The 120,333-nt window shown below is 43.8% G+C and overlaps 4 protein-coding genes and 1 long non-coding RNA gene across 9 annotated transcripts in view; 3 read left to right on the plus strand and 2 right to left on the minus strand.

The window, feature by feature from the left end:
• Positions 1-152, minus strand: part of CNN1 (calponin 1) — a 45,330-nt gene extending 45,178 nt beyond the window's left edge. The window contains exon 1 of the mRNA XM_044443594.1: positions 1-152. This exon is cut by the window's left edge and continues 11 nt beyond it. Within this exon, the coding sequence (XP_044299529.1) occupies positions 1-52 (52 nt within the window). The 5' untranslated portion in view covers positions 53-152.
• Positions 153-21,028: 20,876 nt separating this feature from the next.
• On the plus strand, positions 21,029-30,087 carry LOC123030043. The gene is made up of 3 exons (XR_006416028.1): positions 21,029-21,139; positions 28,079-28,084; positions 30,077-30,087. It is a non-coding gene; the product is annotated as an uncharacterized LOC123030043 (long non-coding RNA).
• LOC123030041 (TLC domain-containing protein 4-like) lies at positions 28,083-62,602 on the minus strand. Of its 2 annotated transcripts, XM_044443595.1 has the most exons (7): positions 62,560-62,602; positions 44,448-44,618; positions 44,179-44,268; positions 40,727-40,785; positions 36,468-36,562; positions 34,162-34,235; positions 28,083-33,474 (listed from the first exon to the last, which is right to left on the minus strand). In XM_044443595.1, the coding sequence occupies exons 2-7, from the start codon at positions 44,600-44,602 to the stop codon at positions 33,183-33,185; spliced, it is 765 nt and encodes a 254-aa protein (XP_044299530.1). In that variant the 5' UTR covers positions 44,603-44,618; positions 62,560-62,602; the 3' UTR covers positions 28,083-33,182. The 2 variants fall into 2 exon arrangements, with proteins under 2 accessions (XP_044299530.1, XP_044299531.1); XM_044443596.1 differs by lacking the exon at positions 44,179-44,268.
• A 600-nt stretch (positions 62,603-63,202) lies between these two features.
• On the plus strand, positions 63,203-80,141 carry ECSIT (ECSIT signaling integrator). Of its 2 annotated transcripts, none has more exons than XM_044443592.1 (8): positions 63,203-64,498; positions 67,554-67,766; positions 70,053-70,482; positions 72,719-72,942; positions 74,665-74,722; positions 76,052-76,200; positions 79,009-79,114; positions 79,623-80,141. In XM_044443592.1, exons 2-8 carry the CDS (start codon positions 67,647-67,649, stop codon positions 79,841-79,843), a joined length of 1,308 nt encoding a protein of 435 aa, XP_044299527.1. In that variant the 5' UTR covers positions 63,203-64,498; positions 67,554-67,646; the 3' UTR covers positions 79,844-80,141. The 2 variants fall into 2 exon arrangements, with proteins under 2 accessions (XP_044299527.1, XP_044299528.1); XM_044443593.1 differs by having other exon boundaries at positions 63,203-64,235.
• A 9,667-nt stretch (positions 80,142-89,808) lies between these two features.
• On the plus strand, positions 89,809-116,561 carry ZNF653 (zinc finger protein 653). Of its 3 annotated transcripts, none has more exons than XR_006416032.1 (9): positions 89,809-90,238; positions 93,668-93,711; positions 97,445-97,660; positions 99,732-100,322; positions 101,504-101,687; positions 102,405-102,516; positions 102,915-103,029; positions 110,550-110,727; positions 111,588-111,656. XR_006416032.1 is itself a non-coding variant. In XM_044443609.1 (9 exons), exons 1-9 carry the CDS (start codon positions 89,874-89,876, stop codon positions 111,763-111,765), a joined length of 1,905 nt encoding a protein of 634 aa, XP_044299544.1. In that variant the 5' UTR covers positions 89,809-89,873; the 3' UTR covers positions 111,766-116,561. The 3 variants fall into 3 exon arrangements, 2 of the variants coding, with proteins under 2 accessions (XP_044299544.1, XP_044299545.1); XM_044443609.1 differs by having other exon boundaries at positions 110,550-110,649; positions 111,588-116,561; XM_044443610.1 differs by having other exon boundaries at positions 89,810-90,071; positions 110,550-110,649; positions 111,588-116,561.
• Positions 116,562-120,333: the final 3,772 nt, after the last annotated feature.

Below are 120,333 nucleotides of genomic sequence, written 5' to 3' on the forward strand. Positions count from 1 at the left end.
CTTCAGCAGACATGCCATAGGCTGGGCCCCTGTTGAAGTGTGTCGCAGACATATTGTGCACGTGTTGTGTGGCTGCCGGACGTGGCTCAGTGCTTCCCTTGCTCCACAGCGGATCTGCTTCTCCACAGCTTTCCCTGCAACTTTTAAAAACTCCTTGCTCTCTAGCTCTCCCCCGCCTCCGATCTGAGGGGGAGCCCTTCCATTGGCCAGACGGCGTGGCCAATCGCCACCTGCCAGGGATGCTGATGTCAGCCTGCTGGTATTAAGAAAAGATGGTGTCATTTTTTCCACCTTGGGGGGCTTTGGGGGGGGGGGGGGGATTCAGTTCTGCTGCTGACTCGATTCCCTAATGGACATTCTGAATACTTACAGAACCAGACCATGTGAGAAGCGGGGAAGCAGTGGATCTGAGTGGCAGAGCACCCCCAGCCCACTGCTCTCCCACCCCACTTGTCGACTAGCCCTCTTGCCTCTCCTGCTTCACAATTTTCTGCCCTACTCTTTCAATGCTATATTTCCATGTGGCTCTCTCCTGTCCCCTCCCTCTCTCCTCCTAGCATCTTTTCCAAGACAAGCCTCTGCACAATCACTTTCATTTCATGCGTCAACCCCCCCCCTCCCCAAAACAGTCCCGCCATTCAAAGCTGTCTGGCCAGGCTTCCTTGACCCTTTCTGCACCAGTTCCCTTCGCCTGTCATCTTCTTTGGCTTTTTTGGTCTCATACGTTGCTTTGGCAGCCAGCAATGCTCCTTTTCTTTTCTTGCAAAGAATGTTTGCAAACCATCCACATAAAACAGAAAAATTTGACTTAGTTCTCCCTTGCAGTAGCAGCTGCAACTGCAGCAGCACAGATCTGACACTATAGACATACAGAATCTAAAATTTATAGAAAAGAAAACCTTACAGAATTCTGCTGCAGAGAATTCAAACATGGGAAGGGAACAGAACACTATACCTGACTAAACAACTCACCATATTTTTGTCACAGACTACAATGGTACAGATAATCTGTTGTACTTCAAGGATGGCCAGGTTTGAGATAGGAAAGAGGATTAAGCTGAGCACTGCTGGGGGAGCATAATAATATAATTTTCTACTACCACCACCACCCATCCAGCAACAGTCATTTTTAAAGAATGAACAGATTTTTCAGAATATTACAGTTGCCATATATTCAATTTAACACCTCTTGCTACCACTTTCCAGTCTCTTGAAATGGATGGAAGAGTCAGTTCTTCTTTCATACACTGTGCTTAATTCAGTCCAGCCCTATCGACTTCCTTCTGATCAATGGCAAGGCATTTTGTCTGGGCCTGCATTTGGGGCAAAACATTTCTGCTGGGCACCAGGGCTGTGAAGCTTGGTATAAACAGAGTGGGGCAGCTGTTACTTTCCAGCTGTGCTGTGCCTTTTGAAACACACTGACCAGAACAGTGAGAAGTCATGAAGGGCACTCCCCACACCCTTCCCATCTCACAGGCATTTACAGTGGTACCTTGGCTCACGAACTTAATCCATTTCAGGACTCTGGTCATGACCCAAATTGGTTGTGAGCCAAGTCAAATTTCCCCATAAGGTTCAATGTAAATAAGGTTGATCCGTTCTGTAACCATTTTGTAAATCACAAAAATTTGAAACAAAGTGACAAAGAACAAAAAAGTGACAAAGGACAACAAAGATCGTGGCCATTCCCCCCCCCCCCCACAATGAAAAACCCCCCCCCCCCCCCCCCCCCCCCAGCACGACCGTGATCGCTCAGGGAAGACCGGCGTGATCACAATCATCACCCAATGCGGCGTTCATGACCTGAGGCAATTTTTTCTGAAATTTCAGTTTGCAACCCAATTTGGTCATGAACTGAGGCATTCGTGAGCTGAGGTACCACTGTACAGAGGCCACTCTGGATACAAGGTTAAACATCTGTCACACAGCAAGCTGGATTGGGCAATCAGTTATCCAAACTCTTTTGAAAAGAATCCATCTGACATTATAGTTCCCATTATAAGTTTCTAATTTCCTCATATGATTTGTACTGTTCACAGGGCTGGGGGTCCAACCTGCCAGGAAATCCATTTCAAGCTCACCTGAACTGAAACTAATTTTTGATCCCATCCTATCCCATCTTCACTCCTATTCTTGGGAATTATGATGGCAAGAGACTGTTGAGTTTCTTTACCGAAACACAGCAGGTAAGGCTGCCCCAAGAGCAGCATCCCATGATTCCAGAATGGCTTTTTTATCCTTCAACTGACATCACTTTGAGGTTCATTGTCCAGGTGGACCCTTTTCTTGGAATACCCAAGTCCAGCATGAGCTGAAGAAGACCCTTTCCTGAGGGGGAAGAGGGTGGTTGCTGTGTGGAAGGGATGCTGAAGAGGCAGAACTGCTATCATTTAGGCCATCCCTGGGGTCACTTATGGTAGTGCTCAATGGGCTGAAAAGGTGAAAGGGAATCATTTATCAGGCTCTCCTCTCACCAAGAAAAGAAGAGAGGAGCAAATCTGAAAATGAAAGGTCTGTCCTCTCTCTTCAGTGTAGAAACCTGGGTTACCTAGTGATGTTTTGAGGCAGTAGATTGGATATAGTCAAAAGCAACTGTTTCACTTCTTGCATAAGTAACATACAATTTGGTGTCACAGTGTGGAATGATTGACCCCTGGCTTTTAAAGGACATGAGATAAATTCAGAGGATAGGTCTGCTCATGACCATTAGTCTTGATAACATCATGGAGCCTTCAAAGACTGTGTGATGCTTCCATCCCAGTTGCTGGGTGGCAAATGATGAGAGAGAGGCTCTCCATGCTCTATTTGTGGGCCTCCCCAAAACATGTGGATGGCTGCTTTTGGAGTGCTCCCAGGTGAGGTTTTCATTGCACAAACAACCTGCCTCATTCACGGAATTTACTGGGAGTCTGGATGATATTGCCTTCAATGTGTAGCCCTCCCATGTTTTCCTACCACACCTTCCATCTTTTCTCTTAGCAGAAAAAAAAACCCTGTTAATGAGGAAAAGACAGAATAGCTGACCAACTGCATGTCATTTTAGTGCGGGAAGCAGCCTATCTGGAGAAGCATGCTGTACCCAGCTTCAGATAAATGTGGCAAAATCCAGTCATCTCAATGCACTGTGACCTTAGCTGGAGTCTTCTCTCCTGATCCCTTTTTCCAGCAACTGATGCTGATGTCCCTGAATTACAGATTGGAAAAAGCCACTTAATAAGTATTTCCAGTACTCTGTACCCTTGTGACACACCACAGAGAGATTTGGCCCTTTCTCTCACAGGGTTTTGTCACCATGCAGAGTCACCTTGAATCAGAGATGCCAGGCAAACCTCACCACTGCCTATTGTTATAGCTGCATCTGCTATGATCCACCACTGCTTCCCACTGATGTAATTTTCTTTTCTTCACCCCCTTTAAAGTGGTTTAAAATGGATTTTTGTGTCACGTTGCATTTATCACTGTGCTTTTAATATCATGCACACCAGTGGTGGTGATGTTTAGGGCAGAGGTTTAGTGCAGGAAGATAATGCTATGAAGGATCAGATCTGTTCCTCAGGGATGTTTGGTAAACCCACTGTGATCTTCTCCCATTCCCAAGTTCTTCATTTACAGCCACAAAAGAGCAAGAGCTAATAGATCAGCCTTTCTGCATTAATTACCTCCTCCTTGGCTGGGGAAAAGAAAGAGGGAAAAGTGCTTTCCTACTATGAGCAATCTACTTCCTTCCAACCTTCCTCCGACTTACACTGCCTAACATCTTATTCTGCTGGCTGAAAATTCATTTTCCATTTCTCATTCCAGGGACATGGGGCATGTTTTTATATTTGTTTATTTTGCAAGCAACTTTGAGCAACTTCTTTTTGGGAGGGAAAGGTAGGGTATAATTTCCATAATAATAAAAATATTAACTAATACATAATGGATTTCCATTAATTAATCAATAGATTTTTGAAATGCATGGAAATGTTACTCTGGAGATCACTGATGAATTTCAGTGAATCAGCTGATGTAGTCCAGTAGGTTAAGTGTGAGGTCACATTTGGAGTATTTCTTGATCTCACTGGAATTGTGCTTTTCCAGAAGTCTCATTCAGTTCAGCGGCTCTTACATAGCTGTAATTGCCAATGGACTGCATTCAAAAGATTTGGAAAGATGAATGACAGTGACAACTGGCTTTGAAGCTGGCATGCCAAAATGTGACCCCTAGTGCCAAAATGGATTCAGGAAATCTGATGTCTGGATTTGGACAGTACTGCTTTAGGAAGTGCAGGTCGCAATTTTCCCAAAGTCACTCTCCTGTCTTAAATAGCTATTAACCCAGATGTTTATGGTGGGAGAAGGGGGAAGAAACTTTCCTGACTGTATCATGCCTTTATTTTAACCCGTATACCCATTAGCCACTGTGGTGTGGTGGTTAAGAGTACGGGACTGAGGGGATCTGGGTTATAATCCCCACTCAGCCATGGAGCCAACTGGGTGATTCTGGACCAGTCACAGACTCTCAGCCCAACCTGTTGTTGTGAGGATAAGATGGAGAGCAGCAGGAGGAGAACAATGTAAGCTGCTTTGCATTTGTTGTTAGAAAAAAAGTGGGATATAAATCTAATAAATAAGTGCTAATACAGAAATGTAATAGTAGTAGTGGTGGTGGTAGTGATAGTAGTAGTGTCTGTTTCAGGGAGGGGAGTTGATTGGGAAAACAGTACAAGGGGGATGATTAAACATCCCCTTTCCTAGTGTCAGTGTTTCAGTCCAGTTGTGTGGGGTGTGTGTCCCAGCAAGCTCTTTTGTCCAATCCCCTTTTATGGAGAAGACTCCCTTGGTCTGCAAGACGATCAAACCAGTCAGTCCTAGAGGAGATCAACCCTGACTGCTCCTTAGAAGGCCAGATCCTGAAGATGAAACTCAAATACTTTGGCCACCTAATGAGAAGGAAGGACACCCTGGAGAAGAGCCTAATGCTGGGAACAATAGATGGCAAAAGAAGAAGGGGACGGCAGAGAATGAGGTGGCTAGATGGAGTCACTGAAGCAGTCAGTGTGAGCTTAAGTGGTCTCCGGGGGATGGTGGAGGACAGGAAGGCCTGGAGGAAAGTTGTCCTTGGGGCTGCAATGGGTCAGACATGACTTCGTGACTAGCAACAACAACAAATTGGTGGCCATTACCACTTCCTGTTCCAGTGAATTCCATAGTTTAACTGTGCCCTATGTGAAGAAGTTGGGATGCAGGTGGCACAGGGGTTTAACCTGCTGTGCAGCTGGGCTGGTTGATCGAAAGGTCAGTGGTTCGAATCAGCACAACGGAGTGAGTTCCCGTTGCTCCATCCCAGCTCCTGCCAACCTTGCAGTTCAAAAGCATGCAAATACAAGTAGATAAAAAGGTACCACTTCGGTGGGAAGGTAACAGTGATCCATGCACTTCAGTGTTTAGTCAAGCTGACCACGGAAACTGAGGACAAATGCTGGTTCCCTCAGCTAGGAAACGGAGATGAGCACCACCCAAGAGTCAGACATGACTGGACTTAACGTCAAGGGGAAACCTTTACCTTTACTTTTATGTGAAGAAGTACTTCCTTTTATCTGTCCTAAACCTCTCACCAATCAGTTTCATGGGGCAACCAGTTTGGGTTCCAGTATTATGGGCAAGGGATCACAATGTCTCCCTCCCCACTGCCTCCACTTCACTCATAATTTTAAACACTACTATCATGTCTCCCCTTATTTGCCCTTTTTTAAGCTAAATAATCCCAGCAGTGTAACCTTTCTTCTCAGGGGAGTTGCTCTAACCTCTTGATCATTTTAGTTGCATTTTTTCCAACTCAGTAATATCTTTTTTTCAGGTATGGCAACCAGAACTGTACATAATATTCTAAGTACAGTTGCACCAAAGATTAGTATAAGGGGAGCACAATTTTGGCAGTTTTATTTTCAGTTCCTTTCATAATCATGCTTAGCACAGAGTTTGCCTTTTTCACAACTGCGGTGTGGGGCACCAATGTTTTCAATGAGCTCTCCACCCTGCCCCACAAATCTTTCTTGATCATCCATTGCTAGCTCATATTCCATCAGCCTGTACTTGAAGCTGGGAGAGTATTGAGGAGAGTGAATTCACCCTATCAAAACGGATATACATTTACCTTGGTACAGGCTTTAAACCCACTTCCATTGTCAATTATGTCCAAATGATGTCCAAATGACTGGAATCTGGCCTCCGAAGATTTATAATTTCCCCTTCTCCCATACTCTAACCAAAGCTTGCATGGACTGTGTTTGCTATCAGATGACAGCTCTTAATTCTCTGCAAACTGATTCACAGAATGCAAAGACCCCATCCTAGGTTGCTCAGTGGGTTGTTATGTCATGCAAACCAAGACAAATTTCTTCAGGGTGGCTTACACATGGGCAGCAAGGCACTACAGTAACTTAAGGGGTATTATAATTTGTTGTTTGTTTATTAAATTTGTTTAAAGGCCACCCATTAACTTCACACTATTATAGTAGTTGTTGTACCTACAATGGGTTGCTGTGCTGACTGAACTCAAACAACCAAGGGAATGGGGAATTGCCTTGCAGGCCAAGCCTCCAAGCCCTTGGCATTGGGCTACCCGGTGACGCCAAGGACCGCCCAAGCAGCATTTGGAGGCAGCTCGCACTGGCCTCCCTTCTCATCACCAGCACAAACTGAGTTGGATGGTTTTGGACTTGAATACATGTCTGTGCATATCACATTCTGGAACACCTCATTCCCCTCAAAACCCGCCTTGTAAAGGCCCGAAGAAGATCATGAGGGCCAGCCATCAAAGCTCCTTTTCCCTAGGAAAAGGGGTGGGATGTACTTTTGAACTTTCCTGACCATTTAGAGCATTAGGACAAAGTGAAAAATATGCAACCTGATGGGAAATAAAGAGGGGTGTGTGGGGGGACGATTTTGTTGCAAAGATGGTATGTCATGAGTGGAGCTGGGGGTCAGACTAGGTGGCCCGGGAGACCCCTTCTGACTCACTCTCTTTCTATGGTTTAAATTCCCTCCCCTCAACCCTGTTTTGCAACCAAAGTTCCCTTGAGCCTTTGGTTTTCTTGGCAGCTTGCCTTCTGAAATCTGTCAGGTGGAACCAAAGTGGGGAGGAATGGATTTGGAGCCTCTTCTGGCCAGTGTCCAGGGTTGGTACTTTCTGCCACCCAGGCACCGCCCCAGCAGAGGCTTCCAATCCCCACATGTGCCTGTTTTTAAAAAATGTACTTTTTGTGCAATGTTTTAAAAGTGCTGGCAACCAGAGGCAGCCCCTCCCAAGGGTCACTGCTGCACTTTGAAGGAACTGCATAGCTATCAAAGCAGGGATAGCAAAAAGTGGATGCACAGCAAGTTCCCCAATCTCAGAGGACTGGGAGAGGGTAAAAAACCACCACAAGCCTCAAATGGATTGTGATCATGGTGTGGAGGGGAGGACAAACTCACCCCTCCTGTGGTGTCTCCTGGGATGCCCGTGGAAGGACCGAGGGGACTAGGGGCCAACAGCACACGGTGAGCCCAGCTGTCTGGTGGGGCTCACTGTGGGTTGTCTGCATGACAAGCAGCCCATTGTGGCTTATTGGCAGGGTGGATCGTTGTGCTGTGTGAATAAGCTCACTTTCTTCAGTATAAAATGGCATAGAAGTAATAATAGTCATAGAAATGTGCAGTGAGATTTCTTTAATAAGTTACTGACATTTAGATCCATTGGATAGCATTTATATGACTGCTGCAATCCCACTGTTTTGAATAAATCCACCCACTGGCGTGACACTATTCCTCATGCTAAGCTCTTATCTACTGTGTTGCTGTGGTGGGTGAGCAGGGACTTGGCCATCTGTTTCTCTCACCTGCTTACTTATTAGCACCGATAGTCAGTCGGTGATTCTGGAGCTAACTGAAAATACTAGATCAATTGCATTTGACAACCAGAATATTTATTGCATGAACATAGATGGCTGGGGACTGCCACTGGGAACACACATTCATTCATTCATTCATTCATTCATTCATTCATTCATATTAGATCTATATCCCTTTTTTTCTTACAACAAAAACTCAAAGCAACTTATGTCATTTTCCTGCTGCTGTTCTCCATCTAATCCCCACAACAACAACCCTGTGAGGTAGGTTGGGCTGAGAGTCTGTGACTGGCCCAAAGTCACCCAGTTGGCTCCATGGCTGAGCAGGGACTAGAACCCAGATCTCCTGAGTCCCAGACCTGCACTTTAAACCACTACACCACACTGGATCTCAAAACTACAGTGGTTTGGGCTGTACACTACACACATTGGGTAGGGCTGAGGAAGCAGATTAGGATACAGTCCTCTGTGTGTTTAGAGAGAGAAAAAGTCCCACAGCTCAGGCTGGATCACACGAAATTCTTTTTTCTAAACATGTATAGGATTACATCCTTATTTACCTATTGGATTTGTACTCTGCATTTCTACCAAGAAAATGCTACTCAGGCCAGAGAAGTCTTGAGCTTTGAAGGTGTCCAGAAAGGACGGGCTGTTCTTAGCAAGCAGTGTTTGCTTTTGAGGGAATTGATACTGCTGTATAGACTAGTGCTATGTATTTTCAGTACATGTCTGATTCCCACAGCTCAACAGATTGTTTCCAGATGAAATGCACTGAGTGCTACTAATCAAAAGGCATTATGCAACTATTCATTTTTTTTCCTTAACAGTTTTTCTGTAGTAAGAAAATGCAATTAAATGAGAGGTGTGCAAATGCAGAAGGCTTATAGTAGAAGACAACCTTAACCTGGTTTGCAGAACATGACAGCTTGCAGTGGCTTCATTTACCTGGAGGAATTTTAATGGTGGCAGGTGTCCCTCTTGCCACGGCTTACTATGGCATGCAAACCCAGGCAGCAGAGATTGTTTTAACATTAGGGAACTCTCAAATAACCCACAGTCTGGTTTAGGGCTATTTGAGGTTGTCCAGCCAATGTGACAGCCCCCACATATAAATTAAGGCATGGTGGTTTGTGGTATCATGCAAGCCAAGCCATCCTCTGGATCCCCCACAAGGTTCTGTAAGTAAAGATGATCAGTGGCATGAGGAAAGCCTCATATGAAAACACAGCAAAGGCAGGCCCAGGGCTGTCTTAACAGCATTATGGGCCCCTATGACAACTACAACTACTGTTATTTTTGGAAGTTTTCCAATTTTCCAAGGGTTAACATACACAGATTAGTATGGGGCCCATGGGCAAGTGCCCATCAGGCCCATGCTTTAAGAAGGCCCTGGGCAGGCCCTCTGCATCAGTGGGCCCATGAATGTGAAAGAGCTGATCAGTTAGGGAATTTTAGAATTGGGGCTGGATGGTCTTCTAAGGGAACCTGTATTTAGCTGGTAATGTGCATTACTTCCCTTACATCAAAGTGTGGTAAGCTAGTCCTGTGATGTTTGGGTTTATCTCCATTCTTCCCAGCCGCATTCTGAGAAGCAAGGCCCTGGCCCTTTGCCCTTGTCTCCAAGGAGATTCACCAAACCCCTAATGCCCTGTTTTTAGACATGCCTTTCTGTTTTGGATTGTTCTATTATTGGTTTCATTTGATTAAACCTGCATTTATAAGCTGCTTTGTGAAGGAGTAGGGTATAAATACCTAAACAAATAAATATTTGTAGATAAAGAGAAAACCAGAAATGCCATGTCTCCAGTGCATTTTCATTACAAGGTAATAAAACCTTTATCCTGTGAAATTGGCATTCCATTTTGCCTAAGTGCAAAGTAACTCATACAAGAATAAATAATTGCTAAAATAAAAAAGCAGATAAAAACACGATCATGTACATAGTCTGCACTTTTCCTTGTGAACAACAACTTAGGCGGTGTCTTCTTGGTGAAGACAGTTATCCAGTATACAGCACAGGGGCCTCCTTTGGCTGGCCCAGATGCTAATCCCCTCCATGCATCGGGGGCACATTTAAGAGAGTCCATGTGTGCCTAGCCAAGCACATGCAGGTCTCCTAAGCATGATCCTAATGCTCCTCATTTGCAGTTGCTCCTGTAACCCTACAGTGTAAACATGAACTTGATGGGGCCCACTGCAGTTCCTCCCTGGGAACTGGGCAGGAGGTCCCATCAGCTGCCCTTGCCCAGCAATGAGTGGAAGAGGTGAGTCAACACAAAGAATATGAATGGGTGGCTTCCCTGTCTTACTGAGCCAAAGCAAGGAGAAAGACAATTATATGATGGATTTACAAACCCCACAGGAGTAATGAGAGAGAGAACGAGAGAGAGCACTTCTCATGTTGTATCAGCATAGCTCTTAAATTTCTGGCTTGCTATTGTGGCAAGAATGCAGTAGAGGCATTATGAGGTCCACAGATTCCTTCTCTGATATGAAAAACTGCTTTAGATTAAACATCCATTACACCACCAGGAAGAAACTTTGTCCATCTGACTGGAAGAATAAGTACATTTAATAATTTAATTATATCCTACTAAAAGCGCTCAGAGGAGCTACGGATTGGAGATGTATGAAGGGGCATACTCCCAATCAAGCACAACATTCTGGCATGAAGGGACTTCTGGGTGGAAGGTGATTGTAAAACAGCATCTCTTACTTCCAGTATCTATTACTTCCAGCTATGTCACCATCAGGACCAGCTGAGGACATTGCCCCCTCCCCCCCAAAAAAAAATTTGAGATATCAGAGATAGGCCATTAAGTCAATCCTGTACATGATGCTGGGGCATCCCAGAGCAATATCACAGGATCTTCTGCAACCCTGCAGGAGTTCCTGAGGCGCATTTGCTAAACTACTTGCTGCTGCTTCACAAAATAGGTTCCTGCCCCAAACAAGCTTGCTTGTGCAATTAAGCCAAACTCTGCTTGCAGCATTGACACAAAAATGGAAGCCTGCAAGCCGTGCCTGGCCCACCAGAGGTCCCAGTCTGGCTTTTCTGCATGTTTAGGCCCCTTTCTTCTGTTTCCCCTGACTGCCAATGGTTTGGTGTTTGCGTAGCTTTTGTACAATTTTTCCCATTCTAAAAAGCCGAAATACATTTCCCAAGACTTAATTGCTAGCAGGAAGAGTGCTGAACTAAAATATGCTGGTACATTGGCCCCACCCACTGCTGGAATTCAGCCCTTGGGCTGAAAGAGGTTAAGTGCTCTTCCCTCCTAAGCTTTATAGAGATGGAGTGGGAATCTACAACTCCCATCAGCCCCAGCCAGCAGAGTCAGCCAAACTTTAGTCCAAACCATCTGGAGGGCTGCAAGTTACCCACTGCTGCAAAGATGAGACTGCAAGAGGGCTGCCCCAGCCCCATGCCAGCAAATGAAACAGGGATTTGGCTCCTTGCCCCTTGCTCTCTTAGTCTATAAACCATTTTCAATCCTCCTGAAGTAAGGTTTTTAATTTCTTGAAGCAGAACGTGTCTGGCAGAGAACTGAGGGAGGGTGAGCGCTGGCAGCTTACGTTTATCTCAGCACTGCTGTGAGTAATGAGCCAAGCTTCTGGCCATAGCAGTTTGAGTTCTGCTCTTTACTTGCCTTATAAGTCCAGCATCCTTCCTCACTTGCTTTGCTTGTCTGTTTTTTTCCTCCCCCTTTTCCTTAGCCATCCATAAATCTGGTAACAATCAGAAGCAAGCAACAGTGGGCCATTGAGAGCGTGCAGGCAAGGATGAGTGGGGCGGGGGAGTGCAAGAGCCTGCGCGGGTGCCAGGTTCTGCAGCACTTTATAAACAGGCCTGCCTTAAGCCAAGCCGTGCACATTTTCAGCCTTTATATGGGAAAGGAGCAATGAAACGGGGTCTTGGAGAATCCTTGCTGGGCAGCAGCATGTTATTTATGCCCCCATGCCTGAATAAGTCCTCAGGGAGGTACAAGCTGGTGCTGTGAGAGGCAGTGATGTCATTGCGCGCACACACACACACACTGCCGCCACCACTCAGGCACTCTGCCCATTTACCTGACCATGAAATGATGAGAGGGGTCTGTCTTTACCCCTCTTTCATCCTTTCATCCCCATGGGCCTCTTTGATTAAATCACATGATGTCTGCGCTATGATTGGGAGGTAATGAAGAAAAATGGGAAATGCCTAAGGTTCTCCAGCTTTCCCTCTCTTGGTTCTCCAGCTCTAAAATGGAAATAAGAATGAGCTACCTCACAGGCCTGAATAGAAGAATGGAAGAGACAAGGAGACAGATGCCTGTCTGTCTGTCTGTCTGTCTGTCTGTCTGTCTATGTCTGCTTGCCTGCCTGCCTATCATCTGTCATCCATCTTATTCTGTACCACATAATAGCAGAAGCTCTCTGGGTGGTGAACAACAATAATAAATACAATACAAGATACAATAAAACAACAATGAAAAAGACTGGGCAATGACACCCTCCAACCCCATGTGCTACCTGAAGTTGGTAAATGCTAAAGTTGGTGCCAGGCAGACCTCAAAGGAAAGATCATTCTATTATTTGGGAGCTACCACAGAGAAGGCCCTCCTCCTTGTTGCCACCACACAAGCCTCTTGGGAGTGGCATTTGGAGGAAGGCTTCAGATGCGGAGCATAGTGTCAAGGTACACTGGGGCTGGAAGAGGTGTTCCCTCAGGTATTGTAGTCACAAGCCAGGAAGAGTTTATAGGTTAAAAGGCAGCACTTTGAATTCGGCTCAGAAGTATACTTTGCACAGGCATATTTTGCTACCACATTGTACCCCAGCTGCATCTTTTGAACTGTCTTCATGGGCAGCCCCTCATGGAGTGCACTGTGGTGACCCAGTTTAGCGATGAGCAGAGGAGAGATTACTGAAGCAGGGCTAGCCCTGTCCAGATAGGGGCATAACTGAGCTGCTAGCGGCGGCTGGTGGAAGGTACTCCTTGCCGCGGAAGCCACCTGGGCCTCAAGTGACAAAGATGGATCAAGAAGCACCCCAAGCTACAACCCTGCTTCCACACGGGGAGGGCAACAGGTGCCACCCAGAACAGTTGAGTACCCTCCATTCAGACAGAGGAACCACCCACTAACAACATTTCAGCCTTGTTTGGGTTGAGCTTCAGTCTGTCCCTCACAGTTCATTGTTGCAGTTTAGCACATCCACAACCTCACCTGATGAAGATGAAAAATAGAAACAGAGCTGTATGTCATAAGCATACTGATGGCAATGCTCTGCAAAACTTGGAATGAACCCAGTCAGAAGTTTCTTGTAGATGTTAAATAGCAGCGAGGACAAAACCAACCTCAGAAGAACTCCATGCTGGAGAATCCATGGGATTGAGTGATGTAACCCAAGCACCACCCTGTGGAGCCGGCCATCCAAGTCGGAGTGTTCCCACTGCAATGCATCACACACATCTCACCATTTCCAGCTCAGTTATCCCTGAAGGATCCCATGGTTGATGGTATTGGAAGCTGCTGAGAGATCTGGGAGTATCAATATTTGGGACATGAGGTATATGTATCCATTGTACTCAAACTTTACACTAGAAAACTGTGTTCCTTGTTTTACTTTATTTTGCTATTTTTGTTTTGATTTATTAAAATTCAAAATAAAATTAATTAAAAGAACGAAATGTATATTGTATCTTTAAACATTTCCTGTTTCAGTTGGGCACAACAGACTTACCCATAGATGCAGGCAATAGAAGCCTTAGGCCTGAGGATATTGGCGAAATTTGCAATAGAATTTGGATGTTTATTAATCCCACCCACAGATTCTGCAATCAACTGGCTATTCTAGCTAGTGAACTGACTTTTCTGAAATTTTATGCAAATATTGTATTTGCACACTTTTGAAAGTAGAAATGTATGCAAGTGTGCACAAATGTAAACTTGAGACATGGAAAAATCTAGTTCTGACAAGAAATGGATGACAGAACAAAAAGTACCTGATGATCCACAAAATACAGATAGAATGAATTTACCAAAATTCACACATCCCTAGTTGCAATCAATGCTCAGCAGCTGGGCAGTAGCTTCCATTTTAATTTTCCACAATGGCAGCTCAGAACCAACTTCCCAGCTCAGGGGTCCAGGACATGTAGCGGCACAGTGGTGGACCCTGGGGAAATACTGGGATTCTGGTGGCTGCCCATGTGTATTGTGTGCTGAGAGCCCATGTGTGGGTGTGTGTTCGATGGAGCAAGGGATGCTCACAAGATAATTCAGTTGTTTAGAAGTCTGATTTGTTAACTAGAATAGTTTCATGAAAAGTCATTTACCTCTTATCCAAAGACTGCTTAAAAAGTGGCATGAGGTTATAATTAATAATTGCAGAAATGAAGTAATTAAACTTTAATCAAAAGCAAACACTGTAGCAATTATTTGAAAGAAGGAATCTACAGCTTACCATCTTTGAACCTCATTGTGTGATAAAAAAGTAGATTTGAAACCATGTTCAAGGTAACAGTGAATGTCAGTCTATAGAAACAACAAACCAAAAAAGAGGGCTAGTGATTTTAACAGGTAAGATAATGTGACCATGCTATAACCAAACTGTGGTATCATTCTGAATTAATTCTTCTACAGTGAGAGCTTGTGAACTTGTTTGCCTTCTCCCAAGGAGAGATGGGGAGGGTAGATGTAATGATTAGCAGGTTTGCATGCCCAAGCATATGTAGGGGGAGACATGCCTGATGCAGTTCCCTTTTCTGGATTCCAAAGAGTTGAAATGGCTCCACAGGACTGACAGACTACATTGGCCAAGGGTATTTGCCCATTCAGGATTCCTGTGGAAAGCCACAACATACAACTTGGGTCAGTATGGATATTTTATTTATTTATTTATTTATTAAAACATTTTTATGCCGCCCCATTCGCCGAAGCCTCGGGGCGGCTTACAACATAGATAAAACAATAAGTTAAAATATCCATATAAAATAATCTTAATTAAAACACACATTATAAAATAAGCCGCCCTGGCCAGATAAAATTCAATTGTATTTAGCATTTAAAATGTTGCTTAAATAAAAAGGTCTTAGCCTGGCGCCGAAAAACAAATAACGATGGCGCCAGGCGGACCTCTCTGGGGAGCGCATTCCATAACTTAGGTGCCACCGCTGAGAAAGCCCTTCTCCGAGTAGCCACCCTCCTAATTTCTCTCACGGAGGGCTCCCGGAGCAGGGCCTCTCCCGCCGATCTCAGGGGGCGACTGGGCAAATATGGATGTAAGCGCTCCTTCAGGTAACCAGGACCCAAGCCGTTTAGGGCTTTATAGGTCATTACCAACACCTTGAATTGGGCCCGGACTTCAATGGGGAGCCAGTGAAGCTGACGGAGAACTGGAGTCATGTGAACATAACGTCCAGTCCCCGTCAGCAGCCTGGCAGCTCTATTCTGAACCAATTGAAGTATCCGGACCGTCTTCAAGGGTAGCCCCACGTAGAGCGCGTTACAGAAGTCAAGACGGGAAGTCACCAGCGCATGAGTCACTGTTGCAAGGCAGTCGTACTCCAGGTAGGGGCGCAGCTGATGAATCAGCCGAAGCTGGAGGAAAGCGCTCCTCGCCGCTGTTGTCACCTGAGCTTCAAGTGAGAGCTCCGGGTCGAGGACCACTCCCAAGCTGTGGACCTTGTCCCTAGGAGGGAGTGCAACCCCGTTCAGGATATCCTCTTCCTGATGCAGTGGTTCCCAGAGGCTTCCCTTGTAAGGGAAGCTGGTAGCATCTGATGGCAGTCAGAACAAAGCAACAGGAAGACAAGGACCTTGGAGACCTCCAAGGTTCTGCCGGCTGGAACTTTCCCTCACTACAATAGGAGGCTGTTGTCTCAGCAGAGAACAGACAAGATCAATAATGTGGTCAGCTACACCCCTCCTAGAGTTGCTGACTGACTTTAAGGGGACTTTGCCTGATTTTGTACCTTGAGACTTCTGCATACTAGGGAATTGGAGCTTCTGCCGGGGACTCATTCTCTGGTGATAGCAGGGCTGTGCCCACTTGTTGTGAAGGCCCGGAATAATGCATTGGCTGTCCTGCCCCCAGGAAATAGCATGTGCCTCATCCTTATCCTCATCAGAATCCTCTGCTGCACATTGTATGGTCCGAGAGCTAAAAGACCCTTCCTAAGCCCATTCCCAGAACTGAGCTGAAGAATTAATGAGATTTGAAGGCAGCTGGGGCACAAAGTGCTCAGGGCCACCAATGGCATTTCACTGCCTGAGGCAAAGGACAAGATGGTGCCACTCACAGACCCCTTTCACGTGCATTCATTGGCCCCACTTATGCTCTCCCTCTCTCCCTCTGTCTCTCCCCCCCCCCCCCCCCACACACACACTCAAGCACACCACACAGGAGCATGGTATGGCACCATATCTAAATAACTCCTGTTTAATACTGCATATTTGAAGGGGAATATAGAATTGCACACATGCAATCCTCCCCTGAGCCATTCCATTTTTTAGAAGAGAGGCACTCTCAGGTCTTACAGTTTTTCTGTAATATGAAGTTCATTTACTCATATAAATAAGATGAGGGTGCATAGCATTAACATCCAAAGAGCTCCCTGCTCCCCACCAGGTATACAAGGGAATCAATATTCCCAAAGGATTTCCTGTAGAAAGAGAAAAGCTAATGCTCTGCCTCCTTGTCAGATCCAGGTCCAGGACACACTGGTTCCTATACATGTAGGCCCTGCTTGCCTCTGTTGTTCTCACCCCAGATTCAATTAGCACATTCCCTAAGCAAAGAGAGATAAAGGTAAACCCCTTTTAAACAACCTATCCCAATTTCTGAGGACAGTCACCACTCAGCTAATCTCAGTTGCTGTAGGAAACCTGCCAAGCTAGCTTGCTCATCTGGTTTGGCCTATTCTAGCAACCTCTTTTCACCAGGGCTGGCCCTACCATGAGCAAAGGGAGGCAGTTACTTCAGGCAGCAGACACTGGAAGGCAGCAGAAAAGTGTGGGATGAGAGAGCTGTATTAGCTTTTTGTCCTGCATCCCCTAAGCTAGCATTCAGATGCTGTGGAGGTCATGCCCAGTCAACAGTGTAAGTTTTTGTAGACAGAACGGGAGGAGGTGTCATCTCACCCTTTGCCTCAGCAAAATATATTGAGTCAGCCCTGTGACAATCACAGGTACACAAATGGAGGGGAGGGTAAATTCTTGCAAGTTATTTTGATCAACTCCCATCCTGTAGTACAAGGGTGTTCCCTAAGGATGATAAGAATAGGATTTTGTTTTCTTTTTTGCACTTGTGAATGGAACAAGTGCAAAAGAGCCAAGAGCCATAAAGTCTCACTTTCTCTTTCTCTGTAGAAAACATATCCAGGCAGCATTGAGCAATAAATCCATAATATAGATATACAGATATCTATACAGTTATATAATAGAAAACATACTGAAGTGCAACTAATAGCCATCTCCAAAAAAGAGGGAAAGGGAGGGGAATCACAAAAATCATCAGATGCCAATGTGCTTCTGAACTGTGTCAGAGTTGGTGCATTTATTATTCCTGGGGTAGGGGAAAGGGAACACCTTGTGCTGGGATTGCAGGGGGGCATTGCCCAGTCTTTTTCAGAAGGCCTAGCAGTCTAGATCTATAGATGAGGAAGTGGAAATTTTACTTTGCTTGTGTATATTCCACATCCTTATTTCATCATTGTATTCAATAAAAGGTATATCATCTTTGACAATCTGTTCCTAGGTGTCCTCAAATCTAAAGCAAGGTGTCTTGGCCTCTTAGGCCATTTGAACTAGGAGCTTGCCTCTTCCTGTAAAGCTAACAGATAGGAAAGGGCAAGGACAAGGGGGCGGGGAGGGGGTGATTACATATGGCATGGCCATGCTGTGGATGCAAATAATTCAGCTTCCCAACAGCCTTGGGAGCTGGTCATTATTCTTCTTCCCATTTACATTAATGGTTAGACCACCCCAATGTAAGTACCTTGTTGTAGCAGACCAAGATCAACTGTTTGTTTCTGATAGTGGTTAGCCAGGTGACACTAAGCTCCCAGAGAGTGTGGCCTTTCTTTAAAGTCTTTGCCCAGGTTCACATGCTCAGAGGTCTACTGCCTCTGTGTATAAAGGCTCCATTTGTCTAGCTGGGAAAGACAGAAGCAGCACCAAGCAATTCTGTGTGGGAACTGATCTGCAGTCTATCTACATACTCTCCATTTAGTGGCCCAAGCAGATGCTCTTTGAATACCACAAATGGTCCGATCAAGTTTCATGGGAGTCTAGAATCCCAGGCCCACCAGCACAGCATGAGAAGGGTGGATTAAAGTGGCGGGGCTGGGCAATGAAGGATTATTCAATTTAAATGTATATGTTGTCAGGCATAACATTAAAAGGCCCCAGACGCAGACAATTCATCTAAGAGGTGAGTCTGAGAGTTGGTCCCCCATTTCATCAATGACCTGGCAGAAGGTGTGACCAGTTTGCTGATTAAATTCACAGATGATACTAAAATGGGGGCAGTGGCCACAATTGAGGAACAGATATTCCGGATCTAGAAGGATCTGGACAGACTATGGAAGTGGGCAGGAGACAACAGGATGGCGTTCAATGCAGATAAGTGCAAGGTCTTGCACTTGGACATAGGAATGGGTGCCATAAATACAGGCTAGGGGACAAGTGGCTGGAGTGCAGCACTTGTGAAAGGGATCTCAGAGTACTGGCCAACTGCAGGCTAAACATGAGTCAGCAGTGTGATGTGGCAGTCAAGAGGACGAATACCATCCTTGGTCGCATAGCCAGAAGTGTGACTTCTAGATTAAGAGGGGTATTACTACCACTCTGTATGACTCTGGTGTGCCTGCAGCTGGAGTATTGTGTTCAATTCTGGGCTCCACATTACAGGAAAGATATAGCCAAGTTGGAATCTGTGCAGCATAGGGCCACATGGATGGTGGCCAGATTACAGGGAAAGCCGTATGAGGCAAGATTGAGGGAACTGGTTCTTTTCAGCTTGAAGGAGACTCCAAGGGGATCTGTTGGTGACATACAGGTATGTGAGGGGGTATCACATGGAGGTGGGTAGAGACCTTCCCTGCAAAGGAGGGCAGAACATGCTCCAATGGAGTGAAGCTCAGGGAACCAAGGTTCAATTTGGATTCCAGGAAGTACTTCCTGACAGTTAGGACCCCGAGGATATGGAATGGGCTTCCACGGGAGGTGGTTGAGGCCCCATCAGTGAGGATGTTCAAGGATAGGCTGCACATGCACATGGTGGGCATGTCGTGAGTGGAGCCGGCTAGAGCCGGGGGTCAGACTATTTATTTATTTTATTAAAACATTTATATGCCGCCCCATTCGCCGAAGCCTCGGGGCAGCTTACAACATAAACATACTAGATGGCCCGGGAGGCGCCTTCTGACTTACTCTGTTTCTATTTGGCTTGCAAATATGCACGTGTGTGAGGGAAGCTGTGAAGTCAGCATTGGCATGGTGATAGCTGGGCTATGACTTCTATTATAATGGTTACATCTATGGAACCCTTCAAAAGTCACATCCCAATTCTCTCCTAAGGCCAGCTTGTTGAACTTAGAATTTAGAGAAATCTTAGGTTAAGATGGCCAGGTGCAAGAGAGGCTAGAGTTCCTACATCTCTCATAGTTGTGTAGAAGAAGGGCTTTTAGCAGGAAAATCACTTTTCTAATGAACAAGGTGCAGGAGTTCAAGCTTCTTTTACACCTGGCTACCCTAACTTTGGGACAAGCCATGGTAATGAGAGTTGGATGAATGTAGCAAATGACCAAAGGTGCATACACATTTAAGCCTCAAGAAAAGTGTGCCTATCTCTCAGAGATGTGCCTTCATCCCTTAAAGAAGAGAGAGCAAGCTGACAACGGGTCCTCAGCTGCTGTGACACTACTGCCTTCTCCCAAATCCAGTGGATGGTGCCAGTAAGTGGCAGATTCTTGAGGCTGTTGGGGGGCACATTTGACCTGCCAGTCATGTGCCAAATTGTCCCTCATTCATACATGTACAGTGCAATCTTATACATACCTATTCATGCAGTGGGTCAGCCTGCTGTGTTTAGTGAGACTTGCTCCCAGTAAATATGTATAAAATTGTGCTTTACACACTGAGGCTACAATCCTAGGCACACTTTCCTGAGAGCAGATGTATGCAGAACTGATGTTTAGAGGTATACTGCCTCTGTATAGAGCATGGGTCCTCAAACTACGATCCACAGGCCAAATACGGCCCGTCATGGTCACTTACCTGGCCTGCCTCAGAGCTTTTTGACTTGGTTGGAGAAAATGATTTCTGAACAAGTCTGAAAGCTCTTAGCTGACATAGGTGTTCTCTGAAACTCTTTAAGTTTTGGAGACTAGCAGAGAGCCCGTGCACGCGCCAAATTGTAACAGCTCCCTTCAACTGTGCATGTGCCGGCTCTTCCCCCCTATTGCACGCATGCGTTGGCTCTGCATACAGAGCAGGAATACAGAAGAGAGGAGGGTGGAAGAGTGAGAGAGACGAAGACACTAAAAAAGGATAGAAGGTAAGAAAATCTAACTTTTTAAATGTATTTTTAACTTTGTGAGCCACATCCCTGGGCTGCGGGCCAAGCCGCAGCTGCCTTACTGAGCCCAGGAGTGCACAGGGTAAGGCAGAGCGGGACCGTGGCTCCCGTACCTCCACTGTGGCCTTCTCTGGGCAAGCCGCCACCATTGACCAGCTGCCATGCTTCTTCCCTCTGCAGCGGGGAGAGGCAGGAGGCACTCCACTCGACCAGCCGCAGTCCCGTCCCTCACCTCTCCTCACCTCAGAAAGCAGCCCTTACCTCCCTCCTCATGGCCCTCCCCTGGCTGGGGCTGCCTCTCCAGTCTCCTGCTCCCCCTCCTGGAGCCAGGGGAGCGCCTGAGAGGGGACCTTCCTCTGGCTTGGAAGCGGGGTGGCAGCGAGGAGTCAGGAAGGCCTCAACCAAGGTGAGCGCGCCCTCATGGCTCCCCCTCGTGTCGTGCTCTACCTTTCGGCAAGCAGCATGGCATCATCTTGGGCTTCTGCTGCAGCTCAAGCGAGCAGAGCAAATTTTTTAAAATTTTTAATTACTTTTTAAATTTATTTTAATTTCAATTGATTTTAAATTTATTTTAATGTTAATTAATTTTTAATGTGCACTGTGCTTAGGAATTCATTCATATTTTTTTCAAACTATAGTCCGACCTCTCAGCAGTCTGTGGGACAGTGAACTGGTTCCCTGTTTAAAAAGTTTGAGGACCCCTGGTATAGAGAGATATTAATGGTCCCTCCCTAACAACTCCATCGTATCTCAAACTCTGTGGGACTGTTAGAGTGCCCCTGTGAACATATTGTTTTCTAAAAGGTAAAGTTAAAAAAAACTAATGGGAATGGAAACATGTCAAGTTTGAGCTTAATGACCCTTCAGGAAAACTGATATTCTGGTGATTTTGTAATAAGTGCCTTTGCTAGGAAAAAAAAAAAGAATATGAAAGGGCCAAGTGGAATTAAATGATACTTAATGAAGAGGTGCATGTGAGTTGAATCTTAACAACATTGTTTTAGAAGAGAATCAAAGGGCCAATGTGCATAAGCATTTTTAAGATGGGACATTAATTACATTTAATGCTATTTACATTTAATTTACATTTAATTATATTTTCAGGAAGAGGTAACATACCACAGAATAAAGTTTTTGTAAGAGTGCTTGCTATCCGAAAATTAAAATTGATGAGAAAGGAGAGCTTATATATTTCTAAAACTATCTTCCATGCAAAACAGGAGAGCACAACCTTCTCCTGCTTATTGTCCCAGATCCCCTCCAGTTAAAAGGGTTTTGAGAGGAGCATGGCCAGGGACACACAAGGTCATTTCATCCTTCTGGGCTGGCAGGACCAGCAGTGTGATTAAGGATAAGACATGTTCATGTGTCTTAATGTTGGTGTATCTCCCTTCTGAAAGTGGTACCCTCCAGATAGGCTGAACTGCAACTCCCATCATTCCCAGTCATCATGGCCAATGGCTTGATCAGGGCTCTCCATCAAGTTGGAGAAGGCACGTTGGATCATGCTGTTTGAAGTGGATTCGTTTCAGGCATGGCTGGCTTCCCATGTGTACAGATGGCGAAACATGTTTTAATATCTTAGCATCTGCTTGGGAATATCTCTGTTCAGTTTCCTGTTGAAGGATTTTCTTTCTTGAGCTAGGTCAGCAAAAAGATCTGCTGGGCAACTTGCGGAGGCACTACTGTTTAGGGTAGACTAGGTGAATCATTGCTTTGTGTTTCAGGCACATCCTTCTGTATGCCGGTGATGGCCTGCTTCTGCCCACCATGTGGCAGCCGCATAGTTAACTGCAGTAGCTCAGTGTGTCACTTGGCACACATGGTCTCATCAATTCCTGAGGGAGCTTCTGCGAGTTTAATTTTTGCTGATGATGTGAGACTGGGATGCATGGCAGCTGAATCAGAGCTTCCCCCTCTTCCCCCTTGCTGCGTGCTGTATCGTTACTAAGAATGAGCATTTCCATTTATAGCACCCTAGCAGTCAGGCTGACGTCATCACCCCACTAGCTTGGTAAACATAGCCTCAAGAGAGAGAGAGAGTGTTGCTTTTTAGGGCAGATAACAAGACAGCTACTGGGTCGCTACTGCAGCATCCACTTGGCAGGGCCACATGACTGGTGCTTCAAATGAAGTGGCACCCATGGGCTGAGCTGCAGGAGGAGTGAGATAATCTCTTAGGGATCTCCTGTGCAAGGAAGGGGAACCCAGTGAATGACTATTCTGTTCCATCACATGGTTGTTGGTGGCTGGAGGCAAACTGGCCATTATGCTACAGCTGCCCATGGAGACCAGCAGCCATGCTAAGGTGGCTGGGGTGAACTGGGCAATGCGAAGGTGCAGCAGAGAGATGTAACATCTACTGTACCCATATGGAGGAATGCCAAATGTACTACTGAAGGATTCAGAGCAGTAGGAAATATTGGATAAACTGAGCAAAGCGTTAGGAATATTCCTATTGCCTGCTGCTTAAGCAGTGTATATTCAACTCAGTGCTAGCCCCAGGGGCATTTATCCATCTACCCCCGTGACCTGCTGCCACCTGCTCTTTGGGGAACTACCAAAGTATGCTGAATGTATGGTTTTCTTGTGGGCATCACAGACTCTTTTGCAAGCTATTACAGTGGCTGATTTAGGGACAAAATCCAGTCTAACGGTGTGTTGTTCTCTGCTCCCAGAGAGCCTCTTATCCTGCTTTTGTGCTGCCTCGTCCCTGGAACTTTGCAGGGTACCCAGATGATTATTTCAACTCTCCTCTCTTTTCCTACCACTTCTTCTGTCTTCTGAAAGCCAGAATACTTGCAGAAAGTCTTTTGACTGATAATGTCAGGATCTGGGTTGACTGGTTTTTGTTCTTTCAGTGTGGTCAAATTTGTTGGGTACATTGCTGTAGAACAGAATTGCCTTTCTACAGGAATGAATTGCCTGGCCATATGTGAAGGGCACTGATGGCGAAGGAATGATATGAACAGGGAGAGGCATGACCTTCTCCAAACATACTTTTTTGGTTTGACAAAATACATAGTACAGTCAGAGCTTTCCCCACAAACACCGGCTGGTTGGTGAAGAATGGGGTAGGCCAGCAATGATGTTACGTGTCCAGGTTGCAACCAAGTCCCAAGACAGGGAGTCTTAAAGGGGGTTACATAGTTCTCCCACCTTTCTTTCAAGATGACGTACATGGTCTTGCCCACATTTTCCTCACAATGGTCCTGTAAGGTAGGCTTAGCAGTGGACACAGTGAATGAGTCGGAATTTGAATCCCAGTTCCTCCATTCCTTGCTTGCTTCCATGCAAGATATTTATTGAGCTATCTCAATATATATATATTTCTTGCCTGTGCCCAGTTGTTGAAGAAGCTGCAGAAATTTCCATGGTTTAGAACAGGGGTCCTCAAACTTTTTAAACAGGGGGCCAGTTCACTGTCCCTCAGACTGTTGTGGGGGAGGACTATAGTTTGCAAAAATATGAATGAATTCATATGCACACTGCACATTAAAAATTAATCAAAATTAATTGATATTAAAAATTAATATCAATAGTAATGTTAATTAAATTAAATTAATTAAAATAATTACAATTTAAAATAATTAAAAAAGTAAAAAATGTTTGCTCTGCTCCCTCAGACTGTAGCAGGAGCCCAAGATGAGGTGGGGAAGTGCACGTCCATATTCAAAGGACATAACTACAACACAACCAAGGCACAAAATATAGTATTTTGCATAATGCAGCTGATGACTGCAACTGGCATTTACAAAGAATGAAACAAAAATACTAAGGATAAATACTGTTAATGCCACTCTTAGTATTTGAAGCAAGTCAGCCCAGAACAATTCCCACAATACACAGTGGCTGCATTTGGATGCAGAGCTAATAACCACCATGTTTTAGTGCAACCTTCCCAAAACTGGTACTGTCCAGATGAGTTGGACTACAAGTTCCATTGGCCATGCTAGTTGGGCATGACAGAAATTACAGTCCTCACCGCCACCCCGCTTCTGAGGAAGTGGGAGCGGGAGGCCGGAGAGGCGAGTGTGGGGCAGCTTCCCCGGCCAGGAGAGGGCCGCGAGGAGGAAGATAAGGGCTGCTTTCTGAGGTAAGGGGAGGTGCGGGACGGGGCCACGGCTGGCCGAGTGGGGCACCTCCCGCCTCTCTCCACCGTGGGGGGAAGCATGGCAGCTGCTCGACAGTGGCGGCTTGCTCAAAGAGCCACGGCCCCGCATCACCTCAGCCTGTCTGGGCGAGGCAGCTGCGGCTTGGCCCATAGCCCGGGGATGTGGCTCACATAATTAAAAATAGATTTAAAGTTATATTTTTCTTACCTTCTATCCTTTTTTAGTGTCTTCATCTCTCTGTCTCTCTCCTGCCCTCCTCTCTTTTGTTTCCCACTCCGTATTCCCGCTCTGTATTAAGAGCCAACACATGCATGCAGTAGAGGCAAGAGCCGGTGCATGCGCAGTTCAAGGAAGCTGTTACAATCTGGCACGTGCGCTGGCTCTCTACTCAGTTTCAGAGAATGCCTGCACCAGCTCAGAGCTATTTATTTATTTATTTATTTAGAAAATTTCTATGCCGCCCCATATAAAACAAGTTAACAATATAAAATAAGTCGCCCTGGCCAAAAAATAAAATCAATAAATACTATTAACAGTTAAAATGATGCTTGAATAAAAAGGTCTTTGCCTGGTGCCGAAAAACAAATAACGACGGCGCCAGGCAGACCTTTCTGGGGAGCGCATTCCATAGATTGGGCACCACCGCAGAGAAAGCCCTCTTCCGAGTACTCACCCTCCTAATTTCCTTCATGGAGGGTTCCCGGAGAAGGGCCTCTCCCGCTGAACTCAAGGGGCGGGCGGGCATATATGGACGTAAACGCTCCTTCAGGTAACCAGGACCCAAGCTGTTTAGGGCTTTATAGGTCATCACCAACACCTTAAATTGGGCCCGGACTTCAATGGGAAGCCAGTGAAGTTGATGGAGGACTGGAGTCATGCGAACATAACGCCCAGTCCCCATCAGCAGCCTGGCAGCTCTATTTTGAACCAATTGAAGTATCCAGACTGTCTTCAAGGGTAGCCCCACGTAGAGCGCATTACAGAAGTCAAGGCGGGAAGTCACCAACGCGTGTGTCACTGTCTCCAGGCAGTCATATTCCAGGTAGGGGCGCAGCTGATGGATCAGCTGAAACTGAAAGAAAGCGCTCCTTGCCACCGCTGTCACCTGAGCTTGCAGTGAAAGCTCTGAGTCGAGGAGCACTCCCAAGATGTGGACCTTGTCCCTAAGAGGGAGTGCAACCCCATTCAGGACTAGGTTCAATTCACCCTCACCAAAGCCCGATCCGCCAACCAACAGGACCTCCGTCTTGTCTGGATTGAGCTTCAGTTTATTGGCCCTCATCCAGCCCATTACCTCGGCCAGGCACCAGTTCAGCACAGCCACTGCCTCACCTGAATTGGTGGAAAACGAGAGGTAGAGCTGGGTATCATCAGCGTACTGATGATTCCGCAGCCCACACCTCCTGATGACCTCTCCCAGCAGTTTCATATAGATATTAAACAGCAAAGGGGACAAAATGGACCCCTGCGGTACTCCATGGCATAGCTGCCATGGCGCAGAGCCATAGTCCCCCAGCACCACCTTCTGGAAACAGTCATTGAGATAAGAGTGGAACCACTGCAGAGCAGTGCCTCCGACCCCCACTCCCGCTAGCCTATTCAGAAGGATACCATGGTCGATGGTATCGAAAGCCGCTGGGAGGTCCAGAAGAACCAACAGGGATGCACTCCCCCTGTCCTTCTCCCTGCACAGGTCATCGTACAGGGTGACCAAGGCAGATTCATTACCATACCCGGGTCTGAAGCTGGACTGAAATGGGTCCAGATAATCAGTTTCATCCAAGAGTGCTTGGAGTTGTCCCGCCACCACTCGCTCTAACACCTTGCCCAGAAACAGGATGTTGCCACTGGTCTATAATTAGTGGCCATCTCTGGATCCAGTGACACTTTCTTCAGGACCGGATGGACTACCGCCTCCTTTAAAGGGGCAGGTACCCGACCCTCCCTCAGAGAAGCGTTAACCACTTCCAAGATCCAGATCCCAATCCCGTGCTTGGCGTTATTTATTAACCAAGACGGGCAAGGGTCCAATAGGCAAGTGGTGGGACGTACTCGTCCAAGCACCTTGTCTACATCATCAGGCCGCAATAACTGAAATTCATCCATTAATTTTGGACTCGCTCAGAGATCATTTTCTCAGGACAAGTTCAAAAGCTCTCAGGCAGGCCAGTTAAATGACCAAGGCGGGCCGTATCCGACCTGCAGGCCATAGTTTGTGGACCCATGGTTTAGAAGATTCAGACTGGGCAGGAGGCCAGGCTGGGCCTGCGTTTAGAGATGGTTTGGAAATTCAGCACATCACTACAAATCAACTAAATTCATATCCTCTGGATATAAACACTAACTTTGCCACCACTTCTGATGCTGCACAGAAATATCACTTTAGATTGTGTGTGCATGTGCCTGTGTGCATGAGAGAGAGAGAGAGAGAAATAAGTATCAGCCTTCCCCAACCTGGTGCCCTCCAGATGTTTGGGATGAAAACTCCCAAGATTCCTGACCATTTGCCATGGTAGCTGGGACTGGTAAGAGCTGAACTCCATCTGTGGGTACGAGGCCTGAGAAGCTTGGGTTGCATACTGTCTGTGTCATTTTATTAGCAGAAGTACATGGAAGCCAATTTGGCATAATGTTGAACTGGGCCTAAAGTCCTCACTTGGCCATGAAGTTGACTGGGTGATTTTGGGCCAGTCACAGACTCTCAGCTTAACATACCTCACAGAGTTGTTGGAAGATGGCAGCAAGATTGGCAGCATTTGTTTGGAACTCCCGAGCTCCTTTCCCTGTGCCCTGCATGCTCATTCCACTTCATAGAAGGTACCCCAAAACAACAGCAAATCCCCCAACCTATCTGGAGTTCTCTTTTATAAAGCACTGCTTTTTTGAGGACTGTTTGTTTGGACTTCATTGCAGAAAGTGAGAATGCTAGAAGTTAAAAGACACAGGTGCCCTGATAAAGCCAGGGATTCAGAGCCGGCAATGTTCAAGCAAAGTAGCATGAATCTTCCCAAAGAAGCTGCAAGCCAATATTTTATCAAGTGTTAAAGAAGGCAGCGTGTCAAAGGGAGGATTGTTATTGGGGAGTTTCACCAAACTCCCCAATAAGAAACAAGGTAGTACCATCTCTAAATGAGCTAAGCTATAATCCAGGTTGATTCAAATTCAACAGTATGATCAGGAAAAATAGTGGAATCACCTGTTAACCAACAACCCATCCACTAACTATTTCACCTGTATGTATAGTTAAAAAGATGGCCTCAGGATCTTTTACAAGTATAGATGCCAAGCTTTAAAGCCTGCCACCCCTGGAGTATAATAGAGTTAGTCACAGTTTAAGACTGTAAGAATGGAAAGTCCTGGCTAAGATACCATTAGATACTCCAAAAATGGGCAGTACCCTTTTTAGGGGTCTCTCTCTCTCTTTCTGTATAAAGCCATAAAAACCACAGGCTGGGCCTCTGTAGATATGAAGAATGGTAGTGGATTTTTTTTTTTTAGACAAGTCAGGGCATTTAAAAAGAGTAGAAGAACTAAGTCCAGAACCCTAAAGGACACTGGGATAAAAGTTTTGACTTGGAATATAGCAGGGTGGCATTCAAAGCAGCATAACATACAATTATCAAATTACATTGAATGCTTTGACTTCATTGTACTGCAAGAAACATGGCACTATAACACTTAATGCTTACAAATGCTACTTTCTGCCAGCTATTTCCTCTAAGAAAGGTGGAAGGACAAGTAATGGACTAGCTTGCTTCATTTCCAAAAGATGGAGATAACTACAAGAGCCCTAAGCCTATGCAGTCCTATCACAATCGCTGCTTATGTTACTTTCCTGAAAACTCACTTCATGCTCGTCAATGTCTATATAGCACCCTGTTTTTTTTTAAATCACTGTAAATTGCTATTAGGGTAGAATTAGAGAATTATATTGAATCTCTTGAATTGCCATATCTTGACAGCTGTTGTGAGGATAAAATGGAGAGAGAAAAATCTAAGTGAGCCACCTTGCACAAGGAAAAATGGTGAGATATAAATGGAATTACACACACACACACACTCTCCCCCTCTCCCTCCCTCCCCACCCTCTTGGGCTCTGGGTGTATTGTCCTGGGGTGATTTCAACATCCCCCTCATTTTCAGATTCTGGACAGTGCATATTCATGCGTGCACCAAATATATGCTGAGGAAACTGAAGGGAGGAGGAATGCAACAAAGTACAGAGAGAAGGTCCAACTACAGCTTCAAGGACCAGCTATCCATATATGGTACATGCATACTTCTCTGTCCATTTATACACCCACACAGCATAGACTGAAATGTAAACATCTACAATACAGAGATGCATGCACACAGACAAACAAGAATGGATAGAGGAGACTAAATTTTAATAAATTAATCTTATTTATTATATCAACACTCATTGATTCCAGTTAATAAACAGAGATTAGAAAACTACAAACACTGCATAGGTGAGGATTCTACCATTCTCTACACTGCAGGAGAAAATCAACAACAGAATCTCCACTGTTGAACATGGGGTATAGGTTTGTACAGAGCAAAATAACTTACACTGTCAGCTGTAATGTAACATCTAACAAATAGAAGGTGCTTTTCGGACTTTTAGGGTGATGCTGAGTGCCTGACAAAACCATTTAAGGCACAGATTTGGAAACAAGCCAAATTCATTGGCTTCTCCTATAAGTGATCACTCAGCTCTGCCAGCACCTGAGGGGTTTTTTTATAGAATTTAAGAAATAACCCCAAAGTTTATTCTTATTCAAATGTACCTAAAATTTTTAAATATTCTGAGTCAGCTTGTTTGGTTCAGAGCAATCAGAGGGCCCAATCCATCAGAAAATCATTTGATAAAAATCACATTGAAATCAATAAGAGCAGCATTTCAATGGGGCTTGGAGAGGCAAGTGGATTTTAGCCCTACCTATTGGAATGATTTCACTCTGCAGCAGATTATCTGCTGTACTGTGGTGATCTACTGTCTACAATAGGATCCATTGGAAGCTGAATAGTTACAGACTTCAGTCACTGAAAAGAATCAGCAAGTGGGGAGGGGGAGACACATCATCCCAAACATTGGGCAATCTGACATCTGAAAAGGAAACCACATTCTTAGTGAAAGCTAAATATTGACTAGTGAGTGTACTGGAACTGAGAGTGAAATGGATCCACAGCTCTGCAGACAGTCAGTTACTTATTAGTGGCCTGAAGTAAGCCTTTTCCTCTTTCTTCCTTGTCATCTGTAAAATAAGAATGGCAGCCTCCTTTCCTTGGTTGTGATGATGTCCATCAAGATAAAAATGATACAAAACACTTTACATATTGCACAGTTAAAATCATATTCATTTACTACAGCAAAACAAAGTGAATAGCCCACCTCTTGGGTCTGAACTGGCATTTGCAGCAAAGTCAGAGCATCATCATGCTCTAACGATTTGCATTTAAGTAAAACCCCTACCTAAGATTTCTTCTCTCAGTCCTGTCCCTGCATAGTCCCTGCGCTCGCAGACCGTCCACTGACCTGATACAATGTGGGGCAGGGGGAGGGGTGGTATTGATGCAACACTTGCAGTGTCAATGAGGGAAGCGTGGTGCTGATGCAGAGAACCTGGCCGGTGCATGAAGCATAATCAGAATGCGGGCGGGGGTGGGGGGGGGGACCCGCTTTTTCCTGTGGTTAGTGCTCATCACTGCAGTCCTGCATGAGGCAGACCTACCAATGCCAGTCCCATGGTGGCATCTGTATTTTGTTGTTCAGGAACATCTTTAAAAAAGAATGAGTAACCACAAGGGAGTGGCACACATTTCCCACCTCCTAGTGGCAGTTCTCATGCAACTCCTCTGGAGATTTCTGCCGGCAGGACATGTACAGCACCGCCTTAGACGTTATCTGGGTGCCACCTCAGAGCAGTAAAGCTCAGTCCAGGCCAACCGCTCCCTCTGCGTGAGTTGCCCTGGCAGTGCAGAAACAACAGTGCCTGGGCTCTGTCTCAGTTTTTTGAACATGTGGTGCCCATCCGACATTTTGGATTACAATTCCCATCATCTGATCACTGACCATGCTGGCAGGGAGGTGATGACAGTCGGAGTCCAATAAATCCAGAGGGGAACTGACTATGCAATACTGCCCTAGTCAATAAGCCTAGAAGGCAGCCCCAAGCACTCAGACTTCACATACAAAATGAGAACTTGAACTTTTGCATCTATAAACATTTCCCATGTGCCTTTTAGCAGCAAATGGCTCATTTGGGAAATTGGTGAATTATTTGTTTTAGCCTGTTTCTAATGAAAGGAATCAAATGTTTTTGATTCTATATAGATGAAAACACAAGCAGAGATGGAAGAGCTGAGTGGAGTGTGTAGAAAGATTTATGAGTGGATTTCTAATTAGTTATAGGTAAGGGGGCTGGGGGGGGAGAAAAAAGTTTTAACCCCCACCCCCCACCATGCAGTTTGCCTTACAGGGGAAAATGTACAGGGACCCCACTAAATAGCTACAATGAAACTAGTATAAAACAGTGGGAGATCCAATCATGTCTTGCAGAAGCCTTAGTCATGACTGGGTGAATATCTTTTTATAACTTGTTGAGTATAAGTTGTCAGCATCAAGGCTAACTTCAGCTCTTATCTGTTGCTGGTCGTGATACATGTTGGCAGATGCTTCATGCACTGATGTGGTAGGATAACTTCATTGTCTTCCATCAGCACAGGAGGCAAAAATACATGATTGGAAAATTCCACAAGGTCAGGGAGCTTTTCTGGGCTCCCAGGGGCACTCTCTGAATTCCAGCAAGTACCCTGTCTCATTCCCTGTAGTTCTGCCATTGTTGGAATCCATTAGCAGCTTTTTGCCACTGAATTCCAAATACTACCAAAAATTGCCATCTCTTCACATGGCAGTCTTGATCCAAAATGAGTGCTGTCCTTGCATACTGAAAAAAGAGCAACTTGTCTGGTCCAATGTAACTGGCAGTGGTAGAAACTCACTCTGTGTTTCTGCTACTTAAAAAAAAGTAGACACAAGCTTTCTCTGAGTGTTAGACTTGCTTAGCACTCAGGCTCTTAAGCCTGACTAAAAGTGAAGAAAGACTAAGTATCCAACAGTGTCATTCTACAAACGCAAATGGCGCCAGCAGAGCACCACCAAATCTTTCCATTGCACATTACATTTGAGACTGTGCAAGCATAATGCGCACCTTGCTGCACAATGTGCTTGTGCAAATACAACTGTAGTAGGGTTTTCCTTTGGCACATAGTTTGGAGCCAAGTTTCTGCTAGCACAATGTCATTTCTGGTAGCCACAAGTTCAGAGCCTTGCACAAAAATGGGGATGCTTACTGGCAGGAAGTCAACGTCCTCAGTGGTGCAGTCAATATTAGAACCGTTGTATAAGCTAGGTGTGGGGGGACGGCATTCTCTGAGCAAAAAAATATTGAGGCTGAGTGCTAGATCCAAAGTGGCAGATGCACCTGGGTAGTTATGGTGGAAGGCTAATGTGGATCCATCCTCCAGCAAACTCACTCCTTGATCCATTGCTTTACTTTTAAGCTGTCAAAACAAAAGTGAACATGCCTCCAGGCAGAGAGCTCCTAGCAACAACACTCCAAAGCTACTTTTGCAACATTTTTTTTTCTCGTAAGGGCTGCAAATGGAAAATTATGAAACTGGGATGCCCCATAAAATTCTGTGGATTAAGGGGGGTAATTGCAGCACAATAAATACTGCATGTAGAAGCACCCAAATTCTGTTTCGGTTAAATCAGAGGAGTTAGCTCTTGCTTTCTTAATTGGTTTACTGTGCCAGTGTTAGGAGACCCCTGCACAAAGGAAACTTACCCATGGAATAGGGTATTCTAACCAGACTCGGCAGCATAAAAACATATTTTGCTGCTCTGTCATAGACCTTGTATCGAAATCCTGCCACATCCTACTGATAGGTCCTAATAATCATCCCTTTGCTGTGCATTATTGGAAACTATTTCTTCCTTCATCCATTCACCCTCTTTATTTCTTGTTCTACCAACATACTCATACACTGCACCTAGGAGTCCTTGGACCAAATAGCAACCCAAGGAATACAGCTCACACTTATTTCCCACATGCGGTTAGTCCCATGCAGGGTGCCCATCGTTCCAACTGATGGACTTACAGCAGAAACAGGTTGAATTCCCATCACAGGAGGCTCCAGCCAGGAATGTAACCTACTAAGTCACATCAAGGCCCATTCTAGCTGACATAAATAAGCCCTGAGAAGCACCAACTAAACCATAAGACCAGGCTAGTGTCAATCCTGCTGTATTTTCCTCCTCCCAGTGTATGCCAAAGAATATTCTATATTGGGTACACCCCAACTATCTCTCCAACCGTATCAGATGTGACTCAGAGTCTCTAGAACATGAATGGATGCCATTCTCCAGCACCCAATAGCTGATTCTGTTCAGGAAAATAGAACAGAAGATCAAATGCTCCATTTGTGTGGATCCTGGCTTTCAGGGAAAGTTCCTAAGGCTATTGGCATCTAAGAGAGTAAGAATAGGTGTACCCATTCTCTGCACCTTTGTCTAGCAGGACTTAGGTCTCTGTGATCCTGGCCAAGAATTGCCACTTCTCCATCTTCAAGCTGCCTTGTGTAGTTTGGACCGACAGAAGGCTCGGTAGAAGCCACGGATGATGCGATACATCCAGATCAGGTTAAGCACTTCCAAGGCAAGGCTGGGCCCAATCCAGGCCAACTGGACACCAAGGCCCAAGCGTTCATACTCAAGAGTTCCATACCAGGAGTACACCTGTGCATAATAGCTGGGGATGACAGCAATGCGCACCATGAAGAACACCACCATCATGGCCAGACCATTGGCCAAGACGAGCCAGGAGGAGTGTGGCCAGCCAGCCACATCAAGGAACCACCTAAGGCAACACAGAAGACAGACAGACAAATGTATATAACTACCCTGGCAGTGGGCCTAGGAGGAACCTCTCTACTACCTTGAATAAGGCAGTGACAGAAAGGCCATCCACATGATTATTATGGACCTGAAATGGGGTGTAGGGATCCAAGCTTTCAGTGGCACATGGAGGCATTAAATCAGCCATGGTTGCCTGAAAGAGAGAATGGCACAGCCAGAGACAAAGTTGCGTTTGAATTGGAGCCAGTGTTACGGATTTGAGAGTTTGCCTGTGTTCCCCATTAAGCACTCTTTTGTGGTAGTCATTGGCCATGGAGGAACTTAAAGCAAGGCATCTAGGAGCTTGCATGGTTGTGGCCCAGCAACAAATCAATAAAAATATGACAACTCACACAGAAGCCAGAGAATCTCTCTTTTCATTTTTAAATGCTGGGCTACACAGAGGTTGTAAGGAGTCAGGAATGAGCCTTCCTTATTCGTAAGCACCATTAATGTGAGTGTGCAAAAAACTTGCGATGTTAGCTCTTGAAGAAACAGGCAGTCTTGTGGCTCTACATGGGTCTGCACATTTCCTTGAGAACTCATCTAGCATCTCCTTTCCTGAAACAGGAGACGGGGCCCACATATCAACTGGCTAACACAGCCTCCTGAACTCAGCATCCTTGCCTTGTTCCATCAGTCAACTCACCGCAGATTCACGAAGGGTGTTGAGAGCTCAGAAAGGAGGCGGAAGTTGGCAAAGTAAGGCAGCACTCCATGGCTCTATGGGGACAGAAAGAGAAGACCTGAGTTCTGGCTTCATTGCCCTCAAGTCAGTCCCATAGGTCTTGCTTTTTCCAAAAGTAGATTTAAAAAGCAAGCAGAGACCCCTCCTCCCACAAGCACTGAAGCAAAGCAGAGAGTGTTAGAGAGCAGCAGAGCAGAACACCAACACTGTCAGACCCATTGCTGTCACCCCACACCTTTGGGCATCCTAAATCATTCAAAATCAGAAGAGCTTCGCCCACAGAATCCTGCAAGGCTGGCACTGAACAAAAAAGGGTTTCCTTAATACTATTTCTTTTACTGATAAGCTTCTTGGCTCATGAGTGATTTCATTCCCAATGAATTCTATGGGTCTGTTCTAAGTATGACTAAGTCTAGAGACCACCCATTCTCTGCACCTGTCCACTGGCTCCACTTAGATGCAAGATATGTGCAACTTGACTGGGCTGCATTGAAAGTTCATCCAGGCACATAACTTGTCTAAGCCTAACATAGCCTTCCCCAACCCAGTGCCTTCCAAAGGTGCTGGACAGCAACTCCCAATATCACCCCCAGGTATATTAGGTGGGCATGACAGAAGTAGTAGCTCAACACATCTGGAAAGTGCCACGGGGATAAACACAGTTTACCTTCTGCACATGCCCTCTTGGAATGAATAGAGTTACCTACTTTAGGAACCTCCATGTTCCACTTTACTCCAACCGACCTCAAATATTAAGAGGAAGCAGGCTGATCTGTGTCTGTGCATAGAGAGCAGTCACAGAGGGGATTCAAGAGTTAATGCTGACAGAAAGGAAAGAAGCATCAGAATGGCTAAGGCAGGGGTGGGGACCTCTTTCAGACCAAGGGATGAATTCCATTTTGGAGACGTTCTTGGGAGCTCTGTTAGGAGAACTCAAACCCAGGGGTGAGGTAAGTGGGGGACAAACACTTAAAGGATACTGGCATATAGTCCTCAAAGCTTTTGCTTCTTGTAACTTTCACATTGGGAAAAAACTGCACAAAAGCCAGGACACCACCAAGCAGTGGTTGTGAGAAAGGGGTGGAATCAAGGAGAGGGGCAGCAGTCCCCCAGATCTGCCTCCACCCTGGGTTTGAGCTCTCCCTCCCACAGAAGCAAAGGGGAATCCTCAGAGGTAGGTTTACGAGCTATCAAAGGGAAGGCAGACCAGAGAAAATGAGCTGTGCTTACTCATGAGCAAGCCCCACTTCATCTGGCAGGACTTGTTTCTGAGTACAGCATCACAGGATTGCAGCAGGTTACTTGGGAGGAAGCCCTGTTGAATTCACAGGACTTGGTTCCAGGGAAGAGTGGGCAGGGTTGCAGCCTTGAGGCACCGAGTGGGAGCAATATTCCCATTAAGCACTTAGCGCAGATTCCGTCTACAAGATAAGGGACTACTGTGTGCCTGTGTCACAGCTGAGAAACTGGGAGCTGTGAAAACTTACCCTTTCTATAAAAGGGCTTCCCCACTTAACTGGGACAAGCCAAGCCTACTCCTCATTGTAGTAGGCATCTCATTGGAGATAGTTCCAGATCTCTGTCACTGTTTAAAGTACACCTTGTCAGGGTAGCCTCCCCCAACTTAGTGCTTTCCAGGTGTGTTGGTCTACAGTTCCCACCATCCCCAGTCAGCATGGATTGTAGCTTCTGCCTGGTGGCTGGGGATTATGTGCATGGTAGTTCATCACAGCTGGAAGGCACCAGGCTGGGGAGAACTTAGGCTAGACTATGACCTCGCAGACAGTAAATGCTTTTATACTCATTTTTGTAACAGCACCAAGGTCTCTTTAGGCTGCAATCCTAAAAGCACTTATTGCCGGCTGAACCTCATTGAACTCTGAGGAAATTAATTCTGAGTAAATATGCTTAGCTCTGTCTGTCTGCTTGTCATTCTTGGCATATAGACATGAAAAGTGAAAGCAGGAATTCTCATGTCTACAGAAACTACATTTCTCCTCCTCCAGATTATTTGGAGTTGGAAGAGCTGGAACATTTTCAGACTGTGATGGTTCTGATTTTTTCCCTCGTCCATATTCCATAAGCTTTTCTGTTTGAGCACAGCCAATCTTTGTGGCTTAGGAGAGGGTGAGAGTGGTGTTGCATTGCCAGCTGCAGACAAAGAGCAGAGTGAAGCACACATTTGGGTGAAGAGTGGATGTTCCTTCTTTTCAATAAATGAAATCCTCCCACCCACCCACAACAGCTGAAGGACTCTGGAAACTAACCAACACATATCCATACGCGTATAGTGCTGCCAAGTGGTGGCAAACAAAAAGGGAATCTCCCAATGTCTTCCAGTAGCGCACTAGCAGCAACAGATCTAGAATGTAGAACACAACATGCACACACACATACAAGGAGCAGTTACTGGGAGATGAACAGGCAGGAAACAGGTTCAAGCAGATGCTGAAGGACCACAGACTCGGCTTGCCAGCTTTTTCTCTTGGCCTTGCTCTGGCTTAACATTGGGCACAGACATTTAGGCAGCAAAGCCTTTCCTGGCATAGAGGTAACATATAAGAAGCACCCGTTACCTAGTTTCTTTATGCTAGGCTGTTGTTAGCAACACAGGAGTATGGGGATTATTGGCAGTTTGGGGCCTACTTTTCCAGATGCAAAAAGATACGGACATTTTGTATACAAGCATGCACCTCTGTCTGCTGAGGAGAGTCAGGAAACAACATTGGCATGATCCTATCACAGACTCTGAAACACAGTCAGGAATACCAGACTGGAAGGAGGCTGGATATGGATTTCAGCAGTGGGGGGACTTTTTTCATTCAGCACAATTCCCAACCTTTCCTTAGGCCTCCTGTACCTGCCTCCCCCCTGGCACTTTCTGGCTTATTTCACCCTGAGCCACAGTGTCCCAGAGGCTCAACCCCTTTCTTTAGCAGACCTTGAAAAACTCTTAACACAAAATGCCACAGATTCTGGGCAGAAATAAATTCAGCTCAAGGGAAATTTGCCAGACTCCCCCCACAACAGACACACACTGGTCAAAAGTAAGGGTTAACAAAGCACCCTCACTGTATTCATCAGATTTCTTTGCCTGCATGCAAAGTTGGCTATGTGGGATTTTTACATGGTTTCCCCAGTGGGCTGCCCTCAGACTCTCTATTACATTGAACACAGTGGAAGACCAACTTTGATGAAGCCAGTCTAGGCCACCCTTGGCTCTGCCCACAACAACCAAATCAAGGAAGCGCTTAGTGGGGGTGGTGAGGTCCTGACTTTTGGAAGACTGTGTGGGAGAGATGATGTTTTTCCAAGTATTTCTCTCTTCCTTCAACTCAAAAGGTGCTGTGGGAGGTACTCTGCCTGCCTGCCTCTCCACCAACCCATTCAGCCCTGAAAACAGGAGACAATGCATTGCCCCCAACCTCACCCAGTTGGTTCCCATAATTCTCTTTGGCAAACTCTGAAATGTGACATCTCATTGTGTTACCAAGAGGTAAAAGGCTATGAAGAAGCCTTATAACTGCAGAAACATCCTAATAGCAATCTTTCTAGGCTTTCCTTGTGCCCAGGCTGATAAGAAACTAGTTTGCACAGAACTGGTTCACTGTGTAAATGAAGCTGTAGATGAAAGGTGTACATGAAAAAGACAAAGAAGAGGCACTGCAGCTGAACTCGTCCCGACAAAATGCACAGTCCCTCTTTGAGAGCTAGTAAGGGGCATCCACTTATTGAAATGGGCCTACATGGATTTGGTGCAGAACTGCCAGGCTTAGAATTCTGTAGTGAAGAGAGCAGAGTGCTTAGAATGCAGCTGGGAGAATATCGGTACCCAGCCAAAGCAGAAAGAGAAGAAAAGGTTGAGGGAAGCCCCTAAAGGGAAAAGGCTTCCTCATGCAGGTGCCTGGAGGAGAGTCGTCTGCACAACCCTCTACCTCACAGTTAGAAGCAGAGTTGCTTCTCTGATCTCCAGCGCTATCCTTTGCACCTCCCCCTCTTTCCATGTATATCCACAATGCCTTGGCAGTGCTTTTAGTCAGGTGGGCAAATCTGTCCATTCATGTTCCATTCAGTTTCTAGCACTTCCAACCTTAAGTTTGGTTCACCCCAATTTCATATCAATACATTTGTGTACAAACACGCTTGTGTGAACTTTTAGGTAATGCACTCTTTTGCTTACTATTTTTCCTACATTACAATTCTGCACATGAGTTTCAGTATTGTGATCAGTTTTGTGTACACTTTTCCATAGCACAGAGCTTTTTCTCCGTACTTTCCCCAGATGTGCACATTTTCATTTTCTTGTGCGGAGATGCATAACAATCTATTCAAGAGACTGCCAATTTTAGTGCACAACCACATTCCAGTTTGCCTTTTAGTTCAAGCAGTGGCAAATTTTTAAAATTTGAATAGGCAGCACCAATTTCCCAGCTATCACTAGACTTTAGTTATAGCAAGTGAGAGGTGAGAGAGATGCATAGATTACCTTTGCCCTTTATAGAAGCCTCCCTACAGTAAAGCCAGAGGGAGTAAATGGAGGGTGTGTGCGCAAGGTGGAATTAGAGACGTAAAGGGTGTGAATAGCTGACAGGCATGAGCAGGCTGCGCAGTGTGGGAAGAGTGTGGGTTCAAGACACACTAGATCATGGCTCCCTTTTAGCTCAAGGATCAAATTCAGTTTTGGAGATGCTGCTGGGGACCATGTTCCAGCTGCGGTTAGGGCTAAAGTACAAGATAGGCAAAATACTAAGAAACCACAGCATATTTTAGCATGACACTCTTACTGCCTCTAAATATACCTTGGGTGAGGCTTTCCAACCTTTTAGAATGGGGAAAAAACTGCACAAAAGTCAGGAAACGATCTTTTGTCAGGGGAAAGGGACTCTCAGGGCTAGGAGTAGGCATCACATGAAACCTTCTCCTTCAATTTCCAGGTGATTCCACTTGATATTTTTTTAATATGCATTATATATAGGCCACTGTGATCCCCATTGTGCAGCTGGTTATCCAAGCTGGGTGAAAGTGACTTGCCAAAGGCTGCAGCAGAGACTCCTTGGCAGAAGCAGAAGCAGCTCCTCTGGGACTTTCTGCCAAGTGCCTGCACATAGCAGATTGTGAGGGTTGCACCTGCAGGATTCTCCAAAACCAGGAAATGGAATGCTACCCCCATCCTGATGGCACCAAACCACAAAGTCAACACTATCTTGTTTTGGCAGGTCTATTCCATGTCCAGTATTTAATATTTACTCTTTTCAGGCTGACTATAGTAAACTCTATAGTGTATACTGTAAATGGTGTTTATTTTCAAAGATTTATTCTCTTATTTTGTGGTTGTAAGCTACTTAGTCAATACATTATACTAGACGCAGGACTTCAAATCTGGATCTCCCAGAAATAAGTGCAGCTCTTTCTGTTCATTGGGAAAAATCCATCCATTGGCAGCTACACCAATGCTCTGTGACACTTCACAGATGATAACATGCATTTTAATCTATTTATTAGATATTTTTATTCCACCTTTCCAGCTCAAAGCTGCTCAAGTGACTTATAGCAAACAACCATACTAAAGGAAAGCAATAAATAAGTAGTACAACAAATAGATGGTAAAAGAAGAAGGGGACGGCAGAGAATGAGGTGGCTGGATGGAGTCACTGAAGCAGTCACCATGAGCTTCAGTGGACTCTGGGGGATGGTGGAGGACAGGAAGGCCTGGAGGAATGTGGTCCATGGGGTCACAATGGGTCGGACATGACTTCGCGACTAACAACAACAAACAAAATGTAAACAGTGGGGGCACCAGTTTTCCCAAATAGGAAGTAGGCCTTAGTTGCTGCTACAGTTTGCCAAGCTTCCTTCCTTCATTCCAAGATGTTCCATTGCCTACCTCACTGTGAGAGGGGAAGGCCAGAGGTGACAAAGCAATGGTGAGGGTCAAGCTCTCCTAGCAGTTGCTGAATTTTACTTTAGAGCAGGGGTAAGCAAGCCTTTGAGCCCATGGGCACTTTTGGAAATGGGAGGAACTGTCCTTGGAGCAACCACAAAATTGCTAATCACAAAGGACAAATAATGTGTTCAGAGGCACATGTTTAGAGTCAAGAAAGCAGCAGCTTTGAAGCAATCTCAGTTGTCAGTAAAGAAACATAACATATTTTTAAAAAATAAACATTGGGCATACTAGTATATCTTGGTGGACACCCAAGAAAGTGTCCACCATCTTATCAATGCTCATGGGTTCTATGTTGTCTACCCTAGTTCTAGAGTGATGCACCTGGGCACAATTCACTGGAAATGCCTCAGCACGTGAGGCCATATCCTGTCCATTCAAATGGGCTTCATGCAGAAATTGTTCCCAGGGACACCGGTAGGGAGTGAAGCATGGAGGAGGAAACACAGGGACAGCAGTGATCAAAAAGTTTTAGAGGGACCATTATTTTCCCCAGCAAATGGTTTTCTTGGCAGCAACCCCAAAAGGATGCCTTGTGCCACCAAAGACTCTGCCTGGTGAAAAGGGAGATATGCCACTTACCATACAGCAGGTAGCCACAGGTGACAGCTACATTCAGCTTCACAAGCCAAGGGTCTCCCCTGCAAGGATGAAACAGTGAGGGGATGGTAAAAGGCAAAAGGAGCAACAGCTCCTTTAGGACTTTCTGTTGAGAGCCTGCATGTAGCTAGTTGGCTGTGAGGTTTGCACATGCAGGATTCTCCAGGTGTGAGAAACCAAACCTACCCCCTTCCTGATGGTCCACTTCTGGAGGATGAACTCCTTCTCCTTATTATTATTTATTTATTCATTCATTTCTTTTCTCTTCTATACCACCCCGTAGCTGAAGCTCTCTGGGCAGTATACAACAAGGTGTAAAACAAAATAGTAAAATACAATATATTTAAAACAGCAATGTTAAAAGAGTTAACATTAATTTGATCTAGCTTTAAAATATAGTAAAAAAGACTCAGCAAAAAGAATTAGAAGACTTTACATGATGTCACACAAATTGGGTTTGGTATGGTAGTCATAAATATTAACAATTTGGAAACTGAACTAATTTATGACTGTCAGGCAACTGGTGGGTGTAAAATAGGAAAATCAGATCATCTATACGGATTTTGTGGATAATCCTGGTGAGATACAGATAGATAGCATCCATCCTTATACTTCTTGTAGAGCTGTTATAAGGATTATAATAGACAAGACTCATTGAATAAGGCACTAACGCTAGGCTAGGCCAAAGGCAAAAGAAGGGGAAGGCTGACGACGAGATGGATCAATTCCATAAAGGAAGCCACAGCCTTGCATTTACAGGAGTTCAGCAGGGCTGCCAAGAAAATTTTGGATGGCACTCATTCATAGCATTGTGAAAGTCAGAGACAACTAGACAGGATGTAACAAAAACAGTTTATATGAAGCACTTTCAATCATCAAAAACAAGGATGAGGAACATTTTCAGCTCAAGAGGTGAATTCCAATCTGAAAAAAGTTTCATCAGTGGGTGGGGCAGAGTTGGCAGGACCAAAATGTTAGCATCATTGATTTTAACTTTGCCCAGATGTATGCATGATATAGATTCTGCAAATGTACTACAAAATACACAGCACTCCGAAATATCAAACCTCTGAATTCAGAATAGATACGTCTCTGCTTGTCTACTCATAAGTAAGCAGGCCAGCCTCTGTAGCTCTGTTCATGATGCCTACCCACAAATAAGGAGGCAAGACTCTCCTATTGATTGACATGAAAGCAGAATAAGTTTCAGGAGTAACTAGAAATGAATCACTCAGCAGTTTCTGTCACAGGTCCCTCCCTCTCATGCCTGCAGGGAAATGCTCTCATTTCATATTAGTTGCTGATCAGAGAATTTTCCTTGAAGGGCGAAGGAGCAGAGCCCTGGAAAGAAGGTGGCAGGCCATATGGGGTGCCCTCATCTTATTTTGGGCTCACAAGACAGAAGTTCCTCATCCCTATTCCAAAAGAACAATGTAAATATTGCTGCTGCTGCTGATCATGATGAGAGCTGCCACATCCATGCTCTTACCACCTGTTCTAGCTTGCTAGTTTCCAGGCCCATTAGGAACCCAACAGCAGTATATTATTAATTCTGCTGTTTAGAATATCTGCAGGTCAGATTTTTTGCCATTAAACAAACCACCTACACACATACAAAACCAAAACCAGCCTTTAGCACCATTGTGTTTGATAAGCATTGTGGTTTAGTTTTTAGAGATTATACATGTGGGCTCTAATACATTGGTATTAAATTTACAATTTAAACCATGCTCCTTAAACAAAAATACTAAGAGATTGATACCAGGGCATCCTTTGGCTTTTTGGACCACAACTCCCATCAGTGCTAGCCAGCACAATCAGTGGTCAAGGATGTCACGAGTTGAAACATAAAAAGTTTGAAGGGCATCATGCTGGGGAAGCCTACGAGTAAATGAGGGAATCTGGCAGAAGGGCCCAGGCACCGCTAGGGCAATGCTCATGGCCTGCTCCATGGTGCTGCCAGGGAATGGTCAAAGAGGTATACTGCAAGGTCACCAGTCCACCAAGGTCAGACAATCTGGGGAGCCAGTAGGGAGCTTCCCAGTCTGATATAACTGCTGCCAACTTTTCAGATGGACTAGGTCCTCCCCCATCTGCCTCTGTTGACTCTATCCTGCTTCTCTAGGCCATCTGATGTTGACTCACTTGACTTCATTCTACTCTAACTGGTCTGTAAGACTGACCCTGTTGTGATACTAACAATAACTGAATTTAAAAATAAACATCCAATGCAAATTTAAAAATCTATTTTAATTTTAAGGAGCATCAAATATTTACATCCTCTTGATTAATCTACTGATTAGAGCTTATTTAGACAAGGTTGATGTCATTTTTCATCCCTGCCATAGCCATGCGCCTTTTTCTTTGACTTTTGGAGCTTTTCTCCTGGTCTGGTTTCCAGTGGCATCTAGCCCACCCCCTCCTTGTTGCCAGTGTAGCCACTGCCCATTTGCTTGCCTGGGCTCACATACTGCTTGCTTGCTCACTCAGGCAGAGAGGGCAAGAAAACAGGCAGAGTAGCAAAGAGAGGGAGGGGAGAGCCAGGAAGCTCCAGGGACTGGCACTGGGTCTCCTGCTGGAGCAGGTGCCAGCTCCAGGGCACTGTGTTAGTTTTACCAGAAGCAAAATCTGCTTATGCCATTGCAGCCTTTGTCTTTTAGAAAACAGTCTCTGGGATTATTATTGTTGTTGTTTTGGTTTGGGAAAAGATGCATATGGGTACAACTGCACAAATTCTGTTTTATACAGATTAAAAACGTAAATCTGGATTGCATTTCTGGAAGAAGGAAGTCTATGGAGAGACTCATAAGACAGCAGGGAACAAAACTGAATGGAACAAAATGTGCTAAGAGGGTTTCTGGATGCAGCCTAACACTGTTGCCACCCAAAGGTCCCTGATTAAAATTCTGCAGCTGGCAGATGGTCCAGAGATGGATTAGACACAAGTTCTCAGCGGGTGATGTGGTACAAGGAAGCTGTGTGACCATGGCATCAGCCGGCCCAGTATGAGCTTCCGGGGAGAGGGGAGCAAAACTGCCAGGGTATTCATGGCACAGGAAGGGGGAATGGAGAGGGTTGGTGCCTACTGAGCTTTAGCAGTTCACCTCAGGAGTCCCACTCAAAAGCACTGAAAGGTGGAGGGAGAGAGAGGGAGGATGAGGGCAGGAACATAAGCCCCTCTTTAGGCCCAGTGGCAGCCTGGCTCAGATCTCCTGCCTGGAGCTGACCACTTCCACCCCCACACTTCAATCCTAAACCCCAAGAGGAACAAGGCTCCATTCTTTCCTAGTACAAAGCACTCCTTCATGGCTTCCAGGCACAATGGGGCCAATCAAGCTCCCAGGCTTCCCCCTCTTGCCAGGGAAAGAAGGCTGAGGACAGCAAAGCTGCCCCAGGAGGCTTATGAGAAAGCCAGGTGAGCTGCTCTGTCTTACCAGATAGGGTTGGCATTTACAGCATCATCAAACCAAAGGATGTAGAGGCAGAAGAAGCTGACAATCATTGCGTGGACGGTGGACACACATCTAGGAAGGAGGACATGCAGAGATAACAGCATTTGTTTCTAACAGCTCTCTCTCCCTTGCTCATTCTCAGGTAGACACACACACACACCCCTACAAGGCATGTAAGGCTCTGACCTGTGAGGGGGTCTGATGCTAGGAAGAACTCCCCTCCCCCCACCCAACACACACAAAGGCAATACCTGGAATTCCATTCATTTTGCTTGACTGCAGGAAGGGTGCAGTACGCAGGGCTCAGCGACACAAACAGCTGAGGACTGAGAGCTGAGAAGAAGAACTGGAAAGCCACAAAGCTGCCAGCCACAATGCAGTATCCCACACGGGTGGAGTCCTCCATTGAGTCTCAGCAACGCCTGCAGGTAGGCAAACATGGACAAGGATGATGTTGTAGTGCGGGAATCAATACAAAAATGGAAGAGAATATGGTGGGTTGGGGTAGAGCCAAGAGGACCAGATAGATTCTTGGCAGAATCTGCTGTTTCCCAGTGTTTCTGACCCTAATACAAGTTCCGTGAAAACACACGGTTCTACCAACTGGGCCAGTGCACTGCTGACTTGTGGACAACTTTAGCCAGGGTGCCTAAGGGGAATGGTGTTCCTTTCTACCATCTGGTGCTGGCTCCCCTCCAACAGAAATCAGTGGTTTCCACTGAATTGCACAGAAGACATTTTTTGAGTAAAAATCAAGAAGCCTCCTGAGACAGTACAAATTTGCCTTTTCCAGCCAATTCTGGGGCAACTGCTATCTAGGAAAGAGTGCTGCTCTGGCCTGGATCTCAGCTCTCACCCTGATTGCAGTCTTTCCCCCTACAAAACCCAATGGGATCTATTTACTTCTGTGGGCAAGGAGAATGAACAAAAAGAGGCTGCAGTGAGGGACTTCACTGAGATGGGACTGAGCACTGGCTACTCTGATGTCAGGGACAGTGGGCAGGTATGACACACAGCATCCAGCACGAGCACACTCACCTCAACAACGTCTCCAGTTTCACATATAGAAGCCAATGGCTTCCATTATACCAACAGCAACCTTGACAAAGATACAGACCAGAAAAAAGACACCCCCACCCCCAGGCAAACCAAACCCAGCCATGTGCCAGTCATGCGAAGCAAATTGCAAAGATGGGAAGCAGCTTGCCGGCATGCCTTGCCTGATGCTAGCAGAGCCTCACCAAAGGGAGGCCCATGGCTGATGACAGTGTTTACCAGGAGCCCAGAGACAGTCCTGTACAGCATTTGGTAACTGGAAAGCACATCTTCCCGTTCTTTATGCCACAAAGCAGAGTGTTGTGACGCGCCCACAGAGCGTTGGCTAGTGGCTGGCACATTATTAATTAAAAGCATACCTTCTGATTAATTTTATTTTATTTTTTTTACAAAACACACATGGGTGTTTCCACTACTGAACTATCTACTTGCTAAAAACTTTTTACAGACTGGGAGCAGTAGGGCAGTCTAGTTCACAGTCACTGTGGAGTCTCTCGGCTGTTCTGGCAAAAGTTAATTTTGGCCAGTTTGTCAGATTAGAAGATCTGTCTGAAGGATTTGACCCAAGGGAATGCATATGGCATGAGAGGCATCATATAAAACAGCCTTCCCCAGCCTGCACCTTCCAGATGCTTTGAATGACAACTGGCCATTGGCTATGCTCACTGGACTGATGCAAATTAATGTCCAAAACAGCTGGATGGCACAAGGTTAGAGAGGATTGATATAGAAACATAGGAAGGAAATGCAGCACGATAGTGGGATACCATGGCAGCATGGGAGGATTCACATTCCATTGGGCTACCTAAAGTTGCTACAAGTATGTGAGGGGGATAAGCTTCTTCCGCTCTTCCCCAAGAATCCAGGGCAATCCAAATACCAAGTGACGCAAAAAACCTCCAAAGCTTTTATCAAGGAAGGTGCCCCTTGGATGTCATAATTCAGACAATAGATGCAAGATACATGGTGAAGCATAAAAAAGCAGAAATGGGCAGAGACTTGAAGTTCATCAGCAAGTGAGTAAGAGCAACAGTTCCAGGACTCAACTGTTTTGCCTATGCAGTCAAAAAGGAGGGTGTGAACTGAACCCAGAGGTAAATCAACAAAAAGATGGAAGGGAAATAAAAGGGGAAGCAGTAAGAGAGACCCATTAAAACTGGTCAGAAAGAGAAGAGAAGCAGCCGAGAAAAGCATCTCTAAAGCACACTAAAAGCACCTCTAAAGCATCTCCAGCATTTTGGAGATGAGAGAGAGAGAGAGAGAGAGAGAGAGAGAGAAAGAGAGAGAGAGAGATCAGTATTTAGGTGAACAGTATTTCCAAAGTTGATGACATATACAGCAAAATATTGTAAGAATTTGGTTACACCAAAAAATCACTGAGACTTTACACATGAGCTACCTCAGCATAGGGCAAAGGGTGGAGATCAAAGTTGAAAGGGTCAGCAGTGCAATCAAATGAAAGCCATTTGAACAGTGGCAAAGAGTATACATTCAAATAAATCAGGGAGCTTTCCTGAACCCAGAGGCCTTCAGATAGACTATGGATTCCACCATTCCCAGCCAAAATGACCTAGGAATGACTGTAGTTGCACTCAGCCCTCTAGAATGGCTCTATGACACAGTCAATACACTTTGACTGACTGAGTTGGAAACACATTTGAAGGGCATCAGGCTAGGGAAGGCTAAATTAAGGTATGTCTTCTCTTGCTTTATAGTTTGAACTCTGGGGTGGATATGCAAGGCTCTATCAAGTGTGAAAGAAATGCACACATTCCTTCAAAATACTCAGAAGTGGTAAGTGGGGAAGGAATTGAGCTTTAATTTCCAAAGGGTGCTTACAAACTTGCACATGGATGTGCTTCACACTTGACAGATAAATTAAATATATTGTTGTCACGAGTACTTGCCTTTCCTTGTTTGGATGAGGACTGTCTTTAACTCTCTTGATATCTAGGAATTTACTGTATTTTTCCGTCTATAAGATGCCCCCATGTATAGGATGCCCCCCACCTTTCTTACCGATCTCCGAGTGAGCAAGCTGCTGCCGTGCACGTGCACACTGCCTCCCTGCACCAGTCACCCCTCCAAGCGCGCCTGTGATCGCACCAGTCCCGCCCCCCAAGCGCACCCACGGTTCTCCCCTCCGCCCCCCATGTATAAGACGCCCCTCCATTTTTAGGTACATATTTTCAAGAAAAAGTATCATCTTATACATGGAAAAATATGGTAATTCCAATATTATTAACTAACCTCCCACAGTATTGTGCCCAAGCTATAAGGCTCCTTTGTTGGACTATGTGGTCCTGAGTATGAAACTGATGCACAAATTGGTTAAATCAATTCGAGGCGATCTGTTGGTGACGTGTAGGTATGTGAGGGGGTGTCAAGCCTATCTTTGAACACCCTCACCGATGGGGCCTCAACCACCTCCTGTGGAAGCCCGTTCCATACCCTTGGGGCCCTAAATGTCAGGAAGTACTTCCTGGCATCCAAATTGAACCTTAATTCCTTGAGTTTGGCTCCTTTGGATCACGTCCTGCCCTCCTCTGCAGGGGAGAACTGATGTCTACGCATCTCCGTGTGACACCCCCTCACATACCTGTATGACACCAACAGATCCCCTGAGTCTCTTCTTCTCCAGCCTGAAGAGACCCAGTTCCCTCAGTCTCGCTTCATATGGCATCCCCTGCAAAACGGCCACCAACCTTGTGGCCCTACGCTGCACTGACTCTAACCTGGCTATATCCTTCCTGTAATGAGGGGCCCAAAACTGAGCACAGTACTCCAGTTGCGGGTGCACCAGAGTCGTATAGAGTGGTAGTAATACCTCTCTCGATATAGAAGCCATGCTTCTGGCTATGAAACCAAGGGTGGCGTTCACCCTCTTGACAACCGCATCACATTGCTGACTCATGTTTAGCCTGCAGTCAACTAGCACCCCGAGGTCCCTTTCACAAGTGCTGCTCTCCAGCCACTTGACCCCTAACCTGTACTTATGGCACCCATTCCTATGCCCCAAGTGCAAAACCTTGCACTTATCCACATTGAACGCCATCCTCTTGTCTCCTGCTCACTTCCACAGTCTGTCCAGATCCTTTTGGATCTGGAGTACCTGCTCCTCAGTTGTGGCCACTGCCCCAGTTTTAGTATCATCTGTGAATTTGATCAGCAGACTGTTTACCCCTTCTTCCATGTTGTTAAATTCAGTGGAACTTATTTCTGAGTAATTAAATAAACCTTTTTATTTAATTGCTATTTTAAAAATTAATATTTTATCATTGTCGCTTTTTACATAATAAAAATTCCATAATTGTATGGAATTTGTTATTGTTTTATTGTTTTTAATTGTACGTGCTGTGAGCCGTCCCGAGATGCCGAGACATGTGGTGATGGCATATACATGTTTTAAATAAATAAAATAAATAATTATGCCCAAGATCATGATGTATAGCTAACCTTTGCTGTATATTTTTGTGTATGGTTAAAATAAACAAATCTTCAGCTGCTTTCCCAACACTATAGCAAGGTACATGACCCATACCTGCTACATCTTTCCTCTAAAATCCCTGCGGAAGAGCTCCCAGCAAGTTTTGTTCTGAAGTTTTTCTTAATCTTGAATGAAAAGTAACCTCTCTCTGCTTTACAGCCATTGCTGCCATTCATAGAGAAATTGCTGCTACCTCTCTTCTTTCAGAAATCCTTTAAAATATTTCTAAACCACCTGCTTAATCCTGCCCCTTAATCTTCTTTCCCTTCAGCTAAATATGTAGACTCAGGGCTGGCCCTATCATTATGCAAGTGAAGCAGTCACCTCAGGTGATAGATGCTGGGAGGCTGTGGCAAGGTGTTGAGAGAGGTGTGTGACAAGCAGCTTGCTCTGTACCCTCTCAGCTAACCTGCTTTCAGGACCAGTAGTGGCTGTCCCATTGCCACTCCTGAAGAAAGATTCAGCTGCTAGTCCAGGTGGCTCTTGTAAATGGAAGAAGAGAGGGCGCCATCTTGTGGTTCTTTGTCTTAGGCAGTGAGATACCTTGGTCCAATCTTACCCTTTCCCTTGCCTTGGGAACCCTTTGGCCCTTGTGCCACTGCTGCTCCTTTCTGCCACTTCCCCACTCTCTTTGAGTGACTGAGACATTTCAGGAGCAAAGAGGATCTGGAAATTCAGGCAACCATACTGGTCCAGAAACAGGCCTCTGGTAAAGCTACTAGGACTTGACTGTTCATTCTAGACCAAGCCACCCCAACATATTTTGCATTCCAACAAGCAAGATCAATTGTTGTTGGGAATATCCATCCTCCTCCCCCTGCCCCACTACTGTGAGAATTCAGAGTTCAGAGGAAATGGGGAACTCTGAGGGTGGTGAGGGGAGACAATCTTGTCCCGGTTGATAAAAATGTGCTGTCATGGCAGCCATGTGAGCCCTGGCTGCACTATACCAGTGCTTCTAACCCCAGTCATTCCCCAGAATCCCCTGTAGCAGGGTGGCTGCAGGTGTGCAGCTCCTATCTTCCATCTGTGGTTCTCTTGGCTGCAGACTTTTGCCAACTTGATGGGTCAAACTAGATAAGATACTGGAGTTCCATAACTGGGCTGCCCAACATCATTTATCTTTTAAATGAAGGCACTGCAGACTGGAAACTTTAGAGGAGAGGCAGTGTAACCCTTTCCGTTTGTGTGCAATCCTGTTGAAAATTGCACCTGCCTGAAACAACATAAAAGTGGACACAGAGGCAGGCAGAAGGAATCTCTATTGGCTGTGTGCCATAGCTAAGTCCGTCAACCTGCTAGCTCCTGTTCCGGCATGCCACAGGCTTTTGCTGCCTCTACCACACATGTGTTTAAGTTCACAAGGTAGTGCTCTACACACTACCTTCCCATGAACTAAGAAAAACACTTTTAATTAAGGTGCTGGACAGAGCATTAAATTACCTACATGGTTTCTGTTCTTCATTTAATCTGGTTAGTTCCTCTCTCCTCCAAACTGCTGCAAGTGTTTTTAGACTGCACTTTTTTTGGCAGGGGTAGGTTTATACTTGTATTTATGGTTTTATTTGTTGCAATTATATCCTACCTTTTCTGCAAGGAGCCCAAGGAGGTAAGCACAACCCTCGTCTCTCCATTTTATCTTCACAACATCCCTGTGAAGTACGTTAGACTGAGAGTCAGTGAGGTCAAAGTCACCCAGTGAGCTTCATAGTCGAGTGGTATTTGAACCCAGGTCTGCTGCACTACACCATACTGGTTAATATTTATGGGACATGTCTTGACAAATTAATGAATTCCTATGAATGAATGAAGCCGGATTTCTGCTGGGCACTTGGGCTTATGAATCCCCTTCTTCAGCGGCAACACACTTGCCATGAATATCAAAGAGCCCAGACAGTCATAAAGCAGAGTGCACGGCTTGTGGCTCCCCGGCTGCTGTACTGCAGCCTCCTCTAGCCCTGGCCAGCATGGGCAAAAGGGAGCAGTGATGTGGGCTGCAGTCTCATGATATCCTGAGAGCTGCCATTTGCCCAGCCCTGCCTTAAAGGATCATAGGTGGCTGGAAACGAGCTATGTCCAGGGTTTGAACATTTGCTGCCAGACAGGGCAGACTACTCAGTTCCATGGACTGTGGTCTGACTCAACATCCTATATCATCATGGTACATATCAAGCTCTGGTACATCTCAGGGACTATTGTCTATCACCTTCCAGCCTTACACTTGTGAGATCTATTAGTATACATAAACTTGCCCAATCATTGGTGCAATCCTGTGCATGTTTACTAAGAAGTCCCAGTAAATGTACACAGTGTTGCAGCCTAAGGTTAAATATGTAGGTTTAAACCCATATCTTTTAAATTCGGCTGGTTGAAGACATGACAACTAAGAAGAGACCTGCTGGATCAGACCAAGGATCCATCTAGCCCAGCATTCTGTTCACACAATGGCTAACTAGCTCCTTACAGTAAACCTGCAATAGGAAATGAGTGCAACACACACTCCCACCCATGTTCACCAACAAGCAATGTACACAGCCACACTGCTTCTGCTACTAGATGTAGGATATCGGCATCAAGACTAGTAGCCATTGATAACTTACATTGACCAGAACTGCACAGGGTCTTCTGAGTGAGACTGCACCATAGATTTGTATAAGGGAGTATAAGCTTGGCAATTTTATTTCCCCCCTTTTTTATTTTTTTACAGAAAAAAATACATAAGTACATACAACACAATACAAATACATACCATTTGAAATATATCAATAATATTAAAACCTAGAGCCCAACTGATAACTAAAAATAAAAATTAACACTGTGCACCCACTCCCCAGGTGACCAGTTATTACCTCCATTTCATTTCATATATTAAAACAATTAACAGTATATAATGTACTTCAGTTATACCCATATCCCCTCCAGAAATTCATATAATCTTGATTAGGTTTACAACCTTTACCTTCTATCAGTACTGCTTTTACAAAGTCTTCCCATATTTCATTATATTTATTTACTTTTATTATCCCTTTTTAATTTTTATTTCTGTTGTCAGTTTATCATTAACTACCATATTCCATATTTCATTATTCCATTCATTCTTTTGCATTACCCAATTCTGTTTCCAGTATTCAGCTATCACTAACCTTGCTGCCATTATCAAGTTTAAAATCAATTCTTTCTTAACTTCATTTATATCTTGTTTTTTCAATCAACAGCAGTAACACAATTCTTGGTGACATTTCTAAATTTTTATCTAGAATTTCTCTAATTTCATTAAACACCATGATCCATATCTTTTGTATATTATCACAATCCCACGACATATGTTTGTAAGTTCCAATCCCTTACCACATCTCCAACAAATATTAGAGTATTTATCATCAGTTTGGTTTAACTTGTCTGGAAATGTCATCTCCATATCATTTTATATCCATGTTCTTTAATTCTAAATGACATATTCTTATAAACTCTTCCATTCCAAATATTATTCCAGTCCTTCTTTTATTTCACTTATGTCCATTTCCCAAATTGATTTTAAGCTTTTTGTCTGATCCCCTAACTCTATTAATATTCTATAAATGTTAGCAATTCTTCCTTTACTTGTATATTCTTCCTTAATCTCACATTCTTTCACAATCGTTTCAAATTTTGTTAATTGTCTTTCTTCTTCTTTAAATTTTTCCTCCATCTTTATCCATTTTTCTAATTGAATTAAATTTAACCAATTTAATTTGGCCTCTGCCAATATAATCCTTGTGTTATATTTTTATCTTATTTTTCCAATCTTCCCTTAATAAATTTATTATAAATGTATAAAATAAATGTATATATAAGAAATTATATATATATGAGAGATGAGAGATTATGTTTTAATTTGTTACTCCAATCCTTTGATTCTATTTTTGGGAATTTCTTCATTTTGACCACTGGTTTTTAATGGAGAAATTCCTGGAATTAACTGCTGTCTCCATTTTTCCCATACTTCTATCATATTTTTTAAGAAGGGATTTTGAATTCTCTTAATAATCTTTTTTATATCCATTTAAAACCAAAAGGTCTCTAAATGAGCACCTTTTCCCCGTAATTCTTTTAATTCAATATCGCTCCATATTAGTTTTTTACTTTGAGCTATAACATCTGGAACTATCTTTAATTGATTTGCAACCCAATACTTTTTAACATCTAGAATACTCAACCCTCCCTTTTTTTGTGAGTCATACCATAGTACTTTACTTATTCTTGCTCTCTTCCCTCCATTCCAGTAAATCTCCAATAACTTCTGTATTTCCTTTAATTTTTGATCATAAAACTTGATTGGAATCATCCAAAACAAAAAATTAATCTTTGGCAGAATTTTTATTTTTATTACTGCCATTCTTCCAAACCATGACAAATTTACCTTTTCCTATTTTATCTTTTATATCATTCTTTAACTTTTCATAATTTTTCTTCTTTAGTTCTTGACTATATTTTGGAATATCAATTCCTAAGTATCTAATACTATCTACTATTTTTAGTTTATACTTTTATTTATATATATCCAGTTCTTCACTATTATGATTATATAACATCATTTCTGATTTTTCCCAATTTACTTGTAACCCACTATAATTTCCAAATTTCTTTAAAAGTGAATATATTCTTTCTATAGTATGTATTGGTTCTTGAAATGTTAACAATGTATCATCTGCAAATAAATTAATTTTAATTTTTTGACATACTCCAATTCCTTCTATCTGTATAAATTTCTAATTGCATTTGCCAGTACTTCTATCATTAATACAAATAATATTAGGGATAAGGGATAACCCTGTCTCATTCCTTGGTTTAGGGTTATTGTTTCTGTAATACCATCATTTATCATTATTTTTGCCATATTTTCTGAATATAATTGATTATTTTCTTAAACTTTCTTCCGAATCCCATCTTTTCCATTAAAATCTTCATTGTTGGCCATTCCACACAAAGGCTTTAAATATATCTAATGCTAATATACTTGCCTTTAAATTTTGCTTCTCTATATGATAGTTCGTATTTAATACTCTCCTTACTACATCTGACATTTGTCGACCTCTTAGAAACCCACATTGATCATTTTTATATATTTATCTATAAATTTATTCAATCTATTTACCAATATCGCTGTAAAAATCTTAGCATCTTGATTAATAAGACATATTTGTCTATAAGATCCGAGGTTTGTAAGGTCTTCAGTAGATTTTGCTATCAAAAATATCATGGATTGTTTCCAATAACTTGGAATGGTTTCCCCTTCCATTATTTTATTAAACATCATTTTCATCTTAGGGACTAGTAATTTTTAAAAATTCTTATAATATTCAACCCCCAATCCATCAGATCCTGGTGCTTTACCTATTTTCAATTTATTAATAACTTCCAATATATCTTCTTCTTCTATTTGAGTTTCCATAATGTCTTTATCCTCTTCTCGAATTTTACAATTTAAATTCTTTTCTATATATATCTGACTTTCTTTCAAATCTATTTCATTTCCTGTATATAACTTTTCGAAAAACCTTTGAAAAGTTAAAAGATACATCTTTCCCCTTTTGCATTCTTTATTACTCCAATTAAACTTTTTGCCTTTTTGACTTGTGTGGCTCGAGCCAGCATTTTGGAATTTTTATTACTACTCTCATAAAATTCTCTTTTCAAATAAATTAGATTTCTTTGAACTTGTTCTATTTCAATATTTTGTAATTCTTTTCTTTTAGCTTCTAATTCTAACATAATTTTGTTTTCTCTGTTTTTTATATACTTGTTCTCTAATTCTTTAATTTCTTCTTCAAACCTTGTTATATTTTGCTCTTTTTGTGTTTTTATATTGTATGAATATTCTAACCTTCTCACCACTCCTTTCATTGTATCCCATATTACACTTATATTACTACCTCCTTTTTCATTTTTTCCATAATTCTTTTACTTCTTTTTTCATTTTTTCTAAGTTCTTTTCATTTTTAAAAATCCTTAAAACTATTCTCCACCTGTTTACCTGTCTATAATCACATTTTATTTCTATTTCCATTGTTATCATTGCATGGTCTGATATTTTAATTACTTTTAAATCCTCATTTACTACCTTAGACAATATTTCTGGTGTTACAAATATATAATCTATTACTGTAAAAATTGTATGTCTATTTGAATAAAATGTATAACTTTTCTGATTACCATGTAATTCTCACCAAACATCTTTTAATCTGTTTCTATTAATAAATCTATTTACGTCTGTGTTATTATATTTTATATCTACCTTTGATGGGTTTGATTTATTTTTATCTGTAACCATATTATAGTTATCCACCATTATCATATATCCTTTTTTTATTTCTTCTATTTATTTATACACCTTATTATAAAACTCTTTTTGATTTATATTAGGTGCATATAAATTAACTAAAGTCACCTCTTGTCCATAAATCAAACCTTGTATTATAAGAAATCTCCCCACATGATCTCTTTTTATAACTTTTATTTTAAATTCACATCTTTTAGCTACAATAATTGCTACCACCTTGCTTTTGATGTGCCATATGCTTTTTCATATACATCTGCCCAATATAATTTTAATCTTTCTTTTGATGTGTTTCTTGTAAAAATATAATATTTGCTTTCTCCTTATGAATTGATTTTTTAATTCTAGCTTGTTTATGTTTTTCTCCCAAGCCATTTAAATTCCAAGACACTATCTACAATGTTTTTTCCATTTTTTCAATACATCAAATATTCTTTTTGGTCTCCATGTGTAACTAAATAAACACTCCAACAAAAACTTAACAAAAACACAATTATATTTACCCCAAACTAAACCCTTTCTCTCACCATATTCCCCACCACATTCTTATAGAAGAACCCCCCTACCCTTCTTCTGGAGATTTTCTCCTTCCCTCCGCTTCGGGCTTCCAAGGGAGCAGGGGGGAAGAGGAGCCACCACCCTCCCCAACCATCTATACCTTTTTATTCAATACTCAAATTTCTATTATATTTCTCACTTATCAATACCTATTATTTAAGAAACATTCAAGAACAACCACAACACTAGCAAGTACAATATATTTTCTATATATTGTACATATAGATGTTCTAGTCTCTTCTTACTTCCTTCTTCTGTCTCTCCTCTTCTTTCTGTTTCTACAGAGAGTCTGAACCTCCTGCTGCTATATCCAACTTCTCCTCCTCTGACTGGTCTTCTTTCTTCTTTTCTGTCATCCTTCTTGAAAATATAGGCATATCCATTAATTTCTGCGTTTGTGCTGCGTATTCATCATCATCAATAATTCCAAGCTCCTTTAGTGACATCAGCACTTCCTCCTTTGTATAAACTCTGTAATATTTTCCATTATATGAAAACCTCAAAAAATTCAGAAACCCCCAGCTATATTTTATGGAATTCTTCCTTAATATTTGGCAAACTTGGAACATATCTCTCCTCCATTGCAAAGTCTCAGTACATAAATCAAGAAAAACTTGAATCTGGTAACCTTAGCACATAATTGATGTCATATTCCGTAATTTCCACTTCAATTGTTCTTTTTTTGCATATGACCAGAATCGAACCACAATGTCTCTCGGTGTTTTTCTTCCAGCTCTTCTTGGGCCAATTCTTTGTATTGCATCAATATCACATCTTGTAAAAGAGACATCCAGAAGAATAGATTTAGCCCAATCCAATATTGATTGAATCAGTTTATCTTCATTCTCATTCCCATCCTCTGGATATCCTTTAAGGCATAAATGTGATCTTTGTTGTTTGTTGTGGATCTCAATCATGCTTTTAGAGACCTGGACTATCTTGGTCATCTGATTTTTTAAACTTTTTATCTTGTTCTTCCATCTGAATTTTCACTGCTGTGATTATTTGTTTATTCTCTTGAGTTTATTTAGTTAAATCTTTTATTCTTCCACCCATATTATCTATTTTGACATTTAATTTCTTCATATCCTCTTTCATACCTGTCTTCATTTCTCTAAATTCCTGTAAAAGTATATCAAGCTTGTCTGGTTGCATTGATGATTAGGTGCTGGTAAGATCGTTGATTTTTCCAGTGATGATCTTTTTTTCCCATTCATTTTGCAACTTTTCTCTACTCTTTTCAGACACAGATCTGATGGGTGAAGTTTATGAGAAAGGCCTTGTCTTGCTTTAGATCTTTGCCAGATTCTTTCTGCACTCTTGCTACATTTTGACATCCAGCTAGCAGAGAAAATCTTAAATTCATAGTAATATTTTTTTTACAATCTACAGTTGTTATTTAGCATCCAACTAGAAGGAGAGAGCTCTTGAATTTACTAATGACTAATTCACAGACCACAATTGCAATTTAGCTTGGAATAATTGCTAGTGGAGGAGACAGTATTCCAGCCGAGCTATTCAAAATCCTAAAAGACGATGCAGTAAAAGTGCTACACTCAATATACCAGCAAATTTGGAAAACTCAACAGTGGCCACAAGATTGGAAAAGGTCAGTTTACATTCCAATCCCAAAGAACGGTGATGCCAAAGAATGTTCAAACTACCACACCATTGCACTCATTTCAAATGCTAGCAAAGTTATGCTCAAAATCCTACAAGCTGGGCTCCAGCAGTATGTGGACCGAGAACTACCAGAAGTACAGGCAGGATTTCGAAGAGGCAGAGGAACTAGAGATCAAATTGCCAACATACACTGGATCATGGAGAAACTAGAGAGTTCCAGAAAAACATCTGCTTCGGCATCATTGACTATTCTAAAGCCTTTGTGTGGATCACAACAAACTGTGGCAAGTTCCTAAAGAAATGGGAGTACCAGACCATCTTATTTGTCTCTTGAGAAACCTATATGCGGGTCAAGAAGCAACAGTGAGAACTGAACACGGAATCACTGATTGGTTCAAAATTGAGAAAGGAGTTCAACAAGGCTGTATACTGTCACCCTGTCTATTTAACTTATATAAAGAGCACATCATGAGAAAGGCAGGACTAGATGAATCACAAGTTGGAATTAAGATTGCCGGGAGAAACATCAACCTCAACAACCTCATGCAGATCATACCACTCTAATGGCAGAAAGTGAAGAGGAACTAAAGAGCCTCTTGATGCAGGAGAAGGAGGAGAGCACAAATGTTGGCTTGAAACTCAACATTAAGAAAATTAAGATCATGGCATCCGGTCCTATCACTTCCTTGCAAATATATGGGGAAGAAATGGAGGTAGTGACAGATTTTATGTGGACTCCTAGATCACCACAGACGGGGACTGCAGCCAAGAAATTAAAAGATGCTTGCTCCTTGGGAGGAAAGTTATGGCAAATCTAGACAGCATACTGAAAAGCAGAAACATCACTCTGCTGACAAAAGTGTGTATAGTCAAGGCTATGGTTTTCCCAGTTGCAATGTATGGCTGTGAAAGTTGGACCATAAGGAAAGCTGAGCACCAATGAACTGAGGCCTTTGAATTGTAGTGCTGGAGGAGACTCCTGCAAGTCCCTTGGACTGCAAGGTGATCAAACCAGTCAGTCCTAGAGATCAACCCTGACTGCTCTTTAGAAGGCCAGATACTGAAGATGCAACTCAAATACTTTTGCCACCTAATGAGAAGGAAGGACTCACTGGAGAAGAGCCTAATGCTGGGAACAATTGAAGGCAAAAGAAGAAGGGGACGGCAGATAATTGGTGGCTAGATGGGAGTCACTGAAGCAGTTGGTGTGAGCATAAGTGGACTCCCGGGGATGGTGGAAGACAGGAAGGCCTGGAGGAATGTTGTCCATGGGGTCGCGATGGGTTGGACATGACTTTGCGACTAAGAACAACAACAACAAATTGCTCAATTATCATCAACAGCTGCAATTTAACATCCAACCAGCAGGGGGAGCTCAGGGATTGCTGTTAGCAGAAATACAGTCTGTATGTTGTCAATACATCACTTCCTCTTCTTGTCTATCCTTTTATTTTGGTTATTTCTTATCTCTGTAACAGCAAGATAACACAAAGAAGCTAATTCTGGGACATTAATTAACTTTAATATACATTCCTCCAGGCTCTATCCCAGTATTTTCCTGTAATTTCCTTTTCTGCACCTTCTCAGCTTTCCAACTGTGCAGGGGGTGAGAGGGAAGTCTTCTCCATTAATTATTTGTTAATATTTTTACAGGTTGGAGCTTTTAAACTCTATTTCATCAGCCGCTCAACACTGACCCTCCCCACCCCTTTTCCCTCCACTCTTCAAGCTGCTTTTAAGCTTTTTAAATAAACAGCCAAGGTGCAGGCTTACTCTGGACAAATTCCAGCAGTTTCAGATTACAAAAAAAGGCTCTTTGCAGATCTCACAGTCCACATCTATGTTTCAAAACTTCCCAGGAGAGAGACAAAGGAATTAACTCACATGTCATGCACTTTTCAGTATTTCTTGATCTTAATTTGAATATATTTTAATCATATATTTTCCGATGGTCAGGAGGAGTAAGAATTCAGCATCTGGAGTCCATCCAAGCCAGCCCCCCCCCCCCCGGCAATCTTATTTTCAATTTCTTTCCTAATTATTCCTAACATGGAGTTTGCTTTTTTTTCATAGCAGCTGCACACTGGGCTAAGTTGACATTTTCATTGAGCTATCTATCACAACCCGTTTCTTGGTCAGCCACCACTAGCTGGTTTTGTTTGAAGGTGGAGCTTTTCTGCTTGCCTTCTATTCTGACTCAAGAGGAGTCAATATCTTGAGTGTACTGGATTAGAACCATAGCATAGAGGCATAAAAGGGTGGCATGTACCCCATTAACTATTTCTGTCCATGTAGAAAAGGCCAGAGAACATAACTGAGATCTAGAGTAAATACTTCTTCTTATGTTACCTGACTAACAGCATTCAAAAACAGTGGGTATCATTAAATCATAATAAAATAGTGTCCACCAGAGGTCTATGCTCACAGTACAGATGCCATGTGGGAGGCTGCTAGAAAAATGTTCAACAGCCAGGAGGCCCACATGGAAGGAATAACAACCAGTAGCCATTCATCCATTCGACAGCTCCAGCTGTGAAGGAAGCACAGCATAGGCATAGATAATCTCTATGCAGTTGCAGTGATCCTCATGATGGGCAGATCTGAAAACCAATGGCCGAACAGGAAGCCACCAAATGGAGAATGGTTTCCTGCAGCCTCCTCCATGGGGGCCATGGGAGGGCAATCAGACATAAGAGATGCTCTTAGATTACCACTATTACTATTATTAATAGCATAATTATTACATTGCCTTTATAGCCCAATTTTATATGAGATCGGAAACAGAAGCCCTCCTCCAGGAACCCTCTTTGAAAGATGTTAGGAGGCAGAGCACCTGGAGGAGGGCCTTCTCTGCCCCGACTGTGGAATGCGCTCCCCAGAGAGGTCTGCCTGGCACCGTCATTATATGTTTTTTGGTGCCAGATTAAGACCTTTTTATTTAATCAATATTTTAATATGTTTTAATATTGTATTTTATTGTTGTATTGTATTAACTTGCAGCCAGAGTGGGTTGTCAATTTACTTATGTTGTAAGCCATCCAGAGACGCAAGTAACTGGACAGCATACAAATTTTATAAATAAATAAATAAATAATATTTTGCATCTCTTGTGAGGAAGCCAAGGTGGCTTTCATAGTCTTCCTGCACCCCATTTTATCCTCACAACAACCAGCCTGTGAGGTGGGTTAGGCTGAGAGTGAGTGACTGGCACAAAGCAACCCAGCAAGTTTCCTGGCTGAGTAAGAACTAGAACCTGGATCTCTCAGGTCTCCAGGCCTACACTCTAAAGTTCACAACACATGAGCTCTACAATAAAGCAATTTGATCCCCCCATTCCTGGAAGCTGTATCATCAATGAACTCAGAGTTCTATGTAAACATACACAAAACTGGGTTATAAGAGATTCTGGGTTCAAAGTCAGTAGGAATGTCACAGTATGCAGAGGGCTAAGCCTTTTTCACCCCAGCAGTGATGCCTTCTTCAAAATGCTCCCTCTCCACATGGGAATGTGTTTTTTTACATTGGCTTACAGTGAGGGGGCATTTTTTTCCCAGAAGATTACAATACTTTATTCACAGCACCCACCCAATCCCCACCAGCACAGCCTTCATCAAAGCCTTTCCGGGCAACAGTGGAGGAGCTTTAAAGTCTAATGGCTGGAACAGCAGGGAAAACAGCTTATCTCAGATCAGCTGCTGATCAGTGATAAAAGATTTCACCTGTTTGGGGTGAGGGAAAATACTCTGGAAAGAAGTAGATGGGTTGTATGAAGAACGCTGCCCCCCCCTTGAGTTAGATACACCCACTGTCTTTCACACAAATCTGTCATGAAAATCCAGTTCATATTAGGGACAATGTAAACAAAGTAAGCAAGACTGGAACCAAGCTGCACAGAGGCACACAGCTTCCTGCAGTTCAATGAAACACTGGAATCTGCGCAATGGGCAGTCTCATATAAGACTGTGTCCCCCTACAATCCTGCCAATCCACGGAGCTTAGCTAAGCAGGGTTTCTTACACAGCTTGCCCCCACCCCCTATCTGCCACCACATTTGGAGGGAACATGCAAGTTGGCCTGCTCACTTGTGGCACCCAGACTTTGAGACTCCTCTCATAGTATGTCCTTGCTAACTGAGACTTTTGTTTCAGAAGGCTTGATGAACAACTTTATCTGGCCCTGTCTCTTTTGTTTTAGTCCTTATTTTGTTGTATCATAGGCTTAATTCTGTTGTTCCTCACACTTCTGTGATTATATTTTTAATTAATTATGTAAACTGCCTTTGGTGGTTCCGTTTTGAATAACTGGAGTAGGATATTAATACCCAAAACAAATAGATAAATGCAGGAGCTGTGTGCTGTCCAGAAGATGCACTCCAGCATCCCTGGTGACATTGCAAAGGGGTCCAGCAGACACTGGGCCAAATATGCAGAGGGCAGACATAGTCCAATGACAAATCAGTGCCAGTCAGTTTACCTTCTTCCCATAAAGTGGTTCTTTTCTAAAATATATGTTCAGGGCACACATCTTCCCAAAAGTTATCCCATCTTTTCCTGATTTCAGAGGTAGTAGAGGACTACTTACCTTGTATACATGTATGCAAAATTCACCCAAGTCTTCTCCATCTGGCCTTTTTGAGGCTGGAGCTCTCTTCCCCAATCGTCTTGGCTCAGAAGCAGCAACCCAGGACTCTCCAGATGTTTTGGACAACTCCCACTATCCCTGACTATTGGTTACGTTGGCTGGCCCTAATCTCAAAAACTGGAGGGCACCAAGCTGGAGAAGGCTGTCCCTGTGCCACGTCTTTGCCATGCGAGTTCTCCCTCAAGATGTAGTTTAGCAGTGTCAAATGCCAGTAGGCCAGATGCTTCTGACTTCTTCCTATTCATCCCTCCTGGTCTCAGGAGAGGGAGACCCAGAATTATACTCCAGGATTCTGTGCAATGTCATTCATTGTGCCCCTAAATACATTACTAGGGCAACTATTCTATTGCACAATCACAAAATGTTCTTCCCTGCTTTGGGAATGCTACTGACAAAATTCTGCTGGGGAGGGCTTTGCGCTTGGCTCCACCGACAAAAAGATTTGCAACGGGGGTACCCAAGTGCGTCAGGATCGAGCCTGCCACCTCGCACGCGCTGTCGGCCGCTTCGCAAGGCTGCCCCTGCCCCAACAGGAATAGCTCGTACTGCAGACTCGAGACCCCGAAACTCCCGGTCGCGCCCCCCCACACCATTATCCCTTCGATTTGGCAGCTCCTTTCTTGATCCTTGCGCCCTTCTTGCACCGCGTCATTCTGCGCCCCCACCCGCGCAAGATGCTCACCTTTCTCTCGCCGGCCGCTGCTTTGGCCTGAGGGGGCTGGAGCGAGCGAGCTCGACGCGGATCCTGTCCAGGCAGAGAGCCCGGTCCGACCGCCCCTCCTCCTCCAACGAGGCTGAGGAAACACAGGACCTCCGCCAATGGGCTCCAGGGCGGGGGAAGCGAGCAGCACGCGTGCTGGGAGGGGCGAGTGTGGTGCGCCCGGCGGGAACGCGCTGCCACGAAATCGGAAAGGACGCCCTGCCCTCTCTCAGGCGGACCCCGAAGCACTTCAGGACACACAGCGTGGAAAGCGGCCGGGGCGCTCGCCAAGTTCGTGCAGTGCTGGCGTAACGCTTCGTCCCTCGCGCGCTCCCTCCGAAGCCGAATCCTTGCCGAGGCTGGGCTCCTTTAGAAAGACGAGGATGCGAGCGGGGGCGGGGGCAGTTCTCCAAAGGCTTCCTAAGGTCTAGATTCATTCCTGACTCCTTATCGATACAAAAATACCTCTGGCCCATGTAGAGAAAACTAGAGATTAGGGAGATACTTAGCCTAGCACCCTGCACCCTCAAAGCTACACAGGGCCAGCTCTGTCATTAGGCAGAATGAAAGATGCCCTGGGGGGCAGACTTTGGGTATCTTGAAAGGGGAGCAAATTATTAACTATTTAATTCATTGTTGCTATATTGTAACTTTCAGGGATGGGGAGAGGTGTTTGTGAGATTTTCTGTTCCAGCTACAAAAATAATTGGGCTGCTTTTCTGTATTCTGCATTTTGATTTGAGTCAGGGTTGGTACTATTTGCTGTTCTGCCTCAGGCAGCAAACTGTCTTGGGTTGATCTTTTCAAACTACTTGAATTCACTGAGGCTACTGTTGTAGATAAGTTTGGCCAAAGAAACAGTTGTTTCATGGGAGAGAATAGTGTTGTGCTGCTTGAAAAACTTAAAAGTTTTATTGGCAGCCAAGGGGTGGTGCTGAAAACATATGGGTGAAGGGCGGGTGTTCTGGAAGCATTGTTTCAGATCTGCTGGGTGCACGGGGGAGGCAGAAGTGTGATTATTATCCCAGATGGTTACATGCCTGATACAATAAGGATTTTGCACTCTATATGATGCTGCTATTAAAGGCAGTAGTAAAGGTGCAATCCTATACACAAACCTTTCACAATACTGAAAGATACAGTGCTGGCTAGGAATTAAAGGAATTGCCCTTCAACCCATCTGGAGGGCATTGGGTTGGGAAAGGCTGCTATACACAGTTATCTAGGAGTAAGTCTCATTGAACTCTGCAGGATTTATATCTAAGTAGACATGAATATGATTGCACACTAAAATGGAGGGAATAGATAGATCATCAGAAGTTTGGAACCAACTCATATGGGAATCAAAGATCATGACAATGTTTATGGTTACATTTGAAAAGGCCCATCATTGTATCAAACTGTTCCTCATAGTTGCAGTGCATGTCAGAGGGATGTCACCTGTCGCATTTCTGCCTGGAATACAATAGTTATAAAAACACAGAAATCAATCAAGAACGAGAACGGTAGGGCCCTTCCAGACCAAACTAGACTTAAAACAACCTCGAAAATCTTAAATCTCTCTCTCTCTCTCTCTCTCTCTGGGGTGGAGCGATTGGACAATTTGAGAAGGAACGTCACACAGAGGCGGTCCAAGATGGCTGCGCCCAGTGCGGGAGGTCAGGTTTGCAAGGGGAGCGCGCGAGCTAATACTGGAATAACGGGCCGGGGGCTGATTTAGAAAGCGGGTTGGTGAAAAGGCTGGAAGGGTCTGTACCTTAGCCGGTTAAATGCAAAATAGAGTAGGCAGTGGTGGAGCGTCTTCGGCTTTTACCTTGTAATCAGTTTAAAGGGGCTTGTGACTGCAACAAATGGGTTACCGTGTTTGCACAAATCGATGTGCTTGTAAGACCAACGTGAAAGCATGTATTATTATGAAAAGGTAGTTATGATAATTGCCTGTTTCTGCGTAGATGCAAGCCCAACCTTTGCGGTGTGTGAACTGCTGGTTCCTGATATGCCAGAGCACGCAACAATCTCTGAGCATATTCTTTGGGTTACAAAAGACGGCCCTCTCTCATACATTCTGGGCACTCGTGTGTATATTTTGCATTCCTGGTCCTTTTGAGAGTTCAGAATTGCTGCAAAATCGTCTAGATTTCAGTCCAGTGTAACTGCTTTCAAGCAGTCATACATAGGAGTGACTACGGATTGAACACCCGGAAAAGAATTAATAGGAGCCATTCATGTCTAACTTAAAAGAGGATATGTTTTAAAAGAAATGCTTTAAAGAAAAATAAGTGCTTGTAGCTGACAACTGGGGACAGAGAGATAATCTACTAAAAAGAATAGAGTGTCAGTCCTGGATTAAAGTAACTGGAAGGCCTGGGCTAGGAGGCTTTGGGGGGCCCAAACTTAATAGCATCTGATCATGAAAAACATATCTTCTTTATGTACTCAATGAAAGTAGAACACTGATGAAAATACTGTTCATAAATTTATAACCTCTAATAAAGTTTACAAAGTATGGAATTAAGGAAGACACAGAACATTCATAGAGGAATCATAGCTATGCTATAACATCACACCATATGCAAAATCAGAATGGTTTCTTTCAAGCTTTTTTGGATGCAAACTTATCAATTATATTAAAATAAGTAAGTTGCAGTTTCATTTTCTATGCAGAGGATGCTTAGATCAGACAACCAGTCTTGAGACATGGTTGACTGTAGATCACTCTTGATACTTTTTAGTCTAGAAAACGATCTTTTGCCTAGGTGAGCCTCTGATAATTATCATTACAGATGAAATAAGATTAATGGTAATTTTAAAAAAATTGGCAGGAGCCAAGGTCTCCCTAGATTATGAGTTTCCGAGTTGCAGCCTGCTCAGCCCATGTGTAAATCCAGCACTGATCTGTGAGCCATAACCTTCCATATTCAATACAATGTTCCCTGTTGGTGATGATATGGGTTTTGAATTAATGAATGCTGAATTAGAATTTTCCCACTGCCCTAAATCAGTAGAAATCTGATTTAACATATCTGTTTGATCTTAAGTTAGTTTTCTAAATGTTACATGATCTAAAAGTTAGCTTTCTAGTGTTTGTCACACTAATTTTTACATTTGGTTTAAAAATCTGAAATAGCTATAATCAGAGCAGAAATATTTGAGATGGTATTGCGTCAATAAAGCGCACTGGTTTAAACTGCTGGGCTGGTTGATCGAAAGGTCACTGGTTCGAACCTGCACAACGGAGTGAGTTCCCGTTGCTCCGTCCCAGCTCCTGCCAGCCTTGCAGTTCGACAGCATGCAAATGCAAGTAGATAAAAAGGTACCACTTCGGTTGGAAGGTAACAGCGTTCTGTGCACTTCAGTGTTTAGTCATGCCGGCCACATGACCACGGAGACTGTCTGCGGACAAACACTGGCTCCCTCGGCTAGGAAACGGAGATGAGCACCGCCCCCTAGAGTCAGGCATGACTGGACTTAACATCAAGGGGAAACCTTTACCTTTAGTGTGCTTAAAAAGTTTTATTCAAACAAAAGCTTTTCCTAGCAATTACTATTACCAGAATGCTTATAAATATATTAAAACATGGCTGCTTCACTGTGGGTATTTTCCTTATATTGGAGGGAGGGAGGAAGGGAGGGGAGGATAAAGACACTGAAAACTACTAGTTTTCTAATTTTTGCACACCTGAAGAATTGAGTGCAGTAATATATGTGGTTTCCAGATCTAGTTACCTGAAATATGTTAATTAGAACTTGGATTTTAGGTTTGGCTAATATGGTTCTTCCAGTTGCTATATTTGACTTGTTTTGCTTCATATTTCTAATGATTTGAAAGAATGCATTTCTAAAAGCTGCACATTTTATGCAATTCTACATTTCTGATTGGTCGATGGATTGACGCTTGTAGCATATTTTATGCTGCATACTTCATTGAAGGTGGTATACATCAATATGGTGTACACATATTTGAAAGGTTGCTAAGTATTGTTCATGAGACACAGGGAATGTGCGTTTCGTTGTGGGTATTTGACTGCATAAAAAGGGCTGCTAGTTTTGTGGACCAGGTAGTTTTGATACTTATTTATTGCTATGGTTAAACCAGACAAGAGGCGGTATGTGCTAGCAGGCAAAGTATTCTACATGGAACAGAGACCTCAACTCCCCAAACAGTCTTGTGAAAGATATCTTTTGCGCTTCAGTTCCCCATCTTTAAAGTTGGAATAAAGTGGGAGAAGAACTTACTTTGCCCAAATTAAACTGAGCTATAAAGGGAAAAAAAGTAACTGTGGAAGTTGCTCTATCATTAGCTTTCAGTCTGCTTGCCAACTTTTTGTTTGCAGTCTCTTAGTGATTTTCTTTCTTTAGAGTAGCCTCCAAACTAGCCTTGTGCACAAATTTATGCAATGCGCACTGCAGCTGAGGAGTAGCAGTGGCATTGTAGAAACATAGCAGATAATCTGATTGTTTGCTTATTTATTTATTTAAAGTTTTTATATGCTGTCCAATACCACAATCTTTGGACAGCTTGCAAAGAAAAAAAAAGAAAACAACAACATACCAAACAAACAACACACTGCATCTGACCATTAATGATAAAATCAAAGATAAAACCAATTAAATATTAAAATGTTGGGAAAATAAAAAGGTTTTCACCCGACACTGAAAAGAATAAAGTGACGGCGCCAGGCAAACCTCTCTGGGGAGCATGTTCCAAAGTTGGGGCACCACTGCCAGAAAGGCCCTTCTCTTGGTAGCTACCCTCCTAATTTCCTTCAAAGAGGACTTCCAGGGAAAGGCTTCTGCCTGAGATCTCAAGGGATGGGCAGGCACATAGGGAAGAAGGTGCTCCTTCAGGTATCCAGGACCTATGCTTGTAAGCATACAGTTATTGGGGAAGTTCTATATGAGTTATGTGTATAAGAGAGTGACAGAAACTTTTTCCTCCACAGATATCTGACACTTGCATATGTTTCTGTCCTTAGCGATTTTTTCATCTCATGCAAGACTGATGTGAGTGACCTCCAGTGTTGTCCTGTCTTTTTCATCTTTGATTCTGGAAAGACAGGCTGCTTGCAATGAAATATACATGGGCATTATTGCTAGCCTGGGAGCTCTCTACAGGAAGGGGAAGTGTCCTGAGGCAGGCTGCTTCTAAGAGGAATCTCTGGCAAGGACAGAGAAGTGGCTGCCCCCAGGTAAAACTATTCCACATCATTCTCCAATATGATTCTGAAATAAAGTTCTTCAGGTTCCCAGAAGATTGTGCCAGCTTGACAGGAGGTCTGGATTTGGATGACAGTCTGCAGATTGTCATAGATAATTTAGCATAGAAAAAGCTGTGGTGCCCATACTCGGGGCTTCATGGTGTGTGAACCTGGTAACTCTAAAACAGTCAGTGGTTTATAAGAGGTGCTTATATGTCACAATAACTGGGTGTGGGAGGCATACTGAAGAAAGCAGCTGCATAGACAGCCTGTGGTGTTCTTCAGGGCTGACTGAGATATGTTGGGGCTTGAGGCAGACCAGCAAGTGCCAACAGCTGCTGCTGCTGCTGCTGCTGTCTCCTCTTGACATCGTGCATCCTCCTGATACCTCCATGGAGACTGCTGCTTGCTGCTGCTTCATCCTGCTGCTGCTTCCCATTCCCTGATGCAGAAGGAAGCTAGCTTCCTGGCTCAGGCACTGAGCGGCAGCAGGGACCAGATCAAATGGCCTTGGGAGTCCAATTACTGCCACCATGCAGGAGCACCAGCAGTTTGGGTGTTCTCTATCTCACATTTTTAGAGCTTTTTAAATATACATGTAACAAATTGTATATATCCGTTGCAGTGAACACATATGAAGTGCACACGCGCGTGCACACACACATTAAATACAACTTACTCGCAATTAAAGATAGGCTTGAACCAGACATTCAAGTATCCATTTGAAGGTGGTGTCCATATGCCATGCATTCAAATGTTGAAAGTGTTTTAAGTTCTTTAGTCCACTGTATTTGGTATAGATGCTAAATCAGCAATCTGCTGATTTATATATTTAAAAACTTTTCTGCTCTGTCTTTACCCAGAATGGCTCTCAAGACAGTTCACAAATCAGTAAAATGGATTTAAAATGGAATGATCTAATTTCCTGGTCCATTTCATCATTTATACCATTTCTATTGATAAGGCTGAGGGCAGGAGGAGGAGAGTAATAAAAGCCACTCTGAGTTCTTTAAAAAGTTAAAAAGTGGAATATCAATCAAATAAATAAAAATATTCACTAATAATGAATATTTACAGACTTGGACCATGGATCACTTTGCTTCACTAACTTCACTAATCGCTTCCAAAAATGACAGAGACTCTGATGTTAAAAGTGGGCAGGCCAAATCTAGAAACTAATGGAAGCGGTGCTTGTAACTTTTAATTAAAGATGATGGATCTTGTGATTTATGATCAGGCATATCTATTGACTTGTACTGCATTTTGGTCTTTCCCATCTGCACTGGAGCTTCTATCTTAGTCAGTTTTGGAGTCCTCTTACCCGGTTTCTCTTGCTAAATATATAGCCTTAGTATCTAGCCATACAAGAATACATAGGGTTCCTCCCACACTTTCTAAAATTAGAGATGTGTGAAATATAATGCCACAGCAATTACATTTTCATCCATTTTCTGATGTGAACAGAGAATGACTGACATGAACAGATGTAGCTATTTTTACTTTGGATCAACAGGTAGGTCCTAATGAGGAGTTTGTCATTTTCTGTCCTCTATGCCAAATATGACAGTCCTGTCCCACAGTGCTTCACGATACTGTATGGACTTTCCTCAGGGCAAGGCCTGGGTGCAGCTAGGTGCAATTCCTTAGAGCAGGGGTCCTCAAACTTTTTCAACAGGGGGCCAGTTGAAAGGTGCCAGTGATGGGTACAGGCCACCAAGGTGGTGTGGGTGGGGGGCGCGGGCTGGGTTGGGGGGCATGCGAGCACGCGTGGCGAGACCGGCAGGCATGCACAGAGATTGTTTTCTCTGAGCGAGTCCAAAACGATCTCCGCACGAGCAAGCTGCTGCTTTGCCATGTGTGCACGCGGCAAGTCCGAAACCTCTATGGTGGGCCGGATAAATGGGCATGGCAGGCTGGATATAGCCCATGGGCTGTAGTTTGAGGACCCATGCCTTAGAGAATACAGGCTATGACAGCATTGCCAGATTACCTTACTATGGAAGTAAATACTGTTTCACTTTTAAAAGTAATATTTTAAACAGCTTTTGCACAGCGATACTCTGTCAGGCAGCCACACCTGGACCCAGATTTCCCTTGGGGGAGGATGGGCAGATGGGCTGTGGTGGGGGGCCACAGATGATGGGGGCTGACTGGCAGTGCTGCTGCAGTGTGTGGCCTAGAGAGGCATGATCCTTTTCCCCTTCTGATCTACAAGCTCAGGCTCATACTGGTTTGTGGAAGGACCAGCCCTCTCCTTAATCTATTTCTCATTCTTAGAATTCAAGGTTGGTTCTTGTGAGAAGCATTCACATGAGCACAGCTCTTGGCAAAACCACTCTTCCTAGCAAGGACAATAAGGAAAATACAAAACATGATGAAGAGTCTACCATCCGATCCTTGGTGACTGTTGAAAATCTCTTTAAGAAAGTGTCTGCAGAGGCAAAAACAAAAGCCACATTCCTGCAAGCTTTGGACATATTTTGCAAGCGGGACATCCGCCGCAGGGGCCATGTGGAGTTCATCTATGCAGCCCTGAAGAAGATGCCAGAGTTTGGGGTGGAGAGGGACATTAATGTCTACAATAAAATCTTGGATGTCTTCCCAAAGGAAGTATTTGTGCCTCGCAATTTCATCCAGAGGATGTTCAACTATTACCCACGGCAACAGGAGTGTGGTATCCAGGTGCTGGAACAGATGGAGAACTATGGTAGGTTCACAGAGGGACAGAACATTCCAAGGGGCTGCAGTTTCCAAAGGGTTTAGCTGTGCTGTGGTCAGAGGAAGGGACTGAGTGTGACCTTCCCTGGAGTTAGCTGTTTGGTGCTAGATATAAGGATCTCCAGCTGGTAAAGAAGCTATCTTTTTATAGGACTAACTTATTTTGATGTAGACATTTTCAATAATAGGGATGCAGGTGGCGCAGTGGTTTAAACTGCCGTGCTGCTGGGCTGGTTGATTGAAAGGTCGCCGGTTCAAATCTGCACAACAGGGTGAGTTTCCATTGCTCTGTCCCAGCTCCTGTCAACCTTGCAGTTCGAAAGCATGCAAATGCAAGTAGAAAAAAGGCACCACTTTGGTGGGAAGGTAACAGCGTTCCGTGCACCTCGGTGTTCAGTCATGCTGGCCACATGACCATGGAGACTGTCTGCAGACAAATGCTGGCTCCCTCAGCTAGGAAACGGAGATAAATTGTTATCAATGATATAATACTGCATGCTTTTTTAATTGGACCAATAAAATATATCTCCTTATCTAAAATGCGCTGTTCCTGGAAACCAATACCTCATCAGTTGGTTGTGGCAAAACTATATCATTTTGGATAACTATGGGTTGTACTTCACTGTTTGATCTTATGAGTCATCTTGAAGGTTTAATAGTGGAAAGAATGGTGGGAAACCCCGAAATGATGGGGATACTTTTTGTGATAGCCATTTATATGAAGAAAATATGGACTTCTCCATTCACATATGCTGGCTGTGCATAGAAGAAAATGTTTTACATTTGGCATGTGTTGTATGAACAACTGTAGTAAAGCATGCTGAATAGAGAGCTTTTTATTTACTTTGAGGGATTTTTTCTGTTCTTTACTTTGTAGTTATTTTAAGATAGCCGACTGTGGTGGTGATGATGGATGATAGTATGTCACTGGGTTCAGACAACATGATAACCCACACTCAAGGGTTGAATATGGATTGAGGGTTGGTTGTTGTTGAACCCTGAATTCTTGAAACATGGGTTATATTGTCTCAGCCCAACTGAAATAGCAGACTGTGGTGAACAACCATCATTCACAAGCCAACAACATCATAATTTCTCTTGATGTATTTATAATGGTTAACAAGCCATGGTTTGTTAGCACAGATGGATTTGGGCAATATGGTAATCCACATTCCAGCAGCAACCCACACTCAGTCCTTGAGTGTTCATTGTCATGTCACTTAAAGTCAATCCATGCATTCTTGTTAGACTTTTTAATATGAGGAAATAGAACGATTTTGGGAGAAGTACCAGCATTTGTGGCCGAAGGTGAGTTTTATGGGATTGTCAAGTTGGGAGCCTGGACAGATGTCTGCAAGTCTATGTAAAGGAAGGGTCAGTATATGTGAGCCAGAGTGCAGAGAGGCGGAAGCACCAAGGAACCAAAGAACGTGTCAGTGCAAGGAAAAAATGGGTGATGCTTTGACCCTTTCTCATTTGTGTTAGGAAAGGCAAGTCTGTTGCAGGGATTTAGGGGAGCATGGCCAATCCTCACCCTTTTTGAGCACCCTGTCTCAGGTCTGATTCCTTGCTCTCCCTACCACATGCTACCACCGTCTCCACCCCTAGTTGACCAATCCAAGCTTCATTTTGATAAATGCCTTGTATTTTTTAAAGAGGCAGAGAGTGTTGTAAGAAACACAGAAGTGCCGAAGAATCTGAAAAAAATCTCTTAAATTTTGTTGCCCTCTCCCAGTCACATAAGTTGGCTTTAAGATGATTGTCTCTTCTAGTTCTGTCCTTTCATTATGGTACCACTTTTCTTAACATGTTAGTTCTTCACAGGAATACCAGCCATGTTGATGGCTCTCCTTCAGCCTCTGAAGTGGCTTTATAGGCATGCCTATTTAAAGACCCATTTAGCTCATCTTACCTTTTGCTATAGAGATACAGATAATGATAATGAAATGCACAAGGATAATGAAAGTGTGAGAACATCCAATTTAAGTGTAGAAATAAAGGTCATTTTAAACACCAGCATAACAGAATAAAAATAACCTCCCCACAAAAGTGTCCCCTTAACTGTCAGCCTTAGCAAAGAAAATTGCCACCACTGGTGAGTCAGTTTCTCACTACTTACAGCCCAAGTTCCAGACACTTGCAATTGTCATTTAGTAAAAACAAATAAATAAGAACTGGAGTTTCCCCCTACTCCTGATAGATTTGCCCTTCTTCTTGTCCTGAAGGTATAATGCCAAACAAAGAGACGAAGTTCCTGCTGCTCCAGATTTTTGGGGACAAAAGCCATCCTGTCAGAAAATTCCAAAGGATCATGTACTGGTTTCCCAGGTTCAAACACGTCAATCCCTACCCGGTCCCTGATCCTCTGCCACAGGACCCAGTTGACCTTGCGAGGCTGAGCCTGCAAAGGATTGCAGCTGACCTGGATGCCAGGGTCACGGTATATCAGGTAAGTCAAGACACTTGAGGGCTCCAAGTGAGGGAAGGGTTTTGTTACTCTTTGAAATGATGAGTAAGTTTTGGCAGCATTGCTAGGAGGCCTTGCAGTGGAAGGACAGTGAGCTCCACTAGTTCACGGATAAGTCACACCAGCTCCACTAGCACTGATGCCTTTTTGAATGGTGTATATCTGTGCAGAGCTTCCAGATTCTGTGGCGAGGAAGCCCGAAATCCTATGAGTGGGGCTTCAGTCCACTTGTGATATAGGCATTCCTATGGTTTTCTGTAGAGCAGGGGTCCTCAGACTTTTTCAACGGGGCCAGTTCACTGTCCCTCAGACTGTTGTGGGGCTGGACTATAGTTTGAAAAAAAATGAACAAATTCCTATGCTCACTGCATATTAAAAATAATTAAAATTAACATTAATTAACATTTAAAATTTAATTAAAAATTAAAAAAGTTTGCTTGCTTGCTCGGAGAAGGCCGCAACAGAGGTGCAGGAGCCCCAGCCCCACTCTGCCTCAGCCTATCCGCTGCGGGCTCGGCGAGGCAGCTGTGGCTTGTTCAGAGAAGGCCCGCAGCCTGGGGACATGGCTCACATAATTAAAAATAGATTTTAAAAGTTATATTTTTCTTACCTTCAATCCTTGTTTAGTGTCTTCGTCCCTCTCTCTCTCTCCTGCTGCCCTCTCTTCTGTTTCTCGCTCCATATTCCCAGTTTGTATATGTGTGCAATGGGGGCAGGTGAGAGCACACACAGTTGAACTGTTGCAATTTGGTGCATGTGCTGGCTCTGCTCAGTTTCAAAGAAGGCCTGCACAAGCTCAGAGCTTTTGGACTCACTCAGAGATCATTTTCTCCAAGCGAGACCAAAACCTCTGAGGCGGACTGGATAAATGAGCATGGGCCATAATTTGAGGACCCATGCTGTAGAGCCTAAAGGTGCATTCTTAAAACAAGGGCAGACCCATGCAAAATGGTGTAGTTCTAGGTTATAACTAGGAATGTCTAGTGATAAGAATTCCAGCTCTTTTGTTAACCAGAGAAAAAAGACGTGCAAGTTTCAAGCCTTCATGGTAATGAAGGATTCACTTGAAATTTTGAGGAAGTATCTGCAAAAAGTGTCTGCCTGAATGGTTTAACATCCTATTTCTCCTCCCAGATTCCAGTCATATTAGTATCTTCATATGACTATGTGCTGTATTGCATTATATTCTGCTGCTTTTGCCTGGAGAGTGAGAATATGGTAAAAAGAATAGGATAATGCAAGAAGGATGGCTGCTGGTTCTATATCCTTTCCTTAGAATCCACAGACTGATAGCTCTCCAAAGCATGCCTGTGGCCAGTATCTTTGCATTCACTGGGTGGATTAATGATCAATTGCTTGATGATTGACAAGCTATTTATACTGATTTTTTTTAAAGCATCACTTTTTATTACAGAGCTTTAAGCATTAGACTTGTGCTCTTCAGGTTTTTCTTTTTTATATTGACTCAGAAACTTCAGTTCACCAGGGGCATTTCTAGTCCCCTCCAATTCTTTATTCAAAAGTGGAAATAAAAGGTCACTTCCACTTTAATTTGCAATTCTTAAACTTGGGCTTGGTTGCTATGCTTCAGTTTCGTTACAGTGTAAGGCCAGACTGTCTTTGCCATTCTTACTTTGCGGGGGAAGAGAGCATTCTTGTGGAAGAACCTGTCAGTTACTCATAAAACTATTTTGACATTTACAGCTCCCTCATGTTGAGCTCTTGGACTCTGGAAAGTCTCTTCACCATCAACATATTGTAGGTACTAACTCCTTCTGGTCATCTTTCTTTATGTTGCATGCATAATTCCATGTTCCCTGACTGAGTGGAGTAAGCATGTTGTAAAAGAGGAAGAAACTGGCATATGAGAGGGTAAGTGCTTGAAATGAAAAGACTTAGTAGGTGTTCCTGTCCCCTCTGTTGAGACCAGAACACATTGCCTTTTATATGCTTTAAAGAGCACTGCACTGAAAATCTGAGAAGGTAGTCTGAAAAGTCTATTTAGAGACTTCATTCCATGGATTGGATCCAGGTTCATTGAGGCAGATGTGATGCAGGGAACAGGAGGATGAGGAAGTCTTGTTCTGCCAGCAACCACTAACATGCACCCTTTGTCTTCACTTCCTTTCCTGATATCTTACACTACACCTTAATCCTTGGAGGAAATGCTCCAAATTTCCCAGCTGGCTTGGCACCCTCTCCTTGCTCCCAGAACCAGGAATAAAATCCAGGTGAACAGAGGTCCCTTTGTGCAATGAGATAGTGCACTGTCAAATAATGATTCACAAATTTAATCAAATTCAACTGCTTGGGCTGCCACAATGCTTTGGTAAGGATAGAGGTGCTAAAGAGCGGGGACTGAAAGAAGAGATGCATCCAGGGATTTGGTAGAATAATATGGAAATCCTAGCCTTGATCTGCAGGAGTGCTGCTCTTGTTTGGATGCTAAACTCATCAGCAGACAGCACCTTGCTTCTTTGCATTCCTATTCTAAAACAAGAAAAACAAACTACAGTAGTACCTTGGCTCATGAACTTAATCTGTTCCAGGACTCTGGTCATGACCCAAATTGGTCATGAGCCAAGTCAAATTTCCCCGTGAGGGTCAATGTAAATAAGGTTAATCCATTCTGCAACTATTTTTTTATTCACAAAAATTTGAAGCAAAGTGAAAAAGAACAACAAAGTTTGCGGCCATTCCCCCCCCCCCCCCGATCTCCCCCCGGGCAGGGAACATGGGTGCAATCGCGGCCATCTCTCCCCCCCCCCAGCACGACTGCGATTGCGCCCATGCAGGGAAGGTGGGTGCACTCGCGATCGTCACCTGATGCAGAGTTTGTGACCTGCAGCAAAATTTTTAGGAAATTTCTGTTTGCAACCTGATTCGGTCGTGAACTGAGGCGTTTGTGAGCTGAGGTACCACTGTATATGATGAATCTAAGTTTCTGTTTAATTTATGAGAGAGCTGCACAGCAGTTACTTTGTTGGGTAATACTGGATTGCTGCTACAATCCCTCACCTCTTTCACCATGCATTTTCTAAGGTTCTGGTTTATAACCTGTTCTTTCTGCTATCTTGTCTGCTGCCTTTAGGAATTCAGAGTCCTGACCAGCAGTCACTCCTTGCTCATCACAATCCTGACAGGCCAGTCTTCGTAGAAGGCCCCTTCCGCTTGTGGCTTAAGAGTACTCGTGTATACTACTATGTGCTCAGAGCAGAGCTGTTGCCTCCAGAAGAAAGGGTAAACCATGTGCCCTGCTAAAACTTGCTTCATACTGGAGGATCCATTAGATCAGGGGTCCTCAAACTTTTTCAACAGGGGGCCAGTTGAAAGGTGGTGGCAGTGGGTGTGGGCCGCCAAGGTGGTGCCGGTGGGGGGGGGTGAGGGCAGGTGAGGGGGCGGGATGGGGTGCAGCGAGGCAAGGCAGGGACGGGGGGGGCACGTGGGGTAAGGCAGTGGCTTGCTCCCACGGAGATCATTTTCTCTGAGTGAGTCCAAAACGATCTCCATGTGAGCAAGCTGTGTGCCTGCGTGTGCGTGCACAGCAAATGCAGAACCTCTGGGGCAGGCCTGTTAAATGGGCATGGTGGGCCAGATGTGGCCTGCAGGCTGTAGTTTGAGGACCCATGCATTAGATCATTGTGCTGCGGTTTGCCAGATGTGTTTGTAGAAAAGGAAAGATTGTAATGGAGACCGAGGGATGTGTTTTGACGGGCAGATTGGTCATTCAGAGCACTAGAAATGGGTGATATGTTTCTAACATTTTAGACAGGATGGATGTATTTAATATTATATTTATTATTAATAGAATAATTACATATTTATATATATAATTGGACTATTCACAAAACAAGGGCTCTCTGGAGTATTCACAAAACAAGGGTTTTAAAACCGAAGAACACATTAACTTATTAAAACATAATATTGAAGTTTAAAACACAATAAAACTACAGTAAAAACAATGTAAAAGCCAGCAGCAGTACAAAGATCTTAAAATATACTAAAGTGATTTTTTTAAAGCTTGGGAGAATCAAAAAAGTGTTTCACCCGGTACACAAAGGACCACAATACAGTCTTCAGGCAAGCCTTTCTGGGGAGAGTGTTCTTAGAGCCAGGTTTCCACCACCAAAAAGCTTGCTCTCTAGTAGCTATTTGCCGCACTTGATTTGGCAAGTGTACCTGGAGAAAGGGTCTCTGGGCAGAAAGTGATCTGCAATTTGAGCAGATACGAATAGGAGAAGATGATTCTTTAGGGAATCTAGCTCTAAGCTTTGCAGGTTAATACCATGGGAATTGGCATGGGAATGGACAAACCACAAAGAGCTGGTATAATGGGATTTCTCCAGTGAATCATTTGACTGTCCTATTCTGAATCAGCTGAAATTTATACTTCATTTTCAAAGGTAGTCCCACATATAATACATTGCAATCTTCCCAAAGTATGGGAATGATTGCATTAGCCCCCTTGATAGGATCTCCAAAGGATACGGTCCTTTTACTGCTAGTTGCAATTAGCTGCATTTAAGGAACCAGAAGGGGCAGCAAATCAGACTTTAACTGGCAGTTCTTGAAGGTTAATATAAACATTTCATTGAGGTGTTCAGCACAACCCCAAGAACTTTTGGTTTGGTCAGTCATCAGGAACTCTGATCTTACCAGATTATGCATGAATTGGCTTTTTTGCCTCAGTGTACCTTACTTCTTTACATCGAACTGCATTTACCAGTTTAATGCCTATTCTTCCAGTTGGGAAAGATCCTTTGGAGTTTTTTGCAATCCCTTTTCGCAACCTCCTCCACACAGACTTGGTCACTGCAGTATTAACTCCTAATTCTACTGGTGATGCAGAGAAAGGAAACATGCAGCTGCTTCATGCTTATGTAGGAAGAACCCTCTTCACATGATGCAGAAAACCAATATAATGCATCTGTGTGGTTAGGCAGGCTTCAAGAAGGGGAGTCTGACCTACAGTTGTCAGTATGGATTTATCAGGGCAAACAACTTGCATCTAAAACTTGGTTGAAAATTGGGAGTGAATGACAAATACGTTGTTACTGGTTTTATTTCTGTTCCACCCAGTAGCTGAAGCTATCTGGGCAGTTTACAGCAGCACATAAAATAGAATAAAAATGCAGTATAAAATACAAATAATGATAAAAACATCATGAAAAATACTACAAAATTTAAAAGGCGTTTCAAAGGGAATTTAAGTAACTAATAACTAGCATAAATTAAAACAAGAAGACCTATTCCAACAGCTGATGTGACAGCCCAATGTATTATTTAGAACTGATTAAATGTCTTATTGTTGAGGACAGTCTTAACAGAGTTGGCTCCAAGGGAGTCTTAGCGGGGAGCATCTTTCCTACTTGGGGGACCATCATGAGCCTCCCTTGGACATGGCATTTGGAGGCAGACCGCAGATCTTGATTGTAGTGGCCCCAAGCCATGTATGGCTTTCCAAGTTAAAACCAATACCTTCCATATAGGCAGCCAATGCAAGTGGCCAAAATTGGTGTTAGGTACTCAGACTTTCTGATCTCAGTTATTAGTCTATCTGCCATGTTTTGCACAAGCTGCAACTTCTGAACAGTCTTCAAGGGCAGCTTCAGGAGGAGTACACTGCAGTAATCTAGCTTAGAGAATACCATGCTGAAAATTCCCAAGCAGTGTTGTACAAGTGCAACTTTCTGGAGTCAGCCATGCAGGTAGTAGCAGAACCATGCAGTACTCCTACTCCCAACTCTGTCAGCTGCCACAGAAGAATACCATGGTTGATTTTTTTTGAAAGCAGCCAAGAAATCCAGGAGTATCAACAGGGTCACATTCCCCTTATCTCATTTTTAACTGTTCTGCAATATTCTTTCAAGCATTTGGCATCAGTGGAGCATGGCATGTAGGAATCAAGCTGATATTGCTTTTCATGGGAGATTTCCTGTAGGATGCTGACACTCACTGAAACACAAGGGCTGGTGTTCTGCACGGTCAGGTCACTTTGTTGGCACCTAAAATCATGTCGTGCCTCCCCCACCCTTTTTCTGCTCACAGAAGGAAGAAGTGATTGACCCAGAAAGGAATTTCTACTACTCCATGTATCTGGATTTTGACCTGGAACGGGGTCCTTGGGATGATGAAGAATTTGACATAGATGAAGGTAGTCCGCATACTTGCATGGGCATTTTGGTTTTGTTTGTTTTGTTTTTGGTCACTCGACAGCAGAAGGAACCCTAGTAAATAGGAAATGGTCTGGACCATTCCCAGGAGGATGGATAAACTGATGCTTATGTATACCATTGCATCTTCACCATTCCCCATCCTGTTGATCAGAAGGTGGAGATATGCAAGTGTCTTCCTTTTAACACAGCACATCGGGCAGAAGTAAACTGACTGCCCATCCATGAGGGTTTTTATGAAATTGTAGGATTTGGGGAGTTGAATTGTTTGTGAAATCTTGTGTATGTGTCCTTGCAGAAGGTAAAAGCTTCTAGCTGCATTCCTTGACTTGTCAGTGGCTGAAACAACTGACCTTGGAGTGTCAGCATTTCCAGTGCGGATGGCTAAGCTGGGCTTTATACAGGCATACTGCTAGGATTCTTGCTGGGCTTTCTAGTGTTTTTGTTATAGCTGCATCAACGTTAATGTTTCTTGTGTTTCCCCTGCAGTTGAGGAGGGCCCTGTATTTGCCATGTGTATGGCAGGGGCAGGAGATCAGGCCACCTTGGCCAAATGGATTGTGGGCCTTCAGGAAACAAACCCTATTTTGCGTCAAACACCAGTTGTATTCCGCCTCACACCTAGTCCTCAGGAGCTTCAGGCAAGCACCAAGTTGGAAGACAATGGAGAAGAAGATGTGGACACTCAGCATCTCCACCAAAAGTGTTGAGCACCTGCTGATCCAGTTTTAGGCTACACTATAGTGGTGCATAACTTATTGGATTTTATTTCATCCCTGTGCTTTAAATTCCAAAAAAGGCTAATGCAGTCATCCCTTTAATTGGGTGGAATAGTTTTAGGTTAAATTCTAAGTAGGTGGGGGAGCATTGAGGGCATCTGCCCTTGCAAACAAAACACTTTTTCTTAGTTGCATTACTAAGGCAGCTTTGCTATAAGCTTTGCACAAAGTTGTTGATGCTGATCTACCATTAGCCTGTTCTTTTGCAAATAAAAAATCAAGCCAGGAACTCTTAAGTTTTAATCTCTCTTCTTTCAATTGTCTGACAGGCTACAGCTGTTTTCCCTGTTTTCCCTTCTGTTTGTCTTCCCCTCACAAATGCACATGTGTGTTCATCCTGCTTTCATAGTAACTGTTTTTTTAAAGCATAGGGATCTCCATTATTTGAGAACTATTTCCCTGTTCCCTTTCATCATTATACTCCTGGCAGTAAGAAAACTGAGCTTTCCTTCATCACATTGACACTGAGCTGAAAATACTGGTTTTGGTGTTATTTTGCCTGAAAGTTTGATTAGGGCCGAGGATTAATGACTGTGAAATGCTTTTCTGATACACAGCCGCTTTTACACCTCCCAGCACCATTGCAAAGAATGGAGACTTTGGATAACACCTGTCCTAATAAATCTCAGATAATGTGTCTGGGTTTAATATCAAGCTTGAATAGTTGTAGGTTATGCAAGATTGTGAACCATATACAACAAAACTCTACAAACTCCTGGAATGTTAGTAATTGTATTTGTTATAATTGCTAATTTGTCCCAAGTTTCATTTTGCATATGATGCTAGATACTTGAAGCAGAGCAACTAAAATTTGGAGCTAACAGTACAGTTTTGTGGTTTGTAACTGAGAATACAAACAGCTACTGCCTGTGATAAAGTATGACTATTGAGGCAGCTGCCTGATCTGAGTTCAGGGTAACCCTGCTGTTGGTATGGCCATCAACTGGTGGTTTTCCTAAGCAATTCAATACCTAAGACATAGACTACAACTCTTCTGATAGAATGCAAGTGAACCAAGAAACCAACCCATGTCCCTCCCTGCACATGCATGCACAATCTTGTAATTTGAGACAACCTTGGTGAATGAATGAATGAATGAATGAATGAATATGATGACATGACAAGACTCCTGAGAGCAGTTAAGGTTTTCTTAATATTGGGAAGCTGGTTAGGTGTAGTGGCATTTAGGGATTATCACAATTATGCAGAGGGCCAATACAGTAGATCTCTGGACAAGCGGAGCTGGAGTGATCAAAGATTGTCCAGTCAGGTGCTGTGCCCCAGATAGCGTGCTTTTTAAGCCACATAATGTGTGCCATAAGCAGGCATTCTGCATATTTACATAAGCAGGTCTGGGTCTGGCCAGGGCTTGGAGGGGAGATCACTTGGGAACTAGATGTAGCTACCTTGAGTCCCACAATGGGAGAAAGGTGGAATATAAATATAAGAAATATTCATGTGGCAGCTGAGCAACCTGGCAGTGCTGTGGTCTGCAGGGCCCCAGGGAGGGAGGAGAGCATCAGCCTGCTCAGCAGTACGAGGCCTCGGGACAGGGAGCAGACACAAACTGTTTTATTCTTGGGGTCACGGTGGTATAGTAGTAGTGAGTTTAAAATGCAAAACTTTGCGTATTTTTTCTTCTGTTGTCTAACATCAGGAATATGGAACTAGGGTGAAGTATGGAATGGCTTGGTTAAGGAAAAAGGAGAGAAAAGCTGTGTGCTGAGTGGCTGTCTTAAAAAGGGAGCCCATGACACCATCAAGTCCAGGATCCAGCAGTATCTAACCATACCTAGTGTCCAGATCCTGAGAACCAGAGAGCTGAGTGAGCTGCTTCATTCCAGGGCTAGATATTGAAGAGTATGGATGCACACCTTAATGCGGTGAGGGAGTTTGAGAGTGCTGAGCTGAGAGCAATGCTGTCAGGAGACCCGAATAGTCCCACTAGGGTAGTATCACTAAGGTGAAATGGTCAAGGCTGAGTCACCAGACCAAGACGTGTTTGCTCTCTTCAGGAGTAATGGGGTCACATCAGTAAAAAGAGAATGGATCTTATTAATGGCGATGGGGTTAGAGGAATTTCTGAAAGGCAGTTATTGGTCTGTGGCAGTAGTAGAAAATGATACTAGTAGGGCATCTTTTACAGGCAATGGTGGTGATGCTCAAGCTAGTTCTAGTTAGTACTGCATGGAAGAAGGCAATGGTAAACCACTGCTGAAATTCCTTCCTTCAAAAACCCTATGATAAAACAATTCAAAATGAGACAAGAGATGAGACCCCCCCTCCCCGGGGAGGGGGCAATTTTATCAGTTGCTGGGGAAGGGCAACAGGGTAGCTGTGTTGATAATGATGCTACTAGATGAAACCCAAAAGGAAGTCTAGTGGCTGACACACAGAGATGTGCAGCACTGGACTTTCCTTTCACAACACATACCACTGGGACATGGATTGTGAGAAGTATGAATCAAGGCAAACTGGAAATTGTAAAACAAGACTGTCATGCAGAGAAAAAACTATTACAATGATCAGTGCAAAGAAACGAGAACAACAAAAGCAGAAAAACAGCTCTTAGAGAAAATTCAAGTAATCAAAGGGAAATTCTACCTAAATTAGGAATGCTAAAAGACAAATAGGAACATAATATCTGAGCAGGAGAAAAAGAGAAGGTGGAAAGAATATACAGAAGAACTATATAGAAGAGATGACAGGATGGCAGACTTCTTTGAAACAATCCTATGAAGAAGGATGTGTAAGTGAAGAAAGCAAAGTGAAAGCTGCTCGGAAAGCACTTGCAAAGAATAAAGCGCCTGGAGTAGATACGATGCCAAGAGAACTATTCCAAGCTTCAGAAAATGGATCAGTACAAATCCTAACAAAAATAGGTCAACAAATATGGAAAACAACAATGGCTCAGAGACTGGAAATGTTCAATATACATTCCCATCTCCAAGAAAGTAGATGCAAAAGAGTGCTGCAACCATCAGACCCTTGAGTCAATCTCCCACACAACCAAGGTGATCCTTGAAGTGTTGCAGCAAAGACATGCCTGTCATCCAAACTGAAGAGGCATCCCTTTACCTCATATTGCAAGTATGAGCTGGCTACTGGAGCACACCAAACAATTTCAGAAAGAGATCAGTATATGCTTTATAGACAACAGCAAAACCTTTGACTGTATGGATCATGAGAAACTATGGAGGGTCCTGGAAAGCAGTGGGTATACCTCAGCACTTGATTGTCCTGAAGCATAATTTGTATCACAGTCAAGAATCTATGTTCTTAGTCCCGAAGTTGTGTCCGACCCATCGCGACCCCATGGGCAACATTCCCCCAGGACCTCCTGTCCTCCACTATCCCCTGGAGACCACTTAAGCTCACGCCGACTACTTCAGTGACTCCATCTAGCCACCTCATTCTCTGCCATCCCCTTTTTCTTTTGCCGTCAATTGTTCCCAGCATTACGAGGTGGCCAAAGTATTTGAGTTTCATCTTCAGTATATGGCCTTCTAAAGAGCAGTCAGGGCTGATCTCCTCTAGGACTGACCGGTTTGATCACCTTGTGGCCCAAGGGACTCGCAGGAGTCTTCTCCAGCACCACAATTCAAACACCTCAATCCTTCGGCGCTCAGTCTTCCTTGTGGCCCAGCTTTCACAGCCATACATTGCAACTGGGAAAACCATAACCTTGACTATATGCACTTTTGTTGGCAGGGTGATGTCCCTACTTTTTAGTATGCTGTCTAGATTTGCCATAGCTTTCCTCCCCAGGAGCAAGCGTCTTTTAATTTCTTGGCTGCAGACCCCATCTGCGGTTATCTTGGAGCCCAGGAAAATTTAAGAAGGCATTATCTCTTCTAGCTATTCTTTGGAATTCGGCATTCAATTGGGTGTATCTTTCCTTTTCTCCCTTGCCTTTCGCTTTCCTTCTTTCCTCAGCTATTTGTAAAGCTTCCTCAGACAGCCATTTTGCTTTCTTGCATTTCCTTTTCTTTGGGATGGTTTTAGTTGCTACCTCTTGTACAATGTTGCAAACCTCCATCCATAGTTCTTCAGGCACTCTGTCTATCAGATCTAATTCCTTAAATCTATTTGTCACCTCTACTGTATATTCATCAGGGATATGATTTAGATCATACCTGAGTGGCCTAGTGCTTTTCCCTACTTTCTTCAATTTAAGCCTAAATTTTGCAACAGGAAGCTCATGATCTGAGCCACAGTCAGCTCCTAGTCTAGTTTTTACTGACTGTATAGAGCTTCTCCATCTTTGGCTGATTTCTTTGTTGACTGTCTCGTGATGTCCATGTGTAGAGTCGTCTCGGGTTGGAAAAGAGTGTTTGCTATGACCATTGTATTCTCTTGGCAAAATTCTACCAGCCTGTGCCCTGCTTCACTTTGTACTCCAAGACCAAACTTGCCTGTTATCCAGTTATCTTTTGGCTTCCTACTTTAGCATTCCAATCCCCCATGATGATAAGGACATCATTTTTTGGTGTTGATTCTAGAAGGTGTTGTTGACCGGTTCTATGAAGGCCTACTTCAGCCTCTTCAGCACCTGTGGTTGGGGCATAGACTTGGACTACTGTGATGTTGAACAGTTTGCCTTGGATTCGAACTGAGATCATTCTGTCATTTTGGAGATTGTATCCCAGTACTGCTTTTCCTACTTGTTTATTGACTATGAAGGCTACTCCATTTCTTCTGAGGGATTCTTGCCTGCAGTAGTATACCTGATGGTCATCTGAATTAAATTCATCCAAACTACTGTATTCCAAATCACAGTTTATGGGGGTGAAAGCTGAATAATAAAGAAAACTGACAGGAAGAAAATTCATGCATTTGTAACAAAGGGGAGCTTTGTAAATACCCTGGACTGACAGAAAGTCTATCAAGTGGGTCCTAGATCAAACCAAACCAGAGCTTTCCCTAGAAGAAAAAATTACAAAACTTCATCATGAGAAGCTAAGACACACTGGAGAAGTTAGTCATGTTTGGGAAAGTCAAAGCAGAAGACGGAAGGGAAAACCAAATATGAAATGCATTGAATTCATAAGGGAAGATACTGCCTCGAACTTGGAAGAGCTGAATGGAGCTGTCATGGACAGGATATTTTGGAGGGCTTTCTCACATCAAAGTTCTGAAGAAAAGAAAGTGGGTGGGGGGATCATAGAGAATGGTTAAACCATTCCTTTTGCAGAAGATAGCAAGCAATTGTCTTTTGGCAACTCGCTAAAGAGATTATTGGCTTGGAAGAAAGTTGGCTATTCCCTATCTCATCCTCCCAGTAGTTTTAGGAGATAAGTGGTCGCAAGGCAAGACTGATAAAGGTCAAGACGACCTAGTGAACTTATCGTAAGTAGTGTGCATGCTTAATAGGTTTATGAATAATAACTGACACACCTCTCATAGGTAATGGACTTATTAGCATGAACATGGGATGTATGAGCGGGTGAAGGAACATACCAAGGAGTAGTATGATAAAGGCAGACGGAGAAGATTGTGACCTCTTAGTAACCCAGCCAATGGGTGAAAAGAGGCATGGTCTGTGCATCGGGGAAAGGGAATAAAAGGCAATGTCTTTTGTCTAACCGGTGCGCTACCTGTGAGGTGGGCGCCCGCTCTTGCAAGAATGTAGTAAACTAGTGCTGCTTGGTACTTTGTCTCCAGTGTCATCATTCCTTGGAACCTGATTCCGTTCCTAACAATGGGTCACCTTCAAAGGATGAGAGAGGAATGTCAGGCAACATAGGAACAGCTGGTATATGATAGAGAGTAAGGGATGGGTGTACCTTAGTCTTTAAATTCCAAATAAAACAAAGCCCACCTTAGACACATTAGGGTGGGCTTTTTTACACTTTTTTACACTAGGTACATAATTGTGGATGGTGAAGGACATGCACTCAGGATTTAGCAACAGGATGCATCTGAGCGGCTGCTTCCCCAGGAATTTGATTTGGCGTCAGAATTAATCTTTAGGTTTGAACAAAAGACTGGTGGGAGCATGCTGGTTCCATGATGTGACCAGTAAATTGATGTGGAGAAAGTATGAGTCCCTGTGTCTGTGGGTGGGTTCCTGCATGATGATCAGCCATAGTGGAAACCTTCATGGCATGGCTTGTCATTATGCATGAAGCCAGCAAGAATGGTAAAATGTGGCAAGGATGGTCTCCTTCATAGTGCATAGTTGCATAGTGGCTTCACTGTGACTTGTTTGCTCATCTGAACCCAATTTTTATGATTCCACATCGTTTCCATGTTTCTGCCAGTAAGTTTTACAGCAAGAGTGGTCACAACTGCAGCCGACACTCCAACTTTTACAGTGGTACCTCGACTTACAAATGCCTCAGTTCATGACTAAATCAGGTTGCAAACAGAAACTTCATAAAAATTTTGCCACAGTCACGAAGTCTGCATTGAGTGACAATCGCGAGTGTGCCCACCTTCCCTGCACAGGCGCGAACGTGGTCGTGCTGGGGGGTGGGGAGAGATTGCCATGTTCGTGCTGGGGCAGGAGATGGCTGTGATTTTGCCTGTGTTCCCTGCCCAAGCGCGCTCATGCCCATCTCCCCCCCCCCAGCACGCCCATGATCACGCCCCTCCCCCCCCCCCCCGCACAATTGCTGGGAGGGGAGATGGCCGCGATCTTTGTTGTTCTTTGTCACTTTGCTTCACATTTTTGAGAGTAAAAAAAAAGTTGCAGAACGGATTACCCTTATTTACATTGACCCTTATGGGGAAATTTGACTTGGCTCACAACCAATTTGGGTCACAACCAGAGTCCTGGAACAGATTTAAGTTCATGAGCCAAGGTACCACTGTATTCTCTTCTATCTAGGTCTGCCTAGCAACTACTGAGATGGCTGCAGCCAAGCTATGATTGGCTGCTCCACCCTCCCTTTTCTGTTTGCATGCTGTCTTCCAGATGCCCACCTGCAGCTTTGGAATCTGGGCTGCACCAGGTCATTGCTGTGCTGCCTTCAGCAGCAATGATCTTGGAGACAGCCATTGTTACTTATTTCATTTCTACAGGGCCCAGCAGCTGAAGCTCTCTAATGTAACAAACTTAGTGGTACAACTCTTCTCTCTTTCCAAGTTCTCTCTATGAACTGCTCTCCTTTAGTTGGTAGCAAATCCCATTCTATCTATCTATCTATCTATCTATCTATCTATCTATCTATCTGGAAGGCTTCTATGCCGCCCCATTCGCCGAAGCCTCGGGGCGGCTCACAATAATAAATAAATAAGAACAGTATAAAACAGTACAATATGAGTCGACCTGGCCTGAAAAATAAAATAAATAATATTAACAATTAAAATAGCATTTGAATAAAAAGGTCTTCGCCTGGCGCCAAAAAACAAATGACGGTGCCAGGCAGACCTCTCTGGGGAGCGCATTCCATAGATTGGACACCACTGCAGAGAAAGCCCTCCTCTGAGTACTTACCCTCCTAATTTCCTTCACGGAGGGTTCCTGGAGAAGGGCCTCTCCCGCTGAACTCAAGGGGCGGGCAGGCATATATGGACGTAAGCGCTCGTTCAGGTAGCCAGGACCCAAGCTGTTAAGGGCTTTATAGGTCATCACCAACACCTTGAATTAAATTATCTTAATAGTGAACTCAAGCAGCTGAGTGCATATTAGTATGAAAGCAAAATAGCTGCATTTCAAGATTGCTTTAAGAATGTCTTAGTCACTACCACTCTGCTGTATGAGGATAATGGACTTATTTAGAAAATTTATTTATTTAGAAAATTTCTATGCCGCCCCATTCGCCAAAGCCTCGGGGCGGCTCACAAAACTTGATTTGTAATGAAATTTGTATTGTCAGGGACATGTTGCTACTTCTCTGCATCAGTTTCAATGGGTAGCTCTCACTTTCACTTGCTTGCTGCGAGATCGTTTTGAACTCCATTGGAGAAAATGATCTCCTCGTGAGCAAGCCGACACCTCTGTGCCCACGCCCAGCGGCATCTTGCTTGTGAGGAGGTCATTTTGGACTCAGTCACCTCGCAAGCAAGCTGGCACCTTGCCCCATGCACCCCCCTCCTCCCCTCGCATGTGCCCCATCCCCTCACCAGCCTGCGCCCCCCCCCACTGGCACCGCCTTGGAGGCCTGCACCCACCACTGGCACCCGTCAACTGGCCCCCTTTAGAAAAAGTGTGAGGACCTCTGAGTTAAGTAAACAAAATGTTACATGTGCAAACTTACAGGGTTAGGGGGGCACTTTAGCAAGCCCGTAGAACTCACTTAAATAAAATACAAAGACTACATGTCAGATACCTGGTGATGAAGTGAGTTGTCTAACCTTAACTGCCAGACAGTGAGGCATCTCTCAGGACAGTGTACTGCTATTTATTGCAGGGCAGTGGAGCAGGATGGCAAATTTTGTTTTTCTGAGTGCACTGTCTATTCAGATTAGTGATAAGTTATTTTTTTTCTTTAGAAGAAAGGAATTCAAAAGATTCTGAAAAAAGCATTTCAGTGTTCCTACTAGTACCCACTCTGGTTTCTCTATTACAGTTTTCAGACCCTTCTACAATGTAACATAAGAATGGAAGTCCTTACACATCAATGTTTTAAATTCCAAATAAAACAAATTATTTTTTTTCACACTTCCCTTTGCAACACCTTCACCTAACTATTGTCAGGATTCTAGACTTGCTTGGAATGAATACCCGGATTCAGTGGGAGTATACAATCAAGCACTCGACATTATATCTACAACAAACAAAAATTCCTAAAGTACAACAACACTGATGGGTAGTCAGTATAAGACTGGCTACATGGAAACAGAATATGTACAAAATGTTTTAGGGCAAGGGTCTCAAACTCGTGGCCCGCGGGCCAATTGCCGGGAGGGGTGGGGCACAGGGGAGGGGCCCTGTGGCCTTCAAAGCGCTGGCGGCGCCCGGACGGGCCGTGGGATGAGCGGACCACCACCACCGTGGTGGTGGAATACTTGACGTGACCCAGCCTCACCCAGACTACTTCCAGCGGTAAGTTGAGTTTGAGACCCCTGTTTTAGGGAGTTGGGGTCATGTATACTTTTTCAGGGAGGGGGAAAGGAGACTTTGGGCATAATACAGAAACATCTCGAATCATGCATCAAGAGCTTGAGTAACAGATAACGAAACAATCAGAAGTTACAGAATTTAAAAAGTTTCAGTGTTTGCTTTTTACAGTCAGAGGTAGAAAATTCCAGAAAAACAATGGGGCAGCTGGCAGAAGCAGCTGGCTGAGATTTGAGGTTCCAGTTTGCATGTCCTGGGGCATGTCTCCTTTTTCCATACAAGGAAGCTGAATGAAAAACCCTGCAGAACTTGGGCGAGGACAGGGGGAGACAAGCAAAACTCTATATTCCAAACTATAAAACTTGTAACTTCTATTAGGGCAACTCCAACACTATGTCTTCTGTTTTGAAGCTCCACCTCTTTTGCTCACTGGATTTTCGGAGTTTTAAAAATAGGTATTTAATGAATTATGGGAAAAAAGAGGTCAGGCACAGTGAGTTAAAAGCAGAATAATATATTTGGTTTCTGAACACTACAACAGCTCCAGATAGAGAACAAGCTTCTTAAAAAAATTTTTTTTCGAAAAAAATAATCACGCCTGATTTACTAGGTTTAAGGTGCTACAAGGCTATTGTTCTTTTGCTGCGACAGACTCCTCTGAAAGTAGAAAACCGTAAATTTATTCTGGGAAAACGTAAACACAGGGTGAGCACCCGATAGGCCAAAATATCTGAAGGACCATAGCACCCGCCTAGGATTATGGGAATTGTAGGTCAAAGCAGAGGGCTATAAGCTGTCCACCCCCTGATAACGATTGGCTTTTACAGTGTATTACACGTCTTCGGGCGGATGGATATAATCAACTCGAGACCGGTGACGCCATCATCCTGCGCCGCAGCCCGCTCCTAATAACAGATTTCCTCAAGTGCAGGGTTACCTGGTTACCAGGCAGGGATGAGCGACTCGGAGCGTGGGCCAGCTCCGGGAGAGGAAGATGGCGGGGAGCTGGAGGAAGAAGGGGAGGAGGAGGAGGAGGAGGAGGAAGAAGTTGCTGTCGCTGAGGACGTGGGTGTTGAGTCTGCGCCGGGTGGACGGAAGGCCCGCGGTGGGCGGAAAGCCCGCGGTAGGCCGCGCCTCACGGAATCTGACCGGGTACGACGACGGCTTGAATCCCGCAAGAAATACGATGTGCGAAGGGTCTACTTAGGCGAGTCTCACGGCCCATGGGTGGACCTGAGGCAGCGAAGTGGCTGGAGTGACGCCAAACTGGCGGCTTACTTGCTGGAACTGGAACGAGAGCAGCGGGCCGGGCGCCGCGGGTGAGAGCCGGCAGGAGGGGGTGCAGTTTTATTATTCATTGTGTAATTTTTATACTGTGATGTCATTAGCATGTTTGGTGTTGTACAGAGGAGCCCCTGGGCCCAGGTGGCTTATAATTTAGAATGCTAAATGGGTGCCGGACAACAGAGTGGAGGGAAGATACTCACTTTAGTTGTATCCTGCAGGTCAGTAGGAGACCAGGTCTGAGGAGTTGTCTAAGGCGTTACGAAAATGCAGCCTTCAATACGTTTGGAGAAGTGGGAATGTCAGGGAAAGTGTAGAAATTCCAAGGATGAGGGATGCAAGGGAGAAAGCGTGGAGTCTTCTAGGGGAGCAGAAGACCTACGGTAGTGCACGAACAGTGGTCGTGGAGGCAGCAGTAGACTGTAGAGTGCTGGAGAGCTGTTTATTCACAAAATGGCCAGGGAACAAAATCAAACTTACAATCCACTCATTTTTAAAACTGTGATGGTGAGTTTCATTTCTAGTATATGAGTTGGAACAGAGTTCAACTCTAGAAGACAGCTTCAGAATATGAGTTGGGAGAATAAATCTGAAGTTAAAATAATGGTATTTGTTTATAAACGTCAGTGATAGACTTGGGCTGCAGCCCTATGTGTGTACTTCGGGGATTACATGAGCAGAGCTGGTTGGAACCGGATGTCAGACTAGATCTCCAGGGGGCGGGGGGGGGGGGCTTCTGAGTCGCTTTGTTTCTATGCTTTACTTAGGAATAAGTCCCATTGGGTATATTTTTGATAAATATGCATAAAATTATGCTACTAATGAGTTGCAGCAACCTCCTTTTAAAGGGTCAGGGATGAAAGACATATGGAAGGGGGTGCTTTTTGACCTGCTATTAGGCTAGTTCACTACCTGGCAGCTAATGAAAAAATATGCTGAACTAAATGGACCAGAGTATTATAATACCTGTCCACCAGAATAGGATCATTGTTCACACACAGGCACAAAACTTAATCAGTTTGGGCAGTGGTGTGTTTTCTAGTGCAACTAATATGTTTTTGCTGGCTGTATGACAGAAATAGGGGAAAATTAAATCTGTTAAATGTATGTTGTTTATGAGATTATTAAGGGCACCAAGTATGTTTCAGAATTATAAAAGTGGTAGCCCTTAATAAAATTTTCTTTATTTATTCATTAAAAGCCACTGTTTGTCCTTATGAATGCAGCACTGGACTGAATGCTATTCCTTCCAAGGCAGGTTCTGTGGACAGTCATGATTCTAGTCTTTGCTGACTTGAACTTTTGTCAGCTTATCTTTATTCACTCTGCACTGTAATTTTTTGTAAACTGAGTAGACTGCAGATAACATTCATAAGTGGAACCTGGGTATTATCAACAGACTGTCAAATTTCATCTTGAGTGAAATTACTAGAACAGCACCTTTTGAGTTCCATAGTTAAATCTCCACATTTTCATGGTGAACAGCAGTAAAATCTACAGAAAAATCTAGCAGGATTTGATCTGGGGGCAAAATACTGACAAACTGACGTATATTGATCCTCAAAATTGGTAGTATCCAACTGGGCCTGAAAATGGAAGGGAGGGCAACTTTAAGGAATGGCTGTAGAACAGTGATAGATCACATGTTTAATATGCAGATGTTCTTGAGTTCAGTACCATCCATGACTTTTGAACTGCTCTTGCCAGAAACACTGGAGAGCTGCTGTCAGTCAGTGTGGACAGTTTTTGAATTAGAAGGATCAGTTGTCATACTCACTATAAGGCAGCTTCCTACCTGCTCATTCAGTGGGTCAGTTTAGAGGACACAGCAACCCAGCATGAGTTAATTAACCCGTGAGGGGGCTGTGGCCTAGAATTTGAGGATTATTTAACTCTTGAATGGCCTTATCTGACTGTGTTCTCATGCAAGGACAGCCATGTTGTGCGTTTATAATAGTGAATAACATATGCTATGACCCTTGAGGATTAGTTAATCTACAGTGGGCTGCTGTGTTATCTAAATTAGTATCTTGCTTTAGAAATGGGTTGCTACAAATAGGTGGAAACCTGGACAGAATCCTGTGTCTCAAAAGGAATTCCTTTTTGGCAGTACATAGTTAATCATGTAGGGCAGTTTCAGAATGAAACACCTGTAAGGGCACAATCCTATGGCTGGTAGACACTGTCTGGTTGGCATAGAAAGTGTGAAGTCTCTACTCTGACCCTGGAAAAGCCATCTGAGCCTGTAGCAGGGATTCTGCCTTTGGAATGGATCCCTTCCACTCTTTCAGGTGACATTGTTTTTTATCTGCCTACTGGGGTTTCAAAGATGGAAGACTGTCTCAGGGACAGGTGCTGAAGTAGCATTCTGGGGGAAGAAAGGGGTAAGTAACTTTCCTGGCAGTGCCTTAGCCCCTCCTTCTCTTGAGGAGTGGGAAAACAATTAGATGGATGAAATCAGCTGTGTGAATGTTGTTGAACTTGAGGGAAGAATAGAATCAATCCTGTTGTCACAAACCCAGCTATATCCATGTAGCTATAGATGACCTAAATCTGACACTTTAAAGAAAATTCCCTAAAATAAAATAAAAATGGAAACAGTAAAAGGTTGAAAATACATGTATATTTTGCAGGAATGACATTTGGAAAGAAACTGTGATCAGATATCTCAGTGTTCTGCTCTAACTGATAATTAGAGGTATCTATTTAAAGTATATTCCGATTTATATAGATACTATGCTTATATAGCGAGTCCCTGTGTTATGAATGAATTCTGTTCCTGAGAAAATGGAAGTACATCATTTAAGTCAAATTTGTATGTAAATTGGATCACCTCTAGTCACCTCTCCACATTTATGGGGGTTAGGGTTACAGGACCCCTGTGAAAATGGAAAAACCATTTTATCTATAGGCTCCCTTCCTGCCCAAATTCAACAGAATTACTTTTTACTGCAAGGAACTGCTGGAGAAATTTCCTTCTCTGGATGGGTGGGGCAGGAAGGCATGCTTTGGAGGCCTTCTCTCTCTCTCTGTTAAGGATGATTTTCCACAATCATTTAAAAAAATTAATAGGCTTTATGGCAGTTTGTTCCTAAATATGAGTTGTTTATAACTTGGGAACTCCATGTATTAAAAAAAATGCCAACAGTGAGTTGTTTTTATAGAATACTCTATAGAAGTGATCACTGGGGCTGAACATGAGGTATTTAAATCTTGCTATGCTTCTGTTGTTGGCCTGATGAGAGAAAAATGCTGATCTAGCCCTGAACTTGCTTTGTGGCTTAGAAAGATCATTCCATTGCCAGTAAATTGGTATCTTAATGGATTGTTGGGCTACAAAAATCATATTGGAAGAGGTTTTCTCAAGGCTTTATTTGTCATGTCCCTTGGATACTTATACAATCTCATATAAAATCTCAAACAAAAGACTGCATTCCATGACATGCTACTATCTTTCCTTGCAGGAAGCCATGGGAGCAGGTGCCTTATGAGCCACAACGGAAGAAAAGTAAGTAAATGTACTTGTAATGGTGTGGGTGACATATTTTGTGATGTCTTCTGAGTTATTTTCTGTGCAGAGAGTGGAAAGGTGTGTCCTTTGTACTACATGAAGACCTGCTGGAGAGTGTTTTTTGGTGACAGGTTGATATTGGAGGTTTACAAAACTTGAATTTACATGTACATTTTGAAGTCTTGAGAATGAACTTATTCAGCACCAGTAAATAAGAACATAAGAGCATTAAGAAAAACCATGTTTGATCCAGCCAAAGGATCAAGTTTTGTCCAGCACTCCAAACACACAGTAGCAAATGAGCTGCTCACAAGATACATCAAGCAGGAAGAGTGCAAGAACTCCTCCCCTCCATGCTCCTCAGCAACTGGTGTATGCAGGCATGCCACCTTTGGTAAAGCACATAGACTGCAAGGCTAGTAGCAGCTGATAGCCTCTTCCCTCATGAATCTGTTTAATCCCTTTTTAAAGCCATCCAGATTGGTAGCCATCACCACTTTCTGTGGTGCCAAATTCTACAGTTTACCTATAGGTTGTGTGAAGAAATACTTCCTTTTATCTATCCTAAACTTCCCACCGGTTGACTTTATAGGATGACCCTGGATTCAAGTGTTATGAGAGAGGTAGAAAAATGTCTCCCTCTCTACTTTCTCCATGCCATGATTCTTTTAAACACCTCTATTACGTTTCCCCTTCCTCACCTTCTTCTAAGCCGAACAGTCTCAGTTGTAACTGCTCCTCATAGGGGAACTTCGCCAATCCCATGATCATTTTTATTGCCCTTCTCTGTACTCTTTCCAACTCAATGTCCTTTTTCAGGTAAGACAGCCACAGTTAAATACAAAGTACAGTCACACCAAAGATTTGTATAAGGGAAGTAAGATTTTGGCAGTTCTCTGTTCCATTCCTAATTATGCCTAGCCTAGAGTTTGCCTTCTTCATAGAAGCTGAACACAGGGCTGGCATTTTCACTGAATTGCCCCCCACAACAGACAGCTTTGGTTATGGGTGGTATAGAAGTGTAATAATAATAATACTCCAAGATCCCTTTCCTGCTGAGTCACTGGCTAGTTCAAATCCATCAGTGTATATTTGAAGTGGGGAATTTTTGCCCCAACATGCATTATACCACACTTGCTTATATTGAAATGCATTTGCAATTTGATGACCGTTCTGGAGATTCCTTTGCAGCGCCTCATAATCCCTTCTTGTTTAAACCATCATAAAAAGTTTAGTGTCATCAGCAAACCTGGCCACTTCAGTACTTACTCCTAATTTCTGATCGTTTATGAATAGGTTAAAAAGCATTGGTCCTAATAAAGAACCATGTGGGACTCCACTGGTGACCTCTCTCTATAGGAAGAAGTTGCCATTTATTCCTATCCTCTGCCTTCTGCTCTTTAACCAGTTAGTGATCCATATGAGAGCCCCTACCCTTTTATTCCATGACTCCTTAGTTTACTTGGGAGCCTTTGGTGAGGGACATTGCCAAAAACCTTTTGAAAATCCAAGTAAACAATGTCTCCTTGATTGCCCCTGTCTGCATGCTTTCTGGCACTCTCAGAGAACTCAAAGAACAAATATAGCTTAGTTAGACAAGTCTGCCCCTTATGGAAACCAGGCTGAGGTTTTTTGTTGTTTTTTTCAGTAGAGCCACCTCATTCTCTGCCGCCCCTTTCTCCTTTTTCCTTCAATCGTTCCCAGAATCAGGGTCTTCTCCAGCGAGTTGTTCCTTCTCATTAGGTAGCCAAAGTATTTGAATTTCATCTTCAGTATCTGGCCTTCTAATGAGTAGTCAGACTCTCAGGAGTCTTCTCCAGCATTACAATTCAAAGGTCTCAATTCTTCGGCACTCAGCCTTCTTTATTGTCCAACTTTCACAGCCATACATTACAACTGGGAAAACCATAGCCTTGACTATGTGCACTTTTGTTGGCAGGGTGATGTCTCTGCTTTTTATTATGCTGTCTAGATTTGCCATAGCTTTCCTCCCAAGGAGCAAGCGTCTTTTAATTTCTTGGCTGCAGTCACCCTCTGCAGTGATCTTGGAGCCCAAGAAAATAAAATCTGTCACTACCTCCATTTCTTCCCCATCTATTTGCCAGGAAGTGAGAGAACCAGATGCCATGATCTTAGTTTTCGTTGAGTTTCAAGCCAACTTTTGCACTCTCTTCTTTCACCCATATCAAGAGGCTCTTTAGTTCTTCACTTTCTTTAGAGTGGTATCATCTGCATATCTGAATTTCTTGATATTTCTCCTGGCTATCTTAATTCCAACTGGTGATTCATCTAGCCCCTCCTTTCTCATGATGTGCTCTGGATATAAGTTAAATAGGCAGGGCAGCAGTATACAGCCTTGCCGAACTTCTTTCTCAATTTTGAACCAATCAGTGGTTCCGTGTCCAGTTCTCACTGTTGCTTCCTGATCCGCATATAGGTTTCTCAAGAGACGAGTAAGATGGTCTGGTACTCCCATCTCTTTAAGAACTTGCCACAATTTGTTGTGATCCACACAATTAGAGGCTTTAGTGTAGTCAATGAAGCAGAAGTAGATGTTTTTCTGGAACTTTCTAGCTTTCCTATTTGATAACAAATTTCAACCTAATGGACTGGGAGTTCTGTAGTTAGTGTAACATTATCACAATATACTGCTATCTTGTATTTTACTACTTTCTCTCTGCATGTCTGCAATAATAGGGGCTTCTCTTATTGCAGCAGCCAGTGTTTGTATGCAACATGAAAAAATAAGCTGTTGGGAGGCATCCTTATGAAGTTTATATCAGAAGAAATTCACTTTCGGTTAATTTAGATCCACAATATTTATGTAAATGAAGTAGCTGCCAAACTACAGTAAACAAAAAAAAAATCTATCAACTGATTGTAGGCTTGTTAATCTTCTAATACAAAAAGTAAAACTTGAAAATTGTGCTTTTTGAGAAATGTTGTGTTAGCTTTCTTACTTGCCTCTAGGATAGCCTGGCATGTTGTTGCCATGCTTCACAATTATTGTGGAAACCACAATGAGTGTATACTTTATTTCCTCATTAATGCAAGATTAGACCATTCTTTGTCCTTTGCATTGCTTGCTAACTGTGGGAGTATAGAGTGTCTGATTTACTCTGTAGTCTTCTGGGCCAAACATTGACTTGGCAGCACAGTAGCTTATGGCATGAATCTCTGATACCCATAGTTGGCAGAATGAATTTAGCTCTATGAAAGGTAGGGTCAACAGAACATCTTTTAAGTCAGGCCACCTTCTTTTCACATTTTGCAGCCTGCAAGGGGTTGATCTCTCAGTCCCTTTTTTTATAGCCTACAAACTAAGGTGACCATTGGAAATGGTCCACTGAGCACCATCTTATGATTAGTAAAGGGAGTATGGATTTTATTAAATTCTATGTTTTGTGAATTGTCAGGTGTCTTTTGTTTTGTTGTCCACTAATTGACTGAATCAGAATTTTTGGTAAGGGAATTTAATTCTGCTTTTGCTAATTCCCATTGTGTTTGCTAATGTTTGTTAGTTTATTTACACCAAAATTGTTTAGCGGTCCTTATTATTGTCTTTGCATATAAAAAGAGTGAGTGTAAGATTATTTAATACTTACTACATGTACAATATTTTTTTCAGATGAAGCATGCTTTATCTTTAGATTGTTGGAGGAAGCCTTCTGTTCTATGCTTTTCAAATTTATATTATGTTTTTCCTCCCTACTCTTTCCCATGTCTCAAGGAAGAAGGAGGAATGTGAACTGCCTGAAGAACACAGTTATCTGGTATGAAGACCACAAGAACCGCTGCCCCTATGAGCCCCACCTCTCAGAGCTGGACCCCACCTTTGGAATGTACACCACAGCTGTGTGGCAGTGTGAAGCAGGACACCGCTATTTCCAAGATCTGCACTCCCCACTTAAGCCACTCAGTGACTCTGAGAATGAATGTGATAACAGTGAGTATGCAGAGTTCAGACTGCTTCTGCAAGTGAAAAACTTAAAGCAAGGATAAGGAAAGACTTCAGAAATTTAAAATGAATGGCAAGCATGTGGCCCTCCTGATATTGTTGGACCCCAGTTCTCATCATTCCTCACCACTGGCTGTGCTGGATAGGCTGGTGGAAGTTTCAGTCCAATGGCACCCAGGGGGCCACATATTCTTTATCCCTATCATAAATTTTTCTTTTTGTGGTTGAGCATGGCAATTGCTTTCATATGGCTTCTGCCTCTCACCATTTATTTATTTACATTTTTATACCACCCCATAGCCCACAGGGCTCTCTCAAAGGTTTACAAGCAAAACATACAATTAATGTTTTTCATCCCTCAGTTACTGCCTTACCTTCAAAATCATTGAAGACGACTAACCTGTCTGGGATTATATGGACACCAAATCACATTTTGGCACTTCTCTGACTGTATCTCTCACTGTGGATGGAAAATTGAGTGAATGAAGTAGCTGGCTTGTAGGACATGGAATTATCAACTCAGATTGCAGCAACCCAGGCTCAGGCTCGATATCTGGGAACGTTTCCTCATTGTCAGAGCAATACAGCAGTGGAACCAGTTGCTTAGAGAGGTCATGGGCTTTCCCACACTGGAGATGTTCAAAAAAGAAACTGGTCAGCCATCTGAGTGGGATAGTGTAAATTGGTGTCCAGTAACAGTAGGGGGTAGGACATGATGGCCTTTTTGACGCCTCTCAACTCTAACATTCTGTGATTCTATGATTCATTCACATGCCTATTCCATATTCAGCATGGCACAGCAAATACTTAAAACATTTTTTTGTGACACATGAAACAAAGCGTTAATCTGTGGCTGAATAATTTTCATTTATGAATAGGTTTTCAACCCCTGCACACCCAGTGGCAAGAAGAAATAGTAGTTGTGCTGAACAAAATTTTCATTTCTGGGCTTCTGAGAGTTCTTTATTTTAGATAACAGTACTGCCGCAGTGACTTTCAGACATCATACTGTGCCACTAAGCTAAGCAGATGGAGGTGGCACAAGTTTATGATGTGGTGCCTCGATCCTTCTGGGTCACAAAATGTAAACGGAAGGATTACACCATTTAAGATTTGCTCCTTGTTTGGGAGGGTGCTGTTTAAACACAACACTGCTTTGAAGCAAGTAGCACACACCCACCCACCAGCAAAGGGATGTTACATTCCACTGGTTACCTGGGTACCTGAACAGCAGTGGGCAAAATAGATTAGATATTGTAGTTACGTGTTTTTCCCGCATGTTGACCAAACAAACTCAGGTGAACTGATCCCAAGAATATGGTTCTTGATGAGGTCACCTGCCTGCTCAAGCAGAGAGTAGTTCTGCACAATCAGTCTGTTCCCCTGCACTGCCAAAGCACAATTCCCTGAAGTGCACTAGAAAGCTGTGGTGGCTTTGTGAAGCTACTAGATAGTCTTAGTGAAATCACCTTCTACTTCAATTTTCTGTATGATTGTATGAGTACCAAAAGAAGTGTTGCTATTCTTGTGACAGCCTTCCCTGACTTTTTGCCCTCCAGATGTTTTGGGCTTCAACTTGTCTCAGCTGCAGCCACTGTGGCCAACAGTTGTAATACAAATATCTGTAGGGCACCAAACTGAGGAAGGCTGCCTTCTAACAGATTATGAGTAAGGGAATTCAGGAATTGTCTTGCTAAATCAAACAAAAAGTTAATCCTTTGCAGAATTGACTCTAATAATAGCTAGTCAGATGTTCTTAAAATGGTTTTCAAGCCTGGATTTACCATTTGTTTGAAGCATCCATAATTGTTATATTATTTGTGAAGATGGAGAACAAGAATGGTAGAATTCGCAAGAAGATGTACTTGTTGCATGGATAAGTTCTCACTCATTGTCCAGAACGTGCAAGATGTGTGAGGAAAAGCCAAGTGTGAGGGCAGATGTTATTCTATAGGTCAGTGGTGAGTAGGCTAGTGGAGAACATAGCTGCAGAGTTAGTCCTTCTCTGGCAGTCAAGGAGATCCCTGGTAATTTTCTTCTCCTCGTTTTGCCTTTACAGTTGCCAATGGCACAGGGGCTGGAAGCTCTGGGTCTTCAGAAGAAAGCTCCAGTTCAGATGCAGAGGAGCAGCCAGAGGGCCAGAAGGTCAAGGCCCAGGTGCAGCAGCCCCCGACAAATGTGGAAGGTGGAAGTGCAAGTGGGCTCATCACTCAGGACGGCATCCACATTCCATTTGAGCACCATATTGAGAACCTGTCAGCAGAGCAGGGTGTGAATATGTGCCACAATCCATCCCTCAATGGCCCAGAGACAATGGAAACTGTGGTATGTGTGCCAGTACCCATGCAGATGAGTTCAAGCCATGGGACTCTGTTTGAGAATGTTGCCCAAGAGACACTTGGCGAAGTTGTGGCCAGCTGCCCTGTGCAGGGTGTAATGCAAGGCTCGCAGGTGATCATCATTGCTGGGCCCGGCTATGATGCCCTCACAGCTGAGGGGATCCAGCTAAACGTCACCAGCACAGGAGGAGAAGAGCTGCCTTGTGCCATGATTGAGGGTGTGGCAGCTTATACTCAGGCAGAGCCTGAGAATGGACAGCCCAGTAGCATGGAGGCCATGGAGAGCTTGGAATACATCGAAACCAAAAAAGGTAGCTTCCACCACCCACCTGGCTACCTATTCTCAAGCAGGCCAGGTGTGGTCAGCATGTGTGTTCTCATTAAGGTATATAGCTTTAATCCGCTGTGGTAGGTGTGGGAGTAGCACAGTTCTTGCTGTGGATGAGGGAGGGGAGGGTAAGTTCCCAACAATGTGTCTCCAAAACTGGAAAAAAAATCCAAGTTGTGTCCTTCTAGGATATGGAGGTGTCTCTGCATTTTGCAACAAATACTCTCAAGTCAGCTGCTTCTCCTTTTTGTAACTATGTTTATCAGAGACATATCTTATAATTGTATTGAAATTGTAGAGCAGTTCAATAGTTTTCCTCATCTTGTGATTGTTTGTCAAAACAACCTAATAACCAATCCCTTTGCTTCACATGGTATGCCGATAAAGTCATTCTATAGAAGCTGGATTACAAAGGGACCAACCATCAGTTGTATTTCTATTGGTAGAAGAAGCCAAACATGGAGGTCTGCTTCTGTTAAGCAGTCGTATTAGGAAGCATATAACTATCTAAAATGTTTCTTTTAAAGTACTGGGCTACCTAGACTGTATATTTAGCGCATGAACATTGGAAGAAAGACATCTTTTGGATTCATTTATGTTTGAGTCACATGTTAAACTGTGGAAGAAAGTTCTTTCCAAATAAGTCTAATCCAAAAACATTTTTACTAGCACACATCTATCCACATATCTGTGTTAGTCAATTGTAGTTTAAAAGAAGAAAGAACCAATCCTTACCAAGTTTATTTTATCTGGTTTTCCTGAGATGACAGCATGAGTTGTTACATTAAAAAATTGTCTTCAAGAATGAAGGCTCTTGAAAGAAAACAGATCCACATTTCTGTTTGGAATGACATGTGGTAGTTGCTTCATTCTGATTTTTACCAGTGGACCCCTCCAGGTTACTGCTGTACCTAATCAAGACCTAATGGCCAGGCCCAGAAGACTGACCACAACTCTGGTGTGTTGTTGGCCTGTTTAGATTTCTGTCACCCTTCCTGCAAGACCAGGTGCAAAAGATTCCCGGAGGGAGTGCATTTTAGGCCTGACTGGCCTTTGGCTTGCTCCTTAATGTGTCCAAGCTTCAGCCTCTGTATAACCTCTGGAATTTCCAGGGAGAAGGCTTCAGCATTCAGAATTACAATTTTGCTTTGTGATTGCTGACAGAAAACGAGGAGCTTTTTGAGCTCAAAAAAGAGGAGCCGCAGCCCCCAACAGAAATAGAGACGCCCTGTGACCCAGAGCCAGCCCATGAGAGTGGGGGGCTGGAGCCAGAGCCTGAACCTGAGGAAGAGACAGATGGCAACAACATGTCATCCATTATCTATGAAATTCCAAAGGAACCTGAAAAGTGAGTGAGCAGCAGCAGGGTGTTGTGGCTGTCTGGGTCGCTGTGTTCAGGGGAAGGGAATGGGTGCTGCTCCTGAACTCTGCTTGCTCTTCAAATGGAGATTGTGGAAAATGTTTATCTTTTGTCTTGTATAGTGCTGTGCATGTAATTATGCCAACCTTCAATGATCCTGGTTGCTTTCCCAGTGTTGCTGCTACTGTGAGACTTGTCATTGCCCAGAGGATTACTATTCCATTCTGACACCCTTGTAAACTTCCAGATCTGTGTGATGTTTTCATATGGTATATGTGCATGAATTTATTTTTCAGTTGGATCAAGCTCTAGGAAGTGTGGGGTGGCTATGATTATGAGGAAAGACAAGATGTTTTATCAGTTGGAGGTGGTCCACAACTGATTTACTGAAGCCCCTCCTAGATTCGGTCCTTTCTGGTTTCTGAAACTTCAGCTCATTTTTTCAGACTCTCCTCTATACCCTTAAAATTGAGTTTTTTTCAGGATTCTGGAAAAAACATTGCATTATATGCTTGGGTTGGTGAAGGCCCTTGATTCCTATTTTTTTCTTTATCTGCTTGTACAGCATACTAGGATGCACAGGAATGACCTCTGAGTTAATTATTTTTATTTTGGTTTTTCTGAGATGCAAGGGGGAAAGGAGGCTCCATGAAAAGTAGTTGTAGCTTTCCTGCAGACAGTTTTCTACCCTTTTTCTCCTTTTAGGAGGAGGCGAAGCAAAAGAGGCCGTGTAATGGATGCAGATGGCATGTTAGAGATGTTTCATTGTCCCTATGAAGGATGCACCCAGGTCTATGTAGCTCTTAGTAGTTACCAGGTATGTTCCCGTGTCCCCAGTTCTAACTACTAAACTGTGTCTCAAGTTGGAGAGTCTGATAAAGCACATTTTCTTAGAAGGAATTGTGTCAGTTCCCCAGTTGCTGTCCTTTCTCTTGTGATAAGTTGCTGCTTCCCTTTAGCATTCCCCTTCTTTGCAAGAAATCACTTTGAATGGGCTGAGCATAATGTTTCATTGAGCTGATGGGGAATCATAAGTAATTAGCCATAGTATCCAAGCCCATCTGTTGGCTGCTTGAGTACTGAAGACTCCCAGTGAGAAAGAGAGGAGTCTATTCTGATTGAGCATGGGTTCAGGTCTTTGTGACAGAGTGACTAGATCTTCCCAGTAGTGTGACTCCAGGGGCCAGTGTTCATCCCATCTCTTTCTGTCCCCAGAATCATGTTAACCTTGTTCATCGAAAAGGAAAAACGAAGGTGTGCCCCCACCCTGGTTGTGGCAAGAAGTTCTACCTGTCCAACCATCTACGGAGACATATGATAATTCACTCAGGTATGCTGCCAACTTTAAGGCCTCCTTTTGCCTCTGTATTTTTTTCCTTCTCTATCTTGGCTAGTTTTGATGAAACTATCTAGCTCCCACAGCTGGGCATGTCACAGCCTTGAACACAGGGAAGGACTAACCAGGATTTCATAGTGTTCATACATCTGTGCAGAATTACACAGTTGCATTCTTTTTGGCTTTACTTCTCTGATACCTGGAGCTTCCTTTCTGTCCCCTCCCATAAAACAGAAGTCAAGGAAGTACCTTGAGTTATACATGAGATTGGTTAAAGGCACTCTGCTTCAGACATATACAGGCAGTCCCTGGTTATGAACAAGTTCTGTTCCTGAGAACATCTTTAAGTCGATTTTTTATGTAAGTCTGATCACAAACATACGGGTCGTATTTAGCATGAGTAAATCAAGTGTTTCTCTTAGTATACATACATATTTAACCTTTCTGTACAAAACACTTAAGAAACACTTCCACACATGGTTGCTGTTCCACATTCATGGGGATTAGAGGCACAGGACCCCCATGAAAGTGGAAAAACTGAATATTTCTAGCCCCCACCCCAACCTTAACTCTTAATACTGTTAACCATGCAGAAGTTTCTTTTCTCCCCTGCTAACCAGCCAACGATGAACTAAGATATCCTACATGAAGATACCACCATGGCTACTTAAGAAAGCCAAGGACGGGATTGGGACCTGGATCCTGGAGGTGGTCAACGCCTCTTTAAGAGACGGCCGGGTACCTGCCCCTTTAAAGGAGGCGGTAGTCCGGCCAGTCCTAAAGAAGGCATCCCTGGATCCAGAGGTGGCTGCCAATTATAGATCGGTGGCCAACATCCTGTTCCTGGGCAAGGTGCTAGAGCGGGTGGTGGCGGGACAACTCCAAGCACTCTTGGATGAAACTGATTATCTGGACCCATTTCAGTCCGGCTTCAGACCCGGGTATGGCACTGAATCTGCCTTGGTCACCCTGTACGATGACCTGTGCAGGGGGAGAGACAGGGGGAGTGCGTCCCTGTTAGTTCTCCTGGACCTCTCAGTGGCTTTCGATACCATCGACCATGGTATCCTTCTGAACAGGTTAGTGGGTTTGGGAGTTGGAGGCACCTTGTGGCGGTGGTTCCGCTCATATCTCAACGGCCAATTTCAGAAGGTGGTGCTCGGGGACTATGGCTCTGCGCCATGGCAGTTATGCCATGGAGTTCCGCAAGGGTCCATTTTGTCCCCTTTGCTATTTAACATCTGCATGAAACCGCTGGGAAAGGTCATCAGGTGTGGGCTGCGGAATCATCAGTATGCTGATGATACCCAGTTCTACCTCTCGTTTTCCACCAATCCAGGTGAGGCAGTGGCTGTGCTGAACTGGTGCCTGGCCGAGGTAATAGACTGGATGAGGGCCAATAAACTGAAGCTCAATCCAGACAAGACGGAGGTCCTGTTGGTGGGTGGCTCGGGCCTCGGGATGGGGGACTTGGGCCTTGTCCTAAATGGGGTTGCACTCCCTCTGAGGGACAGGGTTTGCAGCTTAGGAGTGCTCCTCGACCCTGAGCTGTCTTTGGAAGCTCAGGTGACGGCGGTGGCGAGGAGCGCCTTCCTTCAGCTTCGGCTGATACATCAGCTGCGTCCCTTCCTAGAGCATGACTGCCTGGCGACAGTGACACACGCGCTGGTAACTTCCCGATTAGATTTCTGTAACGTGCTCTACGTGGGGCTACCCTTGAAGATGGTCTGGATACTTCAATTGGTGCAAAATATTGCTGCCAGGTTGCTGACGGGGACTGGGCGTTGTTCTCATATAACCCCAGTTCTCCGTCAGCTCCACTGGCTCCCAGGCCCAATTCAAGGTGTTGGTTATGACCTATAAAGCTGTAAACGCCTTGGGACCTGGATATCTAAAGGAACGCTTGCGCTCATATATGCCCTCCCCGCCCCTTGAGATCAGCAACAGATGCCCTTCTCCAGGAACCCTCTGTGAATGATATTAGGAGGGTGAGTACCCGGAGGAGGGCTTTCTCTGCGGTGGCGCCCCATCTGTGGAATGCGCTCCCCAGAGAGGTCTGCCTAGTGCCGTCGTTATTTGTTTTTCGGCGCCAGGCTAAGACCTTTTTATTTAAAACTTATTTTAATTGTTAAATTATTTAATTAATAGGATTTTAAATTTTTAGCCTAGAATGCACTGGGGGTTTTTAAACAATTTTTTTAAATTTGTTGTATTGTTGTTATTTATGTATTTATGTATTGTTTGTGAGCTGCCCTGAGGCTTTGTTGCAATGGGGGCAGCATAGAAATGTTTTAAATACATAAATAAATAAATAAATAAATAAATAAATACTGGATTGCTTCTCCCTCTCTTTCTCAGACCTTGGTCTGATCCAGCAGGGCTCCCCTGCTTCATTTATTATCTTATGTTCTTATTCCACACCCTCCTTTTTACTCACCAGCGCCACCTCTTTGCCCAAGGAAATGCAGGAGGGATTTTCCTCTTTGGATGGGTGGGGGAAGAAGACATGCTTTAGAGGCCCCACTTCCCTTTTGCTTCCTCTTTCTCTGTGGTAATGCTTATTTTCAGCATTTCAGCAAAACTCCCAAGGTTCTGGCATTCATTACTACAAACTGTTTCTCTTTAACTTGAATCTTTAAATTAATAGGCTTTATGGCAATTTTTTGTAGTCTGGGGATTGTCTATATATTGCGGGAAAAGAAATTAACAAATTCTCACATAGAAAAGCAGATAAAGTATCAAGATGGATTCCCAAGTGGAGGAGAAAAAAAAAAAAAAAACAAGTTAAACTGAGACTTGATATGCAAGAGCAGAGATAGCTGTAGGAAAGCTGTGGGGCAGGGTTGCCTAGACTCCTCAGAACTATTTCTCATTAGGTACAGTGTAGTTTGCCATATCCATAATCTCCCTTATATCATAAAACAGGACTCTAACAAGCAAAATAAATAGCTAAGAATGATGCTTTCCCACAGAAGATTTTTATTTTTTATTTTTGGAACCAAATACCTGGTTCTAAAAAACTAGTCTGCCCTCAAAGCCTGCTCTCTTTAGTCCTTTTGCTGAAGTTTTCCCATTGTCAGCTACAAGAAGCACAGAGACAATACCCACACTTTATGGTTTAGCTTTGGGATGATCACAGAGTAAGCCAGGAATGGTAAAAACCATTCCCAGACAAAAATGATAGACATTTTTGTGTACAATATGCATTATATAGTTAAAATAACCCTGTCTGAGCAAGGCTGTGGTCCCTCTTCTTCCCCCATTCTACAGATCATTGTTGCTGTTGCTAGTCGCGAAGTCGTGTCCGACCCATCGCGACCCCATGGACAACATTCCTCCAGGCCTTCCTGTCCTCCACCATCCCACAGAGTCCACTGAAGCTCATGCTGACTGCTTCAGTGACTCCATCTAGCCACCTCATTCTCTGCCGTCCCCTTCTTCTTTTGCTTTCAATTGCTCCCAGCATTAGGCTCTTCTCCAGGGTGTCCTTCCTTCTCATTAGGTGGCCGAAGTATTTGAGTTTCATCTTCAGTATCTGGCCTTCTAAAGAGCAGTCAGGGTTGATCTCCTCTACTCGTAAGACTGAATGGTTTGATCTCCTTGCAGTCCAAGGGACTCACAGGAGTCTTCTCCAGCATCACAATTCAAAGGCCTCAATCCTTTGATGCTCAGCCTTCCTTATGGTCCAACTTTCACAGCCATACATTGCAACCAGGAAAACCATAGGCTTGACTATACGCACTTTTGTTGGCAGGGTGATGTCTCTGCTTTTTAGTATGCTGTCTAGATTTGCCATAGCTTTCCTCCCAAGGAGCAAGCGTCTTTTAATTTCTTGGCTGCAGTCCCCATCTGTGGTGATCTTGGAGCCCAGGAAAATAAAATTTGTCACTACCTCCATTTCTTCCCCATCTATTTGCCAGGAAGTGATGGGACCGGTTGACATGATCTTAGTTTTCTTAATGTTGAGTTTCAAGCCAACTTTTGCGCTCTCCTCTTTTACCCACATCAAGAGGCTCTTTAGTTCCTCTTCACTTTCTGTGTTAGAGTGATATCTTCTGCATATCTGAGGTTGTTGATATTTCTCCCAGCAATCTTAATTCCATTGAAATTACCCAAGGCCATTCAGTTACCCAAGGCCATTCAAAGGTTTCTCCAGCTATCTGATCGCTGATCCTCCAGCCCAGTCACACTCATGATCTTGTACTCTGTTTCCAGTATTGCATAAAGAGCTTCCTGGGTGAGCTATCCATCATACCACACTGGCGCTATCACAATGCACTGACTTAACAGGATATTTTTATTTCAGTTCATTTTATTGGTCCAGATTCTGTATAATATGAGCATTGTATGAAAATTTGGATCACCCATTCTCTAGCACAATTATATCTCTAGTAGAATTATTTGAAACAGGCAGTGGGCCCAGTTAGAATGTTAGTATCATATTGGGCAAGTTACCATATTTTTCGCTCTATAAGATGCACCTGACCATAAGACGCACCTAGTTTTTAAAGGCGGAAAACAAGAAAAAAAATTCTGAATCAAATGGTTTACTAAACTATTTAATAAACTATAACAGAATACAGTAATACCATATTTCAACCTTGTAAAGTGAACAGCAGTCAACAGTGGCATTAAGAACCATCATCACTGTCATTAACAAAAGAGAGACTTTAAAGTTCGAGTACTCTTCTAGTTTTCGTTGAACCCATAGAACTCATCATCGGTAGAGTCAGAATTTATGAAGCTCTGTTGCTCACAATCACTGACATCATTTTCTTAGTCAGTAGTGGAATTATTGAAGGAATCCACAATCTACACCAGTTATACAAGAGCTGCTGCAGACAGTTCAATAACAAATCTAAAAAAGCCAGTAATGTCCACGCTGCCCTAGTAGTAAATAATAGAAAAAAACTTCTGACAAAAAATGAGATATTGTACGGTAAATCAAACACACAGCGGACTAAGTAGCCTTTGAAGAATAAACTTCATACACGAAGGTAATGCTGTTCAAATATCCACTGATCCTAAAAAAAAATGTGTCTGATCAAATAACAGATATTGGTCCTTCTATTAACTTAATACAGCAGGCACTGTTCTGATCCATGGAAAGCTTCTTGATAATCACAGGCACATTCCCCATCACTTCCCCATGGGCTTCATTAAAAGACTTGAAAACACACACCGACCTGTGGGCGGTGGGGGTGGGCAGTCCGTCCCAGTCCGTCTTTCCGTGGCGGCCGGTGGGTTAAAGCCTGCGGCTCCTGCTCCTCTGCACCCCTCCCCCTGAGTGGCACAGCTCTCACGTGCGCCGGGGGGGGGGGTCGGAGCAGGGCGCGCCAAGCGCGTGCCAGCCAGGTGGTGCCAGGTGGTGCAGGCGGGCCGGCAGCGTCCCGGCGGTGGTATTGCATGTTCCAGGCATCGGGCACACCATGCTGCACTCCTGACAGACTTACTGCACACACACATTCACTCTATAAGACGCACAGATATTTCCCCTTACTTTTGAGGGGGAAAAAGTGCGTCTTATAGAGCGAAAAATATGGAAATACAACATAGAAACATAAAAAACTGAGCAAGTTAGAAGGGGCCTCCTGGGCCATCTAGTCTGACCCCTAACATAGCAACCAAACTTGTGTTTCTTTATTTTTTTTTTCCATCCAAAAAAGATGCTCAGATTTGCCAAAAGAAAGTGCTATGGAAAGGGAGTAGGATGTAGATGTTCCCTTTCTGGCATACCTAGAAAAGCTACAATGGACTGAGGACAGTTAGGGCAGTACTAAAAGAACTAGACTAGAGGATCGCACCTGAAAGGGTCAGCTACACTAACACAGCCTTTTCAGGGAAAAAAGCCCTTTTCTACTTTGCTTTTCAATTGACAGCTCACCAGTTGGCGATTAGCAAATATATGCTAAGCAGCCAATATACTTGGTCCATGTCCTTGGATGTTGTCTAGGGCATTAGGACAGCAGTTGCATACCAAAACATTCGCTGGAGCAGGCTCCATATTTTGGGCAGCCATAGGTGTGCAACAGTAAAAGACTGGACAAATAATAATAATTTGCAAACAAAAGCCAACACAGTTGCGCTGCCTTCTCTCCAACTGCCAGAAAAAAGAGGGCACAGCTAACAAGAGTCACTCCAAATTCCCTCTTGGGCATCAGTAGAGTGGCTGTCACTGATGGTGGTACAAACAAGATTACCAAGAACAACAAGGTATTTTTGCTGTTCTTGCTGAGTGCTCCAATCCCAGCAACCTACCATGGGATCAATTTCCTGTGTTTGGATGATGTACCCATCCTCTGCAGTAATCCATGGGTGGTCAAAGTGACTTACTACTTCAGGACAAGTCACCTTGTGGGAAGTGTGCGTCAACCCACTGTGGCTTGTTACCCATGATGGATTGCTGTGTTGTGTGAACTCAGTCATTGTGTCTTGGCTGAAAGAAAAGTCTTTTGTAACTTCCATTAGGAATTAATTTAAATGTTAAGCTCTATTTGCATTATGCTAAAGAATATTGTTGACCAGCCTTTCACTGGGGTCAGTTGCTGAACTGTCTTAAAACCACATTTCTTTGATGTCCAGTCTTTCTCAGATTGGGCTGTGAGGAACTCTAGTTCTCTCCCTCCCACTCCCTCCCTCCATATTTTAGAAATTTAGACTTGGACATCACTGGAAAAATAAACAAAGCAAAATTTGGTTGTGTGTGAAACCATTTTCCCTTAACTTTTCCATACATCTCTGGGGGAAAATGGGAAAGAACACTTTTCCACCAATTTTAATCCTAGATAACACCTACACATTTTTATGGGTTTTCCTAGGACTTCACATCTAATTTGCACTATGAAGCAAAGTTATAATTGTATGCAGTACTTTCATTTCTCCAAATGGCTGATATGCCACACATGGGCCCAAAGCTATTCTGTGGAAACCAGGATGCTGAGTGTACTTGACCTCCTCTGTAAATTAAAAAAGAAAGTAACATGGGTTCTGCTACTGGCTGGTCACGGGAAGCAGAGTGAGGTGTGGGGTAGCATTGAAATGGCAGGGGGAGCTAAGACAGTATATCTGGGGGATAGGAGGAGAGAAACTAGAGAGGCAAAGCACCTACTAATGTTTGTGAGGGGTGTCTGGAGGGCATCTTGCCTAGGGTCCCTCCTGCCTTGTAAATGCTACTGGGGAGGAGCAGCTTCTTCGGGCTGAATGTGAAGTGGTATGGGCTGAAGGACATGCATAGGAGCTAGAGGAGTGAATGTTCAGAGAATGCATGAGCTTACAACTGTAGCATGGCTTCATAAAAATTGAGACAATGCCATATTTCTTTTGAGGGTGTGATACATAATTGATTCCTCAGATTGTGTTCAGCTTCTGGAGGGTGCATGGCATCAAGCAGTGCTGTCTGCCCCGGCAAGTGCCTTGCAGAAGATGATAGGTCCCAGTCCCTGGATCAGAGTGGCCTATTGAAGATGCTTCCTTCCTGTGATGGACTGACACATTTTGCTCCACATTTCATCTAGGGGTCCGTGAGTTTACCTGCGAAACGTGTGGAAAATCCTTCAAGCGGAAGAACCATCTGGAAGTCCATCGCCGAACACACACAGGAGAGACACCTCTCCAGTGAGTGACGTGGAGTTGGGGCATGAATAGAAAGCCTCCGGGCTGAGCCATTCTCTAGCACCTGATCATGAGGGTGAGGTCTGTGGCACCTGCTTGCTGTTGCCTTCCTTGTGAGAGTTGGAAAGCTTGGCAAGATAGATCACACGGCTGAGCCTGACTGGTCTGCTCTTTTGCCCCTAGTAGCTTCACAGACCAAACAGAGTTTTAACACAGGGCTGATAATCGAGTCATTAAAGATGTCTTTGTTTTTTAATGACTTGAGGTTATGGCATGGCATGTCTGGTCCACTGGCATGCTGATGACTGGGAGGGAGACATGGGCAAAACAGCAGCTTCTTTGGGTTTTTCTTTTTGTACCTTGTAATACCTTGTACATAAAGACTGGAGTTGAGCGAAATGGAGATGGAGTATTCCAAGAGGGGTTGGAGTTTCCATTCCTTGAGTAGGCAGGGATATTGATGAAAGGTTTTCTATAAAACAATTCTTAAAGGAACCCTGAATAAACCATTTAATGATTGTCATATTATCTTAATAGCGTTAAATATATTTCAGAGTAAAGAGATGCAGATTATTTACAGGAGTTCCATCAGCCTCCGTGGCTTTCTGTCAAAGACAGCATTGGCTTAAATCTTTGGCTGCAGAGCTAAGCAGTGCATTAACCTGACTGACTGTATCCATAAAGCCTTGTCTAGAGCTTGGTGTTAAAGCCTTTAAAGTGCAGAGTTCCACTCCTGATGAAAGCTACTGCCAATCTCACTGGGTGGTTCCTCTGCCATATCTGAGGTATAATACAGTAGCTGGTTGATTTGCTCTGATTTTGTCTGTGTGCATACAGTTTGAAGGGCTGGCAGCAATAGTTGGTGTTGGTGTTGGGGCTGTAGGCTGTAACTGCTCCCACATATTGGAGATCAGAAGAGTGATAGTTGCTTCCTTCTGCAGGTGTGAGATCTGTGGCTACCAGTGCCGGCAGCGGGCCTCTCTCAATTGGCATATGAAGAAACATACCTCAGAAGTCCAGTATAACTTCACTTGTGAACACTGTGGCAAGCGCTTCGAGAAGCTGGACAGTGTCAAGTTCCACAAGCTAAAGAGCCATCCAGATCACAAGGCTGCCTGATCCTGACCATGGACCACTTTATTTATTATCCCACCAAAAGTCCCAACCTAACCAAGGGCACTTCTTGCACATTCACAGCTGGAGATGTGGTGTGTTCTGCGTATGGCAGGGCTCCATCCTGTAACATGGGGCACCTCCTTAAGAGCAGATGGTGACAGGCATAAATGTTTTAGTTCTGATGTGCTAGTGTCAGTGTTCTCAGGTATTGTGGGGTGGAGGAGTATTCAAACAGCATCAAATCACTCATCCTGTAACTGGAGATTGTGGTGCTTCAGCTGTTCTTTCTTTTCAAGGGGAAGGGGTGCTATGAGCATAGGAAGAAGAATGTTAGCCAATTAAAGTATCTGTCCTTTGCTATCTGCTGAGCGGCACCTTTGCTTGTGTGACCACTTTATGCTTGGTGTGAGGCAGGAATACAGCAGAAGGGAGCTGTCACTGACAGATGAAGACTGCAGAGGCTGCTTCCAGTATAAGAACCCCGGGTCACATTCACATGATGAGATTGACTCTCTTGAGAACAATGCAAGATGCAACACTTACAAAAAGGTGTCAAGGAAGGTTATTTGCTGGTTTGCACCAGACATTGTTCTTGGAAGCTGCCTCTTCCTCAGCTTTTAGTGCTATTGAAAGACACATCAGAATTGGTCTGCATGTATCTTTTCCTGAAATGTTAGTACCACAAAAAGCCCAAGTACATGGTGGATAAAATCTTGCTCCAGAACTGTCAGAAGTGTTCTAGGCCTCTGTCGCTGAGCTTTGGGGCTTGTCATGTTCAAAGCTGTGGCTTCTATTGAAGTGCACCAGGAATATTAACTTTCATTTAAAAATATTAAACCAAATTTTATTCATACAATGGCTATCTGCATACCTATAGGAAGCCCACAGGTAGGGTATAAGTGCAATAACATACTCTTACTTGGGTTTTGCAGTGACTGGCAAACAGAAACATCCTCCTCTTGATACTGGGGGCAATATACAACCATCAATCATATCCTCCATGAATGTGACTAATCCCTTTTAACACCTCTGAGTTGATGACTGTCACCCACTCTCTATGGGAGCAAATTCCATAGTTAAACTTAATTGCACTGTGTGAAAAGGTACTTCTTGTTGTCCAATATATTCTGCCACTCACCTTCACTGGGTAACCAATGAGAGTGCTAATATCCTGAAGGAAGGAGGAAAAAACTTTCCCTACTCACTGTCCTGCTCTGTTTTCTAATTCTGTTTTATAATCCTTGTAACTGTGAAAAATATGAAAAGGCTGCTGTTGGGAATTCTTTCAGAATTGACATTCTGGAAATAGTCTCAATTTGATTGATCATCTGAGAAATATCTGCAGTAGAATCAATTTGTTTGCACATTTCAGCAGGGAAATGTGTGTGCTGGTGTCCAGCAACCAGATGGGTTTTTGCTGTTCCACTGTGAGCATATGCTTTGATTTCATTGTGTGCAAGGGAGGGGAATAGCTCTTCTGCTGCTATTCTGGAAAAAAAACTTTTGCCTCTGCTAGTAGGTTAAAAAGTAAGGGTGCCTTCCTTTTGCCAGCAAGAGGGAGTTCTCTCTTTCCCATGTAAAGCATGCTCCTATGAAGCTCTGGTTTTGATAAGAGTCCAGTGGTTTCCAAGCTAGATCTACAGGCAGCATTCAGACAAAACCATGCCTATCTGTGCTCAAATGCCAGTGTGTTGCAAGGGATTATGGGGCATGTTCTAGGCGGTCCAGGCTAGCTGGAGCTGTTGGGCTTTAATGTTGCTCTGTGTGAGCGCAGGACACCTGGACCATGACTTACACTCCACTGCCCTTTCATATTGCAGGAAAAGATAGGTAGGAATGAGCAAATGGATCTTCAGAGACCCTTGTCTTTCATTACTGATCTTCTGAACAAGAAAATGCATTTCTGAAACACACTTGAAAAACATGGCTCTGTTCTTTTTTGCCAACATTCCTTTCATGTGCCTCTTGCCTCCCCCCCACTAAAAGAGGACTAATCAAGATGCTGCTGTGAGTTTTAGTCCAATGCATCTGGAAGAGGCCTGGCTGGAGAAGGCTGATCTACAGGTTTGTTTGGCAAGTATATGCCTTCTTATTTTGACATCCTGAGAATCTCTGATTTTCTTTTCAGTAGTTTATGTTGAACCATCAACTTACTTTGTAAGCAGCTTTGTAGAATGTAGGTAACATGAGCATGTTGTCATTTTTACCTTGAAGGTTTCAGCTATCTCTCCAAGACCAGTTGTCACTCCTCTATTTTATTGCATGCATTACTAGATTGTTTCTTGTAGATAATGTAAGTTGGATATCTGGGTCCTTGTGGACTAATGGCTTCTCAGGTTTTCTCAGGAATAGAGGTTAGCAATCTGCAGCCTTCAATATGATTTTGAAAGCCTTCTACAATTGAACCCATCTTTCTATGCTTTCTGCAACTGAACCCATTTTTCTGCCCATTCTGGCATGGGCAATGTATCCCTAACTTGGAAGTCAGTGCAGCAGAGGGGGAGGGAGAAAAGGGATAGCCCTGCCTGTTGTTGGCATGTACCAAGAGTTATCTTGCTGTGGAAAAAAAATGATCCCCTCCCCTGCTCTAAAAGAAGCATCATTCTTGTCCTTTCTCTTTGTTCCCTGCCTCAAGTTTCCAGCAGGAAAATAGTGCCCTGGTCAGAATGAGCCTATTTGCAGTATTGAAATCATAATCTTTTTATTTATAGCCTGCTTTTCTTCTGTCCTGGAGCTCAAGTTGTCATCCACTGATTTCTTAGCAGTCTCATCTGGGTTCAGTCAATGAGCCTAGCAGGACCATTTTGTAATTTGAACCTTTGCCCAGCAGGTGGAGCCAGAGCAAGGTCTGTCTGTCTGAATGGGGGAGCGGGGGTGGGGGGGACTGCCACCACCTATCGTGCCCCATGCCTCCCAGAAGGAGTGCTGTTTTTCTGCTACAGGTATGTGTTGTTATGTTGCATTCCTCTTTTTTCCCAAGAGAGGGGAGAGGCTCACTAGCTTTATGAGGCCAGTTGTGGATTTCTGAACACCTAAACTGCTGTGCAGTCAAGTTTTCTAGTTGGATATGTCAGGATTAGGAAGAAAAGGAAACTTAAACAACCAGGAAGCCTTTGAAGTTTCATTTTTAATTAGCATGCCTTCTTAAGTGTCACTATTCTAGTGCTGCCATTGCCTACTTCGTGAGCTCAGTGCTAACAAATGGGAGATCATGAACCTGTCTGCCTCTGTCTAAAAATTCTAGCCTTCCTACAGGTGTTTTGGGCTGCAGAACGCATCGGCCCCAGCTAGCATGACCATGGATGGTGAGAATTGTAGTTCAGAACATTTGGAGGACACCAGGCTGGGGAAGACTGATCTGTCTAATTTTTACCCCACTCTTTAGCTGAAGCAGCTTACTTAAAATCAATGAAAAAAACCATTCCTTTTTCTGTAATCCTCTCTGATGTGGTACCAAAAGTTACCCAGCACTATCTTCTGTTTTAAGCCTCTTGTGGAGCATTTTTCAGCAAGGTGGTGGTGGTGGGGGGGTGTTAACCCATATCATCCCTCTCCACCCTTTCAAAGAACCTTGCTGCCACTCGCCACTCCCTGCAAATGGTGCTGAATAAATAATTCACTGCTTGACAAGACTGCATGAATTATGCAGCATCAGGAACTGCTGCTCTCAACACCAAGGGCACCTCAAAAGCTGCTTGCCTTTGGCCACAGCATGGCTTCTCTCCTTCCCTACAAAGCTGCATGCCTTTTATGCCTGTTACCCATTAGCACTCAAAGCATCTGCCCCTTTCTGTATGGCTGAGATAACCGCAGTGGCAGCTTTGATTCATCCTTGGAAAAAAGTTGAGGCCTGGTGCTACAGCACTGCAAGTAAAAGCCCCAGTGCCCTGCAGTGGAGGAGCCCAGATCCTGCACATTTGATGGAGGCAGGCTCAGAGATGCCAACTGAGAGTGGAAGGAGGGTGTAAAAACAGCTCATCTTGCAGCGATGGCTTTTGCTATGAGCGTCTCTGTTCTCCTGGTTAGTGCAAAGGTAGCCTTGTCCTTGCATTGATCTTTGAAACCATTTGGTTTGAGATGTGTAGCCATAGCTGGTATTTTGACTCAGTTCTCCCTTGAAATATAAAGGCCAGATTATGCCTGCACATAATGTACACTTGTGGTGGGCAAGGGCGGACACTTCTCTGATTGAGCACACCGTTAGTCCTTCAAAAAACGATAAAATTTCCTTGAGAATTGACTACCGATCCTCCCGTTGCCCCATGTGCACGTCATTCATCTCGGTGTTAAGTGCTGGTGATCTGCTGCATATTTGAGATACTGTCAGCAGGTGGCACTATTGGTTTAATTCTGCTTAAAGGGCTAAGTTCTTTAAGAAGGCTGGAAGAATTACTCAACAAAAATTTGAATTCTCCCGAGTTAGCTGTATTAGCTAATTTTGAAGAAAAAGATGATAACCTTGCACATCTTCTAACTTTCATATATGTTAGACTGCTAGAATGATGATGATGATGATGTCTTCACAGAAAAGAGATCAACATCCCTCGGCTTGTGGAGAAATACTCTCGTTTGTTGCATTAATGGAAAAGCTAACAAAACAGATCAAGTAGTATATATTGATATTTTTTTACAGAATTTGGGAGACATTTATTAACTATGCTAATAGCAATAAAGATGTTACTGCACCTCAGTCAATTAATCAGATTTGCTGAAGAAACCTGTTACTGGGGATATTTTCCTCAGACTTTGTATATGTACACTTGAAATCAGTCTGCTAATGTATTTTGATTGGTGTCGCATTTGTGTGTCAAGTGTTTGATTATTTGTATGTTAGATGTGAAGTGGCAGTCTCTGGTGTTAGGTTTTGCAAGGGGGAGTGGTTAAAAACCCAAGTCCTACAAGGAAAGATTGAAGGGGCAGGGTATGTTCAACCTTAGGAATGAACCTTTTCTCTGCCCTCCAAATAGGAGCTGAAATAATGGGTGTCAGTTATGGAAGGTAGATTTTGTTTGAAAACTAGGAAAAAAACCTTCCTAAGGTCTAGGGTAGTCATAGAGTGGAACTAACTACTCAGAGAGGTGGTGGCTCTCAGTTGTTGGCACTATTCAAGCAGCCATTTATTGCAGATGCTTCAAATTGGATTCCTGCCTGGAGCAGCAGCTTGGACTCAATGGCCTAAATGGCCCTTCCCAATTCTATAATTTCTCAGTGAGGAAATCAGTCTCTCCCTAGAGCTGGATTTGTCATATTTGCACGTATCAATATGAAAAGGGAAAATAAGAGCTGCCTTTTATGTGACACATTTCCTGCACGGACAGGACACGGACATATGGCTGGGCAGGATATTGAGTGCCTCTGAAAAGTGTAGCCCTTGTTCTCCCGTTGCAGTATGGATGGCAGGAAAGCCTTGCAGGAGAGAAGGTACAGGGAGGGACTATTGATATTCCCACCTATGGTTGGACGATGGGGCAGCATTTACTGCTGCAGCTAGAGCAACAATGGGGAAGAGGAATATATGTGGGGGTGAGAGGCTATGAGCGTGCACTGGAACTAGAGTTAGTGGAGAGGAACATGGGAGAGTAAGAAGGGCTATTTAGCTTCAAGAAGAGAGTGGGCAGAAGTAGTAATGGGTGCAAAGTGTCCATTAGCAATCCTTGGCTGTAAATCAGGAGTATTTTTAAATATGGGATGTATGCTATGAAAGCAGACATGGAACAATGAGTAAAGGACATTTCTGACTTCCAAGTCAGTGTATGAGGGATGTTTGGACATTGTTTTACTCCAGGGTCTCAGACTGAGACTAGCAATGTGTGGAAAGGTCATCCTACCAAAGAAGAGCTTGGAGTCCCCCCACTGATATGAGCATCTCCACTCAGAGGGAAGATTGCAGTGGATGAATACCAGATAGTGGGAGCAAAGAGTGAATGCTGGTAGTTGTCACTATGTACTCCTTGTGGGACTCCCAAAAACTTTTGGCTCACTCGCGGTGGCTCGCTTACTCTGACTCAGCAGGAATCCTCTTCTGCTTTTTCAGCACACTAGTCCATGGCTGGCTGGAGGGATACTGGAGTTCTAGCCCAATGCACTTGGAGGGTGCCAGGTTGGCAACAGCTGAACTAGTTAGCCCTAGAACATCAGCCATGAGTAGGAAAGTCACAGGGCTGCCTTTCCCTCTCCCATTGTCCTGTCCAAATGACAGCTCAACTTCATGCCACCTCATTTGAGCACTTTTATTAATGAGAAGGCAGAACTGTTGGGGACAGGAAGAAAAGGCCAGTTGTTTGCAAAATGCTGCTCTTGCCTCTCCATTCATAAATGCAGTGCACAAATTCCTGGCAGCTCTGGGCAGGGACCTTTTCCTCCTCCTGGTTTACAAAGGCCGGAGAACTGTATGGCCTCCTCCCTCTGGCTAATTAAGATGGATGGGGCCATTATTGAATACCAGACACAGCCTCTTCTGGGAGGAAATTGGATCAGAGGATGAGAAAATGGGAGATGATTTCCATCTCCCAGCGGATGTTTCTGCTCCCCACTTTCCAGTCTGCTGGATGCTTTCAAGAGGCTGAGAAGGGAAATATCCAGGCCGGAAGTTGGAGGCATCTGTTGCTTTGGCTTGCGATGACTTCACTGCCTGCGCTTTGTGGCCACCTCTGGATGGAACTGGGGGCCTGGTCCACTCTTGCAGGCTTGCTTGGGCTGCATTTTAAATCAGCTGCTGGAAGCTGCTGTGCTCTGGAGGATTCTTCTGCCCTGGGGCGGAGGCAGTGGGTCTGGAGAGCACCACTGATGGATGAAGTGCATTTGTAGACGCTGCAGTCTGCCTGTCCAGACATGCCAGTTGCATGGCTTCCCTCTGGAAATCCAGGTCTTGTGGGAAATTGGCAACAGCTGTGCAGGATCTTGAAGACACAGGGATGGAAGGATCTCTTCTCTACTGAATCATCCCAAATATGCAAATTTTCGGTAGGGCTGGCCTGCAAAAGGCAGAATGCTAGACAGAGTTTGCTTATGGCTAGCACAGCTGCCTTTGTTTCTGAATGACTTGGGGTTCACCCTTCCATCTGTGTGCTTTCAGTGCTCCTGGCTGCACCAAACCAGTGATGTGGGAAACTGTCCAATGGATGATGAGCCGTACAGTGTGTAGGGGTAGTGGGTCTTCATGCTCCATTGCCCCACAGGATGGAAAGATCCTCAGCTGCCGCAGCCACCCCCAGCACCTCGCCAAGACCCTTTCCTCAGTTATAAAACATTCCCCAGATTGAATTTGCCCCCAGTGCTGCAGACTCAGAGATTAGAGGCAGTGGGTGGGTGAGTTTGAATAAATCACAACTGTAATTTCCTTTGCAGGGAAGAGTGTGGAGGGGAGGCAGGCAGGCAGGCAGGGAGCAGGAGAGTAGAAACATGGCAGCGGACAAATGAAGGGCATTCGATCATCGTCCAGATCCAGCCTGGCAGCTTTGTGGAGACTGAGCAGGATGCTGGGCAGAGAGGAGAGGGCTGTGGATTGTCATGCTCAAAGGAGGAGTGTGAGAACCGGCCAGCTCTGAGTGCCCAGCTGGAGCTCTGGGTTAAGCAGGGCTTTCCTCCCGTTGTGGTCTAGCCCTGGCTTGAGGTAACTGCAGGTAGGCTTATTAATTAGCATGCTTTGGCATGCTTTCAGAGACTTTTTCCCCATCCAGGAACAACACACTGCTCTGGGTTCCTTGACAAAGGGGCCTTCCAAGCCAGTGCAAACGTCTTCGTGGAACTTTCCCAAAACCCCAAATGGTTGACCAAATCTGGCCTAGTCAGTGTGTCAGTGCATTGCATGCTGTGCAAGGCCAGGAGAAGCCATCCTTTGAACATTATTATTATTATTATTATTATTATTATTATTATTATTATTATTATTACATTTCTATGCCGCCCCTTGCCGAAACCTCGGGGCGGCTTACAACACGATAAAATACAATGAAATACAATAGCACATAATAAATTACCATTAAATACAAAATACAAAAAATACATTGGTTTACAAATATAAGATTAAAATTATCAGTATAACTTAAGTAAATAAAAATATAGGAGGAGAAAGAGAAGGAAGAAGAAGTTGCCCTGGCCAGATCATATGTTTTAACAATTCAAATGATGTTTAAATAAAAAGGTCTTTACCTGGCACCGAAAAACCAGTAACGACGGTGCCAGGCGGACCTCTTTGGGGAGTGAATTCCATAGGTTGGGTGCCACCGCAGAGAAAGCCCTCATCCGAGTACTTACTCTCCTAATTTCTTTCATGGAGGGTTCCCGGAGAAGGGACTCTCCCGCAGATCTCAAAGGGCGGTCGGGCATATACGGACGTAAGCGCTCGTTCAGGTAGCCAGGACCCAAGCCGTTTAGGGCGTTATAGGCCAGTGAGGTTGTTTTTCACTCATGTAGGAGCATCAGGGATTGTCCCCTAACCAGAGACAAACTTTGGATGATTCTGTAGGTATGAAACAATGCAGACCACCTCTTAATTCCCCTTCAGCAATCCTGTGCATCCTGCTGAGGTTCGGGGAGTGGGGGCAGAAGCCATGTTGCTGCTCACAAGTG

Source organism: Varanus komodoensis, unplaced genomic scaffold, assembly GCF_004798865.1.
Source record: "Varanus komodoensis strain SLA01 unplaced genomic scaffold, ASM479886v1 scaffold42, whole genome shotgun sequence".
In the NCBI taxonomy this organism is placed as follows: domain Eukaryota; kingdom Metazoa; phylum Chordata; class Lepidosauria; order Squamata; family Varanidae; genus Varanus; species Varanus komodoensis.

What these genes read in the sequence shown, in the direction of transcription:
- LOC123030041 (XM_044443595.1), bottom strand. Translation starts at nt 44,602, where the DNA reads ATGGAGGACTCCACCCGTGTGGGATACTGCATTGTGGCTGGCAGCTTT. An exon ending in GTAAATGCCAACCCTATCTG is followed by an intron (nt 40,786 to 44,178) that starts GTAAGACAGAGC and finishes TCATCCTTGCAG; the next exon opens with GGGAGACCCTTGGCTTGTGA. An exon ending in ACACCCTTCGTGAATCTGCG is followed by an intron (nt 33,475 to 34,161) that starts GTGAGTTGACTG and finishes GTGTTGCCTTAG; the next exon opens with GTGGTTCCTTGATGTGGCTG.
- ECSIT (XM_044443592.1), top strand. Translation starts at nt 67,647, where the DNA reads ATGAAATATACATGGGCATTATTGCTAGCCTGGGAGCTCTCTACAGGA. An exon ending in GGAACAGATGGAGAACTATG is followed by an intron (nt 70,483 to 72,718) that starts GTAGGTTCACAG and finishes CTTGTCCTGAAG; the next exon opens with GTATAATGCCAAACAAAGAG. An exon ending in TCACCATCAACATATTGTAG is followed by an intron (nt 74,723 to 76,051) that starts GTACTAACTCCT and finishes TGCTGCCTTTAG; the next exon opens with GAATTCAGAGTCCTGACCAG.
- ZNF653 (XM_044443609.1), top strand. Translation starts at nt 89,874, where the DNA reads ATGAGCGACTCGGAGCGTGGGCCAGCTCCGGGAGAGGAAGATGGCGGG. An exon ending in TGAGCCACAACGGAAGAAAA is followed by an intron (nt 93,712 to 97,444) that starts GTAAGTAAATGT and finishes CCATGTCTCAAG; the next exon opens with GAAGAAGGAGGAATGTGAAC. An exon ending in ACAGGAGAGACACCTCTCCA is followed by an intron (nt 110,650 to 111,587) that starts GTGAGTGACGTG and finishes TTCCTTCTGCAG; the next exon opens with GTGTGAGATCTGTGGCTACC.